Source organism: Mesocricetus auratus, unplaced genomic scaffold (genome assembly GCF_017639785.1).
Source record: "Mesocricetus auratus isolate SY011 unplaced genomic scaffold, BCM_Maur_2.0 Super-Scaffold_100011, whole genome shotgun sequence".
Classification (NCBI taxonomy): Eukaryota; Metazoa; Chordata; class Mammalia; order Rodentia; family Cricetidae; genus Mesocricetus; species Mesocricetus auratus.
Window position 1 is genome coordinate 70,105,285 of NW_024429195.1, and position 144,179 is coordinate 70,249,463.

At 36.8% G+C, this 144,179-nt stretch overlaps 1 long non-coding RNA gene across 2 annotated transcripts; it reads left to right on the plus strand.

The window, feature by feature from the left end:
• Positions 1-29,139: 29,139 nt before the first annotated feature.
• Positions 29,140-72,350, plus strand: LOC106020937. 2 transcript variants are annotated; one of them, XR_001196329.3, is made up of 4 exons: positions 29,140-29,278; positions 47,946-48,012; positions 63,863-64,040; positions 68,879-72,350. It is a non-coding gene; the product is annotated as an uncharacterized LOC106020937 (long non-coding RNA). The 2 variants fall into 2 exon arrangements; XR_001196328.3 differs by lacking the exon at positions 68,879-72,350 and having other exon boundaries at positions 63,863-65,434.
• The last annotated feature ends 71,829 nt before the right edge of the window (positions 72,351-144,179 follow it).

Below are 144,179 nucleotides of genomic sequence, written 5' to 3' on the forward strand. Positions count from 1 at the left end.
GATTGTTTTCTAATGAGAGACAGAAAGGATATAGATTCCAATGGGAGGGAAGGTAGGGCAATTTTCTCTGACGAGTTTTGGGGAGGGAGAACCATAATCACAATATATTGTAAGAAAGGGATCCATTTTCAATCAAAAGAAACAACTTGAACGATTCAAACAGCATACGTTAGCTCCTGAATCCGTGTGAACACAAGCAGAGGGCACCACTTTGAATTTCCATTTGGAGAATAGTGGGGAAGGAGCACGTCTTACAAAGTGAGAAACATGTGACACTTTTCTTCAGATCCCACTGATACATACTTTGGATGAGAGCTCAGGTGTGCTATAAAGTCCAGTTTGGTGAAAGGTGAGACCCCTGGAATAAGTATAGTAAGCTTTTCATGAAGTGTGAAATTTTTAAATTTTCCCTCTGTCATTGCTATTTATCTTCTACTTAATTGTCCAATAAAACTCTAGCAATAAATGAATTTTATTTTCATATGAAAGACTTTCATGTCATTGGGTCAAAGAGTTCTGTATAGGACTTATTTTTAATGTATAATTAAGAATTGAATTACACTTTCATCTGATTCAATAATTAGCATCCCTAGAGTCTCTCGGTAGCATATGTTACTCATGATATTCATGGTCATTTCACACAACCTGAAGTATTCAGTCTTATTTTGAGTTATGATGGGCAAATCACCTTTAATCAAAATAACCCATCTTATTATGAACTAAGTATAGCAAAGTACACCACCTTTCACTTGGAAGTAATTACAGTCAGGCTTTTTATTCCAAGCAAAAGGGGAAAGACCACTGCCTCAGAGTTAAACATTTAAAATAGAAATGAACAATTGAACTATATTGAACAAAGTACTGTTGAAAGTTCATTATATGGTGTGTTGTTTGTCTTGGTTGCCAGGACATAATTCTTAAGAAGTAAACAAATTGCAATTAATTTGTTAATCCCTTGGGCTGTAACATGCTCTGCTTTTATTAAGCCACTTTTATGCAGAATTAAATGAACTAAGTATTCAATGTAATTATTTTAAATATCTCTGCAAACATCACCATCATTTAGAACTGAAGAAAATAGTTGAATGGTAGGATATGAAAGGGTGGTGTTTTGATATTCATTGAAGAGAAAGTTAAAACAATAATAGTAAGGGAAGGTAAGCTGAATATCTCCTTTGTAACCAGTGCACCCAGTGTTGATTTAATAAAAGAAATAATTAAAACCTTTGTCTCTCATGTATTTTCATAAGGCTGACTTCAAAAGTAATACATGAACACGAGATTGCAGAAACATTCTGAGCATTGTCCTCAGACATTTGCAGTATCCTTGTACTTCCACTCGTTTGAAGTTCAGTGTATTCTTCACTGCTCTACCCAGGTAAGTTCTCCTACAACGTTTAACTAGGATGGAAACCTGCCCCCTTTCCAAGACATTCACATTTCTGTTCATTTCATTTACTGTATTTTTGTGTCTTCTGCCTATTAGACTATATGACAATATAACTAGATATTTTACAAAAGCCAAAAAAGTTCACTCATTGTTGAACATGTAAGGTACTCTGCTATTTCCTGTCTTAGTATTTGTCTTGCCCTTGGGTATTAGCTTAGTTCTCACGAGTATTAGAATCCTTAGATCATACATAATAATAATAATAAACCCTTCAAATGGTTACAGTGCAAACTTCATCGAAGGAGGCCTTACCCCCTCTGAGGAGTGGATGGGGGTGGGAAAGGTGGGAGGCAGGGATGAGAGAAGGGGAAGGGGATGGAAATGGGGTTGGTATGCATGAAAAGTAAATTTTTTTAAATAAAAAAAACACTGAACTGAATCCATGTAACCCAGTGACAGAGAGAGAGGAGAGATGATCAAATTGGCAAAGAATGGGCTGGCAAAACCAGTAGAGACAGCTGATCTGAACAAGGGAGAGCTCTTGGACCCCAGACCGATAGCTTGAAAGCCAGCATGGGACTGATCCAGATCCCCTGAATGTGAGAGTCAGTGAGGAGGCCTGGGCAACCTATGGGGCCCTGAGCAGTGGATCAGTGTTTATCCCTGGCATACAAATGGACTTCGTGTGTCCATAACACAAAGAGGGATGCTCTCTCAGCCTGGACTCTTAGGGGAGTGCCTGGACCCTGCCCTGAGTGAAATGAAAGACTCTAGATATCCCCTATGTGGAAGGAAATGGTGATAGGGTGGGAGGCTGGGGGGGGTGTGGGGGTGCGGGAGGAGGGGAGGGAGAGGGAACTGGGATTGACATGTGAAGCAAGTTATTTAAAATTAAAATAATAAAATAAAAAATAAATAAAAAACAAAAAGAAGGAAAGAGAATTATTAACCTTTTAAGTTATTGCAGAGTGCTTTATATTTTCTAGAAACACATTAATAAAAATTATTCATTAAGCAAAATTAGACATTCATTTACTTTGAAGGAAAAGCTCACACTCACTGTATGTATTAGGAGGATACAAAACAGACTTGTAGTATACTGAAAAGTTTAAAAATGGTCATTTTGGCTAGAGATGTAGCTCAGTTGTTGATTGTATGCCTAGCAGGTATGATGTGTAAGAAACCCTAGGTTTTATCCCAAGACATAAAACAAAAAGCTGGTAGTTTAAATAAATCAGTTAAATAGTGCAAAAGGAAACTATCAAAATGAAAACTCCTAACTCTGTGTTGAACAAAAGCCTGAGACTGGTTGAAAGATCAGATGTATAGTTCATTGGTAGTTAATCCACTAGACAAATGTGGCCCTTATTATGGAGCAACACAATTTATGAACTAATTTCGCATGTGCATATTTTTGCATGCATGTTTATATATTTAACACTTTCCATTCACTAAAACAACCCCTTATGTTTCTACAGAAATTTGCACCCCATTAAATTGCCTCTAGTTCTTAGCCAGGTATGATGCTGAGAAAATGATTGAGTTTTCATTTGAAATCATTGCTATTAATGCTCTAAATTCACATTTAATTTTATCCTATCTAGTGACTATTTAATCACCCCTGAAACTCGGGGACTCTTGGGATTGGCGATTCCCCTGGCTTCTTGTTCCAACATTCTCTTTCTTATTGGGTATCCTCTTGTGTGCACATAGCTAAGAACAAATGGTTAGGGTACATCAGCTTACTAACTGTTCTGGATTATTAAAGGAACTAAGTTTGACATTTTGCCCCTTTTTGATCTAGTTCATAACCTTACAAATTAAACGTATTGAGATTTTCAATTTTGCTTGTTATTCTGTCACTGGAGATATTTGTTACCACTGATATTTGTTTACTATGAAACATTGTGAATTGAAAACTAGTTTCCCTATATCAGATATTCATTAATTTAACAAAGGGATCCATGACACTGCTTGGGAAGACAGGAGTTAAAACAAAACAAAACTTCTGATCTTGTGAATCTCAGCCCAGTACACACCAACATATATAACAGAAGTTGAAAGGAGTTAGATGACACATTTCCTTTCATCCTATTTGAGAAAATTAACTAAACATTGCTGGTTTAGTGTCATAATTGCAAAAATACTGAGTTTTAATATAAAATGCTTATTTAAGATTTAAAATGAAAATTTTGTAGATCTAGTAACCATCTGCTGAATCCCATGATAGACTCACTTTCAGAAGCATATGATATGTAATGCGTCACACCCCCCATCACTACTTGCTGTAATACTGAACCTGAAACTCTTTATTTGTTCATATTAACTTCCTATTCTTTTCATGCCATTGTAGGTTCTCAAGAAAAGGACACTATTTAGGAAGTCTGATTTTTCCAAATCACCTTTTAAGATATTTGCAAGAATAAACAGAAACATTGGACATTTGATGAACTTTATATAACCAGCATAAGAGCACAGATGTAGGAAAAGTTGTTAGAGCGTGTACGCTGTAGAGTAAGAAAAAGGGGTCAATTCTATGTCTGACTAAGCAATGACATAGAAATTACTATACTAGAAGTTTCTAAAGGAGGATTTTATAGACTGAGTTTAGCAAAAACAAATATGAAAACTTTAAAATGTATAGTTTATAATTGTGTGAAGAATTATTACAATTGTGTGGACGATCTGAGGCTAACCAATCACAAAAATCTTTCTGATACTGCATATAAGCACATTTACAATACCTTGAAAACAATATTTAAAAACAAACATCATAAATCTTTAATTTATTTGCATATCATTTTTATCTTATGGATTTCAACATAATTTTAGAGTAGGAAAGTGGTCCACCCTCATTATAAACGTTTCCCAAAATCCACGGAGAATAACAGCTGCTGAAGAAATTAAACTCTTTAATGGGAGCCAATATTTTGTAAACACCAAAAATGAAAATATAAACTTTGAACACAAAGTGAATACATGACCAAAGGCATCTTTTCTTAAATGATATTAAATAAACCCCTCGTAACTTTTTTATTAATGCAACTATTATCTCTTCATTGATTAGAAAATTAAGAGTAAATAAAATAAATAAATGTAAATGAAAAGGATGTTTGCTTTTAGAAAGCAATATTTAATAAATCACCAACGTATGGTGGTAAGTGGCTAATAGGCGCACAAGACGTCTTCTTAAAGTAATTCCCTGTACTTAGTCTTTCACCACAGGTCTGTGTTTGAGTTTAGTTGTTTCAGTGCTGAACTCTCACTCAGTCTTCAATTCAATTAGGTGATGGTTGAAGAGTATGGAAACATCATAGCAACAACCACTCTATTTTCACTGAAAATTTTGAAATATATTATATTTTTGAGTTTTACAAACTACAGAAACACAGAAGGGTTAATGCTTTTGTGAATTTATTAGCCTCCCTCCATCACAGGCATAGACAGAGAGTCTTAAGAAGCACTGGTTAGCCGGGCGTTGGTGGCACACGCCTTTAATCCCAGCACTTGGGAGGCAGAGGCAGGCGGATCTCTGTGAGTTTGAGGCCAGCCGGTCTACATAGTGAGTTCCAGGAGAGCCTCCAAAACAATACAGAGAAACCCTGTCTGGAAAACCAAAAAAAAAAAAAAAAAAAAAAAAGAAGCACTGGTTGTTTTTCTTTTGACATCCCAGGATCTCCTGGCAGTGACTGCTACTCACATACACTGCTATCTCCTTAGCTGGTATCCACTGTGACCATTCTGCTCCCCTCTGAAAGTATTTCCAAAAGAAACAGATGCATTTTTTTGCAGTAAAGAGATATGGCTCAGTGGTTAAAAGTAAACATTGCTTAGACCTGAGTTCGGTTCCCAGTACCTACTTCAGGCAGCTCACAATGGCCTGCCTGTAAATCTAGATTCAGGGTGATGTGTACTCCATAGGCACTTCCCACACATACAAAGACACAAACACCCTCCCCCCTCTCTCTCTGTCTCTCATGAGAAGATTATAAGTTGAGAATCTTTATTGGGTCAGTAAGATTACTCTGTGTAAAGATACTTGACATTTATTGGTTCAGTAAGATTACTCAGTGTGTAAAAGTACTTGCCACCAAGACTGATGACCTCAGTTTGATCCCACAGCACACATGGCAGAAAGAAACAATTTCCTCTTCTTAGAGGTTGTTCTCTGACCTCCACATACATGCCCTGACATTGCTCATGTGTTTTTAACTTCTGCTGTTTGAACTCTTGAGAAAAACACCTAGGTCATTTGGTGAGAACTTTGAAGGAAAATTTTAGTTCATCTTCCAAACTGTGGGGACAATTTACGTTCCAACCCCATAGTTTCCCCTTTCCTTCTAATACACAGAAAATATTATTTTACTGTGATCTTAATTTTTAATTCTGCAATGAGTAGCTGTGTTTAGTATATTTCAAGTGTGGTTTGTCTTTTTATTTATTTATTTGCTGACATGTATTACTTTGAGTTTTAAAGCACTTGATATAACTGAATACAAGTTCTTTCTCATACAAAAATGCTTTGCAAATACATTCTTCTTTTAATGGATTGTATCGATCCTTTTTATACATGTTTAAAATGCTATAACTTTTAAAATATTCATTCACTGAGATCAATGTTAACATTGAAACAAGGCAAAGACATTTGAAATATAAAGCAGCTGTCTTCTGTGATCAATTTTCTCAACAAATGTGCTAGCAATAGAAAATACCCCACTTATCTCTGTCTCCCACCCGTGTGAATGTGTGTGTGTGTGTGTGTGTGTGTGTGTGTGTGTGTGTGTGTGTGTGTGATGCCAGGTATAACTGGTGGCATAAATTCCTGTCTCTATGAAATTCTAGACTATACATAGATATGGGATCTTTGCATAATTGGTTATTGAAGTTGAGAGGAGGTTCTATTGGGTTAGGATGGGTCTTTTTAAGACAGATAAAAAGATATAGGTATGCATAGAGTCAATGTAGTTATGTTAAGAAAGATGCAGACACCGCAGAGAGGTGACTTGCTAAGAAATATAGAAGTTCCAAGGACATATGTGCAGCCACAGGAAGTTTTGAAAATGTAAAGAAGGATCCTTAGCTTGATTTTTCAGAAAAAGAATAGCTCTGCTGATGTGGTAATTTCAGGTTCCTTGTCCCCAGAACTATGTGAATGTCTGTTTGTGGTAACTTTTTAAGGAAATTCAGAGAAACAAATATACAAGGGCAGTTCATGATTTGAAAACCATCCATTTTAACTTACCACATTAACAACTAAATGTTACAAACCACAATTATTATGATACAAGCAGAAAAATATTTCAAAAATGATTAAAAGCTCCAAATGGCCAAAGTAAAAGCTTAGTGGTTGTGGACACTTGTTGCTTTTACAGAGGAAATGGGTTTGATTCTCAGCACCCACATGTGAATTTACTGTTACTCCTCTCTAGGGTATTTGACTTTCTCTTCTGATCTCCATGGAGATCACCTATATTTGTAGGGCACATATATTCAGACACACTAAACATGCATAGACATCAAACTAAATAAGTAAATAAAAATATCCTTCAGGAAAATAACAAAAGTCCATTGAGATCTTTAAAAACCTGCAAGCAACACCATACTTTTAGCTTTTAGCCTAAATCCCAAACAAAGCAATATGTTTTCTCTTGCTACTCTCATGGGACATTGCTGGAAATTCTACCCTGGAAAGGAACACAAAAGAACAAACTCCTATAGATTTGATAAGCCAGTTTTGTTCAATGTGGATGTTTATGTAGAAAAGTCTAAAGTGAATATAATAGTGTTGTTGGTACAAATGCATTTAATGAATCCATTCCTGCTCTGGCTGAGTTGGATCTCTCTACATATATGAGGTTGACCTTGTACTCATAGATATCCTCTTGCCTATTCCTCCTAACTGCTGGGGGAAAGATATGCATAGTTGGATTTATTCTTAGGGAAATATTTTATACAAAATTATAGAAACTAATATAGTGAATGTATATGTAATCTTTCAATGGACCTTACAATGTCGACATATTATAGATAAACTATAATGAGAGATAGTGGCATATAAATAATAGATTTGCAACGTATATAACTTGATCCATTGAACCCAGTTTTATGATCCTTCTTAATCCCAACTTATACTTTCTTAGAATTTATTACTGTTTTACAGACTATTATTGTCATATTTTGTAATTATACTACCCAGATGTTTGCCCATATTTATTTTTGTTTTGCCATTTAGAAAAATAGTAAAAATTGCTTCTTTTTCCAGCTAAACTGTTTCTTATTTGTTATTATGTTGCAGAGGCATATTGATTTAATATGGATAGTTCTACTCGTTTGTTTGAATGTGTTGTATTTAAATTTATGATAGCATATAAGGTTCTGTAGAAGAGATTTTGTGAAAACTGTTACCACGTGTAGTACATTGCATGTTCATTATTCACGTGGGTAAGAGGTTCTCTAGAGCAGACCCCTAGACCAGGAGCAACACATTGGTGTTCATACTGGTCAGTTTTTATTGTCATATTCATTCACACTACCTATGACCTGGAAGAGAGGACCTCAATTGAAGAGTTGCCTTGATCATATTGACTTTTGTCCGTGGGTAAGGAATTATTTTGACTGATGTTTAAAGGCTTGGCCCAGTCTAGGTGGCACTATTGCTGTGCTGGTGGATCTGGTTTTATACATATATAGTAACCAAAAGCAAGTCAGAGAAAGAAAGAGGGAATGAGAGAGGTGAGGAAGAGGGAGGCAGAGAGAGACAGAGAGAGATCATTACATTTTTTAATTCAGCTCCAGGTTCTTGTATAAAATATCTGCCTGAATTTTACTTGAGACCACCTATTGATACTTCCTCACCATCTGAATTAGAGTCACTTTTGTTCCATATCATCTCTAACAATATTTTTGTATTATAAAGTGTCATTCTGACATGTGAAATGACATTTTGTCTAATTTATATTATCTTATTATAAGTTCAATAGAACATTTTTCATAGATGTTTGTCAACCATATTTTAAAATAAATTTATTTGTTTATTTTACATCCTGGCTTCAGTTTTCCCCTCCCTCTTCTCCTCCCAGTCCCTCCACCCCCAACTTCCTCCTACCTTCCTCATCTAATACTCCTTCATGTCCATTCAGAAATGGGTAGGCCTCCAATGGATAGCAACAAATATATGGCATATCAACTTGCGGTAGGACTAAGCACTTCACCATGTATTAAGGCTGGGTTTGATGAGTATGGTTCCAGAAGTCAACAAAAGCATCAGAGACAGCCCCTGCTCCCACTGTTAGGAGTCCCACAAGAAGACCAAGCTACACAACTGTCACATATAATGTAGAGTGCCTAGGTCAGTCCGATGCGGGATCCCTGGTTGTTGGTTCAGTCTCTGTAATCCTCTATGAACCCAGGTTAGTTGGTTCTGTGGGTTTTCTTGTAGTGTCCTTTTAAAAATATGAGTTGTAAGGTTTTATAATTTGCCAGACATCTTTAAATTAAAGGTTTGATTTTTCTAACACCTAGATTCATTAAAACTTTGAAATGTCATGTTTTCAATTATTTGTTGTTCATATGACATCACTTAATTAATGGCATATTTTTGAGGGAAGTTGTTTCTAATATTCCATTAGATAGAGGCATTTCTGCAAGACAACACATACAGATGTAATATACTTTATGTGTACAATGGATGGGAATTTATGGAGGCATTCTCTCTTTGGTAATTATATCCATCAAGATCCCTGATGGAATTGGATGGTTTCTTCAAGCAGAATATCATTTAATAAAGGAGCTCACTACAAAGAAGTTACAATAATATCAAGGAATGGGCATTCTGAAATTCTGCTGACACTAGGAATCTTACACGGGCAAAAGAAAAAGAAAGTGGTAGACATCAGGGACTGGAGGTGGGGGATGATTGCCAAACAGATCTGAGGGCTTCCAGCTAAGGGACAGACAGTATACAGAAGCCAGGAGAGAAGGAGTCTGGTGAGGAAATTGGTCCATACTTCTATTTTTCTTAGCCTTAGATACCAGATCTCACTGGAAGGGCATCCCCAAATATATTGAAATTTCTCATGTGATTCCTGTGGAGATGTTTCCTGCATCATAGATATGGAGAAATGAATATTGACGGGCTGTGGGGTGCAAAGTGCACAATAACCACTCAGGTTGTCAGAGTGGACCTTGCACATTTAAACAACATGGGTAACGTTTGCAACCTGCATGACTGTTTTCTTCTAGTCTATTGTTTTTAATTATTATTGCTTACGGTGACATACATATGGAATATGACAATTGAGGAAATGATCTAATATAACTGTTTTAGGTGGTTTTATTATAAATTATATGCTAGCAGTAGCTATTTATAATTTATATCATAGTGTTGTCTATATGTTTCATCACACATGTAGCTTTATGATATTCAGGCTGGCAAGAGTGCTTCTTAATAGTTTAGAGTACTGTCCTGCAAGACTGACAACCTGAATTGAGTATTGAAACCCACAGAGTACATAGTACACACACACACACACACACACACTAAGTATATAAATGTCTTAAATTTTCAAAGTTATGTTGTTAATGAATACTATGAATTCATACTTTACCATTGATAATCCCATGCCTAAGAAAATTATATTTAGGACTTTGCAAGAATTAACTACTCAATAAGGAAGAAAATATTGTGACATGCCAAGGTGAAATTTTTTTGTGTGACATTTTCATTTTAGGAACGTGAATGCCAGAGTAGTTTGTTCTGTACATCAGCCTTCCATTTCATATTCCTTTCCAAATGCTGTTAAGAATGAACAGCACAATCTGAGATTAAGGAGTTGGTACTTCTTGTAGTGTACCCTTTGCTCTGTTGATTTAGCTGTAAATTCTACTGATGTCAGCAGCAGTTATCAGGTTATTGAGTCAAGTAAAAGTGATGGAAGTATTTTCACTATGTGATTCAGAGCTTCAAAATGTTATTTATTTACAAAAAACATTAATTTTTCTCCCATTACAAAGTTAAGTCAGCTTTTTAATTAAAGTATAACAATAACATCAAATTAAAAAATCATTTTGAATAGAATTCAAGCTAATTAACATTGGTAGAGTTGATGCACTCCCTGGATCTAAACTGCAGTTTGTTTTTGTGACTCCTGGTAACCAAAACATATCACAAAAGGCAATGGAGTTAATAGCTTTCCATTTTTCTTGTCTAAAAGGAAGAACTGAGATTATACTTTAGAAAGTTAAGGACTTTTCTGCAAGAAGTTTTACATACGTATAAGGCATACTTTTTCAAGACTTAATGGCATCCCTTAGAACTGTTCTCATGCATGCTTGAAGCCTCACTACAGCTACTGAATCATGACATCCCTAATGGGCACTTCCTATTTACTCAAGCAATAATCATCAGAAAGCTTTTTATTTCCCAGAAGTTTCTTCTTTCTTCCAGAGGAAGAAGTTAGAATTAAACTCATTTTAGAAATACATAATGCCTGTGATAAATGGTTTTTAGCAAACCACAAAACCAATACCAAAGAAAATAAATTTCTAAATCAAACATATTCATCTTTAAAAAATTCTCCTCCATCATGCTCTTTATTTTAGACACTTTTAAGTTCAAATAATTCTAATGTTTGCATCTGAAAAGCTATTCTTGGAAGTGCTAATTGCTGATTATTAAGAGACAAGTCAATAAGCAGACAGGAAAACATAAAAAAAGATTACAGAAGAATGAATTCAGTGCTGAATCAAATTACATGCCAGGAGATGAAATACAAATTTAAAAGGCAAACACATTCAGATAAGGTGCAAAGACCGAGCATTTGTCAGAGGATGCATTTATAGGCAAAAGGGAAGAACAAAAGCAGAGTGTTTGCACAGAGTAACAAGCTATTCACACTTCTTCCTTGGGTGGCATTGTCTTTGTGCATTATTTGCATAATACTCCTTAAAATAATGAAGAGGATAAAGACAAGACTAACAACAGTTCTATGCTTGCATGCACCACACAGTTTTCTTGATAATTTAAATGAAATGACTAAATTTAACCCTCAAAGATGCATAGAAACCAAATGCTGTTATTATCCCCAGTTAACATATGAAAATCAGACACAAGAATTCAAGATTTGTCACAATGCATGACAATAAGTGGTAGAACCTGAGTCAGACCTGAAGATGCTGGACACCAGAGCTTGGGCTGTTGGTACAGATTTCTCAGTCAACAGTTTCTGAATAGAGGCTGCACCCCAGTTTCAATCATGTTTTTATTGAATGGAATGCTTAAAATCTGCCCAGTGTGCACCAATTTCATAATTTGTGGAAGAGAAAACAATACATGGATTATTTGTCTATTGGCTTAAGATAGGATATAAACTTTATTATAGTATAAAATTAAGTATAAATGATATGATATAAAAATATTCTGTGTACATGAAAGAAGGGGGGACGAGCAGAAAGCTGTGAGGACTTCTCTTCTGATTTTTCATTTGGACTGGATGATAAAGTAGAACAGTTACCAGCTCAAGCAAAGCAGTTTCTTCTCTTTGATTCCATATCAATCCTTCACATTTATTAAAATATAAATATTACAAATATAATAACTATGTTGTAACAGTGTATCAAAGAGTTTGGTATCTGCAAAAATAATGAATTGGAGTACATATTTTTTAAACTATGAATTCTACAATATGATACAATACTTTGTAGATGGAAGAGAGAGTTATATGATTGAAATATTAATGAATTGCAACCTCTAGGCTTAATAGATCTTTTAGAAAAAATTAGATGAAAGAAAATGTGTGAGTTTGGAAGCATTGGGTCTTCATAAAAAAATAAAGCAAAGGCTTAAAATGGATAATTTGGATGGAATTCTTAGTAGGTAAACTGTATTCAAGATTATTAAAAATTGGAGCTACATTTAATTAAAGCCTTGAGGGAAAAAACAGAAAGAGCAGGTGTAGGGGGAAACTTAGGACTCTGCCATTAGCCACGTGGTGCTCTAAAGATTCATAGGATGTGGTAACGAAAGGGTGGAACCACGCAGCTAACCACACCCACTTTGGGCATGACTAGAGACAGGGCAGTAAACTACACCACTAGCCAGGCCCACTTTTGGGTGTGGCTAGCGGCATGTACAGAGAAAGGAATAAAAGACTGAGCAGCAGAGCCTCTCACTCTCTTTTCGGCTTCCAGTTATATAGCGGGAAAACTACTTGACTCATCTGGGTTGCTCATTTTCTCTTGTGAGTAATTTTTACAATAAACAGTTGCCTATATCCTCAACAAGTGTGCTGTTTATTGTTGCAGCATCAAGTAGGCCTAATGAGATATTAGAAATGATGTCCTTGAAACTGAAAGAGACTTTCTTATCCCAGGTGTACTTAACTCAGAGACCTGGGCACTGTAGTCACTGAAAGCTAGTCAGTGGCTCTGGGTTCCTTTCTCACAAACTCAATGGATTTTATGGACAATAAAGGGTGAAATTTTAAAAGGAGTTTTGTTATCTAGAGGAAGCATAAAGCAGGAGGATGAATTGTAGAGAGGATGTAAGCATGCTCCCGAATAGTGAGGATACTAGAAAGAGAGGGTTGTAGGAAGGACTGAGTCAGTAGGGGATTTATAGAATTTCTTCCCCACAAAAAAACATAAATTGAGTTTTGAACTGATAGGACTGAGGTGTGGGAAGGAGGCTGACTGGTCCTGCCACTCCAATGATAGAGCTCCACGATGTGTGACTAGGCACCTCACCTTCCTAGTGAATGCACTGGGAGTCCAGCCCACAATTCCAAGTACCTGTGAAGTACTTGGTCATGAATGGTTTCTGGTCAATTTTTCTCATCAGGTTGCTACCAAAAAAGATGGAGAGAGGGAAAAACAAAAACAAGGACAAGACATGAGCCATTGTCTCTGTGCATGAGCCCCTGTGTGAACTAGCTGTGTGAATAGAGCCTGGGTGTGACTGAGTAACTCTGTTCATGAATCTGATTCCAGATTCTCAGTGCTTGAAGCAGTGACTCTCTTAGCATAATTCTCTGTCTTATGACCAGGACAGAACTGTTAACTAAAAGAAGGACACCTCTGGCCACAACCTAACTGCTCTTTACATACAATAAGACCTGTATTTTTTTTCCTAAGATCTCTGCCCTATCTGCCATTTATCTTATCACCACCTCCCAGTCTCTCCCTTTACAGGGAAACTTTTGGGAAAGAGGAAAGAAATGTACTAAACACATTAAATTGTAAGGATTCAAGTAACAAATCTCTGGCCAACAAATGATCAATTCCTACTAGTAGAATTGTCCTAGGTTGTGGACTACTTTCAGTAGAGTATGCCTAGTCAATATTATTTCATAAGAGAAGAAAATTTAGAATTAATGGTGTATATGGTACATTTTTAGGAAAAATTTGTTATATTGAGAATAAACAAGGACTACTTCATTACCAAAATGGAAGTTCTTAAGGAAATAATAGAAATGTAGAAACATTAATTTGTCTGTACCAGAGCACATCAGGATTAGCAAGAAAGAACATTGAGAGTCATGTTCTACATCTCTCTATTTTTTTTGATCCTCATTATTAGTTTGAAATGATCAGTACAAATTATGATTGTATGAGATCATTGATTAATACAGCCTGATTATTACCTTTGGCAGGGTTAGTGATTGCACTGAGAACCTCTTGCATGTTAGGTGAGTACTTTACTATTGAATTGTAGTTCTTTCCCTTTTGATTACTGATGCTTTGTGTTATCTAAGAGCCTTTTGTCAGTTCCTTTAAAGATGTTGTTTTTCTGAAGGTGTTAGAAAATTAAAACAGAAAGTAAACTGTAGAATATAGTGTACAAAAGCAGAGAAATAATATCACAGGTAGGCAAAAGAAAGTTCAAGGCTGCAGACCAAAGGGCCAGTGGTCATGGTAGAAAAAGGATGTATGTTTGAATGTAATGGCACGGAATCTATCTGAAATGTTATCATTTAAATTAGAGCACAGTTGAAAACATCTACAAGTCTGATTTTAGGTAAACAATAAAGAGATTCCAGAAAAGCTCAAAAAGTTGTAAAGAACAGGCAATTAAACCATTAACATAGTGAATTTAAGAAAATGCAGTCAGTTATTTTCAGGACTCAGATAGTCTCAATAAGAAGTTGGTAGAAGAGTATTATCTTAATAATTGAAAAAATCAGGGAGGACACTAAGAGAGATATGCATGGTACCCCAGAGAAGGGGAAAGGGACAGAATCTTCTGAGGGTATTGGGAGCATGTGGGGAGGGGAGAGGAAGCTGAAAGAGAAAGAGGAGGTGAAGAGGAGGGGAGAGGGGGACATGGGGAAGCAGGAAGGTTGAGTCAGGGGAAGAATAGAGGAGAGCAGGATGAGAGATTCCATAATAGAAGGTTTGAAGAGAGATCTGGCATTAGTGAGATGTCCAGAGACCTACAAGGATGACACCAACTGGCAATCTAATCTATAGTGGAGAGGCTACCTTAAATGCTCTTCCCCAATAATGTGATTGACAACTTCCTTGTATGTCATCCTAGAGCCTTTATCCAGTGGCTGAAGGAAGCAGAGGGAGACACCCACAGCTAAACACTGAACTTAGGGAGACGGAGGAGTGATGAGCAAAGGGGTTAAGATTTGGGGGGTGAAACCCAAAGAAACAGCTGAACAATGGGGAGCTCATGGACCCCAAACTGGTGGCTGAGAGGCCAGTATGGGACTGATCCAGACCCCCTGGACGTGAGTGTCAGTGAGGAGGCCTCGGCATTCTTTGGGGCCTTGGGTAATAGATCAGCATTTATCTTGGCACCCAGATGGACTTTGGGAGCCCATTCCATGTGAAGGAATTCTGTCTCAGCCTGGACACATGGAGGAGTGCCTAGGCCCTGTCCTTGGATGATATGACAGACTCTGGAGATCCCCCATGAAGGGCCTCACCTTCCCTGGAGAGTGGAGTGGGGGATTGGGGGAGGGCTGAAAGGGACAATGGAGGAGGGGAGAGAGAAGGAGCTGGGATCGACATGTGAAGCAAGCTTGCTTCTAATTTAAATTAAAAAATAATTGAAGTTTTTAAGGGAAAAGAATAAAAAATGATACAATTTAGTCTTGATGAATTGGCTTCCATCTAGATGAAATAAAGAATGCCTCAAAGACAAACTGTAAACATTATGATCTGAGATTTATCAGTCTACATTAGGAGCAAGTTGGTCCCACTTTTGAGGTGGACTACCACTGCATTTTTTCTTTAATGTCCTTGCACTTGTAATTAATTTTAGGGAGGTTAAAACATAAATGTCATAGGTGTAGATATAAGTGCATATGAAGTTTCTATTTTTCATGTTTTCCTTTGCAAAGAGAAATCCACCCAAAATAATGAAAGATAAATGAAGTGTCGTTAGCATGCAAACCATACCTCAGTATTTCTGGAATGCATGGGAAAATACAGTCATCTATTATTTAATAGTCTTTCATTTAGGTCATTTCTGAAAGATACCATTTGGTCATTACAAAAGTGCTCCCATTGGATGATTTATGAGCTGCACCTTTCATAGGTATAAGATGAAATTCCAATATGTGTTTGGATTGATAAGAGAGTACATAAGGCCACAGAGTGGCATTCCTATCTTTAAGATTTTACATTTAATAAAGGGAAAGATCCTAGGAAAGAAATTGCACAAATGTTTCCAGATAGAAGCCACATCTTACAGTGAACCTGCTGCAAGCTTGATTATCAGATTAGAGCTCAAAGATGTGGAAAAGCTGAATATTTCTAAGTCCAGAGGCAAATTATCTTGGCCTAATTTTAGCCCCTTGGTATGCATTCATTGCTCATCTCTGTCTTTGACCTATGATCCTTGTGACTAAGTAATAAACACCTTTGAATGTATATACAGACCTCTAGCTTATAGCAAACCTTAAGAATAGTGTTTGATAATACTGGAGACCTTTAACAATGATATCTCTACCTATCTGATGACCAGGTATTTCCACAATGATTTGCGACTTGTTAATTTTGTCTTCTTGAAACTGCTGCCATACTGGAACATGGAATTTGAAGTTACCTAAATCTGTATTCTCTAAGTTGGGCTTCAGAATAAAATCCTTCATGCCCTCTGAGAAGAGAGCTATATTTGGTTTTTTTTTTTTTTTTTGGTTTTTCGAGACAGGGTTTCTCTGTATTGTTTTGGGCTATATTTCTTAAGTAAACGTGTTAGTAGTGTTTCTAGTCCCCACACTCTGCAATACACTGTATTTGTACAACTAACTCTATAACCAGGTTCTAGAAGATGACTTGCCTCACATAGTTGAACTGTGGTAGAAGTGCAATTTGGTCCATTATTGGTACCTTATCATGGATGAATAGACATTTCTTCATGCTTCCCATGGAAAGTTAACACAAATACTTTCTTAACTAATACTACAAAGCCAGTTATGTCCTGCAATGAATCATTTTATTTCTTAGCTTTATGACTTTGCTAAAAAATGAGGAATAGTTGTCATTTGATTCCTTTCCAGTAATGCTAAGTTCAAAATGAAGACTGAAAAAGAATGAACAAAGTATAATAACACCAAGTTAAAAATTAAGGGTGAAAAGTAGGGAACAGAGAATAATAAGACTAAGTTCAAAATGAACGCTGAAAAGAAGGAATAAATTATAAAGATTCAGTAACTCTTAAGAACCTGCAAAAAGGCTGCTCATATCTCATCTTTGTTTAGCAAGTCCTATAAAAGATTATTATTTCCTAAGTTATTCCTATCCTTCTCTGGCCTTCTGTTGCTTTCTGTATTGAATGCAGTTTTCTTTTTTTTCTTATAAAGTATAGAATACTAGGTAAGGAAGAATCAAGGTTTCTGAGGACATAGTGTATTGCAGTATTACTTTTGATTCTAATAACATACCTCACTTTTAATTTCTCATCTTTTTTTGTTGTTTTTTATATATTTTTTATTTTCCAGTTTAAATTTAGATAAGAAACGAGGTTGCTTCACAAGTCAGTTCCAGGTCCCTCTCCCATTCCCTCCTCTCCTCCCGTGCCCTCCCCACAACCCCCCCCGTTATCCCCTCATTCCCCCAGGGAGGGTGAGGCCCTCCATGGGGGTGGGGGGTGTCCATAGTCTGTCATTTCATATAGGGCAGGGCCTAGACCCTTCCCCAAGAGTTCAGGGTGAGAGTGCACCTCACATTGTTCTATGGGAGTCCAAAGTCCGTGTGTATATTTGGGTTGGGTACTGATCTGCTGCCCAAAGCTCAATAGATTCCCTAGGCCTCCTCACTGACACCCAGATTCAGGGGGTCTTGATCAGTCCCATGCTGGATTCCCAGGCTGATGCCTGGGATTCAAGAGTTAACCTTTGTCTGGTCAGCTGTTTCTGGGGGTTAAACCAGCCCAGTCTTAATCCCTTTGATCATCAGTCCTCCCTCTCTGTTACTGGCTTTCTTGAGTTCAGCTCAGTACTTAACCAAGGGAGTCTGCCTCTTCTTCGATCAACCACTAAATGAAGTTTCCCAGACTCTCTGGCCATAGGATTGTAGGCTGGCACTCCCCAGATCTATGTCTAAAATCCATATATGAGAGAGTACATGCCATGTTTCTCTTTTTGTGACTGGGTTACCTCACTCAGGATGGTTTCTTCTAGTGTCATCCATTTGCCTGCGAATCTCATGATTCCATTATTTTTTTCTGCTGAATAGTACTCCATTGTGTAGATGTACCACTGTTTCTCTATCCACTCTTCGGGTGAGGGACATCTAGGTTGCTTCCAAGTTCTGGCTATTACAAATAAAGCTGCTATGAACATAGTGGAGCAGACATCTTTGTTGTATGAATGGGCATCTTTTGGATATATGCCTAAAGTGGAGTTGCTGGGTCTTGTGGTAGGTTTATTCCCATTTTTCTGAGGAATCTCCATAGTGATTTCCAAAGTGGCTGAACCAGTTGGCACTCCCACCAGCAATGGAGGAGTGTCCCCCTTTCCCCACATCCTCTCCAGCATAAATTGTCATTGGTGTTTTTGATTTTAGCCATTCTGACAGGAGTAAGATGGTATCTCAGAGTTGTTTTGATTTGCATTTCCCGGATGGCTAAGGATGTTGACCACTTTCTCAAGTGCCTCTCAGCCATTTTAGACTCCTCTATTGAAAACTCTCTATTTAGTTCTGCAGCCCACTTTTTAATAGGGTCCTTTGGTGTTTTGGAGACTTGCTTCTTGAGTTCTTTGTAAATTTTGGAGATCAACCCTCTGTCAGATGTGGGGTTAGTGAATACTTTTTCCCATTCTGTGGGCTGCCTTTTTGTCTTGCTGACTGTGTCCTTTGCCTTACAGAAGCTTCTCAGTTTCAGTAGGTCCCATTTATTAATTGTTGATCTCACTGTCTGTGCAACTGGTGTTATGTTCAGGAAGCTGTCTCTTGTACCAATTCGTTCAAGGGCACCACCCACTTTCTCTTCTAAGAGGTTCAGTGTGGCTGGATTTATGTTGAGGTCTTTGATCCATTTGGAATTAAGTTTTGTGCATGGCGATAAACATGGATCGATCCGCATTCTTCTACATGCCAGTCTCCAATTATGCCAGCACCATTTGTTGAAGATGCTTTCTTTATTCCATTGTATATTTTTAGCTTCTTTGTCAAAGATCAGATGTTCGTACATGTGTGGGTTAATACCCGGATTTTCAATTCGATTCCATTGGTCTACCTGTCTATTTTTGTGCCAATACCAAGCTGTATTCAGGACTATAGCTCTGTAACAGAGCTTGAGGTCATGGATGGTGATGCCTCTGGACTTTGCCTTGTTGAACAAGGTTGTTTTGCCTATCCTGGGTCTTTTGTTTTTCCGTACAAAATTGATTATTGTTCTTTCAAGGTCTGTGAAGAATTGTGCTGGGATTTTAATGGGGATTGCATTGAATCTGTAGATTGCTTTTGGCAGGATTGCCATTTTTACTACATTGGTCCTACCTATCCAAGAGCATGGGAGATCTTTCCATTTTCTGAGGGCTTCTTTAATTTCTTTCTTTAAAGATTCAAAGTTCTTATGATACAGGTCTTTCACTTGTTTGGTTAGCGTTACCCCAAGGTATTTTATGTTGTTTGTGGCAATTGTAAAGAGTGATGTTTCTCTGATTTCTCTTTCAGCCCTTTTATCATCTGTATATAGTAGGGCTACTGATTTTCTTGAGTTGATCTTGTAGCCTGCCACTTTGCTGAAGGTGTTAATCAGCTGTAAGAGTTCCCTGGTAGAGTTCTTTGGGTCATTGATGTAAACTATCATATCGTCTGCAAACAGTGAAAGTTTGACCTCTTCCTTCCCAATTTGTATCCCCTTGATCCCCCTTTGTTGTCGTATGGCAATAGCTAGAACTTCAAGTACCATGTTGAAAAGGTATGGAGAGAGTGGACAGCCTTGTTTTGTTCCTCATTTTAGAGGAATTGCGTTGAGTTTCTGTCCATTTAGTTTGATGTTGGCTGTTGGTTTACTGTATATAGCTCTTATTATGTTTAAGTATGTTCCTGTTATCCCAGATCTCTCCAATACCTTTATCATGAAGGGGTGTTGGATTTTGTCAAAGGCTTTTTCAGCATCTAGTGAGATGATCATGTGATTTTTGTTTTTCAGCTTGTTTATATGGTGGATTACGTTGATGGATTTTCGTATGTTGAACCATCCCTGCATCCCTGGGATGAAACCTACTTGATCGTGGTGAATGATTGTTTTGATGTGTTCTTGGATCCGATTTGCCAGTATTTTATTGAGTATTTTTGCATCAATGTTCATGAGGAATATTGGTCTGAAGTTCTCTTTCTTAGTTGTATCTTTGTGTGGCTTGGCGATCAAGGTTATTGCAGCCTCATAGAATGAGTTTGGCAAAGACCCTTCTGCTTCTATTGTGTGGAACACTTTGAGAAGAATTGGTATAAACTGTTCTTTGAATTTCTGGTAGAATTCTGCACTGAGGCCATCTGGACCTGGACTTTTTTTCGTTGGGAGACTTTTGATGACAGCTTCTATTTCCATAGGGGTTATAGGTCTATTTAAGTTGCTTATCTGTTCTTGATTTAGTTTTGGCAAATGATAGCTGTCCAGGAAGTCATCCATTTCCTTTAAATTTTCGAATTTTGTGGAGTACAGGTTTTCAAAGTATGACCTACTGATTCTCTGGATTTCCTCAGAGTCTGTTGTTATGTCCCCCTTTTCATTTCTGATTTTGTTAATTTGCGTGTTCACTCTCTGCTGTTTGGTAAGTTTGGACAAAGGTTTATCTATCTTGTTGATTTTCTCAAAGAACCAACTCTTCGTTGCATTGATTCTTTGTATTGTTTTCCTGGTTTCTACTTTATTGATTTCAGCCCTCAATTTGATTATTTCCTGGCATCTACTCCTCCTGGGGGAGTTTGCTTCTTTGTGTTCTAGAGCTTTCAGCTGTGATGTTAATTCTCTGGTATAACTGTTCTCCTGTTTCTTCATGTGAGCACTTAGTGCTATGAACTTCCCCCGTAGCACTGCTTTCAAAGTGTCCCATAGGTTTGAGTATGTTGTGTCTTCATTCTCATTAAATTCGAGGAAGACTTTAATTTCTTTTTTTATTTCTCTTTGACCCAGGGATGGTGCAGTTGAGCATTATTCAATTTCCATGAGTTTGTAGGTTTTCTGCATCTTGTGTTGTAGTTGAATTCTAATTTTAAAGCATGGTGGTCTGATAAGATGCATGGAGTTATTCCAATTTTTTTGTAGCTGCTGAGGTTTGATATGTTGCCAAGTATGTGGTCGATTTTTGAGAAGGTTCCATGTGGTGGTGAGAAGAAGGTATATTCTTTTTTATGTGGATGAAATGTTCTATAGATATCTGTTAATCCCAGTTGGGTCATTACTTCTATTAGACCCTTTGCTTCTTTGTTGAGTTTCTGTCTGGTATTCCTGTCTAGTGGTGAGAGTGGTGTGTTGAAATCTCCCACTGTAACTGTGTGGGGCTTTAGATGAGATTTAAGTTCTAATAATGTTTCTTTAACGAATGTGGATGCCTTTGTATTTGGGGCATAGATGTTCAGCATAGACACTTCATCTTGGTGGGTTTCACCTTTGATGAGTATGTAATGACCTCCTTCATCTCTTTTGATTGATTTTATTTTAAAGTCTAATTTGTTAGATATTAGGATTGCTACCCCTGCTTGTTTCTTGGGTCCATTTGATTGAAAAAATATTTCCCAACCTTTAACTCTCAGGTAATGTCTGTCTTTGAGGATGAGGTGTGTTTCTTGTATGCAGCAGAAGGAAGGGTTCTGTCTTCGAATCCATTCTGCTAGTCTGTGTCTTTTTATGGGTGAGTTAAGGCCATTAATATTGAGGGATATTAATGACCATTGGTTGCTCATCCTTCTTCGATTTGCAATGGTTGTTGTTGGTGGAATTATGTGTGGAATTTCACCCCTTTGTTCCTTTGGCTGTTGGTAGAGAAGGATTCTCTAATGCTTATATTTTTCTGGTTGTAGTTAGTTTCCTTGGGTTGGAGTTTTCCTTCCAAAATTTTCTGTAGAGCTGGGTTAGTGGACACATATTGCTTGAATCTAGTTTTGTCATGGAATATCTTGTTTTCTCCATCTATAGTGATTGAGAGCTTTGCCGGGTATAGTAGTCTGGGCTGGCATCCATGGTCTCTTAGTGTAGGTAGAATATCTATCCAGGACCTTCTGGCTTTCAGAGTTCCATGAAGAAATCAGGTGTAATTCTGATAGGTCTGCCTTTATATGTTACTTGACCTTTTTCCTTAGCTGCTCTTAATATTCTTTCTTTATTCTGTATGTTTGGGGTCTTGATTATTATGTGGCGAGGGGATTTTTTTGTGGTCCACTCTATTTGGTGTTCTGTAGGCTTCTTGTACCTTCATTGGCATGTCTTTCTTAAGGTTGGGAAAGTTTTCTTCTATGATTTTGTTGAATATGCCTTCTGCCCTTTTGAGGTGGATTTCTTCGCCTTCTTCTATACCTATTAATCTTAGGTTTGGTCTTTTCGTGGTGTCTCATATTTCCTGGATGTTTTGTGTTAAGGACTTGTTGGATTTAAGGTTTTCTTTGGTTGATAAATCCATTTCTCCTAGTGTATCTTCAACACTTGAGATTCTCTCTTCCATCTCTTCTATTCTGTTGGTAATGCTTGTGTTGGTAGTGCCTGACTGTTTGTCCAGCTTTTCTATTTTCTGCCTTTCTTCAGATTGTGTTTTTTTTAATGTCTCTATTTCAGTTTTCAACCCTTGCAGTGTTTGCATTGCTTCTTGCAATTTTCTGTTTATCTTTTCGTCCATTAGTTGCCTTTTATGAATTTTTTGGTTTGTTCTTTCTTCCATTTCTGCATTTTTTTGGTTTGCTTTTTGTTCCATTTCTCGCATTTTGTGCTTTGTTTCTTCTTCCATTTCCTGCCTTTTTTGGTTTGTTTCTTCTTCCATTTTTTCATTTTTTGCTTTGTTTTTTCTACCATTTCTTGCATTTTTTGCTTTGTTTCTTCTTCCATTTCCTGTCTTTTTTGGTATGTTTCTTCTTCCAATTCTTGCATTTTTGCTTTGTTTTTTCTTCCATTTCTTGCATTTTTTGCTTCATTTCTTCTTCCATTTCCTGCCTCTTTTGCTTTGTTTTTTCTTCCAATTCTTTCATTTTTTGGTTTGTTTTTTCTTCCATTTCTTGCATTTTTTGGTTTGTTTTTTCTTCCATTTCTTTGAGGGATTTTCCTATATCCTCTTTTAGGGCCTCTATAATTTTCATGAAAGTGGTTTTAAGGTCGCTCTCTTCTGCTTCATTCACATTGGAATGTTGGAGTCTTGCTGTTGTGGAGTCTCTAGAATCTGGCGGTGTCATATTTGTTTTTCTGTTGCTGAGTGTGTTTTTGTATTGTCTCTTTCCCATCTCTTCTTCTAGTGGGTGCAGAAAGAGCCCCTTACTGGTCTGGGGACCAGAGTTCCCTTTTGGTGGGTGCTAGCAAGTCCAATAATCTGGTGGTTCTTCTATTCCTTGTCCAAATGCTGGTCCCGTGGGTGGAGAAGAAGAACAGGAATCTGGGGCACTTAGCCTCCTACCTGGTCCCCTGGACCCTATGCTGGGTCCTGTTGTACCTGATCCGGAACAGCTACTCCCCTGGTCTCCCTGCCTCCTCTGATTTCCTGGTCTCGCTGGTGGGAGAAAAGATCTGGATTCTGGGGTGCTTGGCTCCCACCGGGATTGGGAGCTCGGTGCAGTTCCCAGGCGATCTGCAGGCACTGGAACACAGGCCGGGAAGCCGGCCTGTTTACCTGATGCTGCTGGAGGAACAGCTGCTTCTCTCATCTTTTTCTTAGCAACTCTAAACAAATTTCAAAAAAATATCCAGTGTCTATTAAATATTTGAATGACATATATGTGTTAGTTCACAAACTATCAAGGTCCTACCTAAAGCCTGCCTCTACAATCGTTGTCATTTAAGCCAGGACAGACTAGATCGCATGGTCTGACACTTACTCAGACTCTCTCTCTCTCTGTCCTTTCTCTCTACTCTCTCTCTTTCTCTCTCTCTCTTGAGACATGGTTTCTCTGTGACTTTGGAGGCTGTCCTGGAACTAGCTCTTGTAGACCAGGGTGGTCTTGAACTCACAAAGATCCATCTGCCTCTACCTCCCAAGTGCTGAGATTAGAGGCATGCACCACCACTGCCCAGTGAGAGTTCTCTTTCTCACTCCCTTCAAGACCCCACTAAGACAGCCTATGGCGATGATGCTCTCTGTCTCATAATGAAACTTCTCTTTGGATCTGAAGGCCTATTCTTTCTCTTAAAGGCTCCATCTCCTAGTAGAGCTCTTCTGAAAAATTAATCCATGGTAAATGAGCTCATACATCCTGAGGATAGAATTTCCTTTACCCAGTTCCTTATGTTGTATTTATGTGTTGTCACTCACTTCTAAACTCTCCACAGTTCACTAGCTAGGCCTTCATTCTACATGGTCAAATAATGATAGGATAATTATCACTATCTTATAACTTTTCAGACTTTTGGACCCTATCACTTGGATGGAATATTGTGACACTATGTAAGCTTCAGATGATACGATGCAGATAATATAAACTGATGAATACCCATTGAAGCTTTCTGAGATTTCTGTTAGTAAGTCCATTTTCCATAAATACATCTACCCTGTAGACCAGATTACAGTTTCTTTGCCTTATTTACCACAATTACAACTCTGCCCTCTTGCAAGTCACTGTTACAGTGTGTCACAAACAAGGATATTTTACATTACATTAATACATACTGAAACTATTTAACTCTATTACTTGTTGGGATAAATAGTATAACCATCCTACCTACAAAATAATATGAAAAAATTATGCATGGAGCAACAGAAGTATTTAGATATAAGTCTAAGTGGAAATCCCTGCTTCTTTGCAAACTGTGTACTCATTAGCAGAAACTGTGATTCATAATTTACAAATGAACAAGCCCCAAATGTGCTCAAGATAAAATACTTTCTCCTTGACCTGCCTCCATAACCTTGATCATATTTCAAAGAAATGGAGTTAAGTATACTTATATCCCAATGGACAGTTTTAATTTAGGGCCCAGTAAATAGTTGGGCTGCACTTACCCCTCACAGGAGTATTTAATAGTTTATTCACTAGCTACTTTAACAAAAATACCCTGAAAAGAGAAACTAAGGGTACTATAGGTTTATTTTAGCATAGTAGTAGATCATAGAAGAGGAGTCACAGAGACTTACAGGACATTGCTGCACTGTATCTCTAGTCAGGGACAAAGAATAATAAATGTATGCATGTTAGCAATCAGCTTAATTTGTCTTCTTCTGTACAGTTCAGTATCCCCTGCCAAGGAAACAATATGACTCACAGTCATCCAGCCACATTGTGGAATCAAGAATATAACCATCCTCACTATATAATGATGTAAAAAAGCAACATTAAAGCCAGGTGTTGGTGGCACACATCTTTAATCCCAGCACTCGGGAAGCAGAGGCAGGTGGATCTCTGTGAGTTCGAGGCCAGCCTGGTCTACAGAGCCAGTTTCAGGACAGCCTCCAAAACAATACATAGAAACCCTGTCTCGAAAAACCAAAAAAAAGCAACATCATTAAGATAATTCACTACAGACATGTTCAGATGCCCAGCTCCTGGTGATTCTAGATGGCAACAAGTTGCCAGTTTAATTTTTATTGATTAATGCCAGTGGAGTAAATCTAGTGACTTTGGAGTAGGATACAATTGCACTGCTTAAGCTAGGAGGATGTGTAAATAAATTCTATTTAGTAATTTAAACATACCATGATTAAATTGAAGTCTAATTCCTCATCTTTTCTAATATCTATATTGAATATCTAAAGCATCAGCATATCTAACTTTTGAGGTATCTTGGGAAGCTAATTTTCCTTTGTGTTTTTTTATGGAATGCATGTATAAAAGTCATTTGAAGAGTTTTTCATAATGCACATTATAAATAAAATCATATTTATATGTATACTTACATACACTAAAATACTATTTGATTGAATATGTTAATCACATCTACACTGTGATAAAACAAACAGATTCTGCCTCTACTCAAAATAAAATGATCTCCTTCCCAGAACGAATTTATAGTTTTGTCTGTGCTGTTACACACTGAGACTAATATTGGTTAGTCATTTATCTTAAGTTACCTATATTTAAAATGCCACATCTTGGATTTATACATAAATTATTTAAAACCCAAATGAAATAAGTTACATTGATTTTTGTCTCACATATTATAAAACATAGATGACAAAATAACTCTTGTACCAGAAAAAACAGCATATAAGAAAAACATATAGTTGGAATGTCAAATAACTAAGACTTCAATATCCTGTACTTTTCTATTTATGTATTTTAATACACACACACACACACACACACACACACACACACCTCTAAAATACAGGTTGCTCAAGTAAGTTATTCAGAACTCAGCAAATGTACCCAGATTAATTGCTCCAAACTTGTCTGACAAGAACAGATTATCTGTACAACTACTAACCTAACCTACTATGATGTAAGGTCTGTGAAACCTCTTAGGGGCTCAAAGTTTCAATGGGAAGAGAATAAATATAGGAACTGAGCTGAAACCCATGGGATCTTATCATGAGGAAGATGATGTTGGAGAGAAGTGAGCCATCTGGGTTTCTAGGAATCTTCATAACAAAAGGAAACACTACTTTGAATAAGAGAGTTTTTAGAAATTGTGAATAATATTCTAATCATTAAATATATACCTACAATGCTTCTTAAACTCGTTTAGTAAATGGTCCAGGTGTTGCCACATAAAACAAAACTTCTCCTACTTCTCAGCCTAATTTGCAGTGATATGGATTCTCTCTGTGTTTTTATTATAATAAACTTTTCTAGGCATGTATCGATAGATTGAGTAAAAAAAAATCAACAGAACCTTTTCTTTCAGATTTTAGGATTCTTGGGAACAGGGATGGTAATCTTTCTACTCTCCTTTTTGTCTTTCATCTTTGAATTTTTTTTTGAGTTTTAAAAGAATTGCATACATGAGTGCAGATTTTTGCATAATTTCTGCTCTCATCCCTCCTCTCTCCAACTTCTCCCATGTCTCCAATCCCTCCCAAATGCATTGCTAATGTGTACATGTGTTGAGGCTGATGGCCTGGGAATGGATAGCCTATCATGGGATCCACTCTTGGAGAAATCTGATACACATCTCCTCTACACCTATTGATTGTCATAGCTCTTCATTTCAAGGCCAGGGAACTTGTAACATCCCCTTTTTGCTGCATTCCCCTTTCACTTTTTCATTAGCATGTCAAATGGGGTTGTCATTATGCAGGTCTTATTTTGGCAAATGGATTTTTTGGATTTCATATGTGCTACTTCTCTGACACCTATAAAAGGCAGTGTCTTTCCACATGGATCCTGGTCCTCTGGCTTTTACAACCTTTTCATCTCCCTTTCTGTAATGTTCCCTGGACCTTACGAATAAGTACTATGTTGTAGATGTATTAATTGCAGTTAAAAACCCTACAGTCACTTATTCCCTTTATTGTAACCAGTTATGGGCCTCTGAAATCATCTCTTTCTGCTGCAAGAAAGAATTCCTTTGATGAGAGTTGAGAGTTGTACTCATCTTCACTAGGCTTATAGTAGCAGGCTTGAATTCTCCCAGATTGAAAAGGTCATAAGTCCAATCAGGCAGCTGTTGGTTACCCTCAGATAAAAGTGTCACTATTGCACCACTGGGGAAATCTTGCCACGCCAGTCATTTCCATATTTCATAGGCTTTTCAGCTGGGTAGGGTTAGGATTGCCCATCTCACTTGGAAGCTTGCTTGCAATCTTCAGACACTATGAGAGCCAGTCCTCGGGAAGAAGGCTTCCAGGTCCTTTCCAGCTTGATTTGTGCAAGTCCTGGGCTCAAGGATGTGCTGCATTTAGCAGTGGTGATTTACATTCTCATTCTGGTAGACAATCAAGGGCAACAGCAATAGCCTATATTATTTTTGGAATCTATTGGCTCCCCCTGGCCAACAACTCAAATGGAAGTTTTCCATGGCTGGCATTTGAAATTTTGTGACAAAATCTGTGTATCATGGGAGAAGTATTATCATTCTGTGTGGCATAACTCCACACACATATGTATATATACATGCATATATATATGTATATGTAGTATTTGTATGTATTTTTAGGTAAGCATGCATGATAATATATTGCTGTATAGATTTTCAGATATCCTTAGTCTTATTTATTTCTCTACCATCCTTTTCCCTTTGTATTAACATCTTTACCTAGTACAAATATCTTTCCTGTTTTTTTCCTCTTTCCTTTTCCACTGCATCCATGCCATACTATCCTCATCTCTAGAAACACTTCTGTGTATTATTTCTTCTTGACTTCGGTGAAACCCACATCAATTCCCCAGCACCTACCTACCTGCTCTCCTGGCTTCTGCAGTTATTTCTATTATATACTTAAATGTAGATTTATATTTTTACATTTGTATTCATCCATGTACAGAGTTTGTAGAATTGAGATTTTCTCTATGTTAATGAACAATTGGTGACAGGAGCAGGGATCATGGCAGCACTGCACATTACTGTAGATGTTAGAAACACTGTATGCCTGTATCACAACATTCATAAAATTTCTTTCTTCAGTAATAAATAAACCTTTATTTATGGTAAGTTTTTGTCTCATAAGCCTTTAATTTTTTTAAGTTTTGACTTGTTTGAAATAACATTTAACTTAAACCACAAATGCATTTCAGTGCCATGCAAGTAAGTGTCTTTTCCTTTTCTTAAAAGTACTGCCATACTGTGTACATTATTAGATGTACATTGTGTATCTGGACAGAGGTTAGCCAGAATTTCAGTCTTTTTGAATTTCTCTAGGCTAAACTTAGAGAACTGGAGTAAGTACACTAAAATGCTTGTTTTCAGGAAGAAACCAAACATTTCTAATTTCACCCAAGGTAAAAAGTTGTGTGGAAATTCCTGACGAAAGTAGAGGAATTTTCAAACTCACTTCCTGAAGCATCTGCTACAGAAGCATAATGAAATGGCTTGTGTGTAATAGTTTATATATTTTTACTTTATTTATCCAGGCATGGCACTAGCATGGCTAGTGGCTCAGCCAGGTGAATTCAGATGCTACAATTCCTGCATCTCTAAGGCTATTTTCCTCTTCTCCTTGCAAAACTGAGTTATTGCAGCTGACTACACTTCCCATAATCCTTCTCGGATTTCATTCTACTCAGCTAGCTCATTTTTATCTCCCTCCTTGGAATCTGACAGGCCAGAAAGAGTTCTGATTTCAAAGGGATGCTTGCTTGCCTTCTGTCCTGATGCCATCTAGGATTGTAAATGCTCAGTGTCACACTGCTGAGTGGAGAAAGGTAAGACAATTTATTACAGGTTTTTATAGTTCTATTTCTTAAGCTTTTGAAGAAATGGTGTGTCTTCTTTTCATCCGATGTCTTTGTCACTGTTTTTGTTCCATCTCTGCAAATCAAAATGAAAAAACATTTTGGCAATAGTACTCGTATGTGCATTAGATTTGTGACATTAATATGATTACAAAGAGTTCTCAGATAAATATCCCTTAAGACTACACAGGACTCTGAACACAACCAAGTGAATTGGGAAATAAGATTTGCACAAATGAGTTACCTACTAGAAACAAAAGCAGTAAGTTGCTATTTTGCCTGATATATGTGCCATCATATTAATAGAATGACAGATGCTTTTAAATTACATAGAGGCTTACTTTATGCATAACTAACACTACCTAACCAGTATTATTAATACTTCATTCTCAAATTATTACATGTTAGGAAGTACTTTTTCACACTTTGCCAATAGGATCTTAATATAAAGTCATATTAAGAAAAATCTCAATTAATTATAACAAAATTCATTACTGGGCTAATAAATATCTTTAAAAAACTGACTATTAATACTAGTAGATTAACCGTATTTCTCCAATAGTGTGATTGTTCTTCTGGCTTAAGCACGTGCATTCAAAATTGTGCTTGACTACTTCTGCCTGGGATTCACATAAAACTAGTATGGCAATATGCCATGTATGTGGTTTACATGGCTGCAAATTATTAAACCTATTTTTAGCAATTAACACAGTTCCTCTGAAAAGAATTAGGTACATGCATCATTTCTTTTTAATACAAATCTGCATAATTGGAATAAAATGCAATTTGATCTATTAAGACAAAATTAAATGCAAAATATTTTAATATAATATAGAGTACAGAATTCTGAAGTTGCATAACTATCTAATGTGTGGTCATTTTCTTCTATGCTTCTTTCTCAAAGCACAGAGGAGAAATTCCTTAAACATAGTCCAGGAAGAGGGAATATTAAGAAACAATGAAAGCCACAAAGAATGCCTGAGGTGGTCAAGGCTGCACCACCTCTCCAGTCAAGCAGAAAACTCGCATTTGTATGTAACTCCTTTTTAAGCCTCTACTCTGACTTCAACATTGTACATAATTAATAAGATCACATTGAACCACCCAGATTAATTGTAATTAGTTTCTAAGCAATAGGTGGCTTTTCCAACTCTTAATGGGAGAATCTTCTCTATATGAAGTTTCCTGCATCTGGGAAGTGAGCAAAGTGGGACTCCCCATGATCTGTTCTGATTCAACTCCAGTGTGCTATTTATAAAATCATGTCACTCTATTCAGAGTTACAATACTTTTCTTTTTCTGCTTAAAATTGTAGCAGTGCCTACAATACCAAGTTCTAGTGTCATACATTTCTCAGGACCTCCAATTATTCATCCTTACTTCTTTTAAATAACGGTGATACATATAATTTCTAGTATTTTTAATGCACAGGAAATAACATAATTGGAAGAACAGGTTGTCATAACCTAACTTCAGTGGAATTCCAATGTTTCCACTGGTAAAGTTGAGCCAAATCTAGTATTTTGTGTTCAGACATCTGTTCATAACGTTCCATTGTGTTTCAATCTTTGCTGTGTGTATATCCCCTCTATAAATTTACTGAAGAAATTTATCCAGGGTCTTAGCATTGACTTTGGTCTTCTGTTCTTTGTTCATAACTTTGTACTCTTTTTTCTCGCTTAGACAGAATTCCTTGCCACTTAGCTAATTACCTTCCACTGTGTGCCTTCTCATTTTCCCCAGCTCTTTAAGCCCAAATTTAAACACTAACATGTTTACATTTTGTACAGCATAGTGATACAAAAGTGACTAACTGTCAATAAACACATTTCCTGAGAGCATTCATGGGAATGACAAAAGTAATTAATTGTAAAACAATGCATGTTGTCATCAGCACTTGATTTCTTGTTCTAAAGGATAGGTTTGCTGTCAGATATGTTTCCTATGCCAGCTATTTCACCAACAACAGACTTCCCCCAAAGATCTTTACTCATTTTCTGAATACCTTTGGCTCACATCCAAATTGTTTAAGAGTTTGCAAATTTGGTTCTAACTTCGAGCTCTGCTGCCACATCCATGCAGGATGGAGCTGGAGTCACAATCCACTTGCATGGCAGTAGGACGTGTCTTAACCAGAAGCAAAGGAGCAGCTGTGGTGATGTTGCTCCTGTATCAGGAATGGACAGCTTCAGCCTACTCTCTTCTTCTTCATATGCTCTTGCTTTCTTTCTTCTTCAATCATAACCCGTCTTTGCTTTTGAAATTAATTCTGACTTGGCTGTGATAGTATGTGTGAAACCTTCTTGAGAAAGTTATAGCTACATTAAAGGTCTAGTCAAAATTATCATCTGCTATTTTTCTACTTTCAACCAATCCCCAGCTTCAAGACACTGAAAATTTATTTACTTATGTATTATTTATTTATTTATTTATTTACTGCTCTGGCCTGCTATTGGCAGAATCTGTAATTGCTAAATTGGCAGACTGAGCCAGGAATAAAGTATCTGCTCTGGCCCATAGGCTGGCTTGACTGGTTGTTCTTTTTTTTAGGAAATAGTAATCAGATAGATATCACCTTGTGGTGGCTCATTTTTGTCATCTTGTCAAATAGAGTCACCAAGGAAGAGGACTCGCAAGTGAGTAATTGCCTCTATGAGCATGTCTGTGGAACATTCTGGTGATCCATGATGGATGTGAGAAGCCATAGCCCACTAAGGGAGATTCTAACCCTGGGTGTATGAGAAAGCACACTGATTAGTCCTCTTTGGTTTCTGCCATGCGTTTATACCTTGAGTTCCTACCTTGGCTTCCTTGCATGAATAGTGGAATAAAACCTGCAGGTCAAATAAATCCTTTTCTCTTAAAGTTGGTTTTGGTCAGTGTTTTATCATAGCAACAGAAAATAAATTAAGACACATCCCAAGGCTGCCTACTTAATTTGGTGCATAACAATACTTCCAGAAATCATGAGCTATTATAATGAAAGAATGTACTCTGAAGCCATACTGTTTAGGTTCTAGGCACAGCAGTGATAATCACAAGTTGTCTGACACTAGATAACTTACTTAGCATCTTATTACTTTGGTGTTCCTACCTGTAAAATGAGGATAATAGTTTCATTTTTATAATTTTTTTTGGTTTTTACGAGCCAGGGTTTCTCTGTATTGTTTTGGAGGCTGTTGGTCCAGCCCGGCCTCGAACTCACAGAGATAACCTGCCTCTGCCTCCAGAGTGCTGGAATTAAAGGCGTGTGCCACCACTGCCCAGCCTGTAATTATTTTTATTAGAAGTGAATTCATATAACATGTGGCAAAACATGGAAAATTGCCAGTGTTTAACAATTCAGTTGCCATTGTTTAGTTAATACTGGTTGGTTGAGTGAATATGAATAAAAAAGTAATTCAGTTATCCTTCATATGGAAAATACCTTGCTTGTTAAGATGTGCTATTACACACATTTGCATAGTTCATATACTTTATATGAGGGTGCTGGACTACATGTGTACAAAGTTGGGGTAAAAATAACACTCATTAGAGAGACAGATTGGAGTAGGTCAGATTTAAAGGTTGCAAGCAAAACTACTGTAACTATTATTTTTGTGGTTTGTTCCCCATGATTGCCAAAATCATGCCCATGTTAATAGCAGAAGAAATTAAAAGAGTTTGTGTGTTATGTATTAAAATACCCAGGACAGAAAAATGTATGAATCAAAGCTAGACATTGAAATTGAAACTCACCCACATAGGCCTCATATAAAAGAGATATTCTTCATATGAAGGATTTTCATAGAAACAGTTAACTGGGTCTAATGACAATTGGAGAATTGCTGCTGAAGTTTTCTTGTCCCGCTAAGCCCCACTACTTTAGCTCCAAATGAACAAACAGAGACTTATATTAATTACAAAACTGTTGGCCGATAGCTAGGGCTTCTTATTGGCTAGCTTTGTCTTAATTATTAACCCATAACTACTAATCTATGTATTTCTACATGGTCTTTGCATACTGGATAATGCTCAGAACTGTTACTCCTTTGACTGCTACAGGGCATCTCTTGTCTTCTCTCTGTGCCTACCTTTCCCAGAATTTTCCTTGCCTCCTAGTCCTGCCTATTTTCCTACCTCTACTAGGCAAACAGTAATTTATTCATCAACGAACAGGAGAAATACATATACAGAAGGACATGCCCCATCAGAGAAATGAAGGAAAGCCAACACTACTCAATATGTAATGCCTTGACATACCCATTTAAGATGGCTATAAATCCTTTCTATCTCCCGAAATGTCCTAAACTTGTCATAAAACATACATTTTAAAAATGCATTTTGAGCCGGGTGGTGGGGGCACATGCTTTTAATCCCAGCACTCGGGAAGCAAAGGCAGGAAGATCTCTGTCAGTTAGAGGCTGGGTTGGACTGACAGCCTCCAAACAATACAGAGAAACCCTGTCTCGTAAAACCATTAAAAATGCATTTTGAGACAGGGTTTCATTCTGTTTTCCAGTCTGGCTCTTTCCCATAGGTGTACATCCCATAAGGACTTTAGCTGGCTTGCTCATGTTCAAGGCCTATGATATCAGTGGTGGGGAAATGTGATAGGTAGCACTGGAGTGAATACTAAGGCAAAGAAAGGGATATCAATAGAGTTTTAATGTTTAGCTCTGGGGTTCCATAGTTAGAACCCCAGAATGTCATGTAAGATCCTGATAACATCTCACAATAGCAAAGACTTCAGAAACCTTTGGGATAGACCATAACAGCTACTGTGGAACACTTGCCAGAAAAGAGTCAATAAACACTGTGTCTTTCAGAATAAGCTAGTACCCATGGGGGAAGGAGATATCCAAGATCACAGCTCAGATATGAGACAGGAGTTTAAACTGGGGGAAAGTAACATTCAATAAGCAAAAATAAATTACCAGAGAATTATGGAATCTTTCAAGGAAATTCTTAAGGAATAAAACTAGTTTTGATACAGAGGAGAAGATCATATTTTTACACCACAGATGTGAGACTCGTTGAAATACTGGCTACAGCTTATTAGTTTAGTAATTCTTTTCTCAATGGTCTCTTATTGCTCAAGTGTTCCCAGTGCTCAGAAGAGTGTATGCACTTGAGAGTGGGTGAATAAGAGGCTTTTCACACTAGGTAACAACTGAGAACAACAGGAAAAAATATAAGGAGAGGCCAGCTTTTATATTCCAGGCAAAAATCAGTCTATAGTCCAAATCTCATTCATTAGATGAGGTACATCTATATGCACGAATATCTGTAATTTCCATGTCTACAAAGAAGGATGTTGAGAAGTCCCTTGGGGCCTCCAAGATTCCCCAGTGTCTAAGTTATCACCTAGGTTTGGAATCAACAACAAATTCTGCTGTTGGTGACTGTCATTTTGAAGTGTAAGAAAGAATAAAAGGTATTGAAGACCCACTATGCTCAGGCAGGGAGAGCCTATGAGAAGCTTCCTTTATGTAGTTAGAGGTGGGCCCAAGTGAAGCTGCTGTGTGAAACCCAGAGATCAACAGAGATAAGGAAGCATTCTATGGATGCCATAGTTTTGGTTTTTGCTTACATACCAGACCACCTTTAAGCTGCCTGTCAAGGTCATTTTACCTGCATATCATTGTAAGGGAGAGGGAGATATGTGAGAGATGGAAGAGGTAGTAATAGAGACTCTTAAGAGAATACAGTCAGAATCTAACATGTGTACTCATTGTGTAAATTTGCTCATGGTCAAGCACTGCTTACTACCATCATCACAAACCAACGAAGAGACACTTTCATATTGGGCACTTAAGAGAAATTTGTTTTCGTGCTTCTCATCTTCCCCAATATTTTGATTTTCCTCCAAACTGGTATTATAAAATCTGTGACACCAAAAATGATGAGGGAAGGCTGTATGTATACAATTGATATATTACTCAATGGTTTTACTATCCAGTATTCTGATGAAAAACATCTTCTGGTATGTCAACCTGAACTACAACTTTGATTTCTCAGGTTGACATTTATAGATTGGTTTTCTTCATTTTCAATACCTTTTAGCACTCTATTTTTTTCCAGAAATCCATTTCAAATGTTATATAGAAATACAGTCAAGTAATTGAGTCACTTTTCATCTCTATCCAGAGAAATATGGTGAATATGTTAATGTGAAGTAAAAGGAAAGAAAAACATGATATTAGGTCTAACTGAAATAAAGATGCATATGAGACATGAGTGCCAGCACACAGTGATTCATCTACAGTATCAGGAGAGTCCCACTTTAATTCCAGCTATATTTCACTTGCTGTGTAGTTTTGACATGTATTACAATCTCTCATGCATGTATAAAATGAAGAGGTTGTAGTAGAAATGTCCAGTATCCTTTCCTTGTGCTAATATTTGAGGCCACTTGTAGTTTGGAATAGCCTATCACTACAATTATATATTTTAGCTCAAAGATGGATCTTGTTTCACAATTCCTCAATCCATTTTGAAACTCCAGTAAAGTATATTTCCTTTAAGACTGATACACAAGAAAATGTATAAAAACAAGCTACAATTTCCAGCTAAAAATAATACTGTAAACTCTTACCCATAGAGGAAGATATATTAACAAGGAGCCTGGGACATGGAACATGGATCAGTGGTTAAGGATGTTCACTCTGAAGTTTACTGAACTCAGGTTAAGTCCTCAGCATCCACAAAAAAAGCCAGTAAGAGCTCAAATTCCAATAACACCAGAGGTTTAGGATGAGAAGATACAATTGTCAAGCGTTGGTGGATGTAAGCCTAAAATTAGGTTCATCAGAAGGCCCTATACCAATGAAAGGAATCTAAGAGTAACAGAGAAAGATATTCAGTATCTTCCTTTGCCACCAAGTCTGCACACAGAGGACTTACACATCTTCTCCATGCACATTTTCATGTACTCATGTACATCTTCTTCATGGACACATGCAATTCTTCTTCATGTACAAAAGTAAATAAACCAAAAGATAAAAAAATCACGGTAGAAATAAAATTCACTGAACATCAGGATTTTGTCTATATGTATATTATTCTACAGGCAATACTTAGACTAGAGCTATTTTATTATACTCAATAAGCAATCAAATAACTACCAATTGAATAACTGAATGCATGCAATTTATGGTAGTTAAAACATATTAGCTCCCTGTATACATGTGCCACCCCACCTAAGCTAATATGGACACAAGGCAAAACAAAGAAATGCATTTGAATATCTGATTCCACCTCCCTCAGCCATTCTTGATAACAAAATGAACAAAGGCATTTAATACTAGTGCTGTTCAGTAAGCAATGCTCAAGCTGATGTGCTTTGCTCACAATTAATATCTTACTGCTCAGTACTCTGGGTGGCAATTTGGAATCTGGCATCTACCTGAGTCTTTGGTTTCTGTTTCTAAGTCAGTTGGCCATTTTCACCAAGCTCTGAGTGGAGCAAGGGCAGTTTTTAAAACATGTGTTTTAATGCAGACTCAAAGCATAAGGCCTAAGATAAAGTCAGGCACTCATGAGGAATGGCATGACACACCTGAAAGCCGAAAATAAGACATAATTAAGTATACGTATGGACTCCTGCAGTGGGGGGTACAGGTCATTGTTTTATGTTTTCTTTCATTGTTGTTTTCTAATAGTTAACATAGGATTTTGATGGGACTTGCAATTATTATCTCCAAAAGGTTGCTAAGAGACCCAAATGAGGTAACCGGATGGTTCTGGACAGGACTGTAATTGATAAGAGAAAAGTTAAGCTTACAGGCATCCAGGAAGATAGGTTATCTTTACTGTAACAATAAAACAACAAAAGCTTTGTGATAAATCCCGAGACAATGTCTGGGGAGAGGAATCGAGCACTCCACTACATCATTCACATTAAGGTCTTAAGCTTACTTTGTTGTGACTTTAACAGACACTGTCCATATATGAAAAGAATATGGACTCTATGCTGGCAGCCTATGCAGCAGATGTCATTCATTGTGCTGCAACTCTTGCTCTAGGGTGTGTGACTCTTCTCCTGTCTTGCATTCCAATGATTTTCTCTGTTGTGTACACACATATACCACAGCTCATGTGTGTAGGTAGGAGGACTAATACAGGAGTAGGTTTGCTTTTGTATCATGTAGGTTGAAACACCAACCAGATCAGTTGTCTTAGCAACAAGGAGCCATCTTGCTGGTCCTAACTTGATGTTATACATCAGCCAACAAAAGTAGTCACTTGGTGATAAATTTGGGACTAGCAGCAGGATATAGACTAAAGATATGCATCTGGATTTCATCAGTATATTGTTCTTATTTAAAAATAGAGAGGATTGGCTCACAATGGAAGTGATCATCTCTATGAACAGATTCAGGCACAAAGCTATGAATGACTTGAATTTTAAAGGTCTGGAGGAATTATGAGTGAAGAATTTCAGAAGAAAAGAGGGAAGAAAGGCTTGAGGTATGAGGAGTGTTACCTTGAAGTTAGGAGCAAAAAATTAACACTTAGGTTATTTTTGAGAGAGATTTGCTGATTCCTACAATTTTGTTTCTTTTCTGGTTTGTTTCCATACTGTTTGCTTTTCTATTTGTGGAAAAAAGACTAATGGGCAGGAGAGGCAACTAGAAAAGGTAATGGGGATGAAATATGGCCAAATACAGTGTACTTGAAAAAATTCTGATATGAAATCCAACTTTATAATGAATGTGCATCAAAAAGTAAAAGTATTCAAGGAATGTGTCCTATGATTATATATAAAGATGTAACCATATGTACACTGTATGTATATAGGCATATATGTGTGCTAATGAATCAGACGTTATTTTTAAAAATAGATTGATGTATCTGTGTTTGTGTTTTTTGCAACATTGTTTCTCTGTGTAGCCCTGGCTGTCCTGGTACTCCCTCTGTAGTCCAGACAGTCCTCAAAGTCACACATATCCATCTGTTTCTGCTTCCCAAATTCTGGCATTAAAGTTGTGCACCACCACCATCCAGATGTTATATCTTTAACAATCAAAAAGTGATTTAAAAAATAATAAGCCATGTAAGAAGTTTCTGTAACATCTTTACCCAAGATTAAAGTTTTTAAATAAAACAGTAAGATTAAAAGACTAAAGATGTTTTCATTTCAATTTTCAGCAATCCCTAGTCAAAATTAAAATACTGGGTCTAGAGAGATAGCTTAGTGGTTAAGAGCACTTGTAGCTTTGGCAGAGGATGTATGTTCAACACCAGCATAGTTCCTCACACCGTAAGTAACACCAGCTCCATGTGATTATGTCTTCCTCTGATATCTGTGGGCACAAGACACACATGATACATGTACATACATGCAAAATTTAACACACATAAAAATAGGAAAATATAAATAATAAAAAAAGAAATTCTGGTGGATCTGTTTTTAAAAATCACAGTAAAAACATTGGTGGTATATCTTGGTATGAATATACGTACATATTTACACACACACACACATATAGAGAGAGAGACACAGAGAGACAGTGAAAAAGAGAGAGATCTTTTGATTTTGCTGTGCTGGAGTATTAATTACTTTCCTCCTGCTTGGATAAGCTTTTATGACCAGGAGAAACTTAGGGAAGAAAGACTTTATTTTGGATCATGGCTCTAGAGGGATGAGTCCTTCAAGGTAGGAAGGCATAGCAACAGACACCAGGCAAAATGATAGAAACAGGAAGCTGAGAGATCGCATCTTCAACCATAAGCAGAAAGCAGGTAAAGTAATCTAGAAAGGCAGAGCTACTACCTCTCAAAGCCCACCTCTATTAAGGTACTTACTCCAGCAAAGCCACACTATCTCCAGAGAAAGTGACATTCACAAGGGACAGTGCTCAAATAATACTTGAGCCTATGGAGGGTGTTTTCATTCAAATCACCAGAGCTGTAGATTGAGATAACTAGCAGGCTCACAACTGCTTACCAAGCAATGTGCTATTACCATCATCCTTATCTTGGTTGTATATTTTTAAAGTAATATTTGATATACTTAATTTTGTCAGCAAAAATCCACATGAAAGAGCAACGAAGTAGGTATTCTAGAGAAAAAATGTATTGAATTGCTCTTGTTTCCTTCCAGTGTTATCAGTGAAGATCAGTAAATTCTGACTCTCTTTTATTGGGATAAACAAATAGCTTACAGTGGAGCACATATTTCTATGAGAAGATAGCCGACAGTTTCTGTTCATTTTTTCAACAGATAAACGTGCTTCATGTTTCTAGTGATAACATCTGTTGGTTTGACAAAGACAAATTCTGCGGCATTTTATTCAAATTACCTATGAAGTAGCTCAATGATTTTCATTAGATGGAAGAGATGAAAAATAAATAATGTAATAGTAGTTATAATGTGATGCTATTAGCACGTGAAAGACAGCAACTGCAGGAAGCCCAACCATGGAAGGCTGAACTGGTTCCGAGGAAGGGTAAGTGTACCCCTTGCCCATTCCCCAGCCTCCCAGGATCCTGTAGACAATCAGACGTAGTGTGGAGTCTAGTCAAGCAGAAACTTGTTTATTGCCCCACAGCAAGCATCTTTAAAGCAAAAAACTGCAGAGCAGGAACAGTCACCCAATGCTTTTAAAGGTCAGCTTATCATGCACCTAGGCAAACTATGCTTTTTCCTAGTGAACATGAGTCGTTCATGCAGTGACCTCATCTGGTTCAATCTTAGCAACCAAGCATCCTTTTTTGTTCACATCTCAGGACTCACCCTCCTGACTTCACCTCAGTGCCATCTTTAACTAACTTGTGTGCCCTTCAGATTCCCCCTTTTGTTTTTGACCATGGCCACCTTATTTCAAAGTACAGACATTTGGCAGCTCCACACAGGTTCACCTCTTACAGTACCTTTCATCAAGGTTCACTCAAAAGAGAGATATCCTTAGGACTGAGCCTATCACAATGTACACAAGGCTTCATTAGTTGGTTCTCTTGAGTCTTTGTTCTGACTAGCTTGACCGTCTATTGAAAAGGTAAGGCTCAAAGACACAAATTAAAATTATTATTATAAGGGGACCCAACAGGGTGGAGATCAGGGTTGTTAATGGCCCCATGAGCTGGGGAGCTTGTGGTGGCTGGACCATTCTTTAAATGATAAAGAGTAACCATGAGTGGGGGTATAGTGTTATTACCTAACCAGATATGTGCTTGTGGGATCTGGGGAAGAAGTTAACCAAGTGGAGACTGTTTGAAAAAGACTGCAGGGCTTGGATATGTCCTGTAATGCCAGCACCACATCCAGCATTTCCTTATATTGGGCAGAACCATAGCAGGGTTGGTTCTAAAGGTCAGTCTATCTTGCACCTAGGCAAACTATGCTTTTCCTACTGAACACGGATCGTTCATGCAGTGACCTCATCTGATTCAATCTTAGCAACCAACCCTTTCTTGTTAACATCTCAGTACTTGCCCCCCGACTTCCCCTCAGCACCATCTTTAACTGGCTCATGTGCCCTTAAGCAACAATGTGGTGCATTATTGCCTTCCATCTTCCATCTGTACAATGACTGAAATAGTGGCAATCCATCAGAAGTTAGGAAGTAACTATCAGAGTCCTGTCCCCAGGTTTTCTTCAAAGATGGTGTGTTCTTTTCATTAACCTTAAAGCATTCATTTATTTATGTATTGTTTGGGTTGGAGTGCATGTGCTTGTGTGCCTTTTGGTGGAAACAGAAGGCTTTGGGTATGCTCCTCTGTCACGTTCCACCTATTCTTTCAAGGAAGGGACTTTCCCAAGACCAGCACTCCTATTTTCTTGACTGGAAACTGGTAAGTCTTAAGGATCCCCTGCACTCTCTTACAAAGACAGGTTAGGCACATATGCAGAATCCTCAGCTTAGACTAATGCTTGGATCTGACTTCTAGATCTCATGGTGCACAGTGAGTGCTCTTTTCCTTGAGCTATCTCCCTAGCACTAGCACATTATAATGATTAATACCTATATCATGGGGCATTTAATATACAAAAAGATAAGTGAAAGTGGCATACCATTTGTTCAAAGTTGCCTATGTATCAGAATAGCAATAGTTTTTTTCATTTTGAATGGATAATTTATTTTGGAGACAAAGGTGAGTCTTTGGTCCCAAAATGCAGTTTAAGTTTGTCCAAAATAATATATTCCCATGAGGCCAACAGTTTGAAATTTTTGTAGGAATAGAACAAAGTGACAAATAAAAACACTTTTCAGATACTTTGGTGGCAATATCGATTAAGTTGGTTTCAGTAAACTAGTGAAGTCAGTTGAAGGTCTCAGCTCCTCTGATGACATTCTGGACCTTCAGACAGGAAGAATTGACTTTATCACCTTGAGGATGTGAGGGCAGACAGACAGACAGGTAAGTAATAAATGGCTAGTTAGGGAGTCTAAAGATAGCACAAGATAATTTGATTCTGGAACGTTAACATTTCAGCTAGTCAGTCATGCAGCCATGTAGAACGTGTGTGTGTGTGTGTGTGTGTGTGTGTGTGTGTGTGTGTGTTAGTTCATGCCTGCCTAACTCTCCAGTTTTCCCTTTTCTGTTCAGTTTTGACCTTGATTTCTTAACACCTGTTCAGCTATTTGGTATTTTTAAGGATGAAAATTTAATGTAAAGCCACTGTCTTCTCATTGAAATGGTGTTTTATACTTACTGGAAATAGGACAGTGACGACTTACTACATTGCCTAAATAATCATGATTGTTCATGTAGATGACTGTCTTAATATTTTTCAAAAATAAAACCATAGACACTATTAGTTAAGCAAACAGGAATTCTTCCATAGTAATAGATTGTTTTTTTAATCTCACAGCATATAGTCACTATTTGTTTACATTTTGATGTTTTATATTTTTCTTCAGTTTTCATTACTGTTTAATGAGAAGTAGTGAGAAGACATCATATACTATAAATGATGCCATGTAAACCAAAAAGATTTGGAGGGTCATCTGAAATTCAAGACACTATTTTAAATTGTTGGATTATAAGTTACATGCCTATATTATATTTCCTTTGGACCTTTGTGACAGTTATTAGATTGAATTGTAAAAGAATTGAAATCATATTACACATAAAGACACACTTTCTTAGAGAAATGCAAGCTCTTACTATAAACAACTCAGAATCTCAACGTTTATAATAGTCTACGTCTGACTTCTTCAACGAAAACATACTGTCCTTGTTCTATAAAATTTAAAACGTAATTTGAATCATGGAAAATTCTTATTTAAAATTTCAAGAAAGGTGTGATTTCAAAGTTTTTACATATGCCAAATTATAATTAACTTTTAATACGTGCATGTGGCAGAGACCAGAAGTTTGTGATTTAAGTAAATATGCTCCTCCGTTAATAGCTGCATGGTAGTGTTTATCATTAAACAAAGCATGATGGCTTCTAAAGCCCCTTAGAGATCAATTAAAACATGTCACATTCTGCTGATATGTTTGGTGTTCTCACATCCTTACACATAAAGAAAATATGATAACACTTATGGGAGTAACTATTGCCCCTCAATCACTGGTTCAAGCTGTACAATCAAGTTTTGGCATTTATAATTTAAGTTTGAACTCTAAGAATGTGATATCACATATGTTCTTATAAGATTATCACTGAGAAAATTTGAACTTCCATCATTTCAATTAAAAGCAAAACATTATCTGAGACATGATCAGAATCATGAAACAGTGCCCAGTCTTATCAAATGCTATACTACCTATAAATGAAGAACCCAGGGTTCTGGCTCAGCCTGTTATTCATCAACCAATAATACAAGCATATACACAGAAGGATGTCCCCCATCACATTACTTAGTCTTTCATGGTAGGAATCATTGCCATTGCTTCCTCGATTGATATCATCTGATCAGAACTCTACCTGGCTGTCTTCTAAATAACAAAATTAGACCATTGGACTGGGATGACACCACGCTTCATACTTAGAAAAATGAACAAATAATAGATCAGTCCTATATTAAGCTACAAGTGGTTAAGCCTAAAAATTATTCTGGAATATTGCCTCATATTAACTAAACTGATTTAAGTCATAATTTTAAAATGCCAGGAAGGAGATCTTTGACAAAATATCAAGAGGAACTCTTATTTCATTTGTTCCCTAGGTCTTCCTTTCTTCATCTCCTTTAGGGAAGAAGTTGTATATCTGATACTTTCAAGAAAAAAATAGTTTTATATGATTCCTTTAAAAAAGCTCAATTTCACATCTATATTGTAGAATAGCATACTCATCATCTAAATTAATTGTCACTTATCTATGGTAATAAATTTGTAATCCCATCCTTTAGACAATTTGAATATTCACTGCATCATTATTATCTCCAGTCACAATGAACATGGAAAATTGGGTGCTAAATGAAACAAGTTAGAGATAGAAAAAACTCATAATCTTCTTCAGATATCTAGTATTTTAATAGTAGAGTAAAATGTAGTAAATATTAGAATGGTAATAATCAGATCCTGGAAATGGAAGAGGAGAGAGACAAAATATCAATCCAAGTGTTCCTACTTTCAATTTTATGTATTCTGATGACACCTGTTTAAGTATTAACTGTACTTGTAAATTGCCTTATTTGTGATGGATTTCCACTTTGGTCTGCCACATCTAGTAGCTTATTAATACACCTTTGTTTCCAGTAAAAATGGAACATCTTATGAAAGAGATAAATGAATGTACACATGGTTGTTGTTTTCTTGTCATTTTGTTTCTGTTTATCTTATGTATGTGAATGGAATTGTGGATAGTTTTCCTGGGTTATCTTCTTTGCTAGAATGACTATATGTTTCTAGGGAAAGAAAACTATCTCTTTTAACCCACATAAGAGTAGGTATAAGTATGTTGTGGGCAGTAATTTATATTTCTAATACTAATGTCTTATGAGAAAGATGCTCAAATGTGGTAAAATCTAAACTGAATCATTTAGAATGCAACTAGTATGTGGATGGTCTAATAGACAGACCATGGCATCTTTCAGTGATACAACCATATTAATAGCAATAGGAACAAAGAAAATGAAGCAATTTTGTACCAGTAATGATAGATGACTTTCAGTTCCATGGGATCTGACACCCTCTTCTGGCCAAACATGCATGCTGTGCACATACATACATGCAGGAAAACACACATAAAAATTTTAGAAAATTAAATCTTTAAGAAAAGAAACATTTTTATGTGCTTTGAAATGCTCAGAAAAAAACAGAATTTTATTTACTATATTTACACAAGCTAAGAAAGAGCTTATTCATTCACTGGAATATTTGCACATTAGTTTTTCATTATATGAGGTAATGACATGAAACAATTGCATAAGGTCTTAATAAAATGTAATTTTCATTACATTATTGATTGATACGTTTTTCATACCTAGGCTCAACTACAAAAGTTTAGATTCCATTGCTATGGCAAAATATCGATCTCATATATTAAATGAAGAGTAGCAAGTATCTATGGAGTAGTAGATATATTCTCCAATGATTCTTAATAATATTCTTTGACTATATCTATAAAAAATAAATATTTTCCTGGATGTTGTAGGGATTATGAAAAGACGATTGAGTGGGTGGCTGATGACAAATACTTAACATATTCCTCTAAACTAACAAAGGTTACTTTAGAGAACTACTGTGAATTTGTGAGTCATTATTAAGAATTCAAGAGAAACAAGAAATCATACCCTTTGAATCAGTAGTAACAAAGGTAACAAACCACTTTTCCTTTCTAAGTTATACTGATCACATAAATGGAAACTAGTTCAATGGACTGTGTAGAAAAATATAGATACAAAACTATAAAATCTGCTATTGAAAATTCTGTAGCTCATTAAAATTAGTCATGCAATGGGATAACTAATTTTTTTCAGGTCTATGCAGGGATGCTACAAAATGAGCATCTAGTACCATTTTCATTGTGACTCTAAAACACTAAAGCAGGGTTGGAGCTCTTTACCCAACTCGATCCAACTTGTTCCATTCTCAGTTCATTCAGTACAGGTCCCAAGAATTGTGAGATCCCATTAAGGTAATTGCTGTAACTCCAACAAATGTAGATATAAAAATAGCATGATTTTTAACTTACAACTAGCATATTCAATACATTTTAGACTATTAGGTTCAATGAAAATATTATTTTTCAAAAGTATCAAACTCATAAGCCTTTTATGTGTTAACTCCATTTCTTCTCAAATATTTATTGTCAATACCATAAAATATTAAAATTAATGAAAAAATAGAATGTTGAAATGAGTTATTCAGTTTTCAAATAATGATTCTGTTTTGGATGACTTGGGCTTGAAAAGTGAATGGAAAATGAATAGTGAAAAAACAAAAGGAAATGCTGCCTCACTAGATGACTGGATATAAAGCACAGCTTCATCAGCCTTCAAAGTTTAGAGCCATAGTTAACGTTGGTCATAAGTTTAAATGCCATAGTGTTCAAATTAGTAGTTTTGCATAAAATTATGTTCTAAAAGAAAATAGATTTAAACACACACACTCACACACACACACACACACACACACACACACTACTGTTCTAAAACATCCATCATTTTACCCATTGTAGAATTTATATGCTACTAAAAACAAAGCATGAAATATACCTGATCAAAAGTTAATTTCATTTTCCATTGGAGAAAATTAGCTCTTGAATCTTTAAGTTTAAGAAAAAAATAGATTGTGAAAAAAGTAAGGATCTATGCCAATTTACTCACCGACATTATACAGTTCCCATATAGTAACCAGATCCCTAATGGTAATAAAATCGCAACTAACATCTTTATTAAAACTGAATGGCATTCTGTTATATGAAAAATGAAATACTCTTGAAGTTCAGTCCTACCTGCTGTCCTGAACAGATAAACCATTTGCAAGACATAAGGAAACAAGAATCTCTTTAAAAAATACATGAAGAAATAATATGGCCCCCATCAATTTGATTCACATTCAAATTTCTTTCTGTAGCAGCTTCCAGGCTTCTATTGATCTTATGTTGTGGGAGGCTATCACCAGGAGCTATTGACTGCATTGATTAAGTTGGGCTTTTAGAAAAATGAGAGTAATCAGAATAATTTTTGCCTACTTGCTCATAAACACTTGAGTATAACAATGTCAAGAATTACTGATACATTAATCAATTTGATATCTGCCTAACTGCATTTCCTTCTTTCTTCTTTCATGCCCTCCCTCCCTCTCTCCCTCCCTTCCTCCTTATTTCATTCTATTCCTTCTTTTCCTTCTTCCTTCCATCCTTCCTCCCTTCCCTACTTTCGTCTAATTTATTTTGATTTTAAGGTGGTTTCCAAAATATCACAAAAGGTCCCAGCAAATTCTGTGGATTTTAGGACCTCCTTAGCCATAGATTTTTAACTAGGTTATAGAACCAAGCATGAGCTCCTTTTAAATTCAACCACAGAGATCTTGGTTGTCATCATAACAGATATGCTGCTATTGCAACAGTAGACATATCTTGCTGGGTTGTTTATTGTTGTAGTTCATGGCTGAACATCTAGGTAGGTCTGCAGATGCTGTTTCACCATCAGCATCCTGCATAACACCTTCCCGCATTATGAAATGCACCATAAGGAAGAAGCTTCCAGCTCAGGTCCTGTAGTGATACATTATTTATGATTTGTTAAAGCTTGCCTAAGGATTTAGAAACGCAAAGTCAGCCAGAAGCCTTAGAAGCCAGGAACACACCTTTAATCCCAGCTACCTGAAGCTAGGAGGCGGTGGTACACACCTTTAATCATAGGACTCAGGATTAAGAGACAGACAGATCTCTGTGAGTTCAAGACCACCCAGATCTACACAAGAGTGAATCAGTCTAAAAGAGCATTATAGCTCACACCTTTAATCTCTACATTATGGAAGTAATACAGAAGGGAGATGCTTTCTGTTTGGATTATATTTATAAAAATAATGGTTTCTAGAACGCCTTGTTTACAATCCCTTTTCAGGTGACGTTGTCTGCTGTAATTAAAACATTTGACATTTCAGTTTTTCTGTAAACCTCTTGAAATTACCTCTTCTATCCATGTATCATCATCATGACTTTCAGTATTAATTGTATCTCTGATCCAGTCTTTGCTTTTAAAGACCTAATTTTCATTTTGGGCATTAGCATTTTCATAAGTCACACTTTCAATTATTTTTTTCTAGCATCTGAGTCTGATATCATTGGACTGACTGCTAATGACCAACTTTAGTTGTCATCTGCTAGAATTAAAGGTGTCTGCCTTGCTTCTATGGCTTGTGGCTGACGTTGTTTGCTGAATCTGCAGGCAAGCTTTAATAAATCATAAATAATAAATCACTACAAGGTCCAACTAGAATTTTCTATATTTTGTAAAGAGGGTGTGTGGTATCCTCAGGACTATGGTCTTATATAGTTATGGTGCCGAAGTAGAAGTAGTACTAAAGACTTATATTGTTGGTGGGGTGCCTCTGAGGCTTCCACAAGCAACACTTTATATCATGAGGTATCCCACTACTGACTTGGAGAGTTTTGTTTCATATCACTCAGCTTCTAGGAACAGCCCTATCCATTATCAGGATATATCCATAATTATTCTAGTTTATTTTTTTTATTCACGCCTTTTTCTTTTTCCTCCCTTCTCCCTAAACACCTAACTGGGAAATGTAGTCAAGAGATGGGTCACCATGTGATCTCCTGAGAGGAGAGGACGCATCAGGAGGGTGTCCTCGGAAAGGTAAGTTCTTATAAAAATATATACTAGCTATTATGGGTTAATAATTAAGTCACAGCTAGCTTTTAAGAAACCATAGCAAACAGCCAACAGCTTCATAATTAATATAGCATCCTGCATGCTCATTTGGTACAGATGCAGCTTTGGGACCAGGCTGGCAGGAAGAGTACATGTTACATATGGTGCACAGACTTGGGGCACAAATTTTCATGTAACAAAAGCTTAAGAAGGATTTTGGAAACAAAAGAACAGAGACAGGCAAGACTTCTTGGTAGCAGCATTTCTCTCGGGTGGGCTCTGTTTTGCTAGAGACAAGCAGAGACTTGCATGGCCAGTGCTGGCAGTAACTTATGCCTGCCATCTTGGAAAGACAGAAGTTAAAGGAGCTATGGGTTTTAGCAGATACAGATATGTGGCCAGAAAAACATAAAGATTTACAGTAAAGTCATATTCAGATGAAGTAAAATCTCTAAAAAGTTTACAGTGTGTTTAAAAATATACATTGGCTTGGGAGAGAATAGAAAAAGGAAAAAAGAAATAGAGCCGTTGGGTGGTGGCAGTACACACCTTTAATCCCAGCATTCCAGAGGCAGAGGCAGGCATATTTCCACACAGAAATCCTGTATCAGAGAAAATATAAACAAACAAACAAACAAATTAATAAATGTAGAAGAAATAGAGTAATAATAATAAACAGACAAATAAAAAAGCTATATAAAGATGGAAAATACACAGAGTCTGGATACTGTATGCTATTGTGTTTTTCCGTTGTTCAATTGCTAAGGAAGGAACACTTAGTGAAATATACTTGATTATAAATGCTGGTGAATCAATCCAACTTATATCCTTTAAAAATGCCTTGATTTCAAAATTAAAGTATAAGGATATGTTACTTTGGAAAAGAGATTTTATTTGTGTTTCCAAAGAAAATGAAAGGCTGTGGATTCCTTCCAGGCTTCTATGGATTGATAAAGCAAGACCCCCCTGAAGCAGTGTCCCAGGTGATATAACATATGAAACAGAGGAACTTTGGGTGACTGTCCAGGTAGCAAGATGTCTCTGTCAATTCTAGTGTTTACATATTATCCTTTCTGTGGTCTTTGATGGAGCTGAAGACAGATAGTTGTTATAGTTTCGCTAAATACTGTAAAATTTAGTTTAAAACCTTAATGATATTTTGTTATACTCATAGATTAGTTGCTTGTTCAGTTATTATCAGAGAAGCTTCCTCCTGCAGCAGACAGGAACAGATATAGAGACCCACAATCAGACATTATGCAACACACACGCACACACACACACACACACACACACACACACACAAACACAGAGGGACAGAGGCAGAGAGACAGAGAAAGAGAGAGAGAGAAAGAGAGACAGAGACAGAGAGACAGACAGACAGAGACAGAGAGACAGACAGACAGAGAAAGAGAGAGAGAGAGAGAGAGAGAGAGAGAGAGAGAGAGAGAGAGAGAGAGAGAGGAGGGAGATCAAATCCCTACCCTCAGAGCTCAGGAAACCCACAAACAGGCAGGAGGGTGAACAAAAGTAGGAGCAAGAGGGAATGAAGGACACCAAGGGAACTAAATCAGCATGGGCAAGGCTCAGATAAACTTGCAGAATCTGAATCAGCATGCACACTAAATTTTTATTTTTTTTAGAAGGCAAAACTGTAGTTACATCATTCCATCTCTCCCCTCTTCAATTCCTTGTTTGATTTCTCACTCCCTCTGGAGTTCATGACTTCTTCTATAACTATTTTTTTAATAATAATTTTTATTTAACTTTTTATACATTGTACTCCGAGTTTCCTTTCCCTGCCCTCCTCCCCCAGCCCCCTAATCTTCCCAACCCCTCACTCCATCCCCTCTTCACTCCACATGGTGGGTAAGGCTTTCCATGAGGGATTTTCAGAGTCTGTCATATCATCCGTGGCAAGGCCTAGGTGCTCCCCCATGTGTCCAGGCTGAGAGAGCATCCCTCCATGTGGAATGGGCTCCCAGAGTCCATTTGTATGCCAGTAATAAATACTGATCTATTCCCCAAGGTCCCATAGATTGCCGAGGCCTCCTCTCTGATACCGGGGCTAAGGGATTGGGGGAGTGGGTCTGGGTTAGTCCCATGCTGTCCTATCAGTCATCAGTCTGGGGTCCATGCATTCCTCCTTGTTTAGGTCAACTGCCTCTATGGGTTTTACCAGCTGGGTCTGGTTTTGAGTCAGGGTAAGAATAGAGAGAACGATGAGAGATACCATAATAGAGGGAGCCATTATAGGCTGAAGGAGAGATTTGGCACTAGTGAGATTTTCAGAGATCTATAAGAATTACACCAACTGGCATTAAGGCTACCTTAAATGCCCTCCCTGATAATGATATTGATGACTATCTTATATGCCATCCTAGAACCGTCATCCAGTGGCTGACGGAAGCAGAGGCACACAGCCACAGCTAAAAACTGACCTGAACTCCTGGAACCCAGTTGCAAAGAGGAGTGATAAGCAAAGGAATCATTGGGGGATTTTTATTGTTCTTTTTATTTATTGTTTTTAGAACAGAATTATTTGGTTCTACCTTAGGCCTCTTGGTTATCTACTCTCAGTCTCTTGGTCACCAAAGCAATGCCATGTATAGGTTTAAGGCCATGGCACGGACCCTAAGTCAAATCGGTTATTTGTTGGATATTCCCACAAGCCACCATTGCCTTATCAACTCTCGCAGTTATTACACCATTGTAGATAAAGAGGTTGTGGCTGGTTTGGAGTTTGCATTTCTCTTTTGATAGCTTGTAAAGCAACTTTCTGTAACAACTGAAACATAGAGGGTAATGCTCTATATAGGCACCAGCTGAGCATCTCCATGTTCAATGAGTTGTGTAGATGTTGTCTTCAGCAAATGGGGCCTTTCTGTCAGTTTGTGAAGAGCAATATATAGTTTTGATAACAGTTTTCATTATTTCAGATTTCCTTGGGGCACCTTTGGCCAATAATTCAATTATATGTAATTCAATAACAATACGGGAAGCTTCATTTGGTGACACATGATAGTCAGTTGGGAAACCATTATTTGGTGGTTTTAGATTCCCTTTCTATATTCATTTATTTTAGAAAGTTTCTATTGTGTTGGATTACCATACTATCCTCCCATATTCACCTTAATTTTTAGCTGTGTCTCCCTCATTCCCTCCTTCAGCCCTCTCTTCCCTCTCTCTTGATATTTGATGACTCAATTCTAGCTCCATCCATCCATATCTAACTATTCTACTTGTCGCTCTCAACAAGATCTCTCTGTTCCCTCTAGTCCTTTTCTCTATATATATCCTCTGTGACTGTATGGATTGTAGCTTGTTTATTATCAACTTAAGAATCGATATCTACATATAAACAATACATATCTCATTTGTCCTTGTGGGTCTTAGATATTTTACTCGGAATGATTTTTTTCTAGTTACATCCATTTGCCCTCAAGTTTTATGATATGATTTTTTAACAGCTGAATAATACTCCATTGTATAAATGTCCCACAATTTGATTGTTCATTCTTTTGTTGAGTGACAACTCAGTTGTTTGCAATTTCTGGCTATTATGAGTATGACTAAGTAAGTGTCTCTGTAGTAGGATGAAACATCCTTTGGGTATATGCCCAAGAGTAGTCTAGCTGTATCTCAAGGTAGATTCATTCTCATCTTCCTGTGGAACCACCACACTGATTTCCATAGCGGCTACAAAGGTTGCATCCCTACCATCAATGCAGGAGTGTTCTCCTTACTCTACATTCTTGTCAGCATGAGCTGTCACTTGTTTTGTTGAGCATAGCCATTCTGACAGAGGTAAAATGAAATCTAAGAGTAGTTTACATTTACATTTCACTGATGGCTAAGATCTTGAAAACTTCTTTGTGTTTCTTAGCATTTGGTTTTCCTCTATTTACTTTAAATTGGTTTACAAAATAGTGGACTTCCATATGGCCCTTTGACACAGAGTTTTTTATTATTAACTCTCTTCTCTCTTCTCAAATCTCTATACTTCCTGTATTTCTCCTTCTATTCCCATATTACTTATATTCTACTAACTTTCTCCAAGGTATATTTCTCAATGTCTCCTCTAGTTTCTCAGTCTTTAGAAGAACTCACACAAAACACAAAGATCTAAACAATCACATATAGAAGAACCCATGTTTGAGATGGATTAGGTGGCATCTGACTTTCTGGGCATGTGTATTTCACTCAGTATATTTTTTCTATATATTTTTCTGAAGTTTTCATAATTTAATTTTTCTTACATCTGAGTAAAACTCCATTGGGTAGTAGTTGTTTATTCATCACTTAATGATCATCTAGGCTTGAAACATTTCTGGCTCTTGTGATTAGAATATCACTGAATATGAATTATCAGGTTTCTCTGCATTATGGCATAGAATCCTTTGTGTATATGTCCAACAGTAGTATAGCTGAGCCCTATGGTAGATTTATGCATAGCCTTTTAATACCTTCACATTGATTTCCCTGTGGCTTTTCTGGTTTACAACACCATTAACAGTGAATAAGGGTATCCCTTTCCTGGCATTCTTACCAGCATTTCCTGTCATTTGTTTGCTTCTTGTAAGCCACTCTGACTGATGTGAAATAGAATCTGAAAGGCATTCTACTGGAATAGGAGCATAATAAACACTCCTATAAATAATGAAAGGGGAGTATTTATAATTTTACATTGATATTTAAGTAATAACTACACATCTGCTTTCCAATTTAGAAAGTTAAAACTATTGGGAGAGCTGGTAATATTCCCAACTCAAAAGCACATGTTTCATCATTTTTAATTTTTTTTTGACATTTAGAAAACTTCTGTGTTTCAGAGAAAAAATAATTCAAACATTAGAATACAGCAGTGAGCATTTTACTCACAGTAATGGAACAATTTACCAGTGAAACAAGTTACCTTTCTAAGGTTACTCACTAGCATCTTAAATCATAGATTTCTCTACATTTCCATACTCTTCTTGCCAACATTGCAAGTGAATTCCTAGGTACCCTTCCTGCTATTCATCTCTAGAATCCTTTCTGCTACTCTACAACCCACAAACTTGAAATTCTATCCTCTCACAGTTCTTCAAAACTCTGCTCTCACTATTTATAATTCTTTCATTGCTCTGTTCCTATGATGATCATTATAATCAACCCCTCTCTGGTACACACACTTAGCACTCTTCTTTGGGGTTGTCAATATGTTGTGATGAAAACTGTTGTAAGGGTCTATCCATCCACCATGTCTATAACTGCACTCATAGAGCTGAGCACAGACAGCTGGAACAAATACATTGCTCTCTCTGTGTTACCATCCTCCTGGTCCAGCCCCCCATAAATGTCTTTCCGGCTTCTTTCCTGCTTGAAGTCTTTTGTCTTTCTTGTACCCTTGCTCAACAATCACCCTCCTTACTTTTCATATGACTCACTGCTCTACACGCTGGCTGTCAATTCAAATATCACATCCCGCAAAGTCCTTCCTGACTGTGGAACACAATATGCATATTCTATTTTAAGTTCACATTTTTGTCTCACATAGTTATTTTCTCTTAAATCATCCCATTCATTTATTTCACAAAATAAAACATAGAGTTCCATAGGAAAGAAATTATATTAAGGTGAAGTTTTATGACATTTAAGAGAAATTTCTGATACAGTAATATATGTGCTTTTTTATTAATGCATTTAACCTTAAGATTTGGATGTAGATCCAGCAATTACTGTAATTGCTCAACAATGATAGGAGTAAATTATAATTTTAGACATCTCTAACAGCTATACTAAAATACAAAATTATCTGTGAAATCTACTGATAAAAATATACAAGTAGTACTGATAGTATTGCAGTTTATGTATACTTAAAGAAAACGCCACATTTAAGATGTCTTCTACAAAAATATAGATTTTTTTCCTCCTATAAATTGGCAAAACACAAATGTTTTCATGAGCTTTTTAAGAGTCTATGAACCCGGTATTATGAAGTGGAGTGACGTCAGTCCCTCCCTTTCTACAGACAAATTTATTTAATTTTGTCTTTAAGGACTTATTGATATAAATCAGACATATGTGAAAGATTGAAAATTAATGTTCTCTCATTCGGATCTTCAATGTTTAGAGACTAAGACAGAAATCATGGGATTAAACAGCAAATATGGTAGAGGGTGTGTACCTAAATCCTGGAACAAAGTGAAAAATTATCTTGGTGTAGTGGAACTACACAGGTCTTTAAAGAAATCTAAAACCTCAAGTACCAACAATAATGTTTAAATACTTGTGCCCGCCCCAGCCACTGTTACACCACATCTTTTCCTTGGTTCACCAATCATTAATAAATATCCAAGAATGAAACAAAACATGGTGCCATTGATTTGTATTTGTTTTTTTACCCCTTTACTCTTACTGTCTTCTTTTTCAGAGATTTCCTTGAAATAGTAGTTACCAAGTAATATTTGCCGAGTTAATGACCAAATTTACCACTAAATGATTTACATTTTTTGGAGTATTGTTTTTGTGTTTACCTTACATATTTTTTTAAATTTAAAGATAATGAAGAATGACACATTTATGAGTAAAATGAAGTAGTTTTCTTTACTCCTTATTCATAAGACAGTCATGCAAAATCTGTAACATGAAGCCTCATAATAAAAACATGGTAATGGAGTTATCATATGATATGAAGAGGTAATTTGTCATGTCTTTGTTACCATCAAGAAGCATCTTTCCATAATCTGCCTTTAAAAAGTTATTTGTGGAATATTCAGCCTGGCCTTGAGTAGAAAATCAAACTTTCCCTATTTTAGAGAGAATCTAGGATTCTCTAAGGGAATCTTTGAATCTTCATGCAGGTAGGTGGAATTGAAATGTTCAAAATGAAGGGCAGAATTAGGAAAGCAGGTGGGAGGAATGAGTGAGATGCTGTAGGCAGGAGCAAAGTACAGCGGGGAGCAAGGAAGACATTTGACCTGGATGTGGGTGGGTGAATACAGCAGCAGGATATAGGAAGAGCACTGTGAAATACTGGGCAGAGACCACTGCAAAGACCCCGTGGTGTAAACACAATACAGTCAAGTGCATAGTTTGAAAGAGGACTGGGCCGTGTCTAGCACTCAGTGGAGAGACCTGCATAATCTCTCACCACTCTCAGACAAGCTGCAGTAGGTATGGTGAATCTGTCTTCCATTGATACCTAGAGCAGCAACTTCATGACATGTCTGCTGGCACCATGACTCTCCAGAAAATGTAAGGCCCCTTGAAAATAAGGAGGATTTGTGCTATCAAATTAACTCAATTTCCTCCATGCAGTTTTCTTAAAGACCTCCCTAGATTCTCTCATGAAGCAGTGCTGTGAACTGGAGGGCTAGATGCTAAATTTACATGATTTGGGATCCTAATCTGGATTTCCTACTTACTATGTGCTATGCAGCTTAGGTTTCCCTGAATAAAATGGGTTAATAAACAACCAGGCTCAGCATTGCAAACTCCCTAAAGAATGGAACTCTGCCTCCTTAGTTTCTGCTGTCACTATATCTTTTATTGCATGTCAGAGTAAATCTGTTTGTTTTGGCTTGTTAGAAGTCTGCCATTTTATCATTTTTTTCTTTCTGTATCAAGAAACATACTTTATGTAATGTTATTGTATTATAACTTGTATTTATATTAAAATGATTAAGTATAGTTGAGTTTACTGAACATTTATTAAGAATATAAAGGTTGAAAGTTTATGGAAAATATGGAAACAAAGAGAGTAATATTAGGTATGCAATGCTTCAGGAATACAAAATGACCATAAAGGATACTAAGTTGTACAAATTCCTCTTAAAATTGATTTAGTTGTTTCTTGCTAATATTCATTATTTCTGGCTTTTACCAAATAATTATTAAGCGCAAATGTGTATAAAATGTACTTCTTGAATTTGTCTTTAGGTTTCCAAAGAATGCATAGTATTTCTGACAGGGATATTCATATCTCAAAGAGAAATATATACTAAAATAGAGGAAACTAAGTGCTATCATTCAAACAGCTGATTCTATTTTAATAAAGTAACTCAGAGAAGAAGAGGAGAAAACCCCTTAGTTGCTACTAATCCAACACAGGGTATTCAACAGTTGGTCGTTTGGATATTGATTTTGTGTAAACATAACTATTTTTTAAGGATTGTCTATAAGACATTTTTAAAATCCATTTTTTTACTTGGCACTGGAAGTAAACATATGATTTATATTTGGGGGAATGTGCTATTTGTATGACTCATGTACTTATTTGTAATTCATCCTGTTCCAAAGGAACAAAGCCTATTATCAGACTAAAGTTAAACAAATGAGAATTGACACGGATTGACAGTTCTCCTCAGCAAGACCCTGATGAGAGTACTTGGCTGGAGAAGAACAGTAGGGTGATGCTCCTCAAATTGCCTCACAACTATACTGTGGTTACCATTGGAAGCCATGTAGGGACAGAAGGAAGTTAGTGACTGTGTGAATATGCATATAAGAATGCATGATGGGAAAAAGCTAAAGGAGAAAAGATGTGTAAGTGGTTATGAACACATTTAAGACATTAACCTGACATGATACCCTATCGGGATGGCAAGCTTTAAAAGAGAGATTGCATTCATAGTAAGCTTAATTTATTTAAAGTGATGTTATAAATGAAGTTTTGGCAGTCTATATTAGAAATATACATAATTTCTAATACTATTGTGGGAAAGTTTATATCAATATTATATATAATAGTCCCAAACTGTACACAGCTTCTGTGTTCAACAAGAATGGCAGAGAAAAAAATCATAGTTTATATATACAATGGAATATCACATAGGGATCAGAATATTAAAATTTAACAATTGTGAGAAAAAAGGGAGAAAATTACATGAGAATCATATTGAATGCAATGATTCAGAAATAAAAAAGTAAGATGCATTTCCATCCAAATAAAATAAAAAAACCTTATTGACAATTATGTTACTATGCAGTAGGACTGGAGTGGCAGAGGAGGACCATGTGCTGGGGGTATAAGGACACATTCCAGGTATTCCATTCCTGTGCTGGTGTGGGTATAAGGACACATCCCAGATATTGGGTGCATCCTGTGCAAGATTTGCAGGTGCTTGCAGATACATTCATTTTATGAAAATCCCTAAAGCTACATGACTTGATTTGTTATTTTTGTTTTTCTTACTTTTCTACTTGTAGCAACTTAGAAAGCTAAAGGAATTTAAAGCTTCCCTCTGAAATAGCCACTACTGCACTCTTTGTGTGTTCATGAAGAGATGGTGGGGTAGCCCAGACTTCTAAATGTAGAGTTTATTCAAGGCATAGAGATAGAAAATTTTGTCATCTGTACTGTCACTAGTTGACATCTTTAACAAAGTGACATCTTCGCTTGACTTCTTCCTGAACATTAAATTTCATTTAACTGACGAAATATATCATGGATAGAAGTTGAGCTACCTAAACAAGATCAAATTCTATAACATAAAATGTGGTCTAGATCCTTGGTTTCCTTTGTCTTTTAGTTCAACTTCATAAAGATTTTGACGCTAAGGTTTTATGTAGTCTGTATTTTATTTCATTAAGTACTTTTGTTATATAAATATTTTGCAAAATAAAATCAATCAAGTAGCCTCTCTATTTTATTTATTTTCAATCTTCAGAAGGATTAAGTTCTTTGGGTTTCTAAACTGTAGTCATCTCCTTTATAAAATGTAAACATGTCACATTAAAATAAAAAGAAACTAGAAGAGAAATATACAAGTTGAAATATTTTAAACTGAACTTACCAAATTAAATCTTAAACACTGTAGAAGCTCTCATCTAGTTTGTTTATTTTTGTTCTTGTTTTGTGGAGATAGTTTAAAGTTTTCCTGTCTGCATATTGTTTTCGCATTTTTAAGTTTTTAGAACTGTTTCTTTTATTATGCAATGTTGGCCTCTAACTCACAGGGAGTGGGCCCTACTTTTGCCTCCCTGGGTGATGAGGTTAAAGGCTTGAGCCATCATGGCCAGCTTGCATATTTTATTTTTAAAGATTCATGAATGTCAATTGACAATTAATCTATTAAATACTTTGATTACATACTTTAAAAAACTTACATATAAACAATTTTTTAAAAATGTATAAAATATTAAAAATGATTGGAGAAGTAGGTTTATTTGCAAATCAGACTTCAAAATTTTACACATTACAATCAGTGGATATCAGGATTCTAAGTCTAAAATCAGCCCAGGAAGTTGATTTCTTCTTTTGAGTACAACATCAGCTAGTTTAAAAAAAATTACATGCTCTACACACATATACACTAGTGCATGCATGTGTATGCATGCACACGTAAACACTGTGCATGTTGACACTTCATTTTTCTCAGTGTATTTTATATCATAGCTAGATTTTAAACAATAGATTTTCATTTTCATTTGTCCACTTGACACATTCTAGAACCACTAGGGAGTGAGTACAGAGGTGTTGTCTAGATTAGAATGGCCTGAGGCTGTCTCTGTGGGGATTGTACTAATTATGTTAATTAATACAGAAAGTCAGAGCCTAAAAGTGGATGGCACCATTCCCAGGTTTGGGTCCTGGACTTTGTAAGAAAGTGAGGAAATGAACTGAACATAATGGCTAATGGCTTCACAGATTTGACCAACGGCTTCACAGCCGTGACCAACCACTTCACTATTCTGCTGCCATGGGTTCTCTAAAATAACAGATTATAACCTGAAATCATAAATCATTCCATCATTTCTCCCTCAAAGTTTCTCCTTCATGGTGTTTCATCATAACAACAGTAAAGAAAACTAGGACAATGATCAGTTATTGTAACATTTAATTGCAAAGACATACCTCTCACCAGGCAAATATGGTTGTGCTGACCCTGGAATACAGGTTTGGACTGCTTCAGATATTGGTGGCAGCTTCGTGAAGATGTTCTGGAAACAAAAGGAAGTCATAAAGACAATAAAATATATTAGTGGGAATATCAGGTAAATGCATTAAAGTAAATCAGGGAGAAATTTGGTATATCCTTGAATGTCTTCTGGTGACATTCTTTGCTTTTGTACTGGTAGAAACCAGTTGGCTCTTTATATTCCAAAAGTGTTTACCTACTAGTCACAATGATGTTAAAGCATGTGCAGGGGTGGACAACTCCATAAACGTCTGAGGGAAACATTTTACCCCTGGGAACTTCAGTTAACAATTTGCATCTAATTCTTATCCTCACACTAAGTTCTGCCAAAGGCTGTACTGACATTCCCATCTCTAAAGTCAACTTCAATTTTGATTATTGAGTTTGCATTAGTTCTATAAAGAGCATCAGATGCTGCATATAAACTTCTATGTGATTTATTTAAACTGAATAAAATCATATCACAATTAATAGAACTCATTTTCTTGGTAGTCTTTACAAAGTATCTGATGATGTATTGGTGGAATTTGTATGGCTTTAGTATTAATGACATTCTTTTGTTAATGGAGCCTCCAGGACAACTTTGTTCCAAATTTCATAGACTTCATAAGAAATTTGGAATTAAAAGCACATGATTTGATGTTGAAAAATCCATCCTTACAAAGTAAACTACAAATACAGAAACAAAAATCTGACTTTCTAAAAGAAGACAATTTCTAAAGTACACCATTTTGCAACAATTTTTGTTTTCACATTATCATTACTATTTGCAGCAAATCATGAATATCAGCATTGTATTTGAGTTAATGATTATCACCAGTTTCTTAGAGAACTTAGAAAAGAATACATGTCATTAGTAAACTGACTTCCTACTTCAAATCCAAATTTGTTGCTTCCAAAATTTTACTGTAGAATAAAAATAACAAACATTGATAAAATCACTTATAGAAATGATATAATGAATTTTCTCATTATATTCTAGGAAAAGGCTGTACGGATTTATTATATAAATTTATTTTATATAAAAGCCAAAGTTGCAATCCCTCCCAAAATTACTGTGATAACTTGAGATCCACTGTGAGGAATTTCATGTAATGGCCCTCTAGATTTTTGTGCAGGAAAGCTGCCACTTGACACAGCAAAGTTAAGAAGTGATGAATGAGTTGTTTAGTTAGTAGAACCAATCATTGCTGATACTGAATAGGCAATAGTGGGCTGGCCATACACCAAGCAATGACTCTCTTCTAACAGAATAGCTAATTATCAGAACTTTTCTCCTGTGAGATCATTTGTAATAAATAATCTTTTGTCTCCAAAGAGAAACATAAATTAATTTTAGGACACTCATAAAGTTTTGCCACAATTTATTTCAAAAGAGTTCTACTTACAGAAATTGCAGTCTAACATTTTTTTAGGAATTTAATTCTTAAAATAGACATCTGTTGAAAATACAATGAGATAACTTCTACATTTTCAGACAATAACAGTTTATTACTCCCATTTCCTTGACATGTTCTTCATTGAAATTTAATTTAATCTGTTAAAGTGAAACATTTTTGCATGCCATTTTATTTTTCTAAAGATTTTAATTTCACGGATGTCTTGTGACATGTCCAAATTTAACTGAATAATTGAACTCTTTGTATCATAATAATGGTCATAATATTAGCTGATTATTGCATAATCATTTGGTTTGTTCAATCTAATCTTACTACTAGGATGGAAAACATAATTCACAAACTGAATAGTTAATTGCTGATTTTTCCAGGAATTGAAAAAAATAGCTAAAGCCATTGACTTCTTTTTATATCTCAGTATGAAATCTCAATTTAATTTTAATAGTTTCAACTCCTTATAAAAGATTTGAATGTAAAGCTCTGTCTGGAGGAGTTAAGGAGTGGGGAACAGGTGAACAGAACACCATCCTGTGTGACATTTATAAGTATTAACATTTCAATATTAACTCCTATTACTTGAGTTAAGCTATACCACATCACGGAAGTTTTACCACCCAATACATTGCTCCTTTTCAATTTTCTTTTCTACCTCAAGATTTAGCTAAAATACCTTAATATTCTCCAGCCTGCCCAGATGAAGTCCTTTTACAACATTCTGTATTTTGTCTTTCAACACAAAACACAGATCTCACCTTAACAATAATTACTGAAAGTTCATTTTCAAGGCAGATAAGTCACCATGGTCTGTAAGCAGAGATTTACACTGTCCCTAATAATGAGTTAATGTATTAGTTACTTTAATATTACTGTGATAAAACACCACAACCAGAAGCATTCTGTGGGAGAAGAGTTTATATCAGCTTACAGTTCCAGAGAAATAAGGAATAGGTGCATGATGGCAGGAAGCATGGCAGTGAGTGCTGGCATGGCAGCAAGAATACGAAGCTAAGAGCTCACATCTACTACAAAGACAAAGCAAGAGATATATAGCTAGAAAATTCACAAGGATTTAAACTCTCAAGGACCCTCTGCATTGATTTACTTCTTCTAGCAGGGGTATGTCTCTTAAATATCCCCCAAGTATCACCACCAACTGGGAACCAAGTATTCAAGTACCCATGCCTGTGGCGACATTTCTTAGTCAAACCACCACAGTTAAATTGTCAACTTGATACAGTCTAGAGTTACTTGGGAAGATAATATTATTGAAAAACTGTCTAGAATATGCTGACCTGAGGGCTAGTCTTTGGTAACTCCCTTGGCGATGTTAATATACAAAGGAAAACCTAACCTAAAAGTTGAAAGCGTTCTTCTCAGGAGTTGGGTCCTAGACTGTATAAAAATGGAGCACATGAACTGAGTGAGCAATGTATGAATTAATACATTGTTCCCTGCTCTTGATTATGGAAAAAATGTGAATAGCTGTTTCATGTTCTTGGCACCTTCACTCTCTCCTAATGATAGACTGCAATCTGGAACTATGACCTTAAATAACACCCCACCCTCCCCCCACACACAGCAAGTTTGCTTTTGACAGGGTATTTTATCACAGAAATAGCAAATGAGCCTAATGTGAAAATAGTTTTTTGTAGAACCAGAGCAATTCAAAGATCAAGCCTCTTTAATTGGTGGGAATGATAACTGGGTTAGATCAAAGCAAGAAAATCTCTTCTAAAGGCTTCAGATGCTGTCTGATTGCATCCCTAGTTTAGCTAACATTTCTCCAGTTTTACATATGAAGGCCACAAGGATTTGAGGTCAGATACAGAAAATCCCTGTCTTGAGAAAACAAAACAAAACACCCCTCCCAAAACAAGGAAGTGCATATTTCAAATGAGCCCAAATATTAACAAGTATTCATTTCAATAATGACCTTTGAATCTATGTATGTAATATCTACATGTCTCCTTGAATAATGAACTGCATGTTAGTATATCCTACCAATATCATCACTTCCTTAACTGTCCAACTGCCCTTGTGCTCTGAGTGGTAATGAAGATAGCCAGATGGTATAGATTAAAGAACGAGAATGCAAAGCAATGCTATCTTTCTTTGCAGTGTTATAAACAGTGCATGCTGCATGGCAAACTGATCAGTAAGTATATCTGCTAGGAAGCTTGCAGAGAGCAGTGTTAGGAGCATAGCTATACATGTAATTTGATTTTATGCTTGCTCACAGTGTTCTGAAAATGTTCCCTTTACTATGTATAAAAGGTGGCAGTTCACCATAATTCTTCTTGCTCTGTCCTGAAGTGCATTCTTTCAAGAAGAAAGGTCAAATCCAGTGAATTGCACAGCACAGGAAATGAAAAGCTAGTTCTAAGAAGACAGGTTAGGAATGTTAAGTGCTTCAGGGCATGAGACATGACCCAAAGGAATTTCTTAGCAGAGTTCAGAGTACAATGACAAGAGAGGGAGCCATGTAAATGATCTAACTTAATCACAGACACTCTGAAGGAATCATTATTTCTGATCAAATGACCTCGAATTTAGATTTACAGCAAATTCCTCAGAATAAACAAAACAAAATGAATCTTTCATTTTTCTGCATCTTCTTTCTTTAACTCTAATCAATTGTGCAATTTATCAAAACTTGACAAAGCTTGTGGAAAGCTGCCCAGATAGTTACTGAGCTGCCTTAGTATCTGATGCAGAACAACTTGACACTGAATCATATTAAGCCATTCTATTGTGCTTCAAGAACACCAATATGTAATTTACAGTAATAAACTGCCTTGCTTCAACTTCATCAGATCCTTGCAATACTACAATCCACAAATAAGCAGGAATTCATGTAGCAGAAATGGAATGTGCAAGTAGACACTAATTCCTGACCACCCAAGCTTGTCTGTCCCACACATGTGAATATGCTGAAATGGGCTTGCCTTCTACTTGAAAACTACTTCCTTCTGAGAATAATTGCAATATAGCGGGCTTAGAATGGCATTAGAGACACTTCCTGACTTTGAATGACAATCCTGAAAATTATTTACCTTAATGTCTAGATGGCACTGAAGATAAAACAACAGATGAACATTGAAGTCCTGATCTCCTTTACCAATTGTTAACTGAAGATCCTTGGTCAGGAAATGTTGCATCTACATTAAACATTTGACAAGGCTGGCTTATTAGAGCTTTAATGATTGAAGAGAGTTGGAATGTTTTCATTGCAAAGCCAAACTATCATGATCTGTTGAGCTCCCAAATAGCCATGTATTACATACTTCTGTATGCAATGTAACCTCCTCATGACTACTAGGTGACGCAGTCCCCCGTTTTGTCAACCAAATAGCTACAGGTGCCATCAGAAAACATGAGAATTGTAATTGGGATTATCCTGCTTGGCTGTAATGACTCTTGTTTCTACAATGTAAATTAAGTGTCTTGATTCATAACTTCCTTTGTTCTACTATAATGAAAACTCCATTACCATGTTGGAACCTGGTATATGACTACCTTCTTTTATCTCTACAGAAACACTGTCTGAAATAAAGATCCATAAAGCTGTTACTCTCGAGCTTCAGTGGGATGCATTCAGACCATGGTACTTTCTGGAAAACAATCAAAAAGGATAAATTATGCTGAAGTTTGATATTCTAAAATGCTGTTGTCCTGAAGAGGACACATGAAGAAAATTCTTTTAGATGAGCAGGTAAAGAGTGAAACAGGAAAGATTATGCAAGCAACCTACAATTGTTTTTATCTTCAGACTCTGAGGTCCCGGACAGACCTCTGACATAAGCTCACAAAGCCTGGAGCCCAGGTCTAAAGCATCTCTCTGGAGTCACTCACTTGACTATTGTGTGGGAGCATGGTGAAGGCAGCCGCATTATCTTTGTTCCTGCTTAGGGATAAATTCTCTTAAGGCTGAGTTAGTGTCTGCCAGATTGAAAAGAAAAACCTGCGAGAGGGCGGAGGGTGGAAGCAGGAGAAATTATGCAATTATATTCTAAATAAAAATTTTAAACATTAAAAAGGATAATTACATTTTTATGTGCAGTGAATTTCCCACCTATGAAAATGATTTGTTTTTTATATGTAGTTCTTATACTATGTTTCTGTGTACCCAGTTGCTGTTTAATAAAGTTGTTTGCATGAATGATCATAAAATGAACCCTAATCTTAAATCATAGAACTAATTCCAATTAATAGTTAGAATATACACACACATAGCAAGACTAATTGGGCTGTTATTTGCACAATTCCTGTTTTTTTTTACATGTTATTTTAGTGTGTGTGCAGGGGCTGGTATATCTGTGTTGGGGAGCTGTGTTACCATAGCATATATGTGGATGTCAGAGAATAACTTTGGGAATTAACTATCTTCACCACTTGAGTTCCAGTAGCTCAACATAGGTAAGCACGCTTGGGCACAAGAGCATTTAGCCATTGAGTCATCCTATCCATTGATAAGAAAGAGAACAGTTTTGAGAAATGTAGCTCTCTCTATAACAATGTACTCACAATACTTAAGATTAAAGCATACTTGAAGGCTGTGCTTTAATTCCAACACTTGCAAGCGAAGGTGAGAAAGTCAAGAGTTCAAGACCATCTTGTTTATAGAGCCATTATAAGGTCAGCCTGGGACACGTGAGACCATGTCTCAAGAAAAACAGAAATTGGGTAAACAATACAGAACAGAGGAAACAATTTAAGGTTGAAAAAGATGCAAAGCTAACCATAAGAATGTTTGATGAACATGTAACGAAGCATAGAGTGTCTCCCACTAAAAACTGAATTCAGGAGTGTATAAATTTAATGACAACCCCATGCAAAGGTCAGCCCACTGTCGTGACTAGAAATGTCTGTCCTCAGTCCCAGGTGAGACCTCTCAGTCAGTGACAACAGTGTCACAAACACAACACAGCTTCCATAACTGGCAGTAAAAATCAAACTATTTTTGTCTAGTTTTTCACCATGCGTTTGAGCTCAGATAGACATTTATGTTTTGAGAACTGTGTCTTCTATAAAAAAATGTGTTTGTGAAGTCTTTCTATCCATCATGAGATCTTCCTTTAATAAAGAAATTATTTTTGAAAGCAGTAATGATAGTGAGATGTATCCTTGTGCTTCTCAAATAGTTTTATATCCATCTAGTTTCAGTACTCAAAATAGCTCAAAAGGTTATGTTATTATCTCTATATTTTGTAAAGGAGAAAATTGAATTCAAATGCCATAAAAGTCAGTTATAAAAAGTCAAAGAGTGTGAATGAGAGATAGGACTGTTGTTTGGATTCTAGATTCACTCTTTTCACACTATGCTCATCCAATCTCATTGAATTATAATATATCAGAGACACTTTAGGGTGTCCAAAATGTTTCCTTCATCATAGATTTCTTTATAAAGACTGTCAGGAATTTCATTCTTAAAAAAAGAACAGAATGGAAGAAACTCTAAATCTTCTTGAGTGAAGGAGTGACAGTATTGGCTATATGTTTCAGTAGGATAAATGTATAGTGTAGTTTATTATATCATTCCTATCCTCTGTTCTCCACTGCTAATGAAACATTTATAGTAAAATATCTGAATTGTTGCTGATTTATCTCACTTTCCCCTGAAGCAATATAAATAATCTTCTCTTCATTCTCTTTCTGCCTTAGCTCAGTCATTGGAAAAATGAGGATATAGGGCTGCCCATGTAATCGTTTCTAAAATGAGCAACGTATGTTAACATGCCTATGATAATTTATACTACAGCACATAGTGGTGAAGGTTGTTCATATCTAGCTGAGAAATATGAACACTATCTTCGGCATCTGTGGAAGATCTAAAGTTTAGAACAGGGAATATTGTAAAGTTATTCTAATTTCTCAGTGAGAGATGAATTGTGGAACTCTAACCATGTCAGGTATACATAAGAAAAATTTTCTACTATTATTACTATTTAGTTCAAGGCTTAGAATGCTAAAATAAGATTTTTTATGCGCCTTTACTTTCCAGAACAGAATCATTATTTAGGTATTGTCTTAGTTACTTTTCCATTCTTATGACAAAACACTACGACCAAGGCAACTTATTAAGAGCTGAATTGGCCTTAGGTTGCAGAGATTTAAGAGACTATGGTGGCAGAGCAACATGGAAACAAGCACCCAGCATGTAGGCTTGGGCAGCTGAGAGCTCGCATCTTGATCCCAAGTAGGAGGCAGGGAGGGGCACACTGAGAATGGTCCAAGATTTTGTGGCTTCAAAACCTTCCCTCATATGACACATCTCTTTCAATAAGGTCACAACTCACAGTCTTTGTCAAATGTTTTCACCGAATGATAACCAACTTTGTGTACATATTAGCAAATGATGATCATTCTCCTTCAAATCACCACAGCTGTTTACCAGACATAAATGTCATATATATGTATATATATATATGAATTTCTGTTTTTCTTGGTTATAATGATAAAAGCTTCATGTGCTCAATAAGCATGAATGTACTGTAATAATATACTGAACATTTTTAAGAATAAAGAGTATAATACTGAAAATACAAAAAGAAACAAAATTAAAATCAAATATGAAGTTAAATGATAATGGATGTTATCTGGAAGGTAAATTATGATCCAACAAGTAATTTTGTAGTCAGTTCTGTACATCTAAATTGCGACAGTATTCTCTTTCCCTATAAATTCCTAAGAAACCAGTGAAACAATTATGCCCTTTATTTCGTTTCTGCTATTTGAAAATACATTAAAGATAAAGAAATGTAAGAGGAAAATAACAGAAGTTCCTCTAAATAATTAGGGGAAATAAGACTGAAGTTAAAGAGTAACCAAAGACAAAGCAGCAGATCTATAGGAACTCAGAAACTCTTATGCAAAGGCTGGAAGGGAACACGTTGAGAAGGGGAAACTGAGTAGTGTTTGCCTTAGGTTCTTCATGTAGCTGAATTGGACAGGTATACCAGTTGGTTCCTTACTTTAGAAAGGAATATGATACCTTCCTTTCAGCTCTCCCCCCAACCTCCCCAACCTAGACTCTGCCAAGGAGTCTGGCTTTCTCTTAGGATGTTCTTTCTCCAAAGATGAATGCCTAGCCTCATTACTCAGCATTAGCAGTGCTCTGTCAGAAGAGGCTGAGAACTTTACACATAATCATATTGCTCTGGTTTTGAAAAGGGTGTTTTGTGATGACGTCAGATACATTTACATTTTAATTCACTTTATTGTATTTTAGACTGCATCACATCATAGTCATGTGAACTGAAGTTTTGCTTCTCTTTGTCTATTTTCTTCTTTTGAATAGATTAAGCCAATATATTGGAAAAATATTCTATAGAGGCTCTGGACAAAGCAGACAGAGCAGGTGTCCCTTATTTTCTCCTTGAGGAAACTTCCACAATTATCTGCTCTCTACCAGAGTGCAAGATGAAATTCCACTCCCAGTTTGTGATTGCAAATATAAAAGTTGGCACCTCTTGACAACTTGGCAGACTAAAAATAATGATTTCCCAGAGAAAGGATCAATTAATGAATGAGAGCAAGAATTATAAGAATTTAAACTTTCCAACCCATTCCTATCCACCACTCAGAGAGGGTTAGGCCTCCCATGGGAGATCATCAAAGTCTGTCACATTACTTGGGGCAGGAACAAGGCCCTCCCCTTTGTATCTAGGCTGAGAGAGTATCCCTCCATAGGGAATGTGCTCCAAAAGCCTGTTAATGCACTCGAGATAAATACTGGTTCCCCTGCCAGCAGCCCTATAGACTGCCTAAGCCCCTGAACTGACACAGAATGGGAGTACTGGAGAGATAGCAGACTGGAATTGGCATGTAAACTAAGATTGTTTTTAATTTAAATAAAAAATTAATAAAAAAAGAGAATGTAAACTTTGATGGGACATGTCATTCTATAAATCTGTCTCTCTTATTGGTTGTTGAATAAAGCACTGTTGGCCAATAGGAAAGAAAGATAGTTGGGACTAGGAGTCGAGGAGGATTCTGGGAAAGAGAGGCACAGACAGTCACGATGTAGGAAGCCAGAGGAGTACGAGATCTGGACCCTGTTCTCCAATAAGTGAAGATGACATGGAAATATTCAGATTAGCAATTATGAGTTAAATACTTAAGTCAGAGCTATCCAGTAAGAAACAAAGCAATTGACCAACAGCTTGTAATTAATATAGCATCCTGTGTGTTATTTGGGGGCTGAGACAGCAGTGGGACCCAAGCGGGAGGCAGGGCCCAGGTGGGTTTCAATATACATGTCCTTGTTACAACCAAGCTTTCCTATTATTCTTTTTATTAACAAGCTGGAAACAAAAACAAATAATAAACATGGATTATTGTTTCACTAGCTTCATGTACATTTTTCTGGATAATAACCCGATCCAGTATATCCTAAATTATTTTGGGGGAATGTGGCACATTTAGTGTTTCCTTGAGTAAGCTCTTCAATATGTACAATGTCTTTTTGCTTTTGAAATAAACCCAATTATAATTGCTGCTGAATAAGTGTCAAGGGGACTCTAATATGACATTCTTTCTGAAATTATTTAGAAAAAGGAAGGCCATGAAGAAGAGTCATTGTATGAATCCCATTGGATAATATGTGTGAAACCTAACTGGAGCTGAGCATGCAAGGAGGATCCAGAAGGTGTTGTTGGAATCATCCTATCATCAGCTTTCTCTCCAGGATGGGTTCTTTGAATGATGGAAAGGAAAGGACAGGGTATTACACATATGTAAATGGAGCATCATGCAAGCAAGATGAAACTAGTCAGCTTCAACAAGTCTCGATTTTCTTTGGAAATAGGGATAAAGATGCATTTGTTGGGAGGACTATATTATATTATTTAGGACAACTGGCAACACACACAAGTCACTTAATTACAGTGTAATTTGCTGTTCATCTCTGTACAAAATGCAGAAATTGAGTTTCTTCTTTAACAAATTATTTCAATATTTATTTGAGAAAATAGGTTCTACTGAATTTTAAATTCCAGTTTCTTCACACTCTGATTCATTTGGCAATGATGTCTTGACTGCTTTTGTACATGACTACCTAAGGATTAGCCACAACATTCCTGGAACCCTGAAGATGAAATTAACTATGCCTATTCCAGCAAATAGTACCTGTTATAGCTAGAGAGTAATTGTGTCTTATTGTCTGATGGTTTATTGACCTGAATTGTTTTTAATATATTGTGACTTTATTGTATAACAAAACAGAATACCCCAACCTCCAACTATATAAGTACTTAGCACGTCACCTGGTATGAGGCACTAAGTAAATATGCGTATACTCAATGATAAAATTTTTAAATGCTTATTTTTTATGTGTACATGTACATGTAAAGTATCAATTTTCAGTTTTCACAGAGGCCAGAAGAGCCACTAGAACTGGAGTAAACCACAGTATAGTTGCTGGGATCTAAAGCCTAGACTTTTACAAGAGCAGTAAATGCTCTTAATCATTGAGTCATCTCTCAGAATCACTAGTGCTCAAATCTTTGATGACTGAATAAATGAATATAAATTATATATACATATATACTTATATTAAATATATGTGCACACACACAGACATATAAAACCTGATGAGTCCATTTAGTACTCTTTATGTGTGAATGTTTAGGGCTACCCAATTAGGATTGCATACCCTTTCAAGGTGCTCATATTTGAAGAAGCCTGATTTTCTCTCTTTCTTCAGCCTGTCATTATAACTCTTCATATATCAATGGAGCCTTATGAGATTTTATACCAACTGGCATATCAATGGATAGTGTTATTTTTCATGCTTATTTGAGGAACTATGCTGTTGAGATTTCATGGGTGCAGCTTCCCTATCATACATAGATGACACTATCTCCCAGGAGATGTTTTGTCCCTTCATTCTTGAAATATTTCTGCCTCCATTTCTGTAACAGTCCCCGAGTTTTAGGTGTAGATGTGGTGTTGTCAATGCTTCAGTTGGCTTAAGGTACTCCATGTATAGTTATTCCCTTCACTTTGGCCAGTTTTTGTATTTATGTGCTAATGTCCCTTTGCTGCAAAAGGAAAAAGAAAGCATATTTGTTGAGGAGGATAAGCATTACTTATCTGTAGGTATAAGGGTATAGGTATGTAAAATGCAGTTGGAAAATACTCACTAGCCATGGACTAAGCTAATAGTTGACTAGGTCCATGGTTGCAAGTATGTGTTCCCTCTTATTGGGAAGGTTTTAAATACAATTAAACAGGTGTTGTTTATTACAAAGGTAAAAGTGCCCATATCATACCTTTCTTGTTATCTTGCCATGATGGCCATTGTCGGACTAATACAATTTACATTTGGGTGGGATTCTTAATTGCTTTTTTTTTCCTTAAGAATTTTCATGGCACCTTCATATACTATGAGAGGTGGTCCTTAAGGGTGCAACATTAATTACAGTGGAATTCTTCCAAGTCGTATGTCTAAAGCATGTGTGGCTTCAGCAATAGGTCCTTATCTTCAAATTTGTAGTCAACCAAGGGAGCAGCAATAGCCTGTAGTTTCTTTGTACCTCATGGACTACCCTGACCAAATTTCAAAGGGATGTTTCTGCTGCTTGGAACTTGGGTTTTTGTTAGATCATCTGTGGTTCTTGCAGGAAATACTGTCACTCCAAATGATGTAACTTCATTTAATCTATGTATTTATGTATCTATGATCAATCTATCTGTATGTATCTATCATCTTTTTAAGCATCATTTACATATCTATACATCATGTATCTATATACATATAAACATGAGAATATACATATGTAAATAAATAAACATTATATAAAATATTTCATAAATATCTCTCTATGACTTTTCAAACATCCTCCCTACTATTTATTCCTCATTGCCCCTTGCCCTCCTTTTGATTTTTGATCCCTTCTACTCTCCAGTTAAGGCTCCCCCTCAAGATTTCCCTATTATAACACTTGTGTTCTATTCTATCCCTAATATTCTTTCTTGTCAACTGCCTCATGGTTCTTTTTTATTTTACTAGTTCTTCACTTACTCAAGATTACATACTCATACCTAAATATTATAAAATAACATGCATAAATAAGGGAGAACCCTAAGCCATTTGTCTTTCTGGGTCTTCATTACATCTCTTAGTCTAATATTTTCCTCTTCCATCCATTTACCTGCAAATTTCATGAACTCAAGTTGATTTACAACTGAGACAAATTAAATTGTGTATGTGTACATTTACATAAGTTGAAAGACATTTATGTTGTTTCCATTTGTTGCCTGTTGTGAATAATGTAGCAAGAAATGCTACTGAGCATGTATCTTGCTGTTAAGATGTTGAGTGGAGACCTTTGAACATAAGCCAAGGAGTAGTACAGATAGTTCATACGGTAGGCCTGTGTTTACCTTTTAGATAATTCTCCACACTGGTTTCCATAGTAGTGCATCAGTTGGCAATTCAACCAACACTGAATAAGGTTTCCTCTTTCCCCACATCCTCATCAGTATTTGCTGTCAGTTGTTTTCATTATGTTAGCCACTCTGACTAGGGTAAGATGAAATCTCACAGTAGTTTCAACTAGTATATCTTCAATTGCTAACTAAGGATGTTGAACAATTTTAAAAACATTTGTTAACCATTTTTATTCCTTCTTTTGAGAGCCCTGTTCAAACCAAAAATCATATTTCTTAATTGGGTTGTTTATTTCCACGACCCTTTGTTTTTTAAATTCTTTGTATATTTCTGGGTATTAAGTCTCTATCAGATGTATAACTGGCAAAGATTTTTCTCCCATTTGTTCTCTTCCTTTGCAGTTTCCCACACCCACGTACTATACAGAACTTTCTGAGTTTGATGAGGTCCCAGTTGTTGTCCTTTATTCATGAGCAAAAGAACTACTATTTGGAAAGTTCTTTCCTATTCTTACATTTCATAGGACACTGCCCATGTTTCCTTTTATCAGTGTCTTTGACAGACAAATAAGTTTGAAAGTTATATACATATGTTTTGTGTGCATTGTACCTTCCAAACTTTCCTTTTTAGTTCTAGTACTATTTTTGTAGATTTTATGAAAGATATTTTGTAAATAAATATGTAACTATACATAAAGTTCATTTATTTGTTTGTTCATGATTATTCATTTGTTCATTTAAAGATATATTTAGCTGCATCCACTGATCTTCAGTGTGTAATTTTTTCTTATCATTAAATGAAAGTATTTTCCTACCTTTTGGTTAAATATTTTTAATTTTTGTTTACTTACAAACCAGGTGCATAACATAAACATATGTGGGTACATATAGATCTTTTATTATTGTTGTCTTCTAATTTAGTTCATTGGTACAGTTTATTTGCAGTTTTAAAGATTTTAATCTTTGAATAAGACTAAATTTGTTGGCTAGCAGATGGATTATCTTGGGCACTCTTTCGGGTTCACTTGGAAAATGTATATTTTTAGGACTTTTTGTAGTGTTCTAAATAAATGAGAATGAGAGCAATATGTTTGATAAAGGTATTCAAGCTCAACAGGGACATCTTTCCAAATCACACCATCCTCCCACCAAGTCTTCACTGTATCAGTAATTTCTATTATAACCTATCATTTTGCCTTTGTTCCTACTAAAACACTAACATGGATACTACTCACCATATGAATCTCCAAGCAAATTAAACATGACTAGTTACATGTCTACTGACAAAAGCACAATCTCTCATATAATTCTTGCCTGAATGCTACCTGTCCCATGCTTCCCCTAACATTTTTGCATCCCAGAGGACAGTCAGGATAGACTTACTCATTCTCCTTTGACTTTTGTGTTGCAACTCAAATGATGGCCCACTGATCTTGGGCTTGGAAGACCTGAATATTTGCTGAACACTTCATTTATGTAACTTATCTCAAGTGCGTTTTCCTCTCTGTCATTGTTTCCTCAACAAACTGTCTTGTGCATTTCTCTTAATATGTGTGTGTTGAAGGATTAGTAGTAGTCATTTCTTCTTTTGGACCTAAATACCCCCAAGCTACCTGGTTTTCTTATGACTGCTTCTTTCTGCTATGGAAATCCCACCATATCTGTAACATATTCAAAGTGTCTTCCTTGAAATTCCATAATCAAACACTCATAGTCAGTCCCTTTATCACTATCTTAGTATGTTACATGAAATGACTTTGTTTTTATATTCATTACTTTATTTAATATTATAAAACTCAAAGCTTTAAATTCATTACTTTCTTTCATATTACAATATAAAACTGAAAGCTAGTAAGAACTAGGTAAATCACGTTGTGAGATTATTTAAATACCTGCTCCCTGTTAAAGCACTTAGCACATTAGTATTTGTGTGTAAATACTTACTGATGGATTAATGTAACTTATTATATCTGAGTTTTTGAGAGATGCCATCGTGGTTGACTTAAATATCAAGGGTAAATATCACTGTCAGCAGGTCATCTATATCTCTTGAATACAAAGTCTTGGAAGGGAAGATTCATGGAAGACTCCACTTGTTTCATGACCTTCATTTTGCTGCTTAACCTAAATCTCTCCACTATATTTTTAAATTAGTTCCTTGTGTTTCAAAGCAGTATATGAAAAACAGATGGCTGCTTCTCTCCATATCCTCTCTCTCATTCCAAGAGCATCATGAAACCAGGCCTCTTTCTTTGTCCAGGGCTAAAGAATTCTTGGATTTTTAACACTTCCCGAAGTTTTGATTGCCTATCCCATAAATCCTTTCCAGTACTCTCTATTCATAGCCTTATCCAGTAGAACTTTCCACCATAACAGAAAGACTCTACATCTGGCCTGTCTAATACAGTAACCACTAGCGACATGTGAAGAATGAGAACTTGAAATGCAAGGCATCGAAGGGCTGGATTCTTAAATTGCATTTAATTTCAATAAATTAAAATGTAAATATCCACATATGGTTAGGGTCTAGCGAATTACCACAGCTGTTGCAGGGTGTGGAACATTCTGTGACTGCTAGGCAGCAGCACATTTGATATACTAGTAGGTGAATGTAATAAGTATGTATAGAATATTAGTTTAAAAGTTTGGAGGAGAAAGGTACAGCACAATGTACAAGACAAATTTTGTAATTTTGATCTTATGTTTAATTTCAATACAGTTAATTTAGTTATTGTCAATTATATTTTATGGAAGAAACTGATATTCTTTTTGACCTGATGATTAATATGGCAGATTTACTATAGCAATTTCTATGACTTTCTTAATCTGGAGTTTTTTAATATTTTTATGAAAAGTAACATGTATTAGTTTCTTTTCAATATATATTCCAATGGAAGATGAAGGAAGGAGGAAAGGACAAAAGGATAACCCCACCTGGTTTCCTCCAACTAAAGCTGAACAGTCCTTGGATTGGGATGGATCCATTTGGCTCCCAGGGAATGGGCACACACTGGACCCTAATGTATTATATTGTATTAATGTATAAGATAGATATGTGCATTATAGGCATATCTAAATGACCTTGGTAACATTTTAAAACTTTGCTTCTGTGTCTACATTTTTTCCTCAGATGTCTAGAAACAAAGCTGTGTTTAAACTTTTAACACCGATGCACATTTTGACATTGTACTTATTTTGAGACTTCGAGGTGGGGTGTGTGTGCATTAATTAAAGACAACTGGGAACATTTACAACTCAGTTTCACATTTCTGGGTCATGGCTGTCCAATCTCTTCCTGTAGGCTTACTGTTGAGAGTTGTGTTAACTAAACAAGGAAGCACCAATGATGTCAAATCTAAGTAGCAAACACATTTCCATGATTCCAGACTAGTATACTGTATTTCAGTTCTGATTCATAAGAAAAATGACTGTCCTCCTTTACTTTGCTTTTTTATTAACAAATAAAAAGTCTTGATTTAAGAAGAGAGCCTCCTTCTATGGAGCTCATTTAATTGGACTCTGCTTAATACACAGGCCCCAATCTCACCTGTTCTAAAGAAATTAGATGTGAAGGATTAAAAATGCTTTTCATATTGAAATGTTAGTCTTCCTGCTTGCCATAAAACAGGGTTATGACTTTCTCTATCACTTCTTGCAATATGTTAATATTAAACTCTAAAATACAATTAGTAGCAACAATCTGAAAGACAAACCTCAGAGCAGTAGAAGCCTTTCTAACGTACTCTGTCTTCTCTCATCCTCTACACCTGAGTCACAGAATGGAAAGAATGGCAGACCATTGTATTTTTACTGTTTCTGGAATCCCCTATCCTTAAATACCTTTTTGTTTAAACTTTTCTTTTAGTATATAGCTATTCCACAGCACAATATGGCAAAAGGGTAATATTTTTAAAATTAGCAATGAAAAATATGTTTCAAAAATATTGAAATAGCTTATTTATCATCTCAGCTCTGGAATGTTAATGGCTGGAAACAACACAGTTGCCACCAGCTGTCTCTCTTCCCTCTCTCTCTTTCCACTCTGTCTCAAAGATGATGTGAATAGCAGTTTTAGTAAAATTCAGACTATCCACATATTATCTAGTGTTGCTCCTTGGTATTTGATGGCACAGAAATGCAAAACATAGCTAAAATAAATATCCAGTGTCATTTCTGGACGTCAGTAGTCTTCAGACAAGCAGGAATTATTTTCCATCAGTACAGATAAGCTAGTCTGTTCAAAATCCATCAAGGTAAACTGAATACTTAACTCCAGTACTCACAAATATAAGGCAATTTTTACTGTCTTTAATGGATGAAATTTTTATCTCTTGAGAATGATGGTTTCATTCATTTAGAAATATTAATAATATTTGTAGGACTTTTAGATATCCATGTGGTTGTAGTTTACCTGTTATAGGTATTTATTCCATTACTCAATTACTAAAGATAGTTTTTGAAGTTGTTACTTTAGGGCTAGGAAGAAAGCTCATAGACAAAGCAGTATCACTAAATCAGATATCAATGCCATGTGCCTGTCATTCCCATGCTCAGTTAGTGAATTAGGGTTGCTGGAACACTTGCTGTTGAGATAAAATAGTCAATTAAGAGACCATTGAGTTCAATGAGAGATCATGCCTCAAAAAATAGAAGGGGAGCTATGGAAGAAGACGTGCAATGACAATCTATTTTCCACATATATGTGCAGACATGTACATGCACAGTGCCAAGAATGTGTGTCCATACACATGTGAACAGATATATACAACAGCTCACCTAATGCACATACATACGCAGAAATTTTCTTTAGTCATATATTATTGATTTCTGAAAGGTAATTGATTACGGAATGTTAATTTTATACTAGTGACTTTCTTAGCCTGATGATGAATTCCAAGAATTATATATGGCTTATTTTGGATATTAACTTCGAATCTCCAAATGTTATTTATGCTGCTTGAGTTTTTAAGTGTAGAAAATCTCTTTTCATTTTTATCTTAAGCTTATTTTAAAAATAATTATCAAGGTCTAAAATTTTAATTAAGTTCCCCATGTATCTGTTAACCTAATTATATATTTCTTCTGTTATAATTTATTCTGACAGCATGAACTAACTGATATTTTAAGGTTTAACACAACACAGCCATGGTATGATTTTTTATACAAGTTTAGTGTAAAACTTTTTCCGCAGTAAATTAACGGTTCTTATGAGAGAGTAATGTGCAAATTCTCTTAAAGTGCTATATTTTTTCAAGGACTTTGTTATTATAGTATAGTTTGTCTTCCATCATTACTCTTTGAATATTTATGTGAAGGACTAGAGTTGTTTAGCCTTTAAATGAAGACATGAGTCTGAAATTGAACTGGAATACTTGAAAAATGTTAGGTATCATTGATAAAATATTTTATGCCTCAAGTCATTGGGGGATGCTACATTTTCATTAATTAGTTATTTTAACATGTTGTTTCGGTGTTAATGAGATGCTGTTTACTATTTGCTTAACTCAGCAGATATGTGATGTCCCTCAGTCTCTGTCTGTCTGTCGGTCTGTCTCTCTCTGTCTCTCTGTCTCTCTGTCTCTGTCTCTGTCTGTCTCTCTGTCTCTGTCTCTGTCTCCCCCCCCCCCTCTCTCTCTCTCTCTCTCTCTCTCTCTCTCTCTCTGTGTGTATGTTGGGTTTTATTGTTGTAAAGAGACACCATTACCACGGTAACTCTTATAAAGGGACATTTATTTTGTGATTTCTATTTTCACACGTTTTGTCCATTATTATCATGTAGGACATGGTGATATGCAAGCAGGCGGGTTCTGGAAAAGGAACTGAGCATCCCACATCTTGATCCACAGGCAACAGGAAGACACCATCCCACTGTTCTCTACCTTGTGCTTTGAGCAAGTTCTCTCATTAGAACTGGAGGTCTCTAATCGTCTAGCCTGATTGGCCAGCAGGTCTAAGGCTTGTCCTTTCTCAGCCTTCCCCGTGCTGGAAATGTAGATGTGTGACAGGTAGGACCTTCTTTTGTTGTTACTTCTTTTGTTTCCTTCTTCTATTTTTACATTGCTAGGTTTTACAATATGTCGTAAAGGACAAAATAAGAACTAAGGTACTCAGGCCTTCATGACAAACCCTGTATCAATTGAGCTATATTCCCATTCTCTGTTTTGCTGACTTGATCATTTTCATATAAAAGTATCAATGATGCTTTTATGCATCGCTCATATTTGGCCTTTTGGAGTGTCTCCTTTTTTTTGTATAGCAATATATTTTCTGCTTACTATTTTCCAGTTTTTATCTTTGATTTTTATTTCTCTTTTCTTTTCTCTAGCTCCTTGAGGTGTCTGATTCTATACAGGCTTGGTATGTATTTAATAAGCATGCTAGGCTTTAATATGGCCCATGATTACTGCATATTAACAATAGTCAATTGTTAATACTTAATAATTCCAGTGTGAGAATCAAATAATAATGCATACCCTTCTAGTTCTGGCCATAATTCTTTGTTGCTTATATATTAATTTACTTCTTTTTATTGATTTCTTATTAGTATATAAAGTAATAGGCTTCACATATACATGAATGTGTAGATATAGGCTATATTTCTAACTGGCCTGCCTCTTTCACTATCTGGCCCTAGCCCCAAGATAAACGAACTGCCAAATTTCTCATCATGGCAAAACATATGATATTTTCATCTTTTGTCCCTAGAGGAGTCTGCCTACTCTGGCAGAAAAGACCCTCTGGAAAATATCTTCTGCACCAATTAAGGATCAGAGGGAATCTTCATATAGAAAAGCCTGTGATTATCTGCTCTGATCCCCAGTGTTTGAACTCTTTCAACAACACATGTTTCTACATGTGTTACCTTACTTTGCACAGTACCCCAGATGCTCACTTTTGATGAGCATGTGTGTCCACACATGCATACATGTGTGATGAAGAAATTTTCTAGTGTCATCACCCTGTCATATATGGAAATAATGTATGTAACCTAGATTTTGGATCTAGGCTAAAGTCATGTTCACCTAGTGTCTTATCGCTGCTAATGATAAATGGCCATGAATAATATTAATAAAAAACGTAAATTAATCTCACTTTGTGAACTCCTTACACTATCATGATAATAAGATTTTGAGTTGAAAATCAACAAGTAGTTCAGCATCAGCAGACTACAGGAATATACTTCTCTTTGCTCTAGCCTTATATAATATTTCCAGCAATTCTTGGGACTTGAGGAATTAAAACCTATATGCTTTATTTTGGTGTCACTTTTATACTGCAGAAGCACAAATCCAAATGTTGCTGAAGAAAATTCTTTCCCTGGGATGATTTGTTCTAGATATTCTTGTTTTCATCGAATCTTTAATTCAGAGACATTTTCAAACCTCAACTGAATTTTTTTCCATGTTTGTAAAAGGACAGTAAGGTCAAAGCGTATCTGTTCTTAGTTTACACCTTGGTGTTCTCAGTTTGTTTTAATGGCAAATTGATTTTAGTCATTCGGTTATTTGAGACAGGTTATGATTATGTAGCTGAGGCTGACCTTTAATCCATGATTCTCTTGCTGTTGCCTCTTTGGGTTACTATTCTGTACCACCACACTCATTTTGATATTATAATTCTTTAATATTCCATAAGCCATAAGAGCACTGAATTGTTTATTCTATTTAATAATGCTTTCTTCAGTGTAAAGGTATATTCATACACTTTGCCAGTCACTTGAGAGCAAGTGGAACTGACACAATATCATGAAGGCAGCTATGACATTGAAGGCAACTCCAAAAGCATGGTCCATAGTGATAACCCCAGTACCTAGATTCGGAACATGGTTCTTGGCACATAGATCTGTCATCATCATACATTCATTTGAGAAATAACTGAGCTTTTCCCATGTGATGGAAAGCAGGTTGGAATAAGCCAAGACAGCTATTGCCTAAATAGCTGTACTCTCAAAGTGGCAAACAGGCAAAAAAAACCCAGCAGAAATAAAATTCTATATATAGTATTATATAATGATATGAAAGATACAGAAACACTACAAAGAGAAAAACTATAACTTTTTTGAAAAAGGTTAGGTAGCAAATTGCTAATTTAAGTGGGATGTGTTCAGGAAGTCCAGTAGGAAGCATATGGCAGAACATAGACCCTGGGATAAGACAGCCCAAAGACATAGACCATGTGATAAGACAGCCCAAAGACAGTAAGGGAATGCTGATTGTGAAGTCTTATCTATGATACAATACAAAGTTTAGTTCCTCAAATATCAGACTTTAGGTAGGAAGAATCTTAGTGTAGAATTATAGCATAGGAAACAAACTAGTCTGGGGCTATAATCTAGAAAACAGATTTTAGGGAGAAAGGGCTAGAAATCAAGAAAGTCATTCATTGAGCAATTTACTAGAGCAGTGGTTCTCAACCTTCCTAATGCTGTGACCCTTTAATACAATTCCTCATGTTGTAGCAACCCCAATCCATAAAATTGTTTTTGTTGTTACTTCATAATTGTAATTGTGCTCTTATGAATCATAATATAAATATCTGATAAACAGGATCATCTTAGGTGACCCCTGCAAAAGGATCATATGTTCCCCCAAGGCGTCAGGACCCACAGGTTAAAAATTACTGCTCTAGCGATATGATGTTAGATTTGCATTCAACAACAGCAGATGTAAGAAATGATAGGTTTATCCTGAGTGATGTAACCCAGACTCAGAAAAACAAACACAGTATGTACTCACTCTTAAGTGTATATTAGAGGTAAAACAAAGGATAACCAGAGTACAACCCAGAGCTCCAGAGAAGCCAGGTAACAAGAACCCTAAGAGGGACACATGGATTGCCTGGGAAGGGGAATAAGATGAGTTCTCCTGGGTAAACTAGGAGCAGGGATGTCGGTAAAGGAGAGGGGAAGGGAGATGAGAACATGAGGGAACTGAATGGTCAAGGAGGGAGACAGAGATGGAGAGGAAGAGCAAGGGAAGACATACCTTGATAGAGACTATTGGGTTAGGGAGAAACCTGGTAGTAGAGAAATTTTCAAGAATCCACAAGGATGACCCCAGCTAAGTCTCCCAGAAATAGTGGAGAAGATGCCTGGACTGGACTTCCCCTGTAATCATAGAACCTTCATCCAATAACTGATGGAACCAGTTACAGAGATCCACAGCCAAGCACCAGGACAAACTCTGGGAATCCAGTTGAAGAGAGGGAGGAGGGTCTATATGAGAGGGGAGGTCAAGATCATGATGAAGAAACCTGCTGAGACAGCTGAACCAAACTCGTGGAAACTCATGAACTCTGGACTGACAGCTATGGAGACTCTGTGGGACTAAACTAAGCCCCCCATATGTGACAGACAGTTGTGAAGTATCTGAGGCTAACTGAGGGGCTCTGTGGCAGTAGAATCAGCTTCTATCCTTGGTACATAAGCTAGTTGGCATTCCCTATGGTGGGATACCATGTTCAGGCTAAAACAGGGGAGAGGGGCTTGGTCCTGCCCCAACTAGTGTGCCAGATTTTGTCAACTCCCCATGGGAGCCCTTATCTGTTGGGAGGAGTGGATGGGGGATGGACTGGAGGGTTGAGGAGGGTTGAGGAGGGTGGGAGGAGGGGTGGGAGTGAGAACTTTGGTTGGAATGTAAAATGAAATTTAAAAAAAGAAAGAAATGATAGGTTTAAGAAGCATACTTTACCTTTTGGTATCACTAACAGTTGGTGGCTTCTGGGAGAGGGAGAGTCACTTACATTTTGGGATATAGTCACATCCAGAATAATATAGACAACTCTGATCCAACTCACTAAATTAATTGATTAGTTAATTAATTTTAAAAGGAGGTCATAAATTGGGAGGGAGATGTGATGGAGTTCCTGGGAGAGTTGGAAGCAGAGAGTTACATTCAGGAAAGATTGCTAATAAATACACATGAAATTCTCAAGGAAAAAATGCATATTTTGAAAACTGCAAAGATGAATAAACAATAAAGTACAACATATTTGAAACAGATCCTACATTGGAACAAAGAGATCACTTTGAATAATTAAAGAAAAGTATATTCCTATGACTCCATTATTTCGAGACATGGAAGCATTTTAGAAGATTCTGAAGGATCCTGAAGTAAGAAGGAAGCCAGTTGAAGCAGGGCACAGTGAACTTTAAAAGACTGGGCTGGAATGAAAAATAAGTGGTCTAATTAAACCCAAAGTAACAGAGGTAAAAATAAAATACACAGGTGTCTCTGTGAGAGATAAGCTTGATAGGTTTCTTCAGGATAGAAGTCATGTAAATTGAAAGGAGGTATAGTGTCAGCAAGGCTGAAACAATTACAGGACTTTAAAGTAACCATAGCTTGAACTCTAGAAGTAGGCAAAGGAACCTCTAACAGAAAAAGACACAGATAATGAAACGCAGACCAAAGCACTGAAAATTCTGGGCTGTAGTGCTGTGTGCCCTTAAATGTTTCCCAAATGCTAAGTTTGGTAAAGGTATGGTCCATAGGCCATTGGAGATGGGACTAGGACATAGGCTTTAGATAATCTGATCTGATTTGTGCGCTTGAAAGGGATTAAGCAATCTGAAACACTTCTTCTTCTATGGTTTTCTGTAGTTTTTTTTGTGGTTGCCATGGGTGCATCCACCAGAAATCCAAACAGTGGGTTAATTGGACCAGACCTAAAGCCTCCAAAATTGTGAGCCAAAGTAAATTCTTTTTTTTAATTTAAATTAGAAACATGCATGCTTCAAATGTCTATCCCAGTCTATCCCCCCCTTCTCCCTCCACCAGCTCCACCCCCACCTCCCCACCCCCAGCCCAATCTCCACATCATTCCCCAGGGAGGGTGAGGCCCTCCTTGGGGGGGATCTCCAGAGTCTGTCATTTCATCCAGGGTAGGACCTAGGCCCTTCCACATGTGTCCAGGCTGAGAGAGCATTCCTCCATGTGGAGTGGGCTCCCAAAGTTCATTCATATGCCATGGTGAACACTAACGTACTATGCAAGGCTCCAGAGATTTCTGAGGCCTCCTCACTTACACTACATTCATAGAGTCTGGCTCAGTCCCCTGTCGGCCTCTCATCCATCAGTCTGGGGTTCAAGAGCTCCCCCTTGTCCAGTCAGCTGTCTTTGTGGGTTTCACCAGCACGGTCTTGACCCCTTTCCTCATCACTCCTCCATCTCTGTCACTGGGTTCCAGGGGGTCAGTTCAGTGTTTAGCTGTGAGTATCTGTCTCTGCTTCCATCTGTCACTGGATGAAGGTTCTAGGATGTCATATAAGGTAGTCATCACCTTATCATCAGGTAGTGGCTATTAATGTAGTCTCTCCGCTATTACTTAGCTTGCCAGTTGCTGTTATCCTTGTAGATCTCTGGAAATCTCACTAGTGTCAGCTCTCTCCTCAAAGCTATAATGACTCATGCTATTATGGTATCTCTCACCCTTGTCTCCTCTATTCTTACCCCGACTCAACCTTCCTGTTCCCACATGTCTTCTTCTACCATCCTCTTATCCCCCTCTCTTTTTCCTGGTTCCTTCTCCTCTCCTCCCATGTTCCCAATCTTTTTAGGAGATCTTGCCTCTTTCCACTTCTCTGGGGTATAATACATATCTCTTGGGAACCTCCCTGTTTTTCAGACTCACTGGCCCTGGGATTGTAGGCTGCTAACACCTCCCTGATCCATGTCTAAAATCCATATATGAGTGAGTACATACCATGTTTGTCTTTTTGTGACTGGATTACCTCACTCATGATGGTTTCTTTTAGTGCTGCCCATTTGCCTGCAAATCTCAAGATTCCATTGTTTTTTTCTGCTGAGTAGTACTCCATTGTGTAAATGTACCACATTTTCTCTATCCACTCTTCAGTTGTGGGACATCTAGGTTGCTTATCTTTGTAACTTAGTTACCTCAGGCATTTCATTAAGGGAAAATTAATTAACAGAAATGTTGACTCCTGTGGATGTAGGAAAAAATTATACATATGCAATTAAGAAAAATTATGTTCCTGCTAAGGGGAACTCATAGACCCCAGACTGGTGACTGAGAGGTCAGCATGTGACTGATTCAGACGCCCGAATGTGGGTGTCAGGGAGGAGGCCTTGGCAATCTTTGTGGCCTGAGGTAGTAGATCAATATTTATTCCTGGCATGTGAATGGACTTTAGGAGCCCGTGCCACATGGAGGGATGCTCTCTCAACCTGGACACATGGAGGACGAGGGGAGCTGGAATTGACATGTCAAGCAAGCTTGTTTCTAATTTAAATGAAAAAAAAAGAAATTTTATATTCCTGCAAAAAATCTAAACTTAGGATGGTCTAAGAGTTGTTTTCCATAATAAAGACTAAAAATAAAAAGGAATTTGAAGCACCTAGATAAGTATCTATTCTATGATCATAAAGAAATATTTTAAATGGAGTTTGATTGTGAATGATGACTGTCAGCAGTATAAAAATTACAGAGAAGTAATAAGCATGTCCATATGAAATAATTTGTTCTAATAAATGACTTTCAGTTAACAAGACTAAATTATCCAACTAGTACAAATGAGAAATAGAAAAACTTCTTGAGAATTACTGTGTATCATATCATATGGTGTAGGACAAACTAGGGTTGGGATAAATCCTGAATTATCACCTTAGTGTACCCTAATTTTAAATATGGCAATTATATTAATCACCTCTCATTATGATGTCATAGTACTGTGGTTTGACTCCATAGGTATCTCATTTCCATTTGAAGATTCCCTTTGTGATCATGGGAATTTTTGAGCTTCATACCAAAAAAGAAAGTATTCATGTATTTATTGATAAGGCTTATCACAAAGTTCATAAACTTCTGCTATCTGGTAATTGAGAAGACTGCAATACAAAATTATATATTGATTTCAGATCCAGTACTAAAAGTAATAATATATTGGAGTAGAAGGAGCTTGTCTTCTGCTCCTGAAATAAACTTGGTTTGTTTGAATTCATGTTTATATTGAAGGAGAAATCAATATCGTATGGGAAAGGGAATAGTGTACAGAGAGAAACAATTAATAATATTGTGTGTGTGTCAAGCATGAAACACTCTGTTCTATAGTGAGTTATCATACAGAAAAATGCAAGTGTAACTTAAGCAGGTATACATTTCAATGAGATTATTGAAGGACAGACAGGATTTTTTTACTTTCTAGTTCTCATATGGTTGGTAAAGTTTAAAAATGTGATCTAATTGCTTAATACATAGTACAAAGCACAAATAAAATGGTAAAGTCATAGATAAGCAAAAAGTATTTGATATATAAACAAGATGAATAAAATATGATTCTTCAGCCCATTCCTGACCACACTCAGGGCAGAGGGCAGAGAAGAGCTCTGGGTCCCCATCTTAGACCCGAATTTCACCTGCTAACCCCCTCTCGGATACCCTGATCTGGGGAATGCAGCCAGGTATACTTGCCCTAGAGAGACGACTACGGACCAAGCAACCAGGAGCCTGCAGAGAGAGCAGGCAAACTTCTGCTGGCCCTCAGGAGGAGGACAGAGGACAGAGAGCAGAGAGCAGAGGCGAGAGAGTATTGGATTTGCTTGTACCCACTGAAAGAGAACCCTGATCGCCTACCCACCAGGAGAGGGAGAGAATCTTTCTACAATATAAGAACACACTCAGCAACCAAAAAACTAATATGACACCACTGGAGTCTAGAGATTCTACACCAGCAAGACCTGAACACCCCAGTGCAGATGAAGCAGAAGGGAATGACCTTAAAAACACCTTCATAAAAATGATAGAGGCCCTTAAAGAGGATATGAGAAATGGAAGAAAAAACAAACCAAAAATTCCAACAAATGCAAGAAATGGACGAAAACACAAAGAAAAATTACAAGAAACAATTCAAACAGTGCAAAGCTTGAAAGCTGACATAGAAACAAAAAAAAACACAGTCTGAAGGAATGCTGGAAATAGAAAAACTGGGGAAATGGTCAGGTACTACAGATGCAAGCATAACCAACAGAATACAAGAGATGGAAGACAGAATCTCAGGTGTTGAAGACACACTAGGAAAACTAGATTCGTCGACAAATAAAAATCTTAAGTCCAACAAATCCCTAACACAAAATATCCAGGAAATATGGGACACCATGAAAAGACCAAACCTAAGAATAATAGGTATAGAAGAAGGTGAAGAAACCCAACTCAAAGGGGCAGAAAACATATTCAACAAAATTGTAGAAGAAAACTTTCCCAACCTAAAGAAAGACATGCCAATGAAGGTACAAGAAACTTACAGAACACCAAATAGAGTGGACCTAAAAAAAAAGTCCCCTCTCCACATAATAATCAAGACCACAAGCATACAGAATAAAGAATACTTAGAGCAGCTAAGGAAAATAGCCAAATAACATATAAAGGCAAACCATTCATTCTCCATGGAAACTGTGAAAGCCAGAAGATGCTGGATAGATATTCTATTGACACTAAGGGACCACGGATTCCAGCCCCAGCTACTATACCGAGCAAAGCTTACAATAAATATAGATGGAGAAAACAAGATATTTCATGACAAAACCAGATATAACAATACATATCCACTAACCAAGCTCTACAGAAAGTTCTAGAAGGAAAACTCCAATCCAAGGAAGTTAGCTACAACGACACAAACATAAGCAATAGATAATCCCACTTTACCAACAGCCAAAAGATAAAAGGGGTGGAAATCCACGCACAATTCCACCCCCACCAACCATTCCAAAACAAACAAGAATGAGAAATCAAAGGTCATTAATATCCCTCAATATTAATGGTCTTAATGAGCCTATAAAAAGGCACAGGCTAACAGAATGGATTTGAAGACAGAATCCATTCTTCTTCTGCATACAAGAAACACACCTCAGCTTCAAAGACAGATGTTACCTTAGCGTTAAGGGTTGGGCAAAGATTTTCCAATCAAATGGACCCAAGAAACAAACAGGAGTAACAATCCTAATATCTAACAAACTAGACTTTAAACTGAAATCAATCAAAAGAGATGAAGAAGGTCATTTAATTTTCATCACAGAATAAATCCACCAAGATGAAGTATTAATTCTGAACATCTATGCACCAAACACAAAGGAAGGCATCCACATTCATAAAAGAGACATTACTAAAACTCAAACCACACATAAAATCTCACACACTTATAGTGGGAGGCTTCAACAACCCACTCTCACCACTGAACAGGACTACCAGACAGAAACTTAACAAAGAAACAAAGGAACTAATAGATGTTATGACCCAATTGGGTTTCAATGACATCTATAGAACATTCCATCCAAACACAAAAGAATATACCTTCTAACACCCCACATGGGACCTTCTCTAAAATCGACCACATATTTGGCAACAGAGCAAACTTCAACAGGGACAACAAAATTGTAATAACTTCACAGATCTTATCAGACTACCATGTTTTAAAGTTAGAATTCAACAACAACACAAATTGCAGAAACCCTACAAACTCCTGGAAATTGAATAATGCAAAATTGCACCACTCCTTGGTCACAGAAGAAATAAAAAAGAAATTAAAGACTTCCTAGATTTCAATGATAATGAAGACACAACATACCCAAATTTATGGGACACTTTAAAAGCAGTGCTAAGAGGAAAGTTCATAGCACTAAGTGCCCACATGAAGAAACTGGAAAATAGTCACACTAGACAGTTAACAACACAACTGAAAGCTCTAGAACAAAAAGAAGCAAACTCATCCAGGAGGAGTAGACAGGAGGAAATAATCAAATTGAGGGCTAAGCTCAATAAAGTAGAAACTAGGAAAACGATACAAGGAATCAATGTAATGAAGAGTTGATCCTTTTAGAAAATCAACAAGATAGACAAACCTTTATTCAAACTCACCAAACAGCAGAATGGGACATGAAAATTAACATAATCAGAAATGAAAAGGGGGACATAACAATGTACACTGAGGAAATCCAGAGAATCATCAGGTCATCCTTTGAAAACCTGTACTCCACAATATTCAAAAATTTAAAGAAAATGGACTACTTACTGGATAGATATAACCTGCCAAAATTAAATCAAACAGATAAGCAATTTAAATAGACCTATAACCCCTATGGAAATAGAAACAGTCATCAAAGGTCTCCCAATCAAAAAAAGGCCATGGCCAGAGGGCCTTAGTGCAGAATTCTACGAGAAATCCAAAGGTCAGCTCATACCAATTCTTTTCAAAGTATTCTATGCAACAGAAGCAGAAGGGACTTTGCCAAACTTTTTTAACGAGGCTTCAATAACATTGATATGTAAGCCACACAAAGACACAACTAAGAAAGAGAACTTCAAGACCAACATCCCTCATGAACATTGATGTAAAAATACTCAATAAAATACTGGACAATCAGATCCAAGAATACATCAGAAAACTCATCCACCATGATCAAGTAGGTTTCAACCCAGGGATGCAGGGATGGTTCAACATATGAAAATCCATCAATGTAATCCACCATATAAAAAAGTTGAAAAACAAAAAATCACATGATCATCTCACTAGATACTGAAAAAGCCTTTGACAAAATCCAATACCCCTTCATGATGAAGGTCTTGGAGAGATCAGGGATAACAGGAACATACCTAAACATAATAAAAGCTATATACAGCAAACCAACAGCCAACATCAAACTAAATGAAGAGAAACTCAGAGCAATTCCTCTAAAATCAGGAACAAGACAAGGCTACCCACTCTCTCCATACCTTTTCAATATTGTACTTGAAGTTCTAGCCAGACCAATAAGACAACAAAAGGAGATCAAGGGAATACAAATTGGAAAGGAAGAGGTAAAACTTTCACTATTTGCAGATGATATGATAGTTTCCATAAGAGACTGGAAAAACTCTACCAGGGAACTCCTACAGCTGATAAATGCCTTCAGTAAAGTGGCAGGATACAAGATCAACTCAAGAAAATCAGTAGCCCTACTATATACAGATGAAAAAAGCACTGAGCAAGAAACCAGAGAAATATCACCCTTTACAATTGCCACAAACAACATAAAATATCTTGGTGTAATGCTAACCAAACAAGTGAAAGACATGTATTACAAGAACTTTGAGTCTCTAAAGAAATAACTTAAAGACACCAGAAAATGGAAAGATCTCCCATGCTCTTGGATAAGTAGGATCAACATAGTAAAAATGGCAATCTTGCCAAAAGCAATCTACAGATTCAATGCTCTCCCCATTGAAATCCCAGCACAATTCTTCACAGACCTTGAAAGAACAATTTTCAACTTTATATGGAAAAACAAAAGACCCAGGATAGCCAAAACCACCCTGTCCAACAAGGCAACATCTGGAGGCATCACCATCCCTGACTTCAAGCTCTATTATAGAGCTATAGTCTTGAATACAGGTTGGTATTGGCACAAAAATAGACAGGCAGACTGATGGAATCGAATAGAAAACCTGGATATTACCAAACACACATATGAATACTTGGTTTTTTATAAAGAAGCTAAAATTATACAATGGAAAAAAGAAAGCATCTTCAACAATTGATGCTGACATAACTACATGCTGGCATGTAGAAGACTGCAGATAGACCTATGTCTATTGTCATGCACAAAACTTAAGTCCAAATGGTTTAAAGACCTCAACATAAATCCAGCCACACTGAACCTGATAGAAGACAAAGTGGGAGGCACTTTTGAACAAACTGGTACAGGAGACTGCTTCCTGAGCATAACCCCCGGTAGCACAGACACTGAGATCGACAATTAATAAATGGAACCTGCTGAAGCTGAGAAGCTTCTGCAAGGCAAAGGACACAGTCAGAAAGACAAAAAGCAGCCCACAGAATAAGAAAAGATATTCACTAACCCCACATCTGACAGAGGACTGATCTCCAAAATCTACAAAGAGCTCAAGAAGCAAGTCTCCAAAGCACCAAAGGATTCAGTTATAAAGTAGGCTACAGAACTAAATAGAGAATTGTCAATAGAGAATACTACAATGGCTGAGAGACACTTTAGAAAGTGCTCAACATCTCTAGCAATCAGGGAAATGCAAATAGAAACAACTCTGATATATCATCTTACTCCTGTCAGGATGGCTAAAATCAAAAACACCAATGACAGTTTATGCTGGAGAGGATGTGGAGAAAGGGGAACATTCCTCCACTGCTGATGGGCATGCAAACCCATGCAGCCACTAAGGAAATCAGTATGGAGATTCCTCAGGAAAATTGAAATCAGTCTACCACAAGACCCAGCAATTCCACTTTTAAGCATATACCCAAAAGATGCACATTCATACTACAAGGATGTCTGTTCTACTATGTTTATAGCAGTACTATTTGTAATAGCCAGAACCTGGAAGCAACCTTGATGCCCCTCATTGAAGAGGGCATAGAGAAAATGTGACAGATTTACACAATGGAATACTATTTAGCAGAAAAAAACAGTGGAATCCTGAGATTTGCAGGCAATTGGTTGGCACTAGAAGAAACCATCTTCAGTGAGGTAACCCAGTCACAAAAAGACAAACATGGTATGTACTCACTCATATGTGGATTTTAGACATGAATCAGGGGAATGCCAGTCTACAATCCCACTGCCAGAGAGTCAGGGATACAGGAAGCACCCTAAGAGAGACATACATGGCATCCCAGAGAAGGTGGAAAGAAGCAAGATCTCCTGAGTAGATTGGGATCACAGGGTGGGGGAGGGGAAGCAGGGCCAGAAAAAAGAGAGGGAGAGAAGAGGAAGGGAAAGGAGGACATGGAGGAGCAGGAAGGTTTAGCTGGGGGAAGAATAGAAGAGAACAGGAAAGGAGATACCATAATAGAGGAAGCCATTCTAGGTTTGAGGGGAGATCCGGCACTAGTGAGATCTCCAGAGATCTACAAGGCTGACGCCAACTGGCAAACTAAGCAGTAGTGCAGAGACTACATTAAATGCCCCTCCCTAATAATGATTTTGACGACTATCTTACATACTATCCTGAAACCTCCATCCAGTGACAGATGGAAGCAGAGGCAGATACCCACAGCTAAACACTGTACTGAACTCCTGGAACCCAGTGACAGAAAGGGAGGAGTGGTGAGCAAAAAGTGAAACCCAGAGAAACAGCTGACCTGAACAAGGGGGAGATCTTGGACCCCAGACTCATGGCTGAGAGACCAGCATGGGACTGATCCAGACTCCCTGAATGTGGGTGTCAGTGAGGAGACTCAGGCAACCTATGGGGTTTTTGGGCAGTAGATCATTATTTATCCCTGGCACAAAAATGGACTTTGGAGACCCATCCCACAATGAGGGATGCTTTCTCAATCTGGACACTTTGGGGTGGGCCTGGGCCCTCCCAGAAACGAAATGACAGACTCTAGAGATCACCCATGGAGGGCCTTATCCTCCCTAGGGAATGAAGTAGGGATTGAGTCGGGGCTGTGGGGGGGTTGGTGGGGGGGAGTGTGTGTGTGTGGAGGGGAGGGAGAGGGAGCTGGGACTAACATGGGAAGCAAGCTTGTTCCTAATTTAAATATAATAAAAAGTGTAATAAAATATGATTCTTCATTAAGGCCTTTGGATAAATAGTTTGCTGTTGGTGTGACCTCAGAATGAGGTGAAGAATCATGGTCTAATAGTACAAAGCCAGTTAGGTTTATTGAATTATGTTAAGGAGGTAAGAAAGCTATGTAGAAACTTGAGCGTTCAACCATGAATCCATTGAAGAGGATGAGAAAGAGTAGAGGATGCTCAGCTGAGTCAAAATAAGGATAGAAATCAGGAATAGAAGAATATGTAAATTAAGAAATAATCACTCACATTAACATTGTAGATCACAGAAACCATTGTAATATGTAGGAGACCATGTCAGCAGTGTGGTGGTGCCAGCCAGGTTGAAGATGATTGAGGTGCTAGAGCAGACAAAGGTGAGATTCTGCAGCCATCTCTGAGAGGCATGGGGAGGAGTATAGAACTGAGTGATTTCACGGATGAGCAGAAGCCCTTTTACTTTTGTGTTTTTAACAGCAGGAGAGGAAACTCCACTTTTGAACAAGGAAAAATAGGTAACTGGTCTTGAGAGGATGAATGCAAGAATGTATGGGCATAGCTGTCATTTATTCCCCTTCAGTTTATCATGATCTGGAAGGAACTGGACCCTTACTTAAAGAACATTCTCAGGACCTCGTAGCATCTGGTACTTTGAGGGAATACAAAGAGTATCTATTGAACTGAATTTAATGTAATGGTGAGAACTGAAGTCTGAAAAGCCGGATTAACAGGAGGAATGCAGAACAAAATTCACAAAATGGAGTGGTGGGAGGACCCTAAAAACAGGACTGAACAAGTATGTGATTATTTCAATCCCAGCACTCTGGAGGCAGAGGCAGGTCACTCTCTGTGAATTTGAGGCCAGCCTGGCCTACAGAGTATGTGCCAGGACAGGCTCCAAAGCCACAGAGAAACCTTGTCTTGAAAAACTGGACAAAAGAAGAAGAAGAAGAAGAAGAAGAAGAAGAAGAAGAAGAAGAAGAAGAAGAAGAAGAAGAAGAAGAAGAAGAAGAAGAAGAAGATTATTTTTTTGTTACTTTTAGGGTATTTTTGAAACTGTGGCAGCTGATGACACTCCTATCAGATTCCTCTCTTAAATCACAAAATCACCCTCTTTATTAAAAAAATCTTCCTGGATTGATTTATGTCAAGATGTACTCCAAAATTATATTTTCTAGTTACTACATTAGAAAGCAAATTGCTTGTTCTTCCTTGACTTTTCTGTTATCAAAAATACTTTCTACTTCCATTATTCTAATTTCTTGATATTACACTCCTGTACTGTTTTCCCAATGTCATTTTAGTAATGTCCTGACTCATAATGGAAAGAAACCCTGGTCATGCTCTCAGATCTAAGAGCACAGGCTATTAATGTCTACAAATATCTACACAATCAGGTTCTCAGTGAGGCTGAATCCCAGACTGTAAAAGCACTTGTGTAACTCGCATTGATGCTTTGCAAAGTCTCCAAATGGCTCAGAACAATGACTAATCTAGGATGCTCTAACATAGAAGATGAAAATACATACTAATTTTTATAAATATGTCTCCATCTTTAAACTGTGAAAATTTACTTACTAAAGGCAATGGTTAAGAGAAAATCAGAAGGGTATATAATATAAAGGGATGCCATTTCTAGAAGCAATGAACCAATAAGTTATAAGTTTAAATTAAAAATTGAATATATTAAACTTGGTTAAACTACCCTTTGTAGCCTAGAAAATTAAAAGAAAACTTAAGAAGATCTTCAAACTGAGTGATTATGGATCAGACAGAAATTTGAAATGTATAGACAGTAGCTGATAGAATTATTTGTGCTGGACACAAGCTAGAGTCACCTGAAAAGAGGGAAACTTGATTGAAAAATTGCCTCCAAAAAATCCGGCTATAAGGCATTATCTTAATTAGTGATTGATGGGGGAGAACCCAGATCATTTTGGTTGGTACTATCCCTGGGCTGGTGGTCCTGGGTTCTATAAGAAAGTAGACTGAGAAAGACATGGGAAGTTAGACAGCAAGCTTACAGTTGACTTATCCACAAATTCTAATCATTTAAAAATCTATTACAAGTACAAAATTTAGAGTTACAGTTTAAAAGCTAATTTACAGCTTAAAAATGACTTCCTTTGTCAAAATGAAAACAGGAAATAAGGAACAATCTAAAAGAAAACTGATAATAAATAGAAAAATATAGCCATGGCAGATTTAAAATAACAATAAATATATGAGGTAAGTAGATAAAATATCATTTTTAAGAAGCAGGGATTTCCAAACTATATAAAAACCTCAAATTTAAATATATGTAATTCATAAATATTATGCCTTAAACTTTAAGAACATTAAATGTCACAAAAAAGGATAGAAATGGATTTACTATCCTTATCAATAATTAAAATAAGAAAGGAGTCATGGAGGGAAAATGGCAGGACTACTGGAGGTTTTGAGAGTTCCCAGTTCGTCTCTAAGAGAGAATTGTCATTAAAAGGTGAGTCTGGTGTCTTCCCATTCCTGAGACCTATCTTTCATGCATTTCAGCTATGGTTTTTATCTTTCATTCTACCCCCATCAGAGGCTGAACCAATGAGACTGCCCTCACACTTCTAAATTTACTGATTTAATTTATTGATCTTCATTTTATCATCTTTTCAGTTGTTGAAAATGTTGAATTGCAGGTAATTGTGGTCCAGTGAAAGTCATTGAACCTCTGTAAATCCCAAATTTCTCAGCTGAAACATGAACTTAAAAGGTGTTTCTTTTGGAGGGATTAGTTAAGGATTAAAGGATGTAAGGCCCTGGCACATTGCTCAGACTTCAGCTATATGATAACTATTTATGTTTTCAAATTTTTGTGTATAGCTTCTATTGTCAAACTGTGTGTTTCCCACTTTCTCTCTTAGCTACTCAAGGACCTGCCTAGGAAATCTCAACTACCCTTAATTATCAGTCTTGAATACCCTGATTTGTCTTTTATTCTTGATTTCTACAGCATTTTGTTTGGGGGATGGCAACATGAATAAATATTGTGGCAATAGGCAAACCATCTTGACCCTGGCTATTTTCTTCAGAGGCATAAATTAGTGACTTAGTACCAGAATCAGATGTTTGATTTCATACACTAAGAGCTAGTAGATAAGGCACATCAGTTCACTCTCTACTTAGGTCACTTGGGGTTACAGCAAAGCCATTTTTGTGGTTCCAGAAGTGCTGTAACCTTGACCATCTGTTTACTAAGTGAGCAGAAGGACTGGAGTAACAAGAGTGAACTGTATTATAAAACCCAGCCCCAGAGATGTGTGTGCACTATCACACTAACTATATCATCCTTGTATGTAAAGACAGGGCGCTTCTCAACAGATGCGTTCGATGTGATCCAAGAACAATATACATGAGGATAGAAGACAAAAACAAAAACAAAAGTCTTAGACAAAGCAGACTCCATCAGGATGTTCAACATATTTATTTTGTTTTTTTTTCATTCTAACTTATTTAATTGGAGAAATTGAGTTATAGCCCAAAAAGGAAAGATTTTGGCAAACCATTTAAAGACTCTGAGATATCTCATCACTTTCTGCATTCTAATTAGGCAAATTGAAATTGCTTTCTCTGTCAGAACACTCTGCTGCCCCAAAGACAAAACTCCACCACTAAAATTAAAGGGAACAAATGTCAGCAAATCTGAGACACGAGAATTAATAGTAAGAAAAATCTTTGATAAAGGGATGGGACTTTCCATGTTGTTCTGTGTTTACCCCAACCAAAGAAAAATAATGACAACTCTTTTGCAAAGGAAGAAAATAAAGATGTCTATATATGAATTCTGTGTATATGTACATGAGATTTGATGAAGTTACAAGATCTTAGAAATACTAGTGTGGTTTATTATAATAAAAAGTGAAAAGCACTTTCTTTTTTACCAATGATCCTCAATATTGTGTTTTGGTTTTAATTTGCTTTCCCTTACACTTAGATGCATGCTGTTTTATCATTCATCAATTAAGTAAGTCAATGTACAATGACCTTTGGAAGGTGGGATGTCGGATTTTAAGTCCTTGTTCTGCCTCTGATATTTTAGTCAACCGTATGAGCAGAGGACATGATTATTCTTGCTGAATGCAGAGGCCATTTGCATCCTATCTTTGTGTCTCTCATACCTGTTGCACAGGAGGAATTTATGATAGTTATTCTTTACATAAATCTGCTTGAGATACCTTCACTAAGTATGTTTCATATTATGGTATAGTGTGTTGAGTAACAACATTTTCTCCTTCACTGTGAGCTCACAGTCACGGCTCTTATCCCACAAACATGGTCATCTAACATGGCCTTCGTCTACTCTGAAAGTTTCTCATGATTTATCCTTTTTTTCAATTTATTTTTAAATTTAAATTTAAATTAGAAACAAGGTTGCTTCACAAGTCGGTTCCAGGTCTCTCTCCATTTCCCTCCCCTTCTCCTGTGCCCTCCCCCCAACCCCCCAATATCCCCTTATTTCCCCAGGGAGGGTGAGGCCCTCCTTGGGGGTGTCCATAGTCTGTCATTTCATCCAGGGCAGGGCCTAGACCCTCCCCCAAGAGCTCAGGGTGAGAGTGCATCTCTCATTGTTGGATGGGAGTCCAAAGTCCATTTGTATACTCCGGATAAATACTGATCTACTGCCCAAGGCTCAATAGATTTCCTAGGCCTCCTCACTGACACTCACATTCAGGGGGTCTTGATAAGTCCCATGCTGGATTCCCAGGCATCAGCCTGGGATTCAAGAGTTAACCCTTGTCATGATTTATCCTTAATATCAAGAAAAATGTAGTCCGTTAAAATTCTACAGTGCCATGAATGTTTTAGCTCTCTACTACTATACCAGTTTTGTGATCTTCTTGTTCAGACTACCTCACAAATATTTTAAAGCCACTTTTATGTTTTTATGCTATATATAAATTTTAAGACACTTTTTATATTTTATGAGGATGAATGGACAACAGAGACACTCAGACCTGATCATTTATCTTCCCAGCTATGCTCTGTCTAGCACAAGGCCACCCACATAAGTATTCATTGAGTGTCTTACAGAGAGCTGACCAGATAGAACAAATCCATGTCCAAAAATAGCATGAAGGGCAACTGAAATGATACTTGTGTGGAGTCAGTAATTAAAAACAATGATTTAGAAACTCTTGCGTGAAAATATTACCCAGTGGTGATAAAGGACAGATAGTCATAATTCCATAATCCACCTTGCTTTGAACTGAGTTTAAGGCCATCATGCATTGAGTTAGCCACTCACTGCTTCAGGAACAATAGATTTTCTTTTTTTATTTAAATTAGAAATACTCTTATTTTATATATCAGTCCCAGTTCTCTCTCCTTCCCACTCTCCCATGCCTCCGACCAATCCCCATCCCATCCCTCTTCTGCTCCACAGGGTGAAGCCTTTGGGGGGGAGGGATCATCAAAAGTCTGTAACATCATTTGGGGAAGGGCCTATACCCTTCCCCGTGTGTCTAGGCTGAGACAGTATTCTTCTATAGGGAATGGGCTCCTAATGTCCATTTGCACACTAGGGATAAATACTGTTCCACTACCAGAGGCCCCATAGACTGCCCAGGCCTCCGAACTGATACCCATGTGCAGGTGGCCTGCTTCTGTCCTATGCTGGTTCCTGAGCTGTAAGTCTGGAGTCCATGAGCTCCCCCTTGTTCAGGTCAGCTCTTTGGGTGGGTTTCTCCAGCTTTGTCTTGACCCCTTTGTTCGTCACTCCTCCCTCTCTATAACTTGATTCCAGGAGTTTGGCTCAGTGCTTAGGTGTGAGTGTCTGCTTCTGCTTCCATCAGCTACTGAAAGAAGGCTCGAGGAGTGGATTCTGAGGGTCACTAGATTCATTAATAGGCAATTTCAGTCAACCGTTAACTTCTAAATTTAGGAAGGAAACATATGTACAGAGCAATATTTGTTTTCTTTTATGTATTTATTTATTTATTTATTTATTTATTTATTTATTTATTTTCCAGTTTAAATTTAGATAAGAAACAAGGTTGCTTCACAAGTCATTTCCAGGTCCTCCCCCTTTCCCTCCCCTCCTCCCGTGCGCTCCCCCCAAGCCCCCCCTGTTATCCCCTCATTCCCCCAGGGAGGGTGAGGCCCTCCATGGGGGTGTCCATAGTATGTCATTTCATATAGGGCAGGGCCTAGACCCTTCCCCAAGACTTCAGGGTGAGAGTGCACCTCACATTGTTCTATGGGAGTCGAAAGTCCATGTGTATACTTGGGATGGGTACTGATCTGCTGCCTAAGGCTCAATAGATTCCCTAGGCCTCCTCACTGACACACAGATTCAGGGGGTCTTGATCAGTCCCATGCTGGATTCCCAGGCTGATGCCTGGGATTCAAGAGTTAACCTTTGTCTGGTCAGCTGTTTTTGGGGGTTAAACCAGCCCAGTCATAATCCCTTTGATCATCAGTCCTCCCTCTCTGTTACTGGCTTTCTTGAGTTCAGCTCAGTACTTAACCGAGGGAGTCTGCCTCTTCTTCGATCAGCCACTAAATGAAGTTTCTGTTTCCTAGACTCTCTGGCCATAGGATTGTAGGCTGGCACTCCCCAGATCTATGTCTAAAATCCATATATGAGAGAGTACATGCCATGTTTCTCTTTTTGTGACTGGGTTACCTCACTCAGGATGGTTTCTTCTAGTGTCATCCATTTGCCTGCAAATCTCATGATTCCACTGTTTTTTTCTGCTGAATAGTACTCCATTGTGTAAATGTACCACATTTTCTCTATCCACTCTTCAGTTGAGGGGCATCTAGGTTGCTTCCAAGTTCTGACTATTACAAATAAAGCTGCTATGAACATAGTGGAACAGACGTCTTTGTTGTATGAATGAGCATCTTTTGGATATATGCCTAAGAGTGGAGTTGCTGGGTCTTGTGGTAGGTTTATTCCCATTTTTCTGAGGAATCTCCATACTGATTTCCAAAGTGGCTGAACCAGTTGGCACTCCCACCAGCAATGGAGGACTGTCCCCCTTTCACCACATCCTCTCCAGCATAAATTGTCATTGGTGTTTTTGATTTTAGCCATTCTGACAGGAGTGAGATGGTATCTCAGAGTTGTTTTGATTTGCATTTCCCGGATGGCTAAGGATGTTGATCACTTTCTCAAGTGCCTCTCAGCCATTTTAGACTCCTCTATTGAAAACTCTCTATTTAGTTCTGCAGCCCACTTTTTAATAGGGTCCTTTGGTGTTTTGGAGACTTGCTTCTTGAGTTCTTTGTAAATTTTGGAGATCAACCCTATGTCAGATGTGGGATTAGTGAATATTTTTTCCCATTCTGTGGGCTGCCTTTTTGTCTTGCTGACTGTGTCCTTTGCCTTACAGAAGCGTCTCAGTTTCAGTAGGTCCCATTTATTAATTGTTGATCTCACTGTCTGTGCTACTGGTGTTATGTTCAGGAAGCTGTCTCCTGTACCAATTCATTCAAGGGTACCACCCACTTTCTCTTCTAAGAAGTTCAGTGTGGCTGAATTTATGTTGAGGTTTTTGATCCAGTTGGATTTAAGTTTTGTGCATGGCGATAAACATGGATCGATCCGCATTCTTCTACATGCCAGTCTCCAGTTATGCCAGCACCATTTGTTGAAGATGCTTTCTTTATTCCATTGTATATTTTTAGCTTCTTTGTCAAATATCAGATGTTTGTACGTGTGTGGGTTAATACCCGGGTTTTCAATTCGATTCCATTGGTCTACCTGTCTATTTTTGTGCCAATACCAAGCTGTTTTCAGGACTATAGCTCTATAATAGAGCTTGAGGTCAGGGATGGTCATGCCTCCGGACGTTGCCTTGTTGAACAGGGTTGTTTTGGCTATCCTGGGTCTTTTGTTTTTCCATACAAAACTGATTATTGTTCTTTCAAGGTCTGTGAAGAATTGTGCTGGGATTTTAATGGGGATTGCATTGAATCTGTAGATTGCTTTTGGCAGGATTGCCATTCTTGCTACATTGATCCTACCTATCCAAGAGCATGGGAGATCTTTCCATTTTCTGAGGGCTTCTTTAATTTCTTTCTTTAAAGATTCAAAGTTCTTGCGATACAGGTCTTTCACTTGTTTGGTTACCATTACCCCAAGGTATTTTATGTTGTTTGTGGCAATTGTAAAGGGTGATGTTTCTCTGATTTCTTTTACAGCCCTTTTATCATCTGTATATAGTAGGGCTACTGATTTTCTTGAGTTGATTTTGTAGCCTGCCACTTTGCTGAAGGTGTTAATCAGCAGTAAGAGTTCCCTGGTAGAGTTCTTTGGGTCATTGATGTAAACTATCATATTGTCTGCAAACAGTGAAAGTTTGACTTCTTCCTTCCCAATTTGTATCCCCTTGATCCCCCTTTGTTGTCGTATGGCAATAGCTCGAACTTCAAGTACCATGTTGAAAAGGTATGGAGAGAGTGGACAGCCTTGTTTTGTTCCTCATTTTAGAGGAGTTGCGTTGAGTTTCTGTCCATTTAGTTTGATGTTGGCTGTTGGTTTACTGTATATAGCTTTTATTATGTTTAAGTATGTCCCTGTTATCCCAGATCTCTCCAATACCTTTATCATGAAGGGGTGTTGGATTTTGTCAAAGGCTTTTTCAGCATCTAGTGAGATGATCATGTGATTTTTGTTTTTCAGCTTGTTTATATGGTGGATTACGTTGATGGATTTTCGTATGTTGAACCATCCCTGCATCCCTGGGATGAAACCTACTTGATCGTGGTGAATGATTGTTTTGATGTGTTCTTGGATCCGATTTGCCAGTATTTTATTGAGTATTTTTGCATCAATGTTCATGAGGGATATTGGGCTGAAGTTCTCTTTCTTAGTTGTATCTTTGTGTGGCTTGGGGATCAAGGTTATTGAAGCCTCATAGAAAGAGTTTGGCAAAGACCCTTCTGCTTCTATTGTGTGGAACACTTTGAGAAGAATTGGTATAAGCTGTTCTTTGAATTTCTGGTAGAATTCTGCACTGAGGCCATCTGGACCTGGACTTTTTTTGGTTGGGAGACTTTTGATGACTGCTTCTATTTCCATAGGGGTTATAGGTCTATTTAAATTGCTTATCTGTTCTTGATTTAGTTTTGGCAAGTGATAGCTATCCAGGAAGTCATCCATTTCCTTTAAATTTTCGAATTTTGTGGAGGAGTACAGGGTTTCAAAGTATGACTTAATGATTCTCTGGATTTCCTCAGAGTCTGTTGTTATATCCCCCTTTTCATTTCTGATTTTGTTAATTTGCATGTTCACTCTCTGCTGTTTGGTAAGTTTGGACAAAGGTTTGTCTATCTTGTTGATTTTTTCAAAGAACCAACTCTTCGCTGCATTGATTCTTTGTATTGTTTTCCTGGTTTCTACTTAATTGATTTCAGCCCTCAATTTGATTATTTCCTGGCGTCTACTCCTCCTTGGGGAGTTTGCTTCTTTGTGTTCTAGAGCTTTCAGCTGTGATGTTAATTCTTTGGTATAATTGTTCTCCTGTTTCTTCATGTGAGCACTTAGTGCTATGAACTTCCCCCGTAGCACTGCTTTCAAAGTGTCCCATAGGTTTGGGTATGTTGTGTCTTCATTCTCATTGAATTTGAGGAAGTCTTTAATTTCTTTTTTTATTTCCTCTTTGACCCAGGGATGGTGCAGTTGAGCATTATTCAATTTCCATGAGTTTGTAGGTTTTCTGCAATTTGTGTTGTTGTTGAATTCTAATTTTAAAGCATGGTGGTCTGATAAGATGCATGGAGTTATTCCAATTTTTTTTGTAGCTGCTGATGTTTGATATGTTGCCAAGTATGTGGTCGATTTTTGAGAAGGTTCCATGTGGTGGTGAGAAGAAGGTATATTCTTTTTTATTTGGATGAAATGTTCTATAGATATCTGTTAATCCTAGTTGGGTCATTACTTCTATTAGACCCTTTGCTTCTTTGTTGAGTTTCTGTCTGGTATTCCTGTCTAGTGTTGAGAGTAATGTGTTGAAATCTCCCACTATAACTGTGTGGGGCTTTAGATGAGATTTAAGTTCTAATAATGTTTCTTTAATGAATGTGGATGCCTTTGTATTTGGGGCATAGATGTTCAGGATAGACACTTCATCTTGGTGGGTTTCACCTTTGATGAGTATGTAATGACCTCCTTCATCTCTTTTGATTGATTTTATTTTAAAGTCTAGTTTGTTAGATATTAGGATTGCTACCCCTGCTTGTTTCTTGGGTCCATTTGATTGAAAAATTTTTTTCCCAACCTTTAACTCTCAGGTAATGTCTGTCTTTGAGGGTGAGGTGTGTTTCTTGTATGCAGCAGAAGGAAGGGTTCTGTCTTCGAATCCATTCTTCTAGTCTGTGTCTTTTTATGGGTGAGTTAAGGCCATTAATATTGAGGGATATTAATGACCATTGATTGCTCATCCTTCTTCGATTTGCAATGGTTGTTGGTGGTGGAATTATGTGTGGAATTTCACCCCTTTGTTCTTTTGGCTGTTGGTAGAGAGGGATTCTCTAATTCCTGTTTTTCTGGTTGTAGTTAGCTTCCTTGGGTTGGAGTTTTCCTTCCAAAATTTTCTGTAGGGCTGGGTTAGTGGACACATATTGCTTGAATCTAGTTTTGTCATGGAATATCTTGTTTTCTCCGTCTATAGTGATTGAAAGCTTTGCCGGGTATAGTAGTCTGGGCTGGCATCCATGGTCTCTTAGTGTAGGTAGAATATCTATCCAGGACCTTCTGGCTTTCAGAGTTTCCATGGAAAAATCAGGTGTAATTCTGATAGGTCTGCCTTTATATGTTACTTGACCTTTTTCCTTAGCTGCTCTTAATTTTCTTTCTTTATTCTGTATGTTTGCGGTCTTGATTATTATGTGGCGAAGGGATTTTTTTTTTGTGGTCCACTCTATTTGGTGTTCTTTAGGCTTTTTGTACCTTCATTGGCATGCCTTTCTTAAGGTTGGGAAAGTTTTCTTCTAGGATTTTGTTGAATATGCCTTCTGCCCCTTTGAGGTGGATTTCTTCTCCTTCTTCTATACCTATTATTCTTAGGTTTGGTCTTTTCATGGTGTCCCATATTTCCTGGATGTTTTGTGTTAAGGACTTGTTGGATTTAAGGTTTTCTTTGGTTGATAAATCCATTTCTCCTAGTGTATTGTCAACACTTGAGATTCTCTCTTCCATCTCTTCTATTCTGTTGGTAATGCTTGTATCGGTAGTGCCTGACTGTTTGTCCAGCTTTTCTATTTTCTGCCTTTCTTCAGATTGTGTTTTTTTAATGTCTCTATTTCAGTTTTCATCCCTTGCAGTGTTTGCATTGCTTCTTGCAATTTTCTGTTCATCTTTTCGTCCATTTATTGCCTTTTATGAATTTTTTGGTTTGTTCTTTCTTCCATTTCTTGCATTTTTTGGTTTTCTTTTTGTTCCATTCCTCATATATTTTGCTTTGTTTCTTCTTCCATTTCCTGCCTTTTTTGGTTTGTTTCCTCTTCCATTTTTTGCTTTGTTTTTTCTACCATTTCTTGCATTTTTTTTGCTTTGTTTCTTCGTCTATTTCCTGCCTTTGTTGGTATGTTTCTTCTTCCAATTCTTGCATTTTTTGCTTTGTTTTTTCTTCCATTTCTTGCATTTTTTGCTTCGTTTCTTCTTCCGTTTCCTCCCTTTTTTGGTTTGTTTTTTCTTCCAATTCTTGCATTTTTTGGTTTGCTTTTTCTTCCATTTCTTGCTTTTTTTGGTTTGTTTTTTCTTCCATTTCTTTGAGGGATTTTCCTATATCCTCTTTTAGGGCCTCTATCATTTTCATGAATGTGCTTTTAAGGTCTTTCTCTTCTGCTTCATTTGCATTGGAATGTTGGGGTCTTGCTGGTGTGAAGTCCCTAGAATCTGGCGGTGTCATATTTGTTTTTCTGTTGCTGAGTGTGTTTTTGTATTGTTTCTTTCCCATCTCTTCTTCTAGTGGGTGCAGAAAGAGCCCCTAACTGGTCTGGGGACCAGCGTTCCCTTTTTGGTGGGTACTAGCAAGTCCAATAATCTGGTGGTTCTTCTATTCCTTGTCCAAGTGCTGGTCCTGTGGGTGGAGAAGAAGAACAGGAATCTGGGGCGTTTAGCCTCCTACCTGGTCCCCTGGACCCTATGCTGGGTCCTGTTGTACCTGATCCGGAACAGCTATTCCCCTGGTCTCCCTGGCTCCTCTGGTTTCCTGGTCTCATTGGTGGGAGAGAAGACCTGGATTCTGGGGTGCTTGGCTCCCACTGGGATTGGGAGCTCTGTGCAGTTCCTAGGCGATCTGGTGGTACTGGAACACAGGCCAGGAAGCCGGCCTGTTTACCTGATGCTGCTGCAGGAACAGCTGCTTCCATATTTGTTTTCTTATTTGTATATACATTAATATATGATTATCACAAAAGTGTTTTATTGTATATTTTATGTAACCAAAGAAAGAACAGTTTTGTTTTTGTTTTTATCAAACAGCAAGTTTAAATTTTTCTGGAGTTCTATTCCAGGACACACACTGCTCTATGAAACCATGGAAATAACAATTATTAGATTTAAAAAATAATCCAATTTTAAGGGTTAAATTCAAAATGCTCTCCTTTGTTTATTCTTGAAAATTTCTTCTCTAGTTTATGGCACTAGTTTGTAGACTCTTGGAGGTAACATATTAGCTGGCAGAAGTAGTTCTTTAGGGGCAGGCCTTTGGAAATGATAGCTGATTCTCAGCCCAGTAACATTGTGATGGCTTCTTTTGCACAGTGATGTGAACTGACTCCACCAAATGCTTCTGCAACCATGAACTGGGCTGCTGCACTTTGCATATCTTCACTCCATCATTGACTACAAACCTTTGAACCTTTGAACTAAGGTACTTCCTCATCAAATGAGTTCTTTCTGTGGTGTCTTTCCAGTGTTGACCACAAAAGTGACTGATGAGGTTGGTGTTACACTGTATAACGCCAACTACTCAACAGGAAAAGGCACAGGAATTTCGAATTCAAAGTCTCCTTGGCATATCTATGTTTTAAATTTTAAATTTAGAAACAAGCTTGTTTCACATGTCAATCCCAGCTCCCTGTTCCTCCCCGCCTCACCTGCCCCCCACCAGTCCCCGAACCACCCACACAATCCCCTCTATATAGGGAGGGTGAGGCCCTTCATGGGGTATCTCGAAATTCTGTCATATCATCTTGGGCAGAGCCTATGCTGTCCACCATGTGTCCAGGCTGAGAGAACATCCCTCCATGTGGAATGGGCTCCCAAATCCGTATGCCAGGGATAGATACTGATCTAATATGCAAGGCCCCACAGATTGCTGAGGCCTCCTCACTGACACCCAAATTTAGGGAGTCTGGATAAGTCCCATACTGGCCTCTCAACCATTAGTCTGGGATCCATGAGCTCCCCCTTGTTCAGGTCAGCTGTCTCTGTGGGTTTCACCAGCCGTTCTTGACCCCTTTGCTCATCACTCCCCTCTCTCTGCTACTTGGCTCCGGGAGTTCAGTTCAGTGTTTAGCTGGTGAAATTTAATGTGACTCTGTCTCAAAATAAAGCTTAAAGACAAGTTTGAGGTTTTAGTTCTTGCTTAGCAAGTACCTGGCCCTCACTTCAATCTTAAGTACCATAGAAATGAGGGAACAATCCTATCATGCAAAATGAACAATATTGTATTTAATGTTATAGTCTTAGACTTTGGTCACTTTTAATTTGGTGAAGTATTTAGTTTTATAGTTCTATCATGTGTAAAAATGTTCAGACCATATGTGTTTACTTAATATATGTGACCACATTTATTTAAAAATTTACTTTATCACTAAATGAAAATTAAGTCAACATAAATAGCAGTGTTTTAGGAAATACATTCTGGGAAAAGGGATCTGGGAGTTTCTCAATGATTAAAATTTCATTCATATTCAATAGGTAAAAATAAAAACTTAAAGGGAGTAAATATGCATGCATTATGTATTATGTTTGCTTTTTGAATCACATATGAACGGTATATAACTGCAAACAAATTATGCAAACCTAAAACATTATTTACAAATATAGGATATACATGGCATATAATATCTGTGTATATGACATACATATATGTATGGAATAGATATAGTATATGTGATCATATTAAAGGCATGATCTGTAGTATGACTATATTGGATTTTTATGATATTTATTTGATTTTAATTTGCACATGTTTAACTATAAGTACCTCACAAATACAATTTTGAAATCTTACGTGTGCAGGCACTAGAGGACTCTGGAAAAGGCATTGGAGTTCCAGGAACTGTAGGTATTGGCTATGGTGGGCTTCTTTGTGTGGGTGCAGGAACCTAGTTGAGGCCCTCTGCAACAGATTTTTGCATGTTTCTAGTCCCAGTCCTGAAACAGCCCATCTTTCCTAATGTGGTGTGTAAAATTTTCAATTCAGGTATTTCAGGACAGTACAGTTCACACTCTGAAACAATTTAGACTTAAATTTTCTGTCTCTATTCTTTCTGCATTCCATTGACTGCTTGAGTATAGTTTCACGTGAAAGATTCCCAAATGTCACTATTTTGTTAGAAGAAGCAAGGTAGAAAGGAATGTCTTAAAATAATTCTTTAGGCCATACTTATGCCAGATTTCTTTTCTTTTCATATCTGCTTCTGCCTCCAGTATTAGCATGTGCCTTTAAACAAGGCCTGGTGCTGTTTATTGCTAAATGATTCAGCAATGACAGAATTTATTACATTTCTTATTAAAATATTAATCTGACTTAAGGAAAAGAAATTAGAAATTGTCTTTTGAAATATTGCATCACAGGGGAAAAAACAAAAGTAAGCTTTGTAAACATTTAAAAAATAGGTAAAAATTGCATGAAGCGTTTTATTTGTTAATTTTTATTACCTTAAATATAACTTCATCATTTCCCTCTTCCTTTAACTTCCTCCAATGAGGCATTTTATTTGACAGACTTCCCATGTCTATATTCCCATGTATATATTCTTCAGTTTAAATGACAATGATTTTAGATAAAACTGGATCTTCCTGTAATTTCTAACAATGACAGTTTCTTTGAGGTTTTTCCAGTAGACTCTGTATCTTATAGGCCACATTATTTAATATCTTGCCCTTCTTGTGACTGAATCCCCCATTTTGGCATGAACCTGCTTATGTTAGATTAGGGAGAATTCTTTGTTTTCTGTGTCTTTTCACACTGTCTTCTAATGGAATTTTCTTAGGTTCCTTTAAACAGAATGTCTTCACCTGGTCTTACCTGTGCTACTTCCTTTCTCTTTGCTTTGGAGTATTTAGAATCAAGGTCATCTCTAATTGAGATCTCCTTTTGCCCTTTGAAAAATTTCCTAAATAAAATGTATGCTGGTATCTTGCTGTCTCTATCTTTCTTTAACAATCCAATTAATTTCTTAAGATTCTCATTAAACACAGCAGCATGGAGGAATGCAGGTATTTTAAATGTATATATTCTTCAGTTTAAATAACAAACTGCTGGATTGTCAAAACATATCCTCTTTTAAAATAATTATATGAATTTTTCTTTTGGATATTTTTCTGTTTTAAAAAAAAATCAATGTATTACAGGGACACATCTAGTTTAGTTGGTTTATATTATGTTTTTAATTTTGTCTTATGTTTTAAGGTGAACTCTGGCAAAGCATGGATAGTTCCTTTCACATGTCTTTTACCTATGCTCTGCTAAACTTCTGTAAATATAATAGAATTGTGCCATCAACATTTCAGTCCTCCGGGCTCTCAGTATGACTCACTTGTTTACAGAATTGAGCTGGGCAACATGAATTTAAAGTGTCTTGAAACCATTACATGATTTGATTTCCTTCGGTTCTATGTCACCCAGAAATGTCTCTCTGAAGGACCCATTTTAATCTCTTCCCCTGGTACTGATCAAGGAAAGCAAAAATAGAAACCTGGGGGACTGTTATTGATTTGAACTACAGACATTGTTTAAAAGAGAATGCCTGGAAATGGCTACGTAGTACAAGCATTCACCCAGACCAGACACACAATGCCAATTGTGTGCCTATAAGTCCAGTGTTTTTTATAAAGTTCCTTTTCAGTGAATACATTCCCTAGAGGATGTGAGGTTATTTCTCCAAATGATAAGCATGTGGAGTGTACTTAAATAAAAGCTGATTTAAACTTTTTTAACACAGGCAATACAGTTAAAATAATTAATGATTAGGTCTACATAGTGATCAAATCCGATAGAATCAGCAACTCTTTTCTTGAAAAAGAATCATAAGCACATCATGGACATCCATCCTATCTTGAAATATATCTTAACTGTATACTGTGTTATTACTGACTGTAGAGTATGTGAAGAAAACAATTATGAGTTGGAAAAAATAACTCAGCTTTGCTTCTAAGTATAATAGAAATGCCTGAGTTCAGAGAAAGCATGTATCACCTACTCATTGCAATTTTAGGCTCATCTTTGGACTTTGAGGTCTGTGTTCAGTAAAGCATATGGTAATATCATCAACGGACCCTTTCCCTGTTCAGCTGCAATTCTTAAAAAGAACATCTGAATCTAGAGTAGCATCATATTTCTTCCAGCTTTTGTCAGCTATTCTGTTATCCTCTTATTTTAGGTTGTATTTTTAACATAGGTAAAACAAAAGTATAGAGGGAGGGTATAGGGGATAGAAAAGTTTAAGCAGGGAGTTGGAGGGGGATGGAGGAAACAAAGAATTAATAAAGAAATTAATCCATATGAAGACCCAGAAGAAGGGCATATAAAAAAGCCACATGGAAATGAATTTTTTAAATAAATATTTAATTTAAAAAATCTTATTTTACATACCACACCCAGTTCCCTTTCCCTCCCATCTTCCCATGCTCCCCACCCTCCCCATCCCATCCCACATCCACTCCTCAGGTAGGTGAGACCTCCCATAGCGGATCATCAAAATCTGTTACATCATTTGGGGAAGGGCCTATGCCCTCTCCATGTATCCAGACGGTGAAAGGGTAGCCCTCTATAGGGAATTAAGCCACTTAAGTAATCTAATTGGGGCAATAGTAGAACACAGGTGTTGTGAGAGAAGAAGATGAGTAATGGTGGTTAGTGGTTTAAGTGGTGAAGTAGTGGGGAGGTATGTAATGAGTGAGGAGGAGGTAGGGAAATAGACTAACAAAATGAAAGATGTAACATGTAAGAAAAAACTCTTATGGATACATACATATATATATATATGTAAATATATATATATGTGTGTGTGTGTGTGTGTGTGTGTGTGTGTGTGTGTGTGTTATTTATCAATCTGCCAGGGGAAAATATGCCCACTGGTACAATAGTGACACAAATGTTATGGGTATAACCAACTACTTTTTGTTTAGATTTTTGACATGCTCAACAGGAAATAAGTCGAACTTCATACTGAAATACTTGTCAAAAACTCATCACCGAGAAGTCTTCTACCTCAGTCTGTAAAATCCTGAGATTAAAGGCATGTGTGACTATGCCTAGCATCTGTTAGGATTCTTGGTTATAATAATAACTACTGGCTCTGACTTTGTATACTTTTGATGCTCTTTTTTGATGTATAGATAAGTCAAATAACACAAAAATACTTTTTAGAGAATCCATAGCCAGTGAATTGTTAAATGACAAGCAAGGTTATTCTCCATGATTCTGGGGCAGTGTTGAAGCCCAGACATTGGAAGAGTTAAAATTATTGTATCCACTGGAAGTAAGCTATCCATAAAATCTTTGAAACCAACAGTAAATTGCAGGTATACTAGCATAAAACTGAATTGGAAAAATACCATAAAATTGAATCACAAGATAAAATTTGCCAAATAAAGAAACCAATCTTATATACCCTAAGGCATAAACATGTCTTAAACACAACATCAAAACAAAAACTTTGATTCCTAGTCACAGAGTTTTATTTTTAATTTCTCTTTTTACAGCAGTTATATGCATGCACAAACATTCATACATATACACACAAACACCCCTCCACACACACACTTGTTTGTGAGACTTTCCCTATAAGTCCTTAACATTAGGAAACTTGTCTTTTCAAACTGAGAAGTGGTGATGAGGGTGGTGGAGGGTGGGAAGTGAGGAAGATACATTCATCAATTAATTAGGACTGCTAGCTTATGGAAATGTTTGGCTAGAAATATGTTTGGATTTCCTATGCATTAGATTCCAGTATGGCATATGTCATTACTACTTATACAAGTGATACTTCAAGGGTCTGCGAAAAATATAAGCAAATGTAAAGAAAAAATGAATGTCTGCTCATTCTACTCCATGTCAATTCTTTGGTTCTCTTTCTATTTTTAAGTTATTTTTATGCATGTATGTTGTTCAGACATGTGTGGGAATACAAGTATAGCTTCACATTGTCGAGTAGTCCCTCCTAAAGAAGACACTCTAGAACACATGCCAATTTGGAAGGCAGTGTTGGCAACATCACTATTTTTATTGTTTTATCTTATTCCTGGATTTAATCCATTCCTGGATTAAAAGTTAAAAATCTTCTTATAGTAGAAATGCTTCATGGAAAGAAAATGACTATAGTCATACATGAATGGACCACTGTACACCTCAGAATGTTTACTCTTCAGGAACAAGAAGCACCCTGAAGCACAATGAAACATGGAAACCAACTTTACAGTGGGTGCTTAAGGGAAATGTGTGCATCCTTTAGGATGGGGATCACCACTCCGTTACTCCAATGCTCACCATTAGAGTTATCAGAGTGCTTGCAACTGTAAAATGCAGCACATGTTATGGGAAACTGGGATAAGCATTAAACTCTTTATGCAATATTTAGACATTGTCAAAAGAGGCAAAAAGAAAAGACTAAGTTTTAATGAATAAACCACTCAAGGTCACAGGAGAAATTTGTGTCTAGAGCACAGATATCCCAACACCAAAATATGTGTTCATATTGTTTCTTCTTTCAGGTTTCATTTATTAATTTTTATATATAAAGGAAGTTTACCAACATAAAAGTAATTGCTTACAAATTAAATATAATCAATCATAACTCACAAAATCCCTATTCTTGAGGATGTATATTTCAAAAGAAAAAGAAAATTAATATAAATGACTATTTTTCTCCTACTACTAAGGGTTTCCATGTCATTGGGGAATATATTAGAAAGTTACTTTGTATCTCAGTCTGCTCTATTTTATTTATTTATTTGCCTACCAATCACTATAAGGTAAAGACTTGTTCTCCAGCCATGATGTGTCATCTGGCAGATGGCCCTTGAAATCACAAATTAAAATCTCCACAGCTGTGGGCCAATATCAATCTCCCAAAGATGTTTACCTAAGAGATTTTGCTGCATTAATAAAATCTGCCTAACAGAGGTAGAGGTATCTAATCAACCAGGGTAAAGGTCCAGACATTTATTTCCTGTGTCATGGTTTATCTCACATCCTTTACCATACTTGCATCCCCATCAATTAGACTTTCTTCTAGCACTTAAGCTACCATCTGTTTATCCAACGAATCTCTCTTCTGTGAATAAGAAGTCCGAGCATCATGAACAATAACAGGAATCATGATTACACTATGTCTTGAATAAGATGTGTAAGATAGGGCACTATATTTTTGTCACCATAAAACATTTTTCTATTATCTGTATCATAAATAGTACCTTTCATAAAACTAGTGTTTGGCTAACTGAGGAAAACTTTGCACTTAGAGAAGAAAATAATATTTTTCTTGCAAGAATAATGGTATCCTATGGCAACATTGTTTTGCTAGAAGGCTCAAATATCCTGACTCCTGAGCTAAAATTCAAAAGATCTGTAATTTCCATGTAACTGTGTCCTTCATGACAGTGTAGTAAAAAGGAAAGAAATACTGCTTTTACCAAAATAGCACTACTACCAAGATTAGAATTCAGTACTCTCTGCCTTTCCTTTCTCAAGTTGAAGCCCAGACTGTGGAACAAAGATACAAGAGATTTCCATCTTCAGCTGGAAAGCAGTTGTAATCTAACTAGCCTTTTTCCTCTGGTACCTTCAGAGCAACTGAGAAATTAATTACTCATGAAAGGGAAGCATATCAATGATCATAATTTTCAGTGTTAACAGCTAGAATGCTTTGGAAGATGGGAAGGATAGCAAAATATTAAATTCTTCTTGTTCCAATATGTAATGACATACTCATTGACAAAAACTCACAGTAAAAACATACAAACTTGAAGGATGAACTTTTATCTTACTTCACCTGTAGTTCGTAAGGGGTAGTTTTTTTTCCTTTTCCTGTCCCTTGTCCTCTGACAACTGTTCATTAAGTGAGGGAATCAATGCGCACAGACATTCTTTATAATTTGATTGATCAAGTGAAGGGTTGGTAATATACAGGATCTGTCACAGGAAGCCCATATTAGAGGCAAACAATTACAAATTTCATGAAGATATAGGAGTTTGGATTCATCCACAGTTTCTTTTGCTGAGACTTACAAGTTTCATAGCTGCTTGTTACTATGTAGGACTGATCAATAAAGCATACCTGTTTTCCTGTTTTTCTAATGCTTTTATTCTGCCTCAGTACCCAATGATTTGAACATTTTTTATTCTACCCAAATTTATCACTTAACGTATATATGTACATATGTAAATATATATATAGCATAACTTTATGAGCACTGAAAGTTATTTAGATAGTTTTATGCTTCTCAATCAGTGCAGAGACTTTAGTTCTGTACTGAATCTGCATGTGCGATAATGAATTGACTTTGTTAATTCTAACAGTTTCCTTTTGTAAACACTCACACTGCCCATTCTTAATGTTTAAATCTGGGGCAAGGGAAGCTATCTCTATGGATGACATTAAAAATAAAAACAGTGCAGACTGAACTGCCATATGTCTAATTTCTGGCGCTGTACCAGCTGACTTCACACACATCTTAAGTGTACCACTAGGATGTGAAATGAGCTGTTCAGGGAGTGCATCTCCACAGATGATCTCATCTAATCCCTTTCAATGGAAGGCAAGATCCGGTGACAGATGGACTCAACTTTTTGTTCTGCACAACCTACATACTTCTCAATGACACACAAAAATCTTTCCATGCACACTTAACTTCTCAGTCCTCATAGTTGATTGAAAACAATTACACAGCTCCTCCAGCACTGTCTCACTCTTGAGCATGATATTTCTAACACAATTTCAGAAAAGTCGAGGCAATTGGAAGATCATCTCCACATTTCTCTGACCTCTGAACATGATTTAATTCTTCTCTTAGCTCAGGTTGTAAAAACTGGGATTGTCTTTTCTCTAGCATTTTACTCTCTCTGTGCATTTTCTTTATTATTTATCCATGATTTCCTAGCTTTATATCACCATCCCAGAGTAAAATTTGATTACAGATTCCTAGCTTGAAACATGCTAATTCAGCTTTCATCTGATCTTTGCTCAACTCTGGGAGGAGATGCTGTCAGCAAGTACAAACAGATATCCAGAGAACAAGGATATCTTCCCAGGAATGTGGGGTTGAAAAGTTTGCTTTTCTGTGACATGCACATCTTTGGGGAGAAGTTCTAACAGCCCAATTGTTCTCCCCTTCTGTCTTCTTTGCTCTCGTTCCTCACCTCCTCTGTTTCCCACATTTTCTCTACCATTTCATTCTTACCATATTCCTTTCCTTCTGCGTGTCTTCCTCTGCTGTCTCCCATTTTTATTCTCTCCTCTTTTTTCTTTTATTTCAAATAAGATCTGTCTATATCTTCTTACCATCCTTGTTTGCTTCTCATTGCTGTGTTAAATCACATCTAGTATCATATCCTAATTGAAACATATTTTTTTTTCCTATTTGTGAACTTCTTATTTGATCACTGCATCTATATCATTCCCACTCATTCATCCGTAGAACCTCCCATTTCAAGTTCTTCCCCTTAAAATGTATTGTGGCAAATGACTTATGCTCTTTCCATCCTCTCTCTACATATATATATATATATACACTATATATACATATATAGATATATACAGTGTGTTTATATATATGTATGAATATGTGTATACATATATCTGAATATGTATTATATACATATGTATGAATATATGTGTGATAGAGACAGACAAGCACACGCTCACGCACAGAGAGAGAGAGACAGAGAGAGAGAGAGAGAGAGAGAGAGAGAGAGAGAGAGAGAGAGAGAGAGAGAGAGAGAGAGAGAACTGATTTCTTCTGTGTCTGTCCTGGGCTGACCTCTCGAGATTGGGCAATCTATTTGGAAACTCATCCCTGAGAGGACTGATTCTTCCTTTCTTAGCATCCATTGACTGCTTATAGCTCTTCATTAGGGTTAGGACTATGTGGGAGTTAACCTGTCCATATTGGCATGTCAGCTGATGATGTCACGTCTTGTTTAGGCAGTCATATTATTGAGATTTCATGGAAACATTTTCTTTGTCATGATTATAGGAAATTATCTAACAGTAAGCATCCTGGACCTATGTCTTTTGCATTCTTTCCATTACCTCTACTGAAATTTTCCCTGAACTGTGGTATGATATATCAGTTGGGATGGGCATTTCATAATCACTTATTCTCTGCAGTTTGACCAGCTGTGGATCTCTGTAGTAATAACCATCTGTTATGTAAAGAGGCTTCTGTAATGAGGGGTGAGACCTACATTATCTGTGGATATAAGAATTTTTAGAACATTATATTTAGAAACTATACTGGTTTATGAAAATAGCAGCAGGAGATCTACTTTAGGGTCTATGACCACTCCAATCATAGGTATCTTGCTAGGTCTGTAGTATCAAACAGAAATCCCTTCCTATCAAGTGAGCATTCACTCTAATTAGACAGCCTTCGATGCCCCTTAAGATAAAAGCTCCATTATTGCTCCATTCTGATATTTTTCTGGTCCCATCATTGGTTCATCAGCTTTATGGCCAGGTAGAACTACCAATTGCTCTTCTCCCTCGGCATCTAGCATCAGACCTTCTGATACTCTGAGAGCAAGCCCTCAGACAGGAAGTTCCAGGTCAGTTTCAGCTCAAATTGTTTAAGTTATTTATCAGAAGTATCTGGAGTCTTCAGCAACATGGTCTTACCTTTAACTTCTTGAAGGCAACCAAAGCTATTGTTAATAATTAATATCTATCTATATATGTGTGTGTGTGTGTAAAATATATGTGTACATATATGATACTCCTGTATTCCTCTGGCAAACAACTGCGGGGAGAATTTCCGTGCCTGGGACTTGGGCTTTGTGAGATAACTTCATGATTTTGTGGGGGCAAGCGTCACTATGCCATATGACATAACTCTTTGTGTGTGTGCGTGTGTGTTTGTGTGTGTGTGTGTTTGTGTGTTTAGGTGCACATTCGCATGCACATGCATATGTAGCCACAAATGCAATATGTTATTCTGTCTTCTCCCTCTGCATTACCCTTCCTTAGAATATCCCATCATTTTCCCTTTATCCTCTTTATCACGTCTGTGTCCTACCAGCTCCTTCCCTCGCCTCCTTTCATCATTCCTCTCCTCTTTGCTGCCTTCAGAAATACTTCAGACTCTATACTCAACTCTAGAAAGTCAGAACTGCAATCCACAAGTAAGAAAGAACATGTGATATGTTTTTTCTGGGTTCAGGATACCTCAGTTCAATGTCTTATCAAATAAAACTTTAAGTATTTGAAAACCTGACTTCATTACATGTAGCTTATAAGTTTGCATCACTAAAATCTCTCTATGTATAATAGTAAGAAGACGTTGTCACCTAGAATCAGTGGTCCTCTTGAAAAAAAAGTTGTTGGTAGGGGGCATGGGAGAATGGGAGAGAGAGGGAATGGGGGTTGATGTGTAAAATGATTGTTTCTAAATAAAAAATAATACAAAAAACAAAAAAGTTGTATATCAGGCAGCTAAATTATAGAAAAAAATGTTTCTGGCCAATTCTGTTGTTGAGATACCCATTTGTCATCTATGCTGGGAGGCAAGTCTGAACTAATATATTTATTTATATAGCACCAGTTTTCAATAATAATTGCAGGTGTCAAGATTCTTATCTTCCTTACTCATTTTTATACTGAGTACATAGTATATATTTTTATATTTTCCATTTAAATAAAATGTCCAAGAAACTAATGCTAAAGAAAGATCTGAATCTGTAATTATATTTTCAATATAAGATTTTCTTGGCATTCAAGAAGCTCTGTCTGTTAGTCCCCACACTAACTAATCATGCTTTGACATAAATGTAATTCTCAAGAATGCAATTGAGCCGGGCATTGGTTGCGCACGCCTTTAATCCCAGCACTTGGGAGGCAGAGGCAGGCAGATCTCTGTGAGTTCGAGGCCAGCCTGGTCTACCGAGCAAGTTCCAGGACAGTCTCCAAAACTATACAGAGAAACCCTGTCTTGAAAAACCAAAAAAAAAAGAATGCAATTGATATGTATATCTGAATACAGCACAGTTTCTGGTAAGTAAGGTTGTCCTAATGGTCTTTTCTACCTTCCAATGGTCTTCTCTACCTTACCAAGTGACTTATTTTAACTATAAATACTACAAGCAGAATCCTTATGTGATCTCCACATTGTTTCTTTACAGCAGAACTTTAATTCTGTTAATAATTGTGTAAAATATTCCTCAGTGCAATATTTTCATACTCATTCTCTTAAGCACATCCACCACCAGCACCACCCCTGTACCATTCTATATCTATGTTGTTAATTACTATTAGCTGTTCTTTCTTTTTTGTCAGCTATATATAACTTCATGCTTATTCTATTGACCTGAATCTATCAAAATCATCTTTTTCAAAAATTAATTCAAGTGTCATTTTTTCTGCCAATGTCCTCATTGCCTGCAAGATGAAATTCAAGCTTTTTATCAAATATTAATGCCCAGATCACTATTCTTCATTGGGTATTCTCATAATGTAGTGGAAATATTGGCATTTGAGGTGAGAAATAACATATTGATAAGCTTTGTTCTCTCATTTGATCTGGGGGAAAGCAGGATATAGTGAAACACTTCAACAAGCACACTAGCTGTAGAGAACTCAAGGAAGCCTGTTGACTATTTACTCCATCATTTGGGAAGTTTTTTTTAAATGAAAAGAAACTTCTTTTTATTCCTCTGCTCGCTCCTGTTCCCCTCTCTCTCACCTTCCTTCTTCCTTTTTTAAAATGTATTTATTTATTTATTTTTAATTTTAAATAGCTTGTTTTACATGTCAATCCCAGTTCCCTCTGCCTCCCCTCCTCCAGCATCCCCCCACCATCCCCCCATCCTCCCACCCTATTGCCAATTCCTTCCACATAGGAGATATCTAGAGTCTATCATTTCATTCAGGGTAGGGTCCAGGCACTTCCCTAAAAGTCCAGGCAGAGAGAGCAACCCTCTTTGTGTTATGGACACACGCTGTCTGTAAGTATTCGAGGGATAAACACTGATCCACTGCTCAGGACCCCATAGGTAGCCCAGGCCTCCTCATTGACTCTCACATTCAGGGGGTCTGGATCGGTCCCATGCTGGCCTCCCAGTTGTCGGTCTGGGGTCCAAGAGCTCTCCCCTGTTCAGATCAGCTGTTTTGCTAGTCCATTCTTTGCCAATTTGCTCTTCGCTCCTCTCTCTCTGTAGCTGGGTTCCTTGGGTTCTGTTCAGTATTTAACTCTGGGTGTTTGCCTCTGCTTCCATCAGTCACTGGATCAAGGCTCCCGGATGGTTATAGACATCAAGTTCACTATCAGGAATAAGCATTCGAGGTGGTCTCTACACTATTGCTTAGCTTGCCAATTGGTGTCTGTTTAGATCACTACAGGTCACAGTGGTGCCTGATCTGTCTTCTAACCTTTAAAACCCACCCTTGATTCATTCTTCAGCACATTCACTTATATTGAATTGGAGTTTCATAAAATTCCAACATTCAACATAAAAAATTCCTCAGTGGATGATACCTATGATTTCTAACCCAGTTATGCCAAGTTTTATATTCTGTGACCCTTATGGTCATGTGGACTGTCAGTCATTTTATGAAAGTATGAAATGGTGCAATGGGATTTATTACTCTGACCCACTCAAAGGGTTGCTTTTGGTAACTATTACTAATTTAGAACTTCTGCAGCAATGGCAATAACGTAGGTATATATTCTTTATACAGATATGAATGCAAAGAATGGTTATCTGGCTTTGTGAAACCAGACATAGATTTACAGTCTCAATCTATAGTTTCATTCCTTTCTTCTGATCCTAAATCCCATCTCTGATGAAATGAGTAATCCAAAATACAGCTGCCATTGCTTTGTTCTGAAGCATTTCTCTCAGGCAGAGTTAATGAACTCTTCTGCATCTTCAGCATCCTATTATGATATGCTCAGAATGTCTGGAATGCCAATGCTGCCCTTGTATTTTAATTACTTGCTTGCATGTCATTCTCCTAGACTGGACTTTAAATGTCTAAAATATAGCACCATATCCTTTGCATAGCTTGTTTTCTCAACACACAGGGTAGAGCTGCCATCCAGGTCAGGAGGTATGCAGTTCTTGTTTAATAAAAATTGCATTATTGATGTTACTGATTACATTTTAAAATGGCATCTTTATCTCTTAGTGTATGTTTATTCTATTAGGCATCTAAGCACATCTGGTGCCTATAGATGGATTTTGCAGTATTTAAAGCTCTTTCTGAAGCATTTGATATTCATAACCTCACTAGGAAGCAGACAGAGCTGATATCATTTGTCTCAGTTTAGAGATGATGGCACTGGCATTTAGAAGAAAGGAAACAAAATTATGATGAAATAAAACAAGAACTTAACCCAGATATCCTAGTCTTTGGAAGAGCAAATGCAAAGGAATCTAGCTTGTATCCATCTACCACAAACAGGCAAGAGAAAATTAACATACTACTATAAAGTAACTCTCAGTAAAGAAATGCAAAATAACATGGGGTGTATCACTGCAGATAATATTTGATTTATGAAATATTTGTTCTGAAGTATATTCTTAGAATTGGTTGAGCGGTCAGTTGAAGATGTTCAGTTGGCAGGTGCTCCAAGGAGTAGGAGCATGAAGGCAAGAAGAATGTCAAGAAAACCTTTAAAGCCACCGTTCTGTTTGGCTTACTCCATAAACTTTTCCAAGCCTAAAGGATTTTCCTCCAACTGAACTGGTCCTTTTGGGCTGTTTGAAGTCTCAACCTGAATACTTACTTTCAGAGACAAATTTTTGGCCTTTATACTGGTTTCTATTTCATCACCACTCATGTCTTTGGTCAGATTTTTACAGCGCCTAGAAAGCCAATAGACTATATTCTTACCATGTCTCCAGGCTTGATCATAATCATTGTAAACACCATATCTTTCTGCAAATCCACTGTGTTTATGCTTGGATTGGTTGAAGAGCCTTGATCATATTAAACTACATTGAAAGTCTGTGTACTGAACACAGCAAGAGCAACAAAACTTTGCCGATACCCTGTATTTTCTTTCTCTCCAGTTTTGCTCTTTTATGAGCAGCTGTCCCAGGATTCTAGTTCTACTGTTATTCTAAATTTCATCCTTTCCACATGTCTCTGTCTTCTTTTACAACATGACTTTTGATGCCTGCTCTCCTCTCTCTGGCTTCTCAGACCATTTGTCTACATTTCACTGCATATTTGTCCTTTTTTATCTTCAGCTGATCTTAACTTCTGTTTGAGCACACATTTCTGCAGCCTCATGAAACTTTTGAGCATCAATGTAGAAAGTTTCTGCCAGTTTGGCAAAGTTGCGTTTATGTGAACTGTCTGATAGTTTATAAAGGGGGAATTATATAACTCTGCATTTTCTCAGTTGGGAAAAAACAACAAAATTAAAAGCAAGCAAACAAACAAAACAACCAAGGGGGGACTTTCCACTTTTGTCACTCTTGGACAGTTAACCTCAGACTTGGAGAATGTACTACAGTGAAGGAGGTGGAGGCAATCCCCAGGGAATTTTTCTTACTAATATTGAGTCTTGGTGGCCTCTTTGGATCTTTCTATATTTCTAAATAACCCTCTGTTAGGTCCAAAGTTGAATGCTACTCCTTCCTGAAATGGTGTGTATAGGAAATATCCAGCAGAAGTCAATTTACTGGCTGCTCAAGCCAGCATGGCTGCAGTGATGTTCTGCAGTAGGGATTTTTCTAAAGAATTTTTTTATTTGTTATTTCTTTCTTTTTTGACACTTATTTTTTAAAGAAGAAATCAGCTTTAAAAAGGAAAATGTGGTACATTTACACAAAGGGGTATTACTCAGTGGTAAAAAAGCAATGGCATCTTAAAGTTTTCAGGCAAATGGATGGAGCTAGATAAAACCATCCTAGGTGAGGTAATCCAGACCCAGAAAGACAAACATGGTATGTATTCACTCATGAGTGGATATTAGATGTAAAGCAAAGGCTAGCCAGCTTACAATCCACAACCCCAGACAAGCTAGCTAATAAGGACCCTTTTTTGGTTATTTCTTTGATCACTTCCTTACCAGGTCTTTTCATGTTCAGATCCACTGCATTACATCCTTCTTAGCAACTAGGTCAGCATATTTGCTCAAAGAGGTCCTGTCCCTTTACTGTACTTGTTAAGCAGTTACATCACGTTAAGATGTAGCTCTGTAGGGATTTACCTAAATGACCATACATTTCACATGTTTGTCTTTTGCCCATGCCCAATGATTAGTGGCTCCATGAGCTTCTGAAAAAGCATTTCTGTGTCACAAACACTCTACCAGCCTGAGTACCCAAGTTTTCTGTTTCCTCCATAGGTAATGTACTTTTCAAGAGAAAAGGTGTGTGCAAAAACAACAGAGTAGACACAGGTAAAATGCTGATGAGTGTCATCAGCAAGAGGCAGCATCACGGGGCAGGTCTTTCCTACCACAAGGAACCAAAGGCTCATAGCACGGGCCCTCCAAAGGAAGGACTATCTTTGAAGTAACTTTGAACAGTACTATGCTGGCCACACCCAGCAAGAGAAACTAGGGAAGGGGAGACAACAGCAACTCCCCTAAATAAAGAAATTGGTTAAATTTATAAACTCTACAGGGAAGGGTTTTGTAGTATCGTCAGATTAATTAAAAGTGATTATATTAAGAATAATTAAAATAAGATCTCAATTTAGGAAGCTCATCTACTAGCTCAACCTACCTTAAGGCACACAGCCTCAAGGTAGGAGACTAGGAAAGGTATTAGGCAGGACATATGGTAGTGGATCTGCTGACAGGGAGGTGCACTATTAGGAGGTGATGCCTTGTTAGAGTAGATGTGACATTGTCGGAAGGAGTGCATCACTGGGGTTGGGTTTTGAGGTTTGACATTCTCAAGCTAGGCCTAGTGTCACTGTCTCTTCCTACTGCTTGCGGATCCTGATGAAGAACTCTTAGCTACCTCTCTAGCACTATATCTGCCTGTTTGCCACAATGCTTCCCGCCCTGATGATAATGCACTAAACCTCTGAACTTGAAAGCCATTCCAAATTAAATACTTAAAAAATGTCTCTGTGGTCATTGTGTCTCTTTACAGTAATAAAAACCCCAACTAAGACACAAGGTACGGCTGATACTTTCTGCAGGGGCAGCGTTGTGATCTAACAGCACATTTGTGCAGAACTCTGAAGTTCTATACAAATACATTACTCCTTTCATTTAGTGCTATGCTTGAGAATGACATTTTAACCTTTGCTCTGGGAATGCAGTTTCCCAATGCCAAGTGTGTTGCCTATTTGTGAGGTGGAGGGGACTTATGAGTGTTCATTTAATTAGAAAGGCCCTGTGTATCCCTGAATAGAGTGTAAGCGGCAATCAGTGCACTAAACTCTTGCCAGAGAAGATGCAAATCATCCTCAGAGACCCCACAAACTAACTTGATTCTTAAATAGCTGAGGCTGTGTGACTGCAGATAAAGTAACTTGACCTAATTAGTTTATTTAAAAATTCCCAATATGGTACACTATTTATTTTGTGGCAAACCATCAATCAAACAGACTTAATGTCTTCTCAAGAAACATCTGGCTCTCACTGTTTTCCCAGAGTACCCTATCACAATGTCTAAGAAGAGTGAGCTTTCTTATAAAAATCTGCTCTTACTTGTCTACCATTTCAAAAGGTACCTATTCCACATCCAATATTAGACAGCATCCCAGTGAAGTTGGCACTTACCTAGTCTACAGAAATATCTCTGCAGGTGTTATAATAGTTTATGATTTTTATCAATGACAAAAGTCAAAATAGAAAGATGATTAAAATTATCTTTAATTCTTCTTTCTCTAAGGAACTTAATTACTCAGAGTGCTGCTATTATCTATTTAAAAGAGATTTCATGTTTTTTAGTTTTATGCATTTACTTACAGTAAAATTCTTCCATTTATATAAAGAATATGAGTTTGGTAACTATGAACAACAGTCCCAGAGTCCCAGAAGACAGTCTACATGGGATTATTGGCTAAGGTATAGATGAGTTGCACTTGACATTCCAACATTTTATAGATGCCAGTATCATTGGATGGTAACCCTGGACAGTGAAGGTGTGGATTAGAATCAACCTGAGTTTAGCAGACAAGCTGTATATGTTGCAAAGCATATCCCTGGAAAAGTTAAGGAGTTCAGAAGATGGTGAGTGAGTCCTAGAGGCTTGACCCTGAGAGGTTTACACTGTTTTATTTTGATTTTACTGTGATCAATGCCCTGATTCTTCTCTCTTGAAATAACAAAATACTTTTTGATTCTTTTTTTCTTAATTTTAGAAATAGTCTTATCAATCTTCCCATTCCTTCACCTTCCCATCCTCCCATGCCCCACCCACCAACCCTCCCAACCCACCCCCCACCCACTACCCAAAGATAGTAAGACCCTCCACAGGGGGCCATCAAGGTCTGTCACAACATTTGGCAGAAGACCCAGGCCCGCTTTCGTGTTTCTGGGCTGCAATAGTATCCCTCCATAGGGAATGGGCTCCCAAAGTCCATTTGTGCACTAGAGATAAACACTGGTTCTATTTTACAAGAACCCACAGTCATGACACCTTAGACACTTCATGGGATCTTTGAACTTTTAGGGAAACTTCAGATATGTTATAGGAACCGAACTTTTAAAGTGCCTAAAATTTTAAAGACTATGGGACTTTTAAAAGTCCGAATGTTTTATATTGTAGCATTGAAATTAACATGCCATCTTAGGAACAAATGATAAAAAGAAAGGCTTTTGCTGAATAGTGATGTGTTTGAAAAGTGGTCAATTGTCATCTTGACACAAGCTAGAGTCATTTGGGAAGAGGAAAACATAATGGAGAAAATGACTCCATCAGATTGGCATATGGGGCATTTTCCTGATGGAGATTTATGTGGAAGGACTCAGGTTACTGTGGATAATGCCATCTCTGGGCAGGTGGCCCTGCATTATGTAAGAAAACGGACTGAGTAAACCACAAGGTGCAAGCCAGAAAGCAGCACTCCTCCAACGTCTCTGCTGCAGTTCCTGCCTGCAGGTTCCTGTCCAATTGAGTTTCTTCCCTGAACACCTTCAATGACTGTGATGTGGAAGTACAATCAAAATAAACCCTTCCCTCCCCAAGTTCCTTTCTGTTGTGGCATTTTGTTGTAGCAATAGAAACCTTAGATGGAGAGGATGAATGTTTGTTAACCATGCTACATCATCTCTACCAAATACCGGTGCCAACTGGTTTTGTTTTTACTTTTGCAATTCTTGTGAGTTAGTAGTGGGATTTCATTGTGGTTTCATTTTGCATTTTCCTATTGGTTAGTGCCTTTATGTTTCTGCTATATAAACAAACACATATAAGTCAAGCACGGCAGTGCATACCTATAATCTCAAAAGCAATAGAGAGGTGAAGGCAGGAGGACTGAGCGTTCAAAATCATAGAAAGTTTGAGTCTGTCCTGAATTACATGAAACCCACGTCTAATAAAGTTAGACCAAACTATACTTAGTAGTTTCTTAAAAAAATAGTTGTGACTTTATATCATCCATATCTTTGTTTTAATGCAAATATCCTTAAATTCTCTCTCATCTAAACTTGAAAAATTTCTAGTGTTTTAAAATTAAATTTAAAGAAATTAAAGAAAAAGTTATTTTGGTTTTATTGTTATTTCTTTTTTTTTGCTAGATCACTATTGTCAGGTTCCTAAGTTGTTAATAATCATTATTCTGAAGCATACCACGCGTCACAATACACACATATGACACACATACATATATAGTGATGTGTATGTGTATTTATATGCATATATGCACACACACCTACACATACACATACACATCATTATTTAGAAGGCACAGGGTAGGATTTTTGGTTCAGCTCTTGAATTCTGGAAGCTTCTGTAGCAAATCTTTCTGAGAAATTCAGTGTATATATTAACCTCCTCTATAATATTTAATAAATTGTTTTGATATTTTGTCAGCTGTGACAAATATTATAATAAATATGTTTGTCTTGCTTTAAATAAAATTCCCCATCTTTTTGTGTTTTTGTCTGATGAACCACCTGTTATTTCTAAACCTATTTTTCCAAGAGATTATAACTCTTTTCTTCCCTGAAGGTTTCAAAGAGGTTTTTAAATATGAAGAAGACAGGTTTAAAGTCTGTGTTGAACAAATGGATTGAAAAAGTTGGGGAAATGTGCTGTGGGGAGAGGAAGGCAGAAATTAAGAGTTTGATTTTTGACATGTCGAATTTGAGATACCAGTGAGACATTCAAAGTAGATGTAAATTAGGCTGTTGGAAGTTCCAGTTAGGAACTCGGAGGAGAGAAGTGGGTTGATGGTATAAATTTGGTAGTCGTTAGCATAGAGATGGTAATTAGAGTTCTGGGAAAGGATGAGGTAATGTAGGAGGAGGAAAAGGTAAAAGGCAAAGGCAACCAGGGCTCTTACCTAGGACTCATATTTAGAGTGGGCTGCGTGGGTGGTGCAACTCTGAGAGGTGGGAGTTGGCAGTCTCCTCATGTATTAGATCTGACAGTCATGGCCTGGGCCGGGGGTTTCCTTAGGTTAGCTGACTCTGAAAAGAAGATACCATATTAGAAGCCTCTTAAGTGATGTCTGATGACATGCCTTACAGCCTTTGTCACTTTGAGCATGAAAGTGGCATGTTGAGTCATCCTAAAGGATGACTGATGCTAAGGATATGTATTACCACTTAGAGAGGGAGATGTTTCTGCCAGTGCTAGGTGTTCTGTGCTTGAGGAATGAGACCTGTACACCAAATGACACTATATACCTAAATTCTCATTGTGTACAAATATAAACCAATAGTCACATATTACTGAAAGCAAGCCCGTTAACCATTAGGTTGAAAACAACCAAGTAAAGCAAGGATAGGTTTCTGAATCAAGAACAAATGTTTTTTCAAAAATCTTGGTAAAATGAGTTGGAGGATTAATGTCATAGATGTTTCCCTTTTTTCAGTCCATTTCTTCAGCTAATTTTATCCTTAGGCATGGCAGAACTATAGGGCTTGGTTCAAGAAAGGGTGTTGACTAGAAACTTAGCCATCTAGTATGGAATCTGTGGCACTGATACTTGATGATCTGTTGGCCATTGTGCGTCAGAGTCCTGTGAATATCTTAGTGACTCTGTGTTCTTCACTCTCAAAAGAGCTAAGGGGATCATGGCATTTGGGGTAAATTAATCTTGTATGAGACAAATGTCACATAAATGACTGCTGTGTTTCCTTACAATGTTGAGCAGAAGCAATCTGACCCAATGGCTCAAGTGACAAAGGAAATACTTTCCACGTGAAGACGACATGCTAAGCTTTTCCATCTTATTTTTGTCATGCATTAGAAATCTTCCAGTCCAAAAGACTTTGAAGAACCCAAAAGGATCATAGGCAAGTATTTCATTATAATCCACACATCAAAGGTATTGTTTCTATCAAATCTGATAGAAGGCTCATATACTGCTCATCTACCTGTCTGAAAATCTATCATCTATCTATCTATCTATCTATCTATCTATCTAATATATCATCTATCTATATATTATCTATTTACTGTCTATTATCTATATAATTATCTTATATACCTAGCTACTATCTATATTTTTATCTATCCACCTATTTATCTACATATATATGTCTATGATCAACATATAAAATTATTGATCAACACCTATTTATTATCTATCTGTCTATCTATCATTCAAATATCTATCTTTATGTCATCTATCTATCTGGCTGTTTGGGACAAAATTCAGTGCTTTACACGCAGTTAGCTACCACATTACCACTGAACTATACCCTTAGTTCCAAAGTAGTGATTTTTGAAGGCAAAGAGTTGAAAGAGTGTGATGCTAGAGCATTTACTTAGGATTTCTTTGGTTATATGTTAGATTGCCTACTCTCTGCAGATAGCAAATATAAAGACTGAAAATTAACCCCAAAGTCTAAACCAAAGTAACAGCAGAACATGTGGAGGGTTGGGAAAGTACATGAAGCCAGGCAGAGTCTTCAGAAAAGTAGAAATGTGGGGAAAAGGAAACAGCATTAAAGGTAAATTTTGCATATTTCTTTCAATCTTAGTCTATCAGAAGAAATCACCAATCTCTAAAATTAGATAAGCTTTACCAAGCCCAGGTTTTTCCAGTTAAGTGATAAACTCAGTTGAGGAAAAAGATGAACCTGGATTCTGTGTGCAAACTCTTTCCAGTATTTTGACTGAGCCCTGAATCTTACATTCATACAAACATACATACATGCATGTATACATATATACAAACATACATACTTACATACAAACATACATACATACATACAAACATACATACATACATACATGAAACTGACTGAAGACAGCCCAGTTCAGGAGCAGACTGGAGAGAAGGAAGAAATAAGCTTAAATTATTGAATTGAGAAGAAATGATTGAAGCTACCCCAGGACCTTGAGTTGGTCCGTGGGATCTGGTCAGTTCGATTTTCTGCTTTAAGAAAAATATTAAACAAAATATAAGGTATGTTAGGCAATCCAGAATTTCTACTTTATGACAGCCAAATGTCCAGTATATAATGCAGAATTACTGATGAGTTAACTCCCGAGAGAGTAAAAATTCATCCTGAAGACATATGACTACCCAGGGAGATAACTGCAGCAAGCTAGATATTAAAGATCTAGATACTAAAAGATTGGATGAGGATTTCAAATCATTGTTGATGAATAATATACTTCATGCTCCCAAAGAAATAAATACTTTATTCTGAGGTAAATACAAGGGACCATGGCCAAGGAACAGAAATGTAGTTGCCTTGAATGACATATTCCACAATGAAACTTTTATAAGCATAGAGCAAAAGTAAGTATTAAATCAGTACATTTTCCAAACACGATGGCTTGAGGCATCAGATAGACAAATGTTAGCAAAGCAAGGAAATGTCTGCTATAGTTTCAGATACTGTCTAACAACATTCTTAGCTTTCCAGTTAGGGGGACTTAATGGTCTGCTAAGTTAAAACATTCTAAATGGTTTTTACCTTATAGACAAAAGGAGGTTAGGTAAGGCATGGGGATTGTTGGTAGTATCCCTCCCCTCCCCCCGATTTCCTTCCTCTACTCTACCCTCCCTTCCCCATCCCATTTTATTCTTCTTGTTTTATTATTCTGGCTCCACTTTAAGTCACTGTGTTCTATCTTTCACCCCCTTAAAGCTCCTCTCCCTTACTAGTTCCCTGGCTTCTGTAGGTATTCCAAATGAGACTGAATCTAAAGATTCAGCTAATAAGAAAAGATGAAATTATGAAATTTACCTGTAAATGGACAAATCTGGGAACAATCATTCTGAGTTAGGTAACTTGTAACTCGGTCCCAGAAGGTCAAGTATCACATGTGTTCTCTCACTTGTGCAAGTTAGTTATGAATTTTAAATTTGTGTCTTCCATTGGAACACCCATAGAGACCTTTCCTAAAACATTCTCATTACAAATTTGAGTTGACAAAAGGTTCTTGTTACTTTATTATTGTTATTTTTTATCGTGGACCATGATATTTAAATCCACTTGTCATTCCAATGCACAGAACATTCAAATAAAAATTATCCCAGTTCAACTCTTGCGGGAGGGTCTAGGCCCTGTCCTGAACAGAATGACAGACTCTGGAGATCCCCCATGGGGGGGGGCTCACCTTCCCTGGGGAACAACCAAGTCGGAATTGGGTGAGGGGGTTTGGGGACTGGTGGGGGTCGGGGGGAGAAAAGGACGGAGAGAGAGCTGGTATTGACATGTGAAGCAAGCTTGTTTCTAATTTAAATTTAAAAACATTTAAAATAATTAAAAATATTTTAATATGCCACCTTAGATCTGGATGAAGCTCTAATTCTGTAAAGGCCTAGACATCTAATTACTGCAATTATATAAAGCCTAAGCACTTTCCTTTTATTATATCCTCTTAGTCCTACTTCATTGACACATCTAGCCCTGCCCCTTTAAATTACATTTACTTCATTATATGTCAGTTAAGGTCAACTTTGACAGTCTGCATTTCATTTAATTTGCAATATGTAGTTCTAATGATTACCTTCCATTTATATCATTTTATTAAAACACTTGGAGACACAAATATAAGAAATGTGCTTTGATATATAGGTTTGCCCTTTCATGTTTAAGACTCAAGAACATGTCTGTATATACCTGAGTAGTCTTACAACTTGGGAATTCACTGCACATTATTTTACTCTATACAAAATTAATAAGCTAAGTCGAATCCTCTCTGATGTATAGACTAATTATCTTGATTGAATTCTCTGTAAACTGAGTAAGATATGTCCATGTTAGTCCATAAGATGCTTATGCTATTATAGGGTAGGCCTTACTAAAAGGTGTCTTTCATTTGTTGATGAATGTGCAGCATTAGATATTTAAAGACACCTCAAAGAAATAATAGCATTATACCGACTGAGGAATTTTTTTCTATTATTCTGTCCCATACAATCAAGACACTCACCATACTGACTATCTCAGTATGACATGCACTTAATTTCTTTAGTCTCAAAAATTAGAAAATACTGGTCTATCATTTTGTTAAGGTTAGACTATGAAATGTCATAGGTTCAGATGTTTGAACACTTGATCCCTCCTGATGGCCCAGTTAGAAGAAATGTGGAACCTTCCAGAGGGAGAACCTCACTACAGGAGAACCTCACTAGAGAAGCACCTTATCAGAGGCAACTGGCACAAATACACACTGAAGTTTCATAGTAGGCCCTTACTCCCTCTTCTCTCAGTTTTCTGTGTACAGAAGAAAGGTGGCTAGCCAGCCACCATTCTTGTCACCATGCTTTCCCCTCTTTTGATCACATCTTTCTTGTCATGATGGACTATGTCTCTTTGCAACTGTAAGACAAAATAACCTCTCTCTCTCTCAAGTTGTTTCTGTCAGGACATTTTATCATAGCAACATGACAAGAACTAAGGTTCATTAAATCTAATTTTAACAAATAGAATTAAAAGGAAATACAACATCAATTCCTTGTATTCTTTTATTCCAATGGCATATGTTCAAAGATGAAAATTACATCATCATGAATGTAAGTGCAACAGGTATATACAACTTTCTTTTGCTAATAAAATATTAATTCCTATGTCTGGGTGCACAAGGTAACTAAAACTAGACAAAGGTCTAGCCTCTTTTTCCTTATTTTGTGTATGTCTCCTTTACTTTGGGCTAGACTACTGCTAAACCCCATATGCTGACATCAAGGAGGGAGTAGCCAAATACTGGAGTACATAAACTAATTTACCCCGGGACTCCACATACACACAATTCACACAAAGAAGGCTGAAGGTATGAAAATGAGAGTGAGCCATAGCACACTCAGCTTTTCTAGTGCCTTGATACAGATCTATGACAGGCCAGAAAACCTTCCACCACTCAATCACCTTGCCCAAGAACCCAGATGTATCGTTCGTACCTGAGAGTGAACTGCCATCTGATGGGAGCATCTTGCCATATCAAATGATAAAGGCTTCTTTGAACCCTTTGTAGAGCCAAAAACTGGAGGAAAAAATGGTCAACCAGACCCCACCTGCCTAATTATGTGTAACTCTAGCTCTGGCACAATGATTCATTTACTTAAATTTAAAGATTAGATGGTGACTTGAAGACATAGTTGGAGTCATTGAACCTCTTTATCTTGCCAACAGGTACAAGTGTTCAATCTTCTTTATCTGCCTTTCAGCATCAGCTATCTTTTTAATTTGGGTATTAAGACAGGTTACCCAACTGAGTTTGCTGGGTTTTCTTGAGCTCATTTCTTACCCTCAAACAGAGATATCCACTTTATTTCTATTCAATTCCAGGCTTTAACATTTTTGGAGCATTCTGTAGAGCTTCCTTTAGAAAATTTTGGCTACTCTTTACTTTTCCTAAAAACAACTTCCTATTGTGAAACATTCTGAAATGTAAATATAATTATATATACCACTAGAAGTGAAGGTCTTTGCAAATGTAATTGAGAAATCTGTCATTAATCTCTGAACATGGCAAAGTCATAATCACAATAACATTCCTGGTGTGCCCCAGAAGTGGAATATTAATATGCACTGAATTCTGTAGGTAATATTTCAGCTTAGCTAAGGGAACAATGTAATACTTAGAGTCTCCTTGGAAAACCTTCCTCACTCAAGTCTGTATGAAAATCCTTGGAATTTTGTGTCTAATAGAAAACTCTCCCTCTATTCTTCTGCCTCCTAAACTTTTAATCATCTTTGTCAGGTAGTGTTCAGGAACATTCTGGATTTTCTCTCAATTCAAAGTTTCTATCCATCACAAACTCTGCTTACTTCTATACTGATAATTGCTTTCATTTAAAGCATCAGAAAAGATTTTTTTCAACAATGATAAAATATACTCTGTCACAGTATTACATGTGTACTTCATTCTTTAAGATCATCTTAGCTGCCCATAAGAATTTTGAAATATCAGATGCTGTAATCAATTTGAGCCATAATATTATGCAACATCTATTGCAGAGCTAAATATGTAATTCTCACTAAATAACTTATGCTGCTTGCTTTAAGAAATTCAATAATTCATATTCATATATACATGAGTGTATATATGTATATATGATGTTGGAAGGTATACATCTCTATATCTATGTAGGTATGGATATCTCTTTATACATATATAGATATAACAGAAAGCTGTGTCAAAGAAAAGAAAGCTTGACAAACATACACAATTCTAAAGCACTAGGTAACATATTTTTCTACTTCCTCAAATTCTCCAATCTGAATAATTTATCACTGTTTATCCATATCTGCAGTTGAATATCATTCAAGACCAAAAATAGTCAGAATTTTATTGTACACGATTAAGGTACATTTGGAGTCATTCAGATTTAACCCCATGGTGAAAGGAGAGAAAATAAAATGGCTTCATTGTCTGACATGCTGACATTAACTCTAACTTGTTAGGATTCTAGAACTATGTTTCAGCAGTGTTAGGCATTGGGGATTATTGATGTCTCTTATGAGGTCTATGAATCTCAACTTTTGAAAGAGAATGGGCCCTGCCTAGTTAGTTGGTTCACAGATACTAGCTCACTACCGGACCCTAAGTAGATGCTGAGTGTTTATTGTTTTTTTTTCTTCAATTACATTTTTATTTTCAAATAAAGTTTGCCATTCTGTGCCCTTTGGGTTTTCATATAAATTTCATAATCAGATGAACATGGTGGTGCACACTTTTTTAGAATTTTTATTATTTTAATTTTAAATAGCTTGTGCTTATTGTTTAATGGTATATAAACATGGATACGCACTCAAGAAACATAGACGTTCCAACAGAGTGTGGTACTGCTGTTTACTCCCATTCCTAATTACTGCAGTAGAAACCAAAAGTATAACTTACTCCTTTTTTTTTTGCCAACCTTTCATTTGCTTCTTTAAAGAGATCCCTACCTTTGCATTAAAAGAATATTCCTTCTAGACCAATACAATATTAAAAAGAGACAGTGTGCTCTCAGTTTCTATTTGATTTGAAAGAAACTTTGACTTTCACTTTTAAACATAACACTGAACACCACAGACCAATGGCCAGAGGGAATGTTTCAAGCTAATTAGCATCCACAGTGATTAGCTAACTCCCCCCACTGACTTCCTGAGAGAATCTGCTGTGATGCTTCTTCTGATGATAAATAATGCTTAACTTCCTGCCAGCAGAAATTCCTTCCCAGAAGTAGTACACTACCAATTGGCAATTGTTTTTTCATATCGTTTCTGTCTGAACTTATAAAGAAATTTTAATTGCCTGTCAATGCACTGCTGAGAACTTAAATAAAATTTTTCTACATGCAGCTTGCATGTTTTATTAATCCTTATGTTTAAAAGTGACATGTCCCTTGATACATAGATTCTACTTAGCATGCATGCTTTTAGGCATATTTTTCCCTAATAACTAAAATATCAGAAAAGCGACTTTTGAAATTTATAGCCACATTAACAAGTAACCTTTTATGCTGGAAAATAAGGAAGCCCAGACTATGTTACCCAAGGCTAGCATAATTTAAAGTATGAAACCCAGTTTTATTTTTTGTCATTTCTGACAAGTAAATTAAGTAGAACAAAATAATTTTAGTGAGAAGGAAAACTGCTCTTGCAGCATTAGAAGAAACACCATTGTGCATTTTCTTTAGTCTACAATATGTAAAGTGTTGCTGGGGTCAAACTTGAAAGGATGGATTTAGAGTGTTCATTATAATGAGTCTAGAATATACAACTGCATATTTTAAAAACATTACTAGCTTTTAAAACGAGGGAATTGATTTTCTAATATTAAAAACCTAACCAAGATAGTCTAATTTGCTCCTGTTTTGTTTTTTGAGACTCTTTCTCTTTCTGGCTCTTGCTGTCCTGTAACTTAGGCTGGCTTTGAACTCACAGAAATACATCTGTCTCCCAAGTGCAGGCATTGAAAGAGTGCCCCACCACATTCAGCTTCGTTTGTTTTTATTTATGCATAACCATGATTAATATTCTAAGTTTGAGTGATGGGGAGTCATGAATTGTAGCTACTCTAATACCTTTATTTCTTTAATGAAATGTAAGATAAAATGTCATCATTGTTCAAACTGTTCTCAATGTAGGCCTGCTGCCTTTACTGCAATATTTAAAACTAAGTAGTCTCTTTTCTGTCAAGATACTTATATGATGTGAATAAAAGCTTCAATGATATTTTTAAATGAGTTATTTAGAATTTTTCTTACACTTTTTATATCTTGGCAATCTTGAACACATATAAGAATAAATTTCTAGATATTTCTGAAGCAGCAAGAGCACTGATGCTAGTTTTCACAACATTTTACACTGTTTTTTCTTTTATATTCTCAGTGTATGATCACACATCTTTAATTATTGCCTGATAATCACTAAATAACTAACATGATTTAATAACCAAAACCAATCATTATGCCTGCCATTGTGTATGTCTTAATAAAAGGTATATATTAATAGCATAAAACAATTCCTGAAGCCATTTCTGAGTTTCTGAAAATCTCCATCATTAAATAATTTGGATTGTGTTGCATAATCACCATGGTGATAAGTAGGACAAAAAAAAAAACCAGTATTTTGAAGGGATTTGGAAAGTATGTATCACATTGTTTTGTTTAAAATCAGGAGTTTTTTTAAGGTTTATTTACTTTTACTTTATACATACAATATTTTGATACTATGTACAGAAATTCACTGTGTGAATGCCTAGTACCCTGTGTGGCCAGAAGAGGGCCCCAGGTACCTGACAAGAAAAGTTTCACAGAATTGTGAGCCACCATGTGGATGCTAGGAACTGACTTGCCTCCTCTGGGAGAGGTACAAGTGTTCTTAACTGGTGAACCAACTTTCTAGCCCTTCAAATCCCTTTGCAGAATCATTTTAAAAATGTTTTGAAACTAGTAGAAATTTCTGATGCTCCCCATAGAGTTACTTTAAAAAACTCCTTATGTTTTTTAGTATGTAGACCCTGAGTTACAATTATAATTAGTTGTACTTAAACAGGTTCACAATGATTAACATTCTTATATCACAAATGTCACAGGCATATTCCTTAGGAAATTAGATTGTATCATGTGTGTTTGTGTGTGTGTGCGTGTGTGTGTGTGTGTGCGTGTGTGTGTGTGTGTGCGCGCGCGCGTGTGTGTGTGTGTGTGTGTATTTGAGAGAGAATCAGGTCAAGGCAACTGATTAAAGCCATTCAATCAGTTCACTTTGGGGGTATAGAGTTTACTAAGTCATTCTTGCATCTAGATTTTCCATCTATGACAAGCCAACAGAAAAGGCAAAGTGATTTATTATGGTGCTACAATTGCAGTGGAGAATGTGACAAGGACTCCTAACTTCCTTTCTGACACTACATGTTAGACTCCCACAATCATTACCCAGTTGAGCAATTTTACATGCAGAAGGTATGATAAAATGCGAATAGGACTGTGGAGGCTCTAAAGTAGATCACATGTACAGCTCTCCTTTTAAAATGTACTTTGTTATGTTAAATTTCTTAAAAATCTTCATGTTAACTTTAAATAATACTAGTTAACACCTAGCATTGTATGCAATGGTTTACAAAACAGAAATAAATAAATTTCCACTTCACAACTATTCCGCAGAACCTGAAAGGCCCTGTTACAGAGTAATATACTAATTCTTTTGTTCCTAGTTTTCTTCCTTTTATGTTCATAACTGTTGATTTATTGTCTGTATTTATAGTTTGATTAGTATGAAGTTAAGCAGAATTTACAAAGTTGGTACAAGGAAAAATTAACTGTGTTCTTCCCAGTTCATATTTACATGTCATTTCATATGTAAATGTGTATCTATTTAGCATCTATTATCTATCTATCTATCTATCTGTCACTAATATATATATATATGTATATATATATATATATATATAGAAAATGAGGCAAAAGGAATTCTGATTAAAAAGAAGAAATTCAATAGGTCTCACTGATAATGTGATTTATAGGAGCAAATTTCTCACTAAAAACTAACAAAACCAATTCCTATAATCAATTAAATGGAGAATTATTAACATTGCAATATCAGCAATAAACAACTGTAAAGCAGTTATTAGAAATGGAAAAGCAATTATAGGAGCTTCTTGAAACTAAAATAAGTGAAGTAAATATTTACCAAATATACAAACTCTACTTCTTCCAACTTAAAAATATTCATGTTATAAATTTAAAAGAAAAAAACATAAAGAGGAAATGTAGCTTTGTCGTGGGTTAGAATAGATATTGTAAATCACTATTTCTCTAAATAAATTGTCAATACTTCTTGTCTAATTCCATGAAATTTCTATAGTCAGTGCAAGATGGTAATAGATTAAGACATTACTGTGAGCAGCTGTTCATATATGAAAGAACCTCCCTTGACATGAAGGAAGCCAAGCGAGAAATCACAGCTGCTGCTTTAGCATAAGAGAAAAAGAATCATTAGAGGCATAGCTCTCAGTTTGAAGGAAGGAAGAAGGGCCTTAGACTTGGAAGCCCATGTTGGATCCATGAGAACATCAGCACCTACAAGAATCCAATGATCTCTGGCCCCAGGACAGTGCCTGTAACTGGAGCCTCTGAATTAGCATCATCTGACAGCTTGGGGACTGTTTCTACCACTGATTCCAAAACTGGAGCATGGAGAAAGACTCCATTCATTTGAAGATGGGACAGGGAAGTAAGCATAGGACTTTGTATTGTAATTCAGCGAAGAGCCTACTATAGTAAAAATGAACACCTGGCAAATCTCTGTAAAACTACTGCCAAGGCCAAAGCTGATAGATATGGGCACTACCCCAACATGTTAGAATCATGAGGCCCCAGTGGGATAGATTTGTATTCTAACCGGTAATACATCTGGTTAATGCAGGTTTCTTCAGACATAACTATGAACTATAGCAGTGTGGGTCTGGATCCTAACCCTGTTGTTCTTGGTAGCTCTGATGATCCACTATGAACTTGTGTTGCAGTATTGGCAGTTAAACAGCTTCTCATTTCTTCTTTACCACAACTCCAATCACCACAAAGGAGAGATCCACTAGTACTTGAGGAAAGAGAAATTATATTGATGCAACTCATTGCTAAGACACGTAGATCCAGACTCACTACCAGATGGTCCAATATCAGAAAAATCATGTGGCACCAGATCATAGAGTGGAATTAGTAGATAAGGCTGGACCAATTCCAGTCTGAAGTGGAGATTTGAAGAAATAGGGCATCTCTTTAAAACACACTCACCCCCAGTCTTGAACAGCACACAATTGTAGGTTTATGACAAACTTGGGTTGGAATGTAGCAGCCTGATATAGCTACAGTCAACAAGAGGCTCAGAGAAAGCATTCAGGAACAGTTAGAAATGAAGGCAGATTATGAAAATGGGAACTCTTAGTCAATGATCATCAAGAAATGTGAAAGAAACATGAGAGACTAAACAAAGCATCAGAAAGTGTCATAGATACCTAAGCTGTCAACTTGAGATACCTTGGAAGAAGAAACCTCAATTTAAGAAATTAACTCCATTAGCTTGACCATGAAGATACATCTATGGTGGCATTTTAAAAATTTCTAATTGACATAGGATAACTATTGTAGGTAGGGCTGTCAGGGAGTCAGTGGCCGTGGGTTGTATAAAGAATGTAGCCTATCAAGTCAAATGGAGCAAGCCAGTAAGCAGTAGTCTACCATGGTCTCTGCTTCAGTTCATGATCTGTGTTTCATGCCTTGATTTTCTGCATTGGCTGTTGTGAGTGGTCTATAACCTAGAAGCTATAAACCTTTCCCTTCCCATGTTACTTTTGGTCATGGTGTTAATAACAGCAACTGAGAACCAAACTAGGATGCTGACCATGAAATGACTCATGATGGTGAACTCCCAGAATTTTCAACATCTATTTTAAGGAAAATAGTTGAATTTTATGAGTACCCAAAATGTATATGTACAAAAAACTGAAATAAATTTTAAAGTACAAACTGAAAGTTTCATGCAGAAAAATACACTGTACAAAGTTTAAAAACTTGATAGAATGTGTTGCATAATTGATCAAACAGAAAAGCCTTTAAACTTGCAGACATGGGTGCTTAATACTACAAAGTTGGGATGAGAGAGAGAGAGAGAGAGAGAGAGAGAGAGAGAGAGAGAGAGAGAGAGAGAGATTAACTAAATAAGAAAAGTTTCCAAAACATTACTCAAAGCTACTTGAAAATATAAACAAAGCAAGGAATTTTCATGGAATTTCAAATTATCTAGAGAAAAGAGATGAATAACATGAAGTTATATCAGATCACCTGAGAGCAGAGTTATGAGCAGAAATTTCATAGGAAAGGAGGAAAGATGAGACAGGGTAGTGGTGACACATGCCTATTATCACAGCATCAAGGAGGCAGAGGCAGGTAGACCTCAGTCAGGCCAGCATGGTCTACAAAGTGAGTTCCAGTACAGTCAGGACTGTTACACAGAGAAACCCTGTCTCAAAAAACAAACAAAAAAGGAAGGAAGGAAAAATGAGGTACTCTCAGTACTTTAAAAAAATGAAATCAGTAGCAAAGAATACTCTTCTAGCAAGAACAATTTTCGAAATGAAAGAAGATAAAGTCATTCCAAACACAAGCTGAGAGATGCTGGTACTTCTACACATATCCTACATTTAAAATATTAAAGTAAATCCTTCAAAGAGAAAGAAAGAAATGAGAATGAGAAACAGAAAACAAGGGAAGGTGTAAAATTCAATGGTAAGTACAACTCAAAAGAAAAGTTCAGCCAGGCGGTGGTGGTGCATGCCTTTAATCCCAGCACTCTAGAGGCAGAGGCAGGCGGATCTCTGTGAGTTCGAGGCCAGGCTGGACCGACAGCCTCAAAAACAATACAGAGAAACCCTGTCTCGTAAAACCAAAAAAAAAAAAAAAGAAAGAAAAGAAAAGTTCAGACATCTTTAGTATTAAGAAATGGAAAAAATAATGTATTAATAGTTTTTATATTATATATTATTTATATTTTTATTACATTGGTTTATTTGTGTGTGAGGGCCTCACACCTGCATAGGACACAGGATAACTTTAAAGAGTCGGGACCCTCTTTCTGCTGTGTGTGTCCCTTCCAGCAATTCCAGGTCCTCAGGCCTGACAGCAAATACTGTCATCCATTGATCCATCTCATATGCCATCAATAATATTTTATAAATAGGTGCTATAAAACATGGATGAGAAATTTAAAGAGTAGGGAAAACTGAGGCAAAACTTAGTTAAGCTGGAGGGGCTTTCCAATTAACACCAAAAGAACATACATTAGAATCCATTGCACGTGGAACACTCTGGAAGATACAGTAAGTAATCAACTACAAACAATTGTCAACAATTCTTAAAATAACATTGTACTGAATACCTACTCTTCACAGTGTGAAAAACTATAAATCAATAACAAGAAAATGTACAGGAAATGTCACTTACATTGAACTCAAACAAATCAATTTTGAATAGCCAATGGATTAAGGAAGAAAAAATATTTTTTAAAAATCTTGAAACAAAAATGAAGGCAGCATATTCATCCCAGTGGGTATAGCCAATATAGTCTTAAAGGGATGAAGGTGAAGTTTACAGCATTTAAGACACATAGCAGTCTCCAGTAAAACATATATTTACACCTGAAGAAACAAGAAAAAACAAAACAAAACTGAATAAAAACTAATAGTTTAAAAAGACTAGATGTAAGAGTGGAAATAAATATCCATTTTAAAATAATGTAAGTAATAGAATATGAGTTATTTTTAAAGTGAACTAAATTGAAAAGCATAGCTACAGTTTTTTCTTTTTTGAATAGAGACTGAAACTAATGGAATCAGAAATTAGAAGGATACTTTGCAGCTAACACAGGACAAAGACATTAATTGACACCTCCTCGGTGCCTGGAAACCGACACACTTGTCAATAAAGAGTGCACAGCTTTTACATATTATCAACATTGAATCATAGAGGAAACCCCAACAAACTATTAATGAGCAAAGGGAATTGAACCAGATAGAAAGTCTCTAAACAAGGAAGAGTACTGAACTAGATGACCTCACTGTTGTATTCTATCAAATGTCTAAAGAACAACTAACACGAATTCTTCTCAGAATAGTCTAGTCTTTTTTTCTGAAAGGATTCTATAATTTAGGCATCAAACAGTTTTTTTTATTTTTTGTTTTTTTGTTTTTGTTTTTGTTTTTTCAGGACAGGATTTCTCTGTTTAGCCACGGCTGTCCTGCAAGTCACTCTGTAGACCTGGCTGGCTTCAAACTCAGTAGTCTGCCTGCCTCTGCCTCCAAAGTACTGGGATTAAAGGAGTGAATCACCACCTACTGGACCATTGTTTGTTTGTTTGTTTGTTTGGGATTTGTTTTCAGACAGGGTCTCTTGTCTGGCTATCCTCAGCCACATTATGTAGCCAAATATTCCTTGCAATTGCTGATCTATTACCCCTACATCCAAAGTTACAGGTTTGTGTCACCTTGACTGGTTGCTGTAAGTGTTTGACAATGATATATCTCTCAAATAAACACTATAAAACCTCAATATCAAAAACAGACAAAGAAACCATTATAACCCAATGTCCCTGATGAATATCAATGTAAGTAAGCATCCTTAACAGAGTACACTGGGTCCAGCAGCCCACAGAAATGATTGTTCACCATGATCTTGTAAGATTCATCCCAGGGCTACAGGGATGTGTCAGCATATGCAGACCAATCAGCATGAAACACTACATCAAACAGGATGAATAACAGAAATCCTAAGACCATCTGAATAATGCAGAAAAGACATTTGGTAAATTTCAATAAGTCTTTGTGATAAAAATGCTTAACAGATTGGTTACAGGATGGATATAATTAAATCTACATACATTAATGCCAGCATTAGCCCACACTGAATGGAGAAAAGTTAAAAACTGGAAGGAAACAAAGATGCTCATTTTATCACCTTTATTCAAGCCTTAGCAGAGAGAATTGAAGCAAAGGAAGAACGAAAGTCATTCACACAAGAAAGAAATCCAGCTACTGCTGTATACAGATGACATGATCATATGTGCAGGGAAATATCAGTGACTCCATCACGAATTATTAGAACTAATAAACAAATTTAACAAAGTTAAGGTCTAAGGTACAACATACAATTCCAATAGCATTCCTATGCACTAAGAGCAAATGGCCCATTTGCAGTAGCTACTAACCTTAAACTACCTAGATATAAATTTAACTAAAGGGGTACAAAATCTCCAAAATGAGAACTTCTTTATTAGTCACTAAAACACCAAGGCTGGAGGAACTTACATAAAGTTTAGTTTGGATTAGGGTACCAGACTGATAAAAGTCTACCACAATAGACAGGTATAGCAACAAGCAGGAGGAATTGGAGAGCACAGCAAAAAGCTTACATCTTCAAATGCAAGAAGTTGCTTGAGGCTTTTAACCTCAAAGCCAGGTTTAGCCACCTAAATCACTTCAAAAGACACCTTAGACCTGGGACTCAGTCTTCACACTCATGAAACTATAGGAGATGCTTTTCTCCCAATCATGACAACTCTAAAACATTGTTGAAAGAATAAATTAAAGTAACCCTGGAAAAACCAGTATTGGGTAATCAATGTGGTTTGTAGATTAAATACAGTTTATGTCAAAATACCAATAGCCTCCTTAACAGAGGGGATAAAGATTTTTATAAACATATACTGTAAAGGGAAACCTTTTCCTTGAGAGAAGCCTTCCCGCCAGCCTGATTCCAGAGCCGCATCAGTCCCAAATAAACACATAGGGGGCTATATTAATTAAGAAGCTGTTGGCCTTGCTTGTTTCTTACTAGCTAACTCTGACTTAAGTAATTACCCCATAATTGTTATTCTAAGTATTTCTCTTACTGGATAACTTTCTGGGCTTCCTACCCCATGGAGTTACATCTTGACTTCCTTGTGTTTCTCCTCCCAGAGTTCTCCTGGACTCCTAGTCCCACCTATCTTGGTTCCCTATTGGCCAACAGTGCTTTATTGACATATACACAGGACTTCCCCCATCAATATACAAACAGGCCTATGTTCAGAAAATTGTACATGAAAAAAAATCTTTGTACCTTCCTATAAAGTTTTGTCTGCACATAAATTAACTTCAAAAAGTTTTAAAAGGGTTGAATATGTAAATAGGATGAAAATGACAGATTTTGCTTAAATGTATGCATTTTTCCTTAAATTTGAATAAAAATCCTGCCTGTTTTAAAATAGGAAAAAAGTAGGAAATATTCAGAGATGTTGTCACAAATCTCTTATGGCTATGTAAGTGGTGCTGTTGAACAAATAAATATTAAATCTATACTTTCTCAACACACTTCCTTTCATAAGTACCTTAAAGCTGAAGTTGTCACTTTGAAGCCTCATCATTGTCATAATTTTTCTTGTTTATGCAACTTTTCTATTCTTCATTCTATTAATTTGAAGTATCATATTATTAAAAATGATGGAGGGCACAATCAAGGGAAAGAAAGCTATGTTGTTATTTTCTAAATGAGAACTAACCTTTGACAGGAGACATGATCCATGACACCAAGTTCTGTTTAGAGGGTATACTGTTTTACCCCATAATTTCCAAAGCATAAAAGATAAGCAGATGTCAAAAGTGAACCTATTTCCTTAAATAGGTGACTAGCACCTTGGTAGTGCAAGTTCAAAGTGAATTGGGATAACTTCAAGTGCTTATGGCAGAAGGAAAGCGTGCTTTAGATCAGATTGTTGATTTGAATACAAAGCTGATATTGATATTGAGGGCTTTCCCGTCAAACAGTCTAGCTGAAGAGTGGACTCCGGGTTCAGTGAGAGAGCCTATCTCAAAAAGACAACATGAAACACAACAGAAGAAAACATGTAGTATGAAACTCTGGCTTCCAAACATCCATGAATACATTAGCATGCATACCCATGAGGCATATACACACAAACACATGACGTGAGAATGTCAATCACAGTTTCATATCTTTTCATATCTTTGAATACTTAGGCCCCAGTTGGTTAAACTATTTGGGAAAGATGATTAGGTGTGGCCTTGTTGACAGAGGTATGTCACTGGACTGGTATGGGGTTCTGAAAGGTCAGTACAATTCTAAGTTAGTTCTCTCTCTCTTTTTCTCTCTCTCTCTATCTTGTGACTGGGTCTCAAGATTTAAGTTCTCAGCTTCTGTTCTACCATGCATCTGCTTGCCTGCTGCTATGTTCCCTTTCAACCTTAAGCTTCCTATAGGCTTTTTCCCCCTAAAAGTTACCTTGGTCATGGTGTATCATCATAGCAATAGAAAAATAACTAACACAGATGGGCCCACTGCATTTAAAAAACATTTACTTGCTATATTTTAACAATAAGTGCATGCAAAAGACAAAGCTTGAAGTCAGTGAGTCCCTATTACCACATTTTCCTTGTCTTACATGTCTGTCTTCTGCAGAGAAGTATCTTCTGTTGGATTCTGTTTCTTGAGATTCTGTCTGACACACCTTCAACTTGCAAGGTCATCTTCTTCTTGCCTGTTAATTTTTGGACTCATGGATCACAGCAAGAAATGTCTGCTATGTGATCAGTGCTCTTAGAGTCTTCATCTCTACCTAGCCATTTCTTATATGCAAAAACCAAAATAAATTACAATGAACTACTAGTAATTAACTACTAGTTGGTAGCTCCAGACTGACCTTTAGTACATAATCTGTGGTACATCACCTGATATACCTTTAGTACAGCACAGGACCAATATCCATGAATGTATTCCATCTGTAGCTTTTCTGGGCGTGGTGATTTAAATATATGTGGTCCCATTGACTTAGGTGTTTGAGTAGGGAGTAGCACTATTAGAAAGTGTGTATGACCAAGTACAAGGTATCTCCTTCTGCTACCTCAGATCAAGATATAGAACTCTCAGCTTCTTCACCAGCACCGTGTCTGCCAGCATGCCACTATATTCTGCCATGATGATAAGGAACTAAACCTCTGAAACTATAAGCCAGCCCCAATTCAGTGTTTTCTTTCATAAGAATTGCCATGGTCATAGTGTCACTTCATAGTAATAGAACACTGATGAAGACATGGGAGTTCTCTATTTGGCACTGGTCATTTTCCGTTTGTTTGAAGATTAATGACTCATATCCTCTCAGTGTATCCTGGGTAGGATATCCTTAAGATCTTTGTTCTAACTGTTAGTGTCAGTTTTGCTATAGTTAACATTTATGTTTTTTTTTTCTGTCTACTCATACTCCCCATTGCATCTGTTCTATCAAACATCAGAGAGTATCATGAAGGCCTGATTTCCCCTTTTGTGTAAGTATTTTCCAAAGCAACATTTGACCATGCTAACTGAATCTATGCCACGATCACAAGCATTCTTATTGTCTGGTCTCCTATGCCATTCTATTGAGATATTACTGCCAGTGGTACACTGTGGTGATGATTGTGTCCTTGTGTTAATTCTTGAAAGTGGACAAAGCTTCCAATTTAATATATTATTTAAAAATCGCCTTAAGTCTTTAACAAAATTATCTGTTTCCCATTTAAGTTTTATTTTTAATATTCTTTTAATTTTCTAAAAAACTGTTGGGAACTTTATTAGGCTTGTATTGCTTAAGAAGACTTTAGATAATGAATTCAGACCAAAACTTGCTTTACTGATATAAATTAAAAAACTATCCAATTAGAGAGACTAAAGATTACCTAATTAGAAAAATATGGGAAACATGCGGGAATTCTGTGAGCTTTTAATTAACTGAAACAAGAAATATTCATATTTTTCTGTTCTCAAAGTTAAAATAGGGCACAAATCTTTCTTGGTTATAATCAATCAAAAGAGATTTAATTTAATCAGTGCTAGCTTTCAGCATGGAAGTAAGTTTGCACAATTATTCCAGAACGATTTCTTTAAAATTACTCATCTATTAGTCCACTATGGAATTGATTTTCTCAGTGTCATATAGCCTCAAGCTACTATAAGCAAATGGATAGGATAACTCTTGACATACTTTAGAATGAAGGCCTTGCTGAGTCTACAAGTCACATTTATAACACAGAGAAGCATTTTTAAGTTATGTAGCTTTGATTAAAGCAGTCCTGAATTTTTAGCACATTGTATTAGTAGTGACAACATCTGAAATCAGAGTTCCCAAAAGATCAACTTTTCTGAAAACAGGATGACGTCTTCTAGCTAAAAAGATAACAATAAAAATCATAGTGTTGGTTATTCGATAGTCTTAAGAATATTCAGAGTAATTATAATCATCACAAAGTTTCTTACCTCTGCATCACACTGATGACTTCATGAGCTCAACTAATCATGTTACTATCTTGATTCAAATAGCAAAGCATTTAATCCAGTGATAAAAGTACAAGACTATTAACATAATAATCAGGGTTAGGATTATATTGTGTTAACATAATAATCAGGATTAGGATTATATTGTGTTAAGTGGAGAGGGAATGGTGGTTGCAAGTGACTACATAAAGCACATACAGAGAAAAGCATAAAAATCTGCAAAATAGAATTAGATAATGGGAATAAGTTCTGAAGCTCTGTAGCACAATGGAGTAACTACAGTTTACAATTATATATTTTGTGAAAATTTAGAAGAGTTCAAAGGTTCTGAATATAAATATAGTATAAGAAGATAAAATGCTCTTTATGCAAACTTGAGTATTGCAAACTGTATATATTATAAAATGACCACACTGTATTGTATAAATAGCTATAAATATTATGTCACTTAAAAAGAGAAAGAATACACCCAAATATATACTCATGCTTAATTGTTCATACCAACATTTTGCATAAGATATCTAGATAGCAAATTATTCAAATTTGTTTCAAGAATGGAAAAATAATTACTGTTTTCCAAATATAATATTATGCAGCATTAAAATGAATATACTGTGTCTTCACTGATGATATAAACTTCATTGAAAATAATCCATTGTAAAATAAAAGGC